The sequence below is a fragment of the Stenella coeruleoalba genome, assembly GCF_951394435.1.
Source record: "Stenella coeruleoalba genome assembly, chromosome: 14".
Lineage (NCBI taxonomy): Eukaryota > Metazoa > Chordata > Mammalia > Artiodactyla > Delphinidae > Stenella > Stenella coeruleoalba.
Window position 1 is genome coordinate 82,598,991 of NC_137160.1, and position 121,836 is coordinate 82,720,826.

The 121,836-nt window shown below is 39.0% G+C and overlaps 3 protein-coding genes across 9 annotated transcripts; 1 reads left to right on the plus strand and 2 right to left on the minus strand.

Moving 5' to 3' along the window:
• Positions 1 to 1,150: 1,150 nt before the first annotated feature.
• On the minus strand, positions 1,151 to 25,400 carry ZCCHC8 (zinc finger CCHC-type containing 8). Of its 5 annotated transcripts, none has more exons than XM_079943397.1 (14): positions 25,062 to 25,400; positions 23,844 to 23,884; positions 21,221 to 21,295; positions 19,547 to 19,652; positions 18,263 to 18,337; positions 15,860 to 15,963; positions 15,674 to 15,739; positions 15,048 to 15,108; positions 14,430 to 14,572; positions 13,998 to 14,140; positions 10,732 to 10,853; positions 9,319 to 9,405; positions 8,909 to 9,026; positions 1,151 to 3,630 (listed from the first exon to the last, which is right to left on the minus strand). In XM_079943397.1, exons 1-14 carry the CDS (start codon positions 25,260 to 25,262, stop codon positions 2,852 to 2,854), a joined length of 2,121 nt encoding a protein of 706 aa, XP_079799523.1. In that variant the 5' UTR covers positions 25,263 to 25,400; the 3' UTR covers positions 1,151 to 2,851. The 5 variants fall into 5 exon arrangements, with proteins under 5 accessions (XP_079799523.1, XP_079799524.1, XP_079799526.1 ...); XM_079943398.1 differs by having other exon boundaries at positions 23,844 to 23,881; positions 25,064 to 25,262; XM_079943400.1 differs by having other exon boundaries at positions 21,221 to 21,249; positions 23,844 to 23,881; positions 25,064 to 25,146.
• A 3,631-nt stretch (positions 25,401 to 29,031) lies between these two features.
• On the minus strand, positions 29,032 to 47,592 carry RSRC2 (arginine and serine rich coiled-coil 2). Of its 3 annotated transcripts, none has more exons than XM_079942209.1 (10): positions 47,457 to 47,592; positions 43,183 to 43,339; positions 41,587 to 41,630; positions 38,920 to 39,110; positions 37,894 to 38,097; positions 36,380 to 36,502; positions 33,947 to 34,026; positions 32,778 to 33,007; positions 32,295 to 32,384; positions 29,032 to 29,793 (listed from the first exon to the last, which is right to left on the minus strand). In XM_079942209.1, exons 1-10 carry the CDS (start codon positions 47,460 to 47,462, stop codon positions 29,614 to 29,616), a joined length of 1,305 nt encoding a protein of 434 aa, XP_079798335.1. In that variant the 5' UTR covers positions 47,463 to 47,592; the 3' UTR covers positions 29,032 to 29,613. The 3 variants fall into 3 exon arrangements, with proteins under 3 accessions (XP_079798335.1, XP_079798334.1, XP_079798336.1); XM_079942208.1 differs by having other exon boundaries at positions 32,778 to 33,010; XM_079942210.1 differs by lacking the exons at positions 43,183 to 43,339; positions 47,457 to 47,592 and adding an exon at positions 40,705 to 40,782 and having other exon boundaries at positions 32,778 to 33,010; positions 38,920 to 39,132; positions 41,587 to 41,627.
• Positions 47,593 to 47,882: 290 nt separating this feature from the next.
• On the plus strand, positions 47,883 to 114,616 carry KNTC1 (kinetochore associated 1; the record flags this gene model as incomplete). The annotated part of the gene is given in 64 exon segments (XM_079942622.1): positions 47,883 to 47,968; positions 50,066 to 50,236; positions 55,095 to 55,215; positions 56,943 to 57,058; positions 57,949 to 58,027; positions 58,616 to 58,693; positions 59,804 to 59,838; positions 60,083 to 60,193; positions 61,007 to 61,100; positions 61,454 to 61,506; positions 61,720 to 61,835; positions 62,186 to 62,240; positions 62,770 to 62,868; positions 64,611 to 64,654; positions 64,758 to 64,823; positions 65,222 to 65,297; positions 68,531 to 68,656; positions 68,747 to 68,836; positions 69,249 to 69,302; positions 70,706 to 70,767; positions 72,778 to 72,889; positions 73,969 to 74,112; positions 74,297 to 74,353; positions 74,447 to 74,548; positions 76,173 to 76,289; positions 76,382 to 76,525; positions 76,963 to 77,061; positions 77,682 to 77,785; positions 77,978 to 78,077; positions 78,526 to 78,660; positions 79,192 to 79,311; positions 81,178 to 81,250; positions 81,865 to 81,932; positions 84,535 to 84,815; positions 86,011 to 86,183; positions 86,629 to 86,726; positions 87,293 to 87,431; positions 87,906 to 87,962; positions 88,468 to 88,631; positions 90,046 to 90,150; positions 90,568 to 90,696; positions 91,326 to 91,442; positions 92,257 to 92,366; positions 94,636 to 94,843; positions 96,608 to 96,697; positions 97,739 to 97,910; positions 97,997 to 98,055; positions 98,191 to 98,407; positions 99,406 to 99,479; positions 100,504 to 100,714; positions 100,834 to 100,943; positions 103,295 to 103,341; positions 104,734 to 104,812; positions 106,027 to 106,145; positions 106,810 to 106,945; positions 107,605 to 107,700; positions 108,072 to 108,128; positions 111,027 to 111,081; positions 111,171 to 111,234; positions 111,803 to 111,932; positions 112,987 to 113,076; positions 113,542 to 113,687; positions 114,495 to 114,597; positions 114,599 to 114,616. Coding segments are annotated over 63 exon segments (6,633 nt in total). The 5' UTR covers positions 47,883 to 47,968; positions 50,066 to 50,107.
• Positions 114,617 to 121,836: the final 7,220 nt, after the last annotated feature.

Consider the following 121,836-nt stretch of genomic DNA (forward strand, 5'->3'; position numbering starts at 1 on the left):
CACTCCTCCACCCAACACTCTCTTCCTAATATTCAAAGACACCAAACAGAATGCATTTAAAAAATGGGGCACCTTCTTAAGGCAACCACTTTCCATTTTTCTGGGTTCAATTCTATAAAATATCTCCTCTCAAATTATTCTGAATTCTGCTTTAGGATTTCACTTCCTAAAATACCACTTGGATGAGGTCATTTCACATTGCAAGATCTTTAGCAAATCCTTTGTCTTAATAAAATTCAAACCCCATAGCAAAGCAATCAAGAGTTCTTAGCATCAATGAATAAACAATACTTTTAGGTCTTTTTTTTTTCTACCATCCTACATTTCTTGAGTGATCCTGCTTGGTTTTACTCATGCCATTTCTTGTGTATTTCAACGCTCATTTTGTCTACGGAAATCTGTAGTTCTACCTACCTTTTTAAAGGATTAGCTCAAAGGTTCTCTTTTCAGAAGTCTTCAGATACCCTCCAATCGAATATTGAAACCCCTGGCCCTGTGAATTTAAAGCCAGTCCTTCCTAGGTGCCTCTCCCACCACCCCAAAATAGCCCAGGTACCTTGCTCGCTTCACATGGCCACATGATCAATCTCCTAAGAGGAAATCATCCATTTTCTCCTGCTAGTAGCCAAGCTCCTCTTAAAACAGATTCTATCATTTTCTTCTTTTAACGCCCCAAAGCACATAGAACAACTCAAGTGGGCCCTCAATAAGTAACTGGATAAATAGAGAAATAGGAGACAATGTTTTGAGAAACTAGTGATTTATAGAGCTTTTGACAGAGAGGCAGTTTAACGGTTAAGAGCATGGATATGGGGGTCAGAGTGATCTGGATTTAGGTTCACCAGGTTACTCAGCCACTGTGTGTCTTAGGCATTTCCTCTAAAAATGAAGTTAATGATCCCTACCTAATATGGCGGTTGTGACCATGGGGTAATAAGGCACGAAGAACCTCAACGTGATTGTCTGTGGGACATGCTAGAGAGATAACTGTTAGATTATCTCTGGTGTCATAGGAGACTGCACAATGTGGTGTTTAAGGGGCACTGAAACAACTACTTCTGTGATTTAGGGAACAGTCAAGTCTTTAGTTGGACTGGCCTCTCAACAACCACTTTTTTTTTTTTTTTTTTTGGCCGTGTCATGTGGCACGTAGGATATTAGTTCCCCGACCAGGGATCTAACCCACTGGACCGCCAGGGAAATCCCAACAACCACTTCTTAACTGCTGACAAGTCCTTTTGACCTCTCTATGCCGCTGAAGTTTCCTTAGGTTATGTACATAATGTGGTGGTAAGACATTTACCTGACAGAAACGTTGAGTGAGACAATGTACGTAAAAGCACTATGTAAACTATTGAAAAAGATCAGTGTTATCATGGACTTCGACTCAGAGAAAAAAGCCAAAAGTATTAAACATTTTATTCAATTTCTAGCACATTCTGTGAGGGCCTTGAAAATAAATTTCTCTCTTTCGTATAATTTTTCTTCCCAGTTAATTTGGTTTCTCAAGTTCCCAAAATGAAAACCGAATCTGAAATGGTTGTATTTTCCTCCCTCTGCTGGCCTGTGAGGAGAATAACACTACCTAACAGGAATCATTCAAGATCATCTAAATGTTTATTTTCATGGACTTGAGTATAAAGATGTAATGGCATTCCACATAAAGACAAAAAACATAGTTTCAGCTCTATCTGATATATCTGACAATTAAACACAATTTTTTATGTCTACTTTTTGTTTTTAACAATTATCATAGGATTCAAATCTAGAAAATTATTTTTGTACAAAGGCTAGCTGCCCTCCATTTATCTTTTTCAAAATGATTACTTTAAAAGGTCCTGCTGTTTCTATATTTAAGGCTGAAATCCACCGAAAATACCCAAACTTGTAATTTCTTTATTTCCTTTGCTGCCACTAATTTTTGCAACCACAAAATTTACTTCCAAACTTACAAGGTTGTATATACTTATTTAACTGTGAATCATTTTTTTGTATTCAAAGTCTCAGATTATGTATATGAAAGCTAATTTATTAAACCTTTGTACACAAAGATGAACATACCTGTATAGCAAGCTTATATGAAGAATGAAGTTACAAAAAAGTAAAAGTGTTATTAAAACTGATGCATGTAAATCACTTACAAAAGTACCCGAAATGGGATAAAGCTGCTCATCCCTGATTTTCTCGTTTGGTTCACACGGTTGAAATAGGAACTTTAAATGGTTAGAATTTTTTCTTTTAAAAAGTGATATATTAAACTTACATACAGGATAATTAGCAAAATGTAGAAAGGGAAAACAATGTACAAAAGACAGATAAAAACCATCACTCTTGACAGACACAATCCAAAAATAGTATAAACCTTAACAGACTATCTCTAAACCAGCTCCTACCTACGTCCCACCCCCCACGGTTTTATCAGCAAGAATAAAATATAGTAAACCAGCAAGCTCAGTCTTTCTGTTCTTTAAAAGAGGCCTGACTTCAGACCACAATTAAGCCTTAGATAGACTTTTTTTTTTTTTTTTTTTTTTGCGGTATGCGGGCCTCTCTCACTGTTGCGGCCTCTCCCGCTGCGGAGCACAGGCTCTGGACGCGCAGGCTCAGCGGCCAAGGCTCACGGGCCCAGCCGCTCCGCGGCATGTGGGATCTTCCCGGACCGGGACACGAACCCACGTCCCCTGCATCGGCAGGCGGACTCTCAACCACTGTGCCACCAGGGAAGCCCTAGATAGACTTCTTTTAACATGGGAGGGACAAACAGGAAAATAATTTTACCTGTCCACTTAGTACTAATTACCAGAATGCACAGTTATAATTAAATAGCTCTTGGTGCTATGTCAAAAGCAGTTTATTCAGAAGCCTTCTTGTTTTTTTGCTGGTTTCGGGGCGAGTTCTTTAACAAGTTTCTTATCCTGAGGTACATTCCAGTAGATTCCGCCATGTTCTCGAATTCAAATGGCGTTATTCCGGTTGCAAACTTGCTCATGTCAGGGACAGGGCTATGGATTTTAGTGGCTGTTCCAGGACTGGCGTCCGCCTGAAGGAGCTTCGGGCTGCTGCCTCCATTCTTGACCTCACAGTCTGACTCGACCCTGCCGCTGTCAAGAGCACCTTTAGAGTCTACCTGAGCCGGCTCTTCCTCTTCTTTCTGGCCAGGCAAGGCAGCCTCAGAATCTGGACTCGAGGTTTGTTCAACTTCCGACTTCTCTGTACTGGTGTCTGGTACCTCAGCCTCACCTGACATCTGCTTTTCAGATGTTTTTCCCTCTGGGACAGGGAGGTCAGGCTCATTCGGGCAAGGTGAAGAGGCAACCGAATTCCCGGTTAAAGGTGTGTCAACAGGAATATCAGAATCACTGTTTACGCTCTCGGCCTGCTCGAGGGCCGCCCAGATCCGCCTCTGCTGTTCTTCAAGTTCCTCCAGAGTCAGTGCGTCCTCGTCCATAGTCACAGATGCCGTTCTGGTCTGGGGTGAGTCACTGGGAGTGAGTGGCGGGGTGCCCTTGGGCAGCGGAGGCGTGAAGATGGGTGGAGGGGTGCTCCGGGGGAGCGGAGGAGTGCCAGGGGGCAGCGGGGGCTGAAACTGAAAAGTTTCACTGCTCGGGGACCCGTGCGGGACCTCTGCATCTGAAATGAGGACGTTGAGAAACTTTGAGTTGTCATATAGCATTTATTTGGTTTTACGAACACTTATTATTTGAACTCAGGTGAATCCAGAGGTTCACTGGCCAAAATTACTGGCTTAAGAGGGGCAAACTGGATCCTCAGATACCATGACCATCACTTAATGTCCTCAATCCACCTGAAAAGAACATCTGCAGGGGAAAGGTCGGGGTCTCTGGCGCCGGGAACTTTAACGGAGGGAAAACTTGAACACAGCAGGAAACTGGGCTGGCACTTCAGCTGCCTACACTCCAGAGTGGGTGGAGGCAGAAGGATACGAAGTGGAGCTGGCAGGGTGGGAAGGTCCCTGGCTTATCTCCCAATTCTGTACCCTCAGTCTAGTCTGCTCGCCTGAACTGTGCGTTCATGCAGCCAACTGGTCACTGGCCTTCACTACCTGTACGTCCCACAGACACAACAGATCTGACCTGTCCAAAACAGAGGATCTTTCCCTAAAAGCCACGCTCTTCCCCTATTTGCTAAGCTCGCTAATAGCACCACCGGTGGCATCTTGCTGAAGTCTCCAAAACTGAAACCTGCTCGTCATCAGACAGTCCTCCCCCTTTCCTTCTGCCCACGCCAGGTCCTTGGCTCTCTGGGGCCCACCCTTTCCTGCAGCCTGTCATAGGCGCTGCGTTATTTGGGGCCACTACCGTTTGTCAGGAATATGAGTCCTTCCTGCCTCTGGACTCTTCTTCCTTATATTCATCCTCCAAACTATCAGTCTTTCTAAAACACAAATCTGGTCCTAATAACACTTCCATCTCATGAGAAACTCTTCAGTGCCTTCCCATCACCTACAGGAAGACGTCCGATCTCCTCTGGGCCTCAGAGGCTCTCACAACCAAGAATTTGCCTATTTCCACCATGTCATTTCCTACTGCCTGGTGTACAAGACTCCAGCTGTCACACTGTTGCTGGACCAATGTGCCGTGATGCTTCGTGCTTCTGTATTTGCATTTCTCACTGTCTCAAATGCCCTAACCCTTCTCATGGCCCTGGTAAATCTCGGAATCCATCCCTCAAGATGCAGCTCGACGGCATTCTTGGGAAGAGGCTATGACTTTATCCAGCACGGCTGCTCAGTTTTTCCTTGGTGCCACTATTACAGTTGGTGACCAGCTCTGTGATACTAACCTCTGTATGTATCACTACAGGCCACCACATTTATATTAAAATGATGTTTACACATCTGCAATCCTAGGCGACAGAGAGCCGTAACTAAGGGTAGCACTTGGGTCTTATTAATCTTCCTGGCCTCGGGGTCTAGCAGAGGAGTCTGAAACACACTATGTGTTTAAAAACTTTGGAAAAGTCAACTGCATCACACAGAATCATAAAGCCTATGCAAAACCAGCCTGAACTTTATTGTACAGGCAATAAGATCTGTGAGGAGGGTAATACACTGTCACTCAGAGTTTAAGACGTTAACTCAATCAGAAGAGCAAAGAATGGATAAAAAAGCTGAAAGGAAGGATTAAAAAAAAAAATCAGTTATAAGGGCGCCAAGAGCAATCAGGTGAGAGAAAAAAGCCTGAACGAAGAGGCAATTTCTGAGACAGTGTTTAGATTTCGGTAACTGGCTAGAAACGGAAAGCCACGATTACGGGTGGATGCGGCTGCAGACGAATGGCATCTCTCAGTCTCGGGAGCTGCGAGAGCACGGGTGCTGCCGGCTACAGCAGAGAGCACAGAGGAGCAGCTGGCAGGGAGAAGGGATGGCAAAGCTAGTGAACTACTTGACAACGTATGTATTTTGTGCTTTTAAGAATAAAACATAACTAAACAGTTTAACCCAAGTTTCATTTTGCACAAAATATCACAATAAACACTATTAACATAAGAATGCTAAACGGGAACAGGATGTTCAGGTAGTTATACTGCACAGTTCCCAGCTGAATCACTCTACCCACAGGTTTGCAATACGGAATCCATTTCACTTATAACACATGATTTGCTAATAAAATTTTCCACAGGAAAATGGCAATTAGACTGACTCACTGTTTCTTCTTGGGAATGAGCTGCCGACAAAAGTCACTCGAATTACTACGCCTTACAGAGTTCCGCCCCTGCAGGGCAGGAAGAAGCTGGTGACAGGGGGATTTGCGGTGGTTCTGGGGTGGGAAGGGCCTGCCTTCAGGACCATTTACCAGGGTGTCCATAAACCAACCCAGTTCAGTTAGCAGACCCTCTCGGCCCTTTCACGAAGCAGCCCTATAACTGGCCTCGATAATTTGATCTGTTACTACTCACTGAATGATCACTTAAGTTGTTCAGAACGAGGGTAGGGAAGGGGGTTGCTATTCACCCCCTCAAAGACCCTGACATTCATTGTGCTGAGAGGGAACATGGGAAACAACATGTTTTAACAAACAGAAGGATGGACTGGGGGTGGGAAGACACACGGAGGTCAAGACATGTGGCTCGAGGCCTTGAGCTTTACACGTGGTCAGAGTGTTCTGATCCTGGCACTGGCCCATCTTTTAAGTCTGTGGCTTGGGCAAGAAAGCTCTTGTCACGGGGTTCTTTGTCCTCAGCAGGTGAGTGCACGTTATGGTGGCTTCTTTTAGAGGCGCTGCTGTTTCTAAAAAGGCAGAGGCTTACTTAAGCTTCTGCACAGAGGCAGGTGCTTGTAAACAAAACCAGTTGCCTCTGCTGATGGCTGCGACCAGAGGAGCCTTTAGCAGGTGGTCTGGGACCTTGAACTACATTTAACAAATGTGTGCGGGCAGGCAGAAGCCTCAGCAGATGGCAGCAGAGGCTCGGAAGCAGGCACAACTGACGAAATAATTCACTTACAAACTGCAGGGCGAGGGGGATCTAGCGAACTAAGGCACAGGCTTTGGGGTAGGGGCCCAGCTGAGTCCTCAGGAAGTGCGGCCGAGGCAGAGACCAGATATATAGTGTGGAAAGAAGGCCTTTCAGGCCTTTTAGGCACCCGGGGTAAATAATCTTTGTTCTGCAAAGGTTCTGTCTGTCTTACAGAGAACTAAAGAGGTTCTAATTAAACTGTTTATCCCAGGGTGAGTTAGGCAAAAACTAGCACTAGATCTTCTGCCCCAAATTCCACTGTGGACTGAGAGCCACGGAAGAAATGTGGAGGCACTAAACTTGGATTCTTTTTTTTTTTTTTGCGGTACGCGGGCCTCTCACTGTTGTGGCCTCTCCTGTTGCGGAGCACAGGCTCCGGACACGCAGGCTCAGCGGTCATGGCTCACGGGCCCAGCCGCTCCGCGGCACGTGGGATCCTCCCGCACCGGGGTACAAACCTGTGTCCCCTGCATCGGCAGGTGGACTCTCAACCACTGCACCACCAGGGAAGCCCCTAAACTTGTATCCTTGAGTCTCACTTCATCACATGGGCTCAGGCTGGCTCTTGATTGGTTAATTATATATGAAAGAGAAAGAAAGAGACAGACAGACAAACAGAGAGAAACTTCCCTTAAGAGGAAGGTTTCCTAGGCCTCAGAAATTCCCTCACAAGAAACAGAAGCAGCAGCTCCCAGCACAGGGCTGAAGGTGCCTGCACGTAGTGTGTGGACCTAGTTATGGACCTGCCACCACCGCAAATTCCCAAACCTCGAGAGAAAGCAACTACATCCCAAAGGGTTCAAAATACCAAGCTCGGTGTCTTTTCCTCAGAGGTACTCTAAGTGCCTAAAACCAAAATTCTCTTCTTATGGGGAAATTTCTTCCAACCTAAGTTCCCAGGTGGTGGAGTCAGATGACTGGCACTAAGAGAGAGAGAGAAACCAAGATTTTTGCCCTTACTCAGAAATCTTGGCTGTGGCCTTTGATAACACTGGGAAGTGCTGGGCTCTGGGAATGTAATTGTCTGGGACAACTGCTTTTGGGTTTTGGGGAATTGCTTGCTTTCAAAATTTCATAGGTATGTGGCAAAGGCTGTAATTCTGTTTCCTATGAACTCTTTGGCCTTGTTAAAAGTGAGACTAGATATTGAAGTAAGGCTGTAGGTGCTAAACGTCCAGGTTGTGAACTTTACTCAGGTATCAAGACTCCTGTGGCAAGAACAAGCAGAATAAAAAACTGGGGAAAATGGTTTGGAGGCTTTAATTTTGGACTTTGAAGTTGCTAGTGCGAAATAATTCAATCTGGGGATTTAAGGTGATTTAATCTGCAACCTTTAAATTCTCCCTGGGTGCGGCTTCCCGGCAGTCCAGTGGTTAGGACTCCATGCTTCCACTGCAGGGGGCACATGTTCAACCTCTGGTCGGGGAACTAAGATCCCGCGTGCCGTGTGGCATGGCCAAAAAAATAAAGTAAAATAAAATCTACCCGGGAATCTGAAAATGGGTACTCGGGGTGGGGAGGTCTCCATTCAAATTTGAGGCAATTTACATTGCTGGCCTCTTATTACTAGAGCATCTGTATGCATTTTACCCCAATGTTGCCATTTCATTTCACTTTCAGAACATCCGACATGCTACATGGGACCAGAGTAGAGGGGCGTGGTTTGTGACGGGCAACAGAACAAGGGGTGAGTTTTCATCTTAGGTTCAGAGTGGACTTGGGAGTTTATTCAATTAACACAAAATTCTGATCCATTCCAGAGCCTTCTGGGGGCAAAATCTAAACTACTCATCAGTAGTCCCAAGGGGAAACCCAAAGGAGTGGTGGTTGGTAGTGGGGTAAGCGGGGACTCAGAAAGGTGGGAGCATGACTGTCCTGATAACTACTGATCTGCTGAAAAGGACCGTCACAACCCTGCTTGACCACAGGTTCCACGGTAAACCCAGAGGGTTCAGAGAACAAAAGGCTGGGGGAGTATCAGAGGGCAAGGCCTTTGTTCCCTCCTGGGTTTCTGAGAGGACGGACTTTCCTCCTGGTTTCTCTTTCCTGGAGGGAGGAGGGACTTAGTGGATTTACACACTTGGGAAGAGTATCTGAGAAAGCTTGACTTAGCTCTGCCCTTCTTCCTCTCGGGAGCTGCCAAAGGGGAGCATGTTCCACTGCTTGTCTCAAAGCACTGCCCACCAGAGGGGCCGGTCCAGGTCCAGAACCACTGGGACTGGGTGGGTAGGTCTGTCTAGCTCAGGTACCCAGTCGGCTGCCCAGCTGGCTCTCACACCAAGCTTTGATCAGCAAGAGTGGAGATGCTCTGATATCCGAGGATAAAAGAAAAGTTAGTGCTCATAAAGAGCTTCCTCTTTCTTATGGAACTCAGGAGCGTACAAATTCACCCTACTTTCTAAAGAAATCAAAACCACAGGATGAAACCTACCCGAGTCAAGCTCCATGTCAGCGGGCGAGGCTGCCAAGCTGCCTTCCTTCTTCTGCTTCTTTGGGCTACTAGGCCTGGGCAGAGACGAAGACCTCTTGCTGCTGGACCTCACGCTCGGCTAACAGAGAACCAAACTGAACACAAGTTAGGCGGGTCCACAAAGAATTGAACCCCATCCCTTCACTTAAATATGATGCAGAAAACCAATCTGGAGCTAAGTCCAGGTAACTGGTGAAGGCAGTTACCTTTTTCCTTTGGATTCATCAGAAAACACAGAGTGCTTTATATCCAAAGCGAGAAAAGGCAATAAGATGCCTAATGAGTTACAAAATTCCTCAGATAGACGCGATACATGTTTTTTTTTTTTTTGCGATACATGTTTATAAACCACACTCTGAAAATCTATTTACCGCTTGGAAGTTAGAAGTTAGGTAATTGGCAAACACATCTTTCTGCTGACATGCCTGCATTGGTATGGAACCAAACATCCTCCATTCCTAATGATGAAAAGAGAAGAGAAAAATAAGTATGTATTTGGAAAACGTCATGCTTTGAATAGTCTGCTGACAGGAGGTAAGGTGGAGGTCTCAAATTACATTTCTGCTTCATATGTGACTTTTCCTTTTTGGGGAAATTAATGAAAATAATGGAGCATTGAAGGGGAAAAAAAAACCAACTCTGCCTGCAAAATGATCAGGACCGAACACTAAAAGACTACTTGACAAAATCGCTTGGCCCAAAAAGGTTCTACCTACTACAAGAAAAGTTACAGGCATTAATGACAGACTCTCATTCGGCCTGGCTGGCTCCCGCCCCGCTCCTGACGCACCAGCGCTGTTCACAGGACTGTTAACTGTTCCCTTTTCCTAACTCGCTCACTCATGCTGATTTTTCTATCTTCTGTTCTTTCCCTTTCCAAACTGAGCAATAATCTTTAAGGTTCAACATCACTCGTTTCTCTCTTATGGCCAGTAACACATTCAACAGTGGTTCTCAATAGAAATCACTTTGGGCTCTTGTGAAACCTATAGATTCCAGGGACTAAGTTAAGTCTAAGGGGGGGCAGGGGCGGTGCTCAAGAATGTACATTTCTAATGCACACCCCAAGGAGATTCTGATGTGGGCTGGTACTTGGACCCACTTCCAGAGGGACTGATGGTCTGTACATGCAACTCAGCCCTTGATTAATTACACACGTCTTCGTATCTGTTCACTAGACTGTAAGTTCAGACCTTTGGCTGTTTCTCTGAAGCCCAGTCCCTAAGAACACCTAGAATGCATTTTTATTAAAATACCACCACCACCATCACCACTACTATAGTTAGCTGTTAAAGCCTGAAACCTAAGATGAAAGTTGGAAAAGATTAAGTGTAGCAAACCTTTCTTGTATAGGAGAAATTTTACTTTGGGGAGTGGGTGAAGAGGGAAGAGTAGGAAAAAGTTATAGTAATACTTAGATTTATTAAAGGCAGAAATTTACTTCCCAATTAATTCTGTAAAACTTATAACACTGCTTCAAACCATCCCATATTTTAAAAAAAGAATCTTTTAATTTTAGAATAGTTTTAGATTTATAGAATCTCACCATTCTATTTTAGCTCCTTTTCTTAGGGCATAAAATTGGAAAAAACTGTGGGTTTTCTTTTTGATGAATTCAAGATTTCACTTAATATTCCAATCAACATAAAGGAAATTAAAAAATTAAACACAAAAGTAACACATTTACTTCTTTATGGAACAGTAATTGCTACATAAGCTAACATTTTGAACAATCTACATAAACAATGTCACATCCCAGAAGAATAAAAAAACAACACACTTACATCTGGAATTCCTCTGGGAGTAGATATATTAAAACCTGGATAGTTTACCAATTTCGAGAGATCATAAGTGACAATTTTATTTTGTTGTACTTCTCCAGCTTCTGTTTCTCCATCAGCACCATCTATTACAGACCATCAAAAAGCTTAATATTGCTAGATGCCCATATAAATCCCTCTCCAGACCAAAAGCAGACCTGGAAAGTGCTTAAGATTCATGACCACAGAATTATTCCGAGAATAACTTTAATTATAATTTGTCTGAATCATTAGATTAGAATTTTTAAACAACATGGACATATTATTTTGATAAAAATAAACATTTAAAATCTTGGAAACTTTAGTTCTTCCATGAGTTATTTGAAAAGTCTGTTTTGCACTGGTCTTTGATTTGCCTAATCCTCTATTCCAATTCTTTATTTAATAAACATTTATGTAATGGTCACTGTGTATAAGCTAGTGTTTTCTTTTCAGATAGTGCTTTAAACAGTTTACAAGTATTCATTTGCTTAATCTTCATAACAACACTAAGAGGTACATACTATTAAAACCACTTTACAGATGAGAATAGTTTTTGAAGGATACTTAGGAACCACTTCATTATTTTGAAAAGTACTAAATAAATCGAACATTTTATTTTGCCTTGTCTATATACCTAAGGAAAACAAATAGTTGATGAGAAGTTTCTCTTTGTATAAGTTTTCAGGATAAGAAGCCAAGTAATGAAAGAATAAGAACATAACCAGTATGTCACCCATCATTAACAGATAGATATAGGCAATGATCACCAATGACTGATTCCACTACAATTCACAGGAAACAGAGGGACAGAGAAACATGACAAAATAACACCATGGGGATGCACCAGCAAAATCTCGAAAACTCAAAAGGACAAAATACAGAGTTTGTTAAAAACAAGAAAGGGAACTTACAGATTAAAAGAGATTTAAGAGGCTCTCAGTGATCTACAATCTTTTGTCCAAAGAATCTCTATTCAAACAAATAAAGAGAGAAAGAGAGAGAGAGAGAGAGAGAGAAAACAGAAATGCAAGCACCTACAGAGTGGCAGGAGCAATGATAATCTGAATGTCAGCATGACTTGGGGATATATTAAAAGGCTGTGCTGGGGCTTCCCTGGTGGCACAGTGGTTAAGAATCCACCTGCCAATGCAGGGGACAAGGGTTTGAGCCCTGGTCCGGGAAGATCCCAGATGCCGCAGAGCAACTAAGCCCGTGCACCACAACTACTGAGCCTGTGCTCTAGAGCCCGCGAGCCACAACTGCTGAGACCGCGAGCCACAACTACTGAAGCCTGCGTGCCTAGAGCCTGTGCTCCGCAACAAGAGAAGCCATCGCAATGAGAAGCCCGCGCACCGCAACGAAGAGTAGCCCCTGCTCGCCACAGCTAGAGAAAGCCCGCACACAGCAACAAAGATCCAACGCAGCCAAAAATAAAAAAATAAAATTTAAATAAAAATTTTTAAAAAAAGGCTGTGCTAAATATTCTTTGGTACCACTTGAGGTGGGGGGGTTGGTAAATTTTTTATTTAGCTTTTATTTAATTAATTAATTTATTTATTTTGGCTGTGCTGCGCGGCATGTGGGATCTTAGTTCCCTGACCAGGGATCGAATCTGCACCCACTGCAGTGGAAGTGCAGAGTCTTAACCACTGGACTGCCGGGGAAGTCCCTAAATTTTTTATTTTTATTTTTAATTACCTAAGTAATATCTAGAAACACTCTCATTTTTAAAAAATGTACAGCATTAGAGATAATACTAAAATCTTAAGCCCAATCCTGTTTTCATTCTCAGGGATAACCACTGTTGAGTTTGCTGTATATTGGTTAGGACTTTAAAAATTTTTATATAAAAAGTTATTTACTATCCACCAGATGCCAGGCACTGTGCTACATGATAAATAAATAGATACAAATTGTGACAGGGCATGAAGAAAACAAACAGGGTGAAGTGATAAAGACTGGCAGAACAAGTGGGTAAACATGGGAGAGACACATCTACTTATTTATTTATTTATTTATTTTTGTGGTACGCGGGCCTCTCACTGTTGCGGCCTCTCCCGTTGCGGAGCACAGGTTCCGGCCGCGCAGGCTCAGCGGCCATGGCTCATGGGCCCAGCCGCTCCGCGGCATGTGGGATCTTCCCGGACCGGGGCACGAACCCGCGTCCCCTGCATCGGCAGGCGGACTCTCAACCACTGCGCCACCAGGGAAGCCCGGGAGAGATACCTTTAAATAAAGTGGTCAGGGAAGGCCTCTATGAGTCCAAACCCTGAAATCTAGGTGGTTCTTGGTTAAGATCTTTCAAAAATATCTTTTACAAACATAACTCCTCATAGAAAATATAGAGCCCTGTTTCATCCGTGTGGGTTTTTTTTTTTTAATTTAAGATCAATGGTATCATAATATTAAGTCATCCAGAAACTTGCCTTTTAAACTCAGTATTGCATAGGGATTTTGCCACGTTAGCTCCATGGATTTACTCCATTTTTAAAAATACCGCAGGGATTCCACCCCCCAGATCTACCACGGTTTACTTAGCCATTCTCCTTTAGGGCCTTAATGCTGTTTTTAATTTTTCACTATCATAGTCAATGTTAAAAAGTATCTTTATAGGGCTTCCCTGGTGGCGCAGTGGTTGAGAGTCCACCTGCCAATGCAGGGGACGCGGGTTCGTGCCCCGGTCTGGGAGGATCCCGCATGCTGCGGAGCGGCTGGGCCCGCGAGCCATGGTTGCTGAGCCTGTGCGTCCGGAGCCTGTGCTCCGCGGTGGGAGAGGCCACAGCAGTGAGAGGCCCGCATACCGCAAAAAAAAAAAAAAAAAAAAAAAGTATCTTTATATACATACATTTCCTTGTGCGCACGTGTGAATGTTTTTCTAGAGGAGGTACCTAAGAGAAGTTCTAGATCATAGGAGGGTTTATTTATTCTAATTTTTATAGGTCTCCTGGCAGAGATGGATATATTTCTGTTGCCATTACTGAGAAAGGCAAGAGCTTATGAGGTCTAGCTGGAGAACCAATACCTTGCTAGGTAGTCACTGGGCAAGTCCAGATAACCATCTGATAACTCTCACTGAAGTTTTAGCTCCTTCCTTGTAAAACAAGGGAAACACCATCAAGATATTTTTTAGTTAACTCAGCACACACTAAATAAGCCAGCCATTCCCACGCTATTTTACTGTGATTCTTTAATTAAAAAAGAAAAAGATAGAACACTTAAGCTGACTTATCTAACTGAACATACTATACCTTTTCCATCATAGAGTGCAAGCCCTGAGGTCTCTAGTTCGGCCTCTTTGAGCCAGCCTGGTGGGTATCCTAGCTGGCGCATTCGATATATAAAAGGTGGAAGACTCTTGTCCGTCACACCCAGCGCATCCTGAAGTTCCTCACTGAGTAAAAATAAAAGAGGAAGAAAAAGACTGTATTCTTGTTTGGATGAAAATACATACTGGTCTGATATTTTAAAACTCTTCTGTGTCTTATATTACACGCCTGTGGCACAGTGCCTATCAAACACATAGTTAAAATTCCAATAAACCTTTTTGGATTAATTGATGTACATTATATAGAGCCTTGCTAGAGAACACTTATATCTTGATTATTACCCTGAAGATCCACAGAACGTTCCAAACAGTGGGGAAGCGGAAATGACATTCTGTGGTGAAATGACAGAGGTACCTGATAACTCCTGGCTTGAATCTTCCAAATCTTTCTTCTACTTCTTCTGCATGGTATCGCTGCTGAAAATTCTGACTGCTTGTCTCACCACAGGCATCCATATACTCTTTTCTCTTCTCACTTATTCGAGCAGCATTCCGAGGCTAAATCGTAATGTGTTCGGAAAGAATGGTATCGAGCAGTTTAGAAATATTTCAGAAATTGAATAAATATAAGCACTTTTTCTAGGTCAAGCACACAGATTATTTCAGTGTTAATGCATAAGGGACAGGTATAAAAGAGAGTGGATACTTTAGGAAAATAAGCAAAGAAGAGAAGCAGTCCCTTAATTTCGTATTACCTTGGTACTATCATAACATAAAATAAAGTTTTGAAAATAAGTTGTCTAAAAATGAACCCTCATAATGTTTTATTCATCTCAAATACAGAGTACTGTAATAAATTATTATTTTTTTAAATCTAATATCTTTAAAACTTACGTATAAATTTGGAAAGATTTCAAAATCAAGGACTATGGGAAAGACAGGAAGTTTCTTCACATCACACAATGCCACAGATGTATTGAAAACATTAGAAAGCTCTGGTTCAAAGATTTTTTTTTATATGAGAAAAATTTACCATTGGGCAATCTTTCATTTGATGCTCTTCAGAACCACAATTGAAACAGTGAGGCTTTGGCCTATTTGGTCAAAAAACAAAGATTTTCATAATGTAAATAGAAATATAAAAGCAAATCAACAAAATTCTGTATGACAGCAACGTGTATCAGAGACAAGAAAGCATGTAGATCGCCAATTATTATCTGCAAAAATGAGTACACTTTCACTTCTTGTGCTTAGTGATTTAAACAAACAGTACTTTTGACCAAGTCTTTTAACCAAGAACCCTTGTGCTCCCGACTGATCTGTTACCTCTGAGTTTTGTCAGTGGCTAATAATAGAAGAACCAAGGCAAACAGATTATCATATTTTCCTTTAGGTAACTTGGAAAGGGGTAGATGGTTATAAGACAGCAATCAAACTGACAGCAGTAATTATACCTTTCCACCCACCCAGGCACATCAGGAGTGAACCAATGAATATATAACTGACTTAAACATTTAACATGTCTATATATTGAAATTCTAGTTTAATCTGTTTATTTATCGTAAGCTAGCAATAAAGAATATTAACTTTTCAAGCTAAAAGAGTTCATGGTTTTGGTTAAAAAAGAAGAAGAAAACAAAAGCAACTCCCCACACAAACCTTTTTGCCTTTACTTGTATTTCTTGCCCTTCTAGAGAAACAATGTGGCTGAAGACTTGCTGGTACCTTTAGTGAGTTTTATTAAGGAATAGTTATCATAGTCTGCAAAATTTGGTTTTTTTTTTTTTTTTAAAGGTGAACTTAATGGCAAGATGCATAAAGATCTTCATTCACTATGTAGGATACTTGGGTATTTCCCATCCTTCCGTAAGCTGAGGGTTTTCATTTAGTAGCGGTTGCCCCAATTTATCAAGGCAAAAATTAGTAAAATACAGGACACTTCCTACAACCTGCAGAAAACAAGTCAAAAAATATTGCTATTTAAGCAGAAAAAAAAAGACATTAAATAATGTAAGACTATGATTAATTGTTTTAACAATTTATTTCTGGATGAAATTATTAGAAATAATAATCAACTCCCTAGTTAAAGGAGCCACATTCTGATGTGTAAGTAAGATCTCCATCACTGAATTCCCCTCTGTTGTCTAGATCACTGAATTTTTCCTGTTGGATCACTACTATCAGTTGCACTTTCTCCAGACTTAAAAAACAAAAACTTTTCAACAACTCTTATATTCCCTCCAATTTCCCATTTCTTTGCTTCCTTTTGCAGCAAGATCCTCAGACAGTTGTCTATATCTATATAGTCATTGTTTCCACTTCCTTTCCTCCCAATCACTCTTTTCCTTTCCTTCCAATTTTTGGGAACAATTTCCTACAGAAAAGTTGAAAAAAATGGTACAAGGAACACCCATGTACTCTCCAACTAGATTCAACAATTGTTAACTGACATTTTTGTGTGCACATCTCTACACACACACACACACACACACACACACACACACACACACACACACACACACACACACACACACTTTTTACTGAGCCATTTTTAAAAAGTAAGTCGACACCACTATCATCTTAGTCTAAGTCACTATTTTCTCCAGCTCGAGATTAATACAATAACTTCCTTCCCAGGTTCTAGCTTCCACACATAACCAGCTACAGACTCTATTCATGACACTGCACCCCTAAATACTTCAGTATGAGCTTTCTAAGAATAAGAACATTCTACAAATCACAATACCACTGTCATGCTTAAGAAAATTACTAACACCTTAAAGTCATCTATATCCAATCTATTTTCAGTTTTCAACAATTTTAAAGACATGGGGGTGCTGGGATGATGAAGAGCCCACAGATCTTACTGAAAAGATTTACAAGGTATGTACACATCTCTACAAATGTGATAAAGGCTGATATTTGCAAAGGTATCGTTTTAGATCACCCTATAAATGTCAAGTGGAAGAACTAGGACCAGTGATTGGATTGAGTACAAGAAGCACATTTCAGCCCAACTTTTAGAGAGTGTAAAAATCTATCACAGGTGTGAAGAATGAAGTGGTTTGTCTCATTTTTAAAAAAAGTGAATTCCAAGTTACTGGAAAGACTCAAAAAAAGAGCAAACTGCTCTAAGGACACTTTAAAGAAAGATTCCTGAATTTGAATTAGATAACTTCATTTCCCTTTTAAACTCTAAGGTTCTGGGATTTAAAGTGGCACCTGCCTGGAAATGGGGGATTCTGCACTTATTAATTTAGTCTAAATAGTGGTACATCAATGGGACACAATACTCCATGAACATGAAAACTAGTCTTCCTTTAATGGAATCCAGGATTACATCATCTTCTTTAAAAATTTTTAAGTTGCAAAATCACACCACTACACTGCACTGACACTGCTGAATTTTGCATAGGTACTGAAAGGGCTAAATGTAGGTTCATCCCTGTAAATCGTCTTCTGTTTTTCACCCACTATTGTAGTCTGTCCACATTTAACACTTCCTATCTGCCACCTGTTATATTAGCTATATATCCCTCTCAGCTTCACCCATCTCTAAGTTCCATAAGCATGCTTTCTATATCTTCATCCAAGTTCTTAAAAATGAGTAGAGGTGGGAGAGAGGGATGAATAGGTGGAATAAAGAGAATTTTTAGGGCGGTGAAACTACTCTGTATGACAGTCTCATGGTAGATGCATATCATTATAAATTTGTGCAAATTCACAGAATGTACACCACCAAGAATGAACCTTAATGTAAACCATGGACTCTGGGTGATAATGATGTGTCAATGTAGGTTCATCAATTGTAACAAATGTACCACCTGGTAGGGGCTGTGGATAGTGGGGGAGGCTATGAATGTCTGGGGGCAGAGGATACATGGCAAATCTCTATACTTTCCACTCCATTTTTCAGTGAACATAAAACTGCTCTAAAAAAAACCAATCTATTAAAAAAAGAAAAAGAAAGAAAGGAAAGAAGATGAACAGAGAGGATAGTCAAGAGAAAAATAAAGTCCTCCGAAGTATATATATTGTGCCCCCCGGCCACAATGAAAGAGTTATTAAAAAGCAAACTATGGTATTTAGAGGCTGAAGCCTACACTGTTGTTTACAACAAATTTAATGAAAGAATGTGTGATCATCTGACGACATATGCCTATACCACTTTATCATTTAAATGTCACCCAGTGGACATAGGATAGGAAACATATCTGCAGAATTCAAAACTTAAATGTCCAAACTTACACTAAAAGCTTCCTTATTGTTAACAGCACTGGATTCTTCTACTTTATGGTCCTCTTCTAGCATAACACTGGAAGGCTAACACAAAGAGAAACACATGTTACAAAAGGTAACCAATTTTTAACAACTTTCAATTTCAAGTATTAGCCATCTGAACACACTTTATTTTCTAATACATACCATTAAGGTATATAAAATTTTGAATTCATTGTTGTCATAATTAGGGTGAGTTGAGAAGTTAAGCTAGGTAGGAATGTTTATGAAAGAAATCTCCCAAGTGGGAAAGTTAAAAAGATATATAAAAGATAGTATCTTCTGGAACATTAACATACACTATGACTTTTTAAAAAGTATTTTTACACTATGACTTCTGTGTTAAAAAATATTAATTATGGAACTTTCAACACTTAAACTGACAAGACAGACTTTACCTTGAAATCAGATAATCAAAGATTAAAATAATATATAATTTGATATTACTGGTCAATACTGTATTACAACCCTTACAGACCTCAAGCCACTACAAAATTCTGAAGTGTTTCCTGAATCAAATATTAAATAATATTCAATATGTTTTGGGGTTTTTTTTTAGTATGGTTTTTATTGTTAAATGTATTTTGTTCCATGAATCTTTAAAACTTATATCTGATAGGTGAAAACTAAAGGTGATAAACAAAAAATTTAATTAATTAGAATACTCCATTCTCCAACCTCTGAGGATAAACAGCTAAAGATCCTTATTTGAGAGACCTACTTACCTTAATTTTTAATTAAAAAAAAAAAGCCCAGAAATCATAATTCTGATTTTCTTAAGGTAAACTCATGCCCTAATATTCAGAGTGGAATCTCTCAGATTTCTTTGGGCATGCTGTTGATTTTTAAAACAAGTAGAAGGGAAAGAAAGGATGGCATATGAACCTGTTCATTTCAGATAAAAAGAATCCATCTTTTATAAACCCCAGAAACAGAGATTTTTTTTTCTGACCTAAAATTAATTTTCTGCCCCAAACCACGTGTCCAAGTCAGGGAATGGAAAATAAAAAGGCTTCAGTTTTGAGTGCAGCCAGGTGTGAATATGACTCCCTGAGAAAAGCACCCGTGATCCAAAAGAAAACCCTGTGGCTGCGCTGGTCAGACTGTGGAGAAGCAAGCCCGGCTGCAGGATGGGAGGTGAAGAGTCAATCTCAACAGTCATTCTGGTTTTGATTCAAGAGGATCCCTGGAGCCTAACAACTGGCAGTGAAAAGCATAACCTACTAATCTTAAAGTCTCTTAAGTTTGAAATACCTGGGGCAAAAGATTAAAGGAAGTCTTTTCCACATCATTTTTCTGCTGTTCCTCAAATCTTTTTACTAAATTTGATACAAATTCCTCTATTTCTTGATGATATTGCCTGCATAAAGAGGACAAAATGGTCAGAACCCAGACAGAGTAAAACATTGACTTGATTGAGTTTTATGCATTTTTAGAAGATGTCATGTGTAAATTTTGTTATTTTGTTTTTCAGAGTTTATCAAATTGCTGACTCTTTGTAACACTCAGGAATCTATTCCTTAGGAAAAATATATACATTGTTGTCAAGTTAATAAAATGATTACAATAACCTAACACAGTGCCTAGGCTGTAACAGCTGGCAAATACTTATGCAAAGACTAAATGGATTTTATTTATAAATTTTACATACTTAATTTTTGAATATATAGTAAATGGTTCAAAATTCAAAAGAACTAAAAGGGTGAGTTACATAATGAAAAGCTCCCTTCCTACCCTGTCTCTCAGCCCCTTATTTCTGCAACACAGAGATAATCAGTGCATTCAGCTATCCCACATCCTCCTCCCAGACACCCTCTCTGCACATATAAGGAAACACCTATGTAAATATTACACTGGAGAAAAAAAGACCAAAATGCAATGCAAGAAAAACGACTGAGGTCTATTTTCCCCAGCTTTCCAGGTCAAGAACCACGTTCATCAAATATTCTTCAGTGCTCGGTTCACGAGGGGCCAAAAGAGCCAACCTCCTCCTTACAGACTTGATCCATCAGGTCCCGTTAGCTCTGACATTGTAAGATTTCTGCAGGCACAACGCCAGGTGAGCAGTGCAGACATTAAGACTGCCAAGGGCTTGAGTTAGAGGCCGATTCGGACGGTGACAGCGGCGCTGGAGCCCCGCGTGCCCGGCACCGTGCTGCTCCTGTGCTCACCACAGGCTGCTCCACCCTCCCAGAGCCTCAGGTTCTGCTTCTGCTGAGCTGAAGTAGCCAACGGACCTGCCACACAGGTAACACCCTATGTACGGTCCCTTTCCCTTGCCCGGCACCTAAGATAACAATATGATTAAGTGACACCGAAGGGGGCAAGCAGGTGTCTGAAATGTCTATGACCATGCTCTGAGGAAGGGACAGGTCAAGGCCTCAAACCATGTCAGAACATTCTAGCAAGCACTGCAGGAATGCACTGAGTCATCCTAGACCCAAGCGTGCTGGAAGGCTTGCAAAGGTCTAGTTTTGCTATTAAAAAGAAAAAAAAAAATCACGTGGGTAAGCTTTGAAGATAGCCAACAGGGAAAACTTAGTTCCCTGACTGTGGCAGAGAAATGGTTAAGATTATTTATGGTGGTAGCGGTGACTTTTATTTGAGGCTATTTATTGGGCTCTTACAGGTGCTCATTTAGCTACTTAAGAGGTAGTTACTATTAGTGTCCTGTTTTCCAGTGATGAAACTGATATGCAGAGAGGGTCAGTGACCTGTCCAGGTTCACAGATATAGAACGTAGAGGAGTCCAGCTTCAAATTCAGGTTTATATGACCCTAATGTCCTCACTTTTATCATGATTCCATAAATTTCAAGTAAAAGAATAAAGATGGTATATAAAGTAAAAATGAGAACAGCGTATTTATAGAAGACATTGTATCATAAATACATCAGCTCATAATATTTAGGAAAGGGAAAATTACTTACTTTGAAATAACATTGTTCATAAATAGAATCTGAAATAAAGGTCCATCTAATTTAGTATTGTTCACCAATATTCCACTAAAACAGAAGTTAAAACATATTCTTAGAAGACATTAAAGTAAAACTTGCATATGTATATATAAACACTGACTCTTTATAATTCTTAAGTACCAAAGATCATAGAATATTTTACAAATAAGATCAAGAACCACAAAGAACTCCAGTTTTTCCCACTTTAACAGTTTTTAGGGGTATCTTTTACATTACATATTTTTAAAAATATTTCATAAAAAAATTAAAAACTGGGCTTCCCTGGTGGCGCAGTGGTTGAGAGTCCGCCTGCCGATGCAGGGGACACAGGTTCGTGCCCTGGTCCGGGAAGATCCCACATGCCGCGGAGCGGCTGCGCCCATGAGCCATGGCCGCTGAGCCTGTGCGTCCGGAGCCTGTTGCTCCGCAATGGGAGAGGCCGCAGCGGTCAGAGGCCCACGTACCGCAAAAAAAAAAAAAAAATTAAAAGCTACAGTTAATCTTTCAGCCGAAAACCTTCTTTACCCAATGGCTGTTTGTTTACAAATTGAGGGGAGGGAGGAATTGAATAAAGCAGGTTACAAGAATATATTTCTGAAAGAATCAGTGAATTTGGCTTGGAAATATATGGGAAATTGAAACACTATAAATAAATGGGTAGACTCTTTCTGGAGGGCAGAGCACACTGCACTAAGTAGCTCAAATCCAAAATTTTAAAGTAGAGATGTAAAAAGTATCTCATTCCTGAATTTGACTTTCAAATACTGCAAAAAACAGAACTAGACTGCAGCCTGGAAATCTGCTATATATCCCTTTGGTAACCTGGGAGCAGATGAATCTGATTCCTCCACACCTGCCTCAAATCCTTCTACCTGTACAGCACGTGAAACAAATCAATCTGTATGTGGAATTGCCCACATCAAGTAGAGAAATAAAATTAAATATGAAGACACCCAGAAACTTGCTTCAATTTGCACAAACTTCAGTTTTAAAAAATACATCATGTTTCTAAAAACTACATGCAACTGCATGACCCTTGACTGGAGTTCAGTTTGAGAAATCAGCAATAAAGACACTCAATTGGGGAAATCTGAATCTGGCTGGGAATGTTATTAAGGAAATCGTGCCAGTTATTAGGCGTGATCATGGTGTTGTGGTAACATGAAAATCTTTAGAAAAAAAAATACATGCTGAAATATCTGGGGTAAAATATGTATATGGAATTAGAAGAAGGAAATATGGCAAAATATTGTTAAATCTAAGTGATGAAAATATGGGTATTAACTGTACTATTCTTTCCACTTTCTGTTCGTTTGAAAATTTTCATCATATAAAGAAAAAACAGAAAAAAAAAAAAAAAACGCCCCACAATGTTTACTGGATAAAAAGAAGAGACACTTCTGATCATGAAAGTTCCAAAAATAAGGGTTAAATCAAGAGATGTAGGGTACAGTTTTATCTAAATAATTTTATTTTTTTCTTCCTTGGTGTTCTGTAGAAAGCTTTGTCAGTCTGACAATGTGGAGGGCACCAATTAAAAAAAAATATATATATATATATTTTCCTTTTTCAGGATACTAATGCTTGCTTCTTATAAATTGGCAAAGCCTATGATGCTGTAATCATTTGAATTCAGGTGATTATAACCCCCTTATAAATAAATATTTAATGTTTAAATGAACAACTCTATTACAAAGCATATGCTTGTCTAAATATTTTTACATATATAAAAATTGTGATTTTTTTTAAGAATCCTAGTTACATTCAATATGTTTACTACCTAACCAAAAATAAGTGTAGATCTACAAAGTGTGCTCACATAGAGGAAGGAAAGTAGGGCATAGAGAAGTTATTCTTTAGACATATTCTGAAATATGTCTAAATTCTAAATATGTTAAATTCTAAAATTTTAAAGTTTTAGTCACCAGTGTAGCCAGTTAATTCAGCTGGTACCAGGGACAAAAAATTCCATGTGAAACTGCATCAGTGTACCCCATATTCTGAAAGCCTTAACATACCATTCTGTGTAATAAATTTGTACTTTAGGAAATATTTTAATTTAGTGACTACTGAGTAAATTTAATTACAAAATATCAACATTTAATCTTCTATTAAAATCAGATGCCTGAATGCAAATTTACTCACTGTACTTTTTTCAAAAGCAACTACCATCTCTTCTTCTAAAATGCTGCATCTTGCATTATTTCTATTTATGAACACATTTTAATTGTATAAATAAATCTTCAGCTAGATTAATACCGTAATCTGAATTCTAACTTACCAGAAATGTTCGCTGAATAGCAACAGCTAGGTTGATAACTTGCCTGTTCTGAACATTAAGTCAAAAACTTCTGAATTGTCTTTCACACGTATTTTCACCCAATAAGTCAGTTTTCAAAGTTTAATACAGTTGTGAGAATTCAAATTTTACCCTCACAAATTAAAAATAAAGGATCATTACTATGATTTCTTGAGTACAAAATGGTACAAAAATCCTAAACACCCTTTTTGCAAAAAAAAAACCACACCTGTGATTAAATATTAATGTCAGGATAAAAAATAAAGGACATTATGGTGCAAATTCAAGATCTCATACCTTGGTCGAGTCAGAATGTTCAATTTTCTTTTAAGTTCTTGATGTTATTACTTGTTAAGGAGTATAAGCCCTCATTAAATAGAAATACAAAGATCATAAAATTCAACTACTAACCTCACTTTTGGTGTCACTGTTATAAACATATGTTATATACGTTAAAAGACAAATATTTTGAGGATGACACACTTACTGACCTCCTGTTTTGTTGCAGGGCTAGGTATGTGGATCTAAAAACTAAAATAGTTTTCATCCCTTCCAACACGGTATTTCTAAGGCAGGGGCACGTAGTTCAAAGAGACTAACAGACTAAACCAAAAATGTTATGCAGCGTAACAGACTGTTAAGACCTGAAGAATCTAGGATGGAATCTATGAATGTTCACTGTAAAATCCTTTCAACTTTTCTGTATTTTGCAATTTTTCATAATAAAATGTCGAGGAAAACGGCATTATGAAAAAATGACTTCGAAAACCTTAAAAGATGATTTACCAACCACTTTCAGGGGTTTTTACACTAGAAAAACTACCTGAGCCAAAATTACTTGCATGTATATTACAAACAAAAAAATACCAAAAATTCTCTAAGAATGGAAATAAACATAGTAACACTTCTTGCTAGAAAGGTTGTAAACATGTAACTAAAGGCAAACGGAAACTTATTTGAGCGTTTTCCCTAGGGGTTTGCAATGGCCCTTAAACACGGAAGCTACTTCAAAGTGGAAGAACTTTAAAATGAATCCCCGAAGTTCATCAAGCAATTAACCATTTCTCTCTGCATGCCTGGACTCCTTAACGCCCCCAACTGCCCATCCTAGCACCACTAACTTTTGCACCGCCCTAAAGACACATCTGCGCCTAGGTCTAAGCATCCGGTATCTCCTAACATAACTACAGCGTGACTGCAATAACTTTAGCTTGGCTCCAAAAAAGGGGATCGGATAGTGACTCCGAATAGGAGAAGAGAAGTGAAGAGTCTACAACTGAACAGTTGAAAGAGTCCGGAATAACGCTAAAAACCTGCCCCAGACTGGGGGGCGGGAGGAGTGAATAAGGTCCAGGATACGGATCCCAGAAGGGGAGATGTCCGCGCCGAGGCCTCGGGGACGGCTTATGCAACCCGAACCCGCGATTCTCAGCCTCGTGGAATTTCCGCCCGCACCCTCCCGGGGACGGCACACACCACACTCCCCAGTGACAGGGCCCAGCGAGCGGGAAGGATATTCTCGGCGCGGAGCTGCTCGATGGTTTCCTCGTACTGCCGAAGCCGCTCCCGCAGCTCTGCGTCGCCGACCCCATTCTCGTCCTCCTCGTCTCCGTCGTCGTCCTTGAAGAGAGTGTGAACTGGTTTCGGAGTCGACTCCTCTAGGTGGTCAAACGCCTCGAACAGCTCTAGGTCGCCAAAATCCACCTCCGCCGCCATTTTGGGCTATGGGAAAGATACGAGAAGAGGCGGAGCTGGCCCCCCTCCCCGGTCGAAGGCAAAGGTTGTTGGGCGGCACCGCTCTCTAGGGCTCCGGCCGCCCTAAGCCACCCAGTACGGTTTCCTCCAAACGTAGGCCGCTGAAGCTGCATAATAGGCGGGCCAGTCCTGTGAGACTACAACTCCCAGAATGCAGTGGTGTCTCTCATACCCACTTCTGAGGTTGCTCGGGAGCAAGGCATGCTGGATATGGGTTTCTAATCGACTGTTAACTCATTGTTTGCATTGCATACTGGGATTGGTCCTTTTTAACGAGAAGAAAGCCAAACTACATCAGAACGTGTTACAACAATATGAGTTGTCTCTTACGCATTTAAGGCTGCAAAAAATCAGAGCATAATGTACGGCTTATCACAGATCGTGGTGAATAAGGAACTCCAGTTTTGCCACTGACTACCGTTGTGATCTTGGAGAAACTACTTCAGTTTACTGGGCTTGTTTCACTTTGTCATGAAGAACTAGCTTGACCTTAGATTTTTTTAGACTTGTCTGTTGCAGCTTTTGGTGATTTCTCTCCTTCAATCACTCATTCAATAACATTTATTTACCGAGTTCTATGTGCCAGGCACTGTCATAGGAGCTGAGGGTATAAGAGTGAGCAAACTAGAGAACTTCCTGCTTTCATAGAGGGTACAGGCTAGCAAAAGAAAAAAACAAAAAATAAACATACATGTTCCCGCTCTTGGGTCAAAGTGGATGTTGATGGGTATTCATCATATTAATAGATATGTGAAATAAAAACAGGAATGGATATGTAAAAAATTTGACATTTCTGTGGGAGTCAGTGGATCGAAGAACTGAGGTTTGAACTGAATTATGAAGTGTTAGGAGGGCAAAGTTGGTGGTGAGTATGGGGGGTGGAATTAAGAGTCCTAGTCTGAAGAAATGGCGTGTAGAACGAAAAGGCAGAGTGGAGAAATATGAGGCTGGAACATTAGGCAAGTACTCACCACATTAGGGACATTGTCTCCACCCCCAAATTGGCAAGTCATTTCAACATTTTAAACAAGTGGTGGGTCTATGACCCACAAATTTTCATTTTGGTAAGATGGTCCTGACGGCATGATAGGAAAAGGACTGGCGATGGAGCAAACGTAGAATTCCAAATCTAGTAGACTGATTTTTGTAATAAGATCAACAAATGTTAGCTTGGATTAGGGTAGAGGCAATAGTGCTGAAGAGTTGATATTTAATAGAGAATATTTAAAAGATAAAATTAAAGCAACAGCGATAACTGAAGGGTTGTATATAGGGAATGAGAGAAAAGGGTGAATTATTTGCCAGGATTCTGACTTAAGAAACTGGTTAAATAAGTGATCATTTGAGATAGAGAAAAAAATCATTTGATGTTGACCAGGTTTGGGAGTAAAGGGTGAGTTCCATTTTGGCTATGTGGTACCTTGAGGCAATTTTATCCTTATAAACAATTTTATCCTTATATAACTCTAGTTAGGTAAGTAACTAGACTAGTGGAAGAAATTTTTGAAGCACTAGTATATTGAAGGTAAAATTTTCGGGCTCAGTGGAGGTGTATATTACACAGATATTTGGCTAAGCTCCGAAGAGGATTGAACTAAAGATTAGCATTTGGCTGGTTCAAATTTTTTTTTTTTTTTAATTTATTTTATTTATTTATTTTTGGCTGTGTTGGGTCTCCGTTGCTGGGGGCGGGCTTTCTCTAGTTGCAGCGAGCAGGGGCTACTCTCCATTGTGGTGCACGGGCTTCTCATTGCGGTGGCTTCTCTTGTTGTGGAGCACGGGCTCTAGGCACGCAGGCTTCAGTAGTTGTGGCACGTGGGCTCAGTAGTTGTGGCTCGCGGGCTCTAGAACTCAGGCCCAGTAGTTGTGGCACACGGGCTTAGTTGCTCCGCGGCATGTGGGATCTTCCCGGACCAGGGCTCGAACCCGTGTCCCCTGCATTGGCAGGCGGATTCTTAACCACTGCGCCACCAAGGAAGCCCTGGTTCAAATTTTTATGGAAAGTAAATACAAAGATGATAGAGAATGAGACTGCATAGTGAAGAACAGAGTGGGAAGGAAGTCTAGGACTGAGCCCTAGAGGGCTGGGATTTAGGAAGAGACAACTACAGAAACTGATGCACAGGCAGTGGGAGAACTAGGAGAGGACCCCCGAGAAATTATATTTAAGTATATACTTAAATCATCTTTTGGCCATGAAATTAACTTGGAATGATATATAATACAGCTTAATTTCTGCTTCTATCTCCTTCTACCAACCTACTATAGTATTTAAGTTTTCTAATTTAATCACAATCAATGATCACCCAAATTGGAAACATCACCTTTGAATTTTCTTATCCTCCAAGCCAGTTGCTCTCACAAAGCTCATCAAAACCTTGCCTCAAATAGTGTGGTCTTGTCTTACTACCATGTCTTGAAAGAATCTCCTGGACAGCAACTTATGTTCTCGTCGCATACAAGAGTAAAGCCCAAAACATCCATCGTGGAGTACCAGGCTTTGGACACAGAAAGCATAGTAACAGCCAGAAAAAAGGGGAAAAAAAGTTTAAGCATATAAACGCTTCCCTACAAACTCATTTCAAATTGAGCCAAGCAGTTAACTGTCCCCCACCCCCAGGATTCCAATAATTGCTTCGTAAAATTTAATTATGCAAATTGCAATTACCTATATGCCTCCCTCTAAATCTGCATTGTCCAGGATGGTTTCCCCTGGCTGTATGTAGCTATTAATAACTTTAAATATGACTGGTCCCAATTGGGATGTTAAAATGTAAAATACCCCCTGGATTTCAAAAACAAGCATGCAAGTAAGAATGTAAAATCTCTACTAAGAATACTGATTACCTAACAATTATTTTAGACATACTAAATGAATCCATACTAAATGAATCAAAATTAGTTTCCTGTTTAAAATTAGCTATAAAAATTCTTTAAATTACTAAATGAGTACAGGATGGACCATATCATTCATCGTGTATGGCCAGCTCCTAAAATACCATAGAAAAACACAGAAGCAGTTCAATGTGTGCTTTTCATATCCACACTGCATTACAGGCCCCCAATCATTCTTTTTTTCCCCCCACAGACACTCTTAATGAAACAGATTTCAGAAGGTACAGCTCACCAGGAAAATGTGAATTTGGGATCACTCCAAAGTGAAAAACCATGGTGTTATTTCCCCAGAAACTTGACTTTGTCACTGAAGCATGAAGAGCCATCTCTCCCCAAAATAATTGTGCTCTGGGAAAACCATTTACCAAAACACATTAAGCAGTCTTCCCTTTTGCTACTACACTGTGGAGATGTTTTTCAAAGGATTTTTCCAGTGAAAGCTAAAAATTATGAATTTGTCGTAATGAAAGCAAATGAAGTACAAGTTCTGTAGTCCCCTCCTTCCACCAGAACTATGCCCTAAATTTAATCAATTTAGTGACAAAGTTGTTTTCTGTTTTAGTACTTCAGGTTAGACAATTCAAAAGGGATAATGAGGAAAGGGCATACAAAGAACTTGTTATAAGGCACTTTATTAAAATAAAAGTGCTTACATCCCTTTAATGTATTAATCTATTTCCTGAATAACATATGGAATATTTAACAAATACTGTACACCAGTTCTGTCCCTTATAATAGTAGGAAAACAGTATTATTTTACTAAGTTTTTTCACTCCTCCCAACTTCCTTTTACATTTTTGCCCACCATGGTATTGCCTATAGCATAATTCTTAAAAAAAAAAAAAAAGGAATTTCTAGCCAGTGTCTTCCACTAGAAATTGCAAAATGCTACAGAAACCATAAGACAAATTCAAATAAGAATTCCAGGTAACTTAAATTAACACGAGTTTTGAGAAAACCATTTTTATTATCATCACCACCCAGCCTATTTGTGCTGGATTATGTACCAAATGGCCAGGTCTTCTAAAGAACATCTACATAACATTTCTTTCATGTTTCAAGAGATGAAAATAACTGTACAAGGTTAAGTACAAAAGTACACAAGACAGTGGACACCAAAAATCCATGTATGAGATTTTATCCCATCTGCAGCTTTTATATATTTGAAAAGTAGAATTCATTAACTAAAAAATATTGTCCTTCTATAGTCCTGTCAAGTTTAATGGAAGCGGGTTTAACCTGATTACAACACTAACACCAGTATCACTGATCTGATATTTACAAAAAATCATATTTTTCAATAAATTAAAGTCAATGCAACACCCATGCAAGCTAGAATGCCAGCTGTTTGGTGAACAAGGACCTGACATCAGAACCAGAAGTCTATAAAAGTCCCAAGTATAAAGTGTGATTTTCTTCAAACTGTGTCCATTCCTCGCATCGATGATGTAAAACCCAATCCCATTCCTCTTTGTGTGTGGGTTTGTGATCTTGCCATTTCATACTGAGCGTCTAGATTTCTGAATACTTCTTCCTGCTGTTTCAATGTCTTGTAACTTTCTTCATCAACGGAGCTACATCCAGCTTCATCTTCACTCTAAATAACAGATACAAAATATACTATTAAAATGAATTCACCCAGGAATAAAAAGTGCTTCTCTCCCTTAAGAAGTACTACTAGATCACATTTTTGCAGTACATATTTGACCTCACTTAGCTTCCATTCATTCATTCAGCACCTATGGAATTCAAGGCAATGTTCATTCTAGGTACTGGGATAGAGCAGGACATAACAAAAATCATTCAGTGGGCCCAAGGAAGAACATGTAGAACAGGCCAGGGACTTCCCTGGTGGTGCAGTGGTTAAGAATCCACGTGCCAATGCAGGGGACACGGGTTCAAGCCCTGGTCCGGGAAGATCCCACGTGCCACGGAGCAACTGAGCCCGTGCGACACGACTACTGAAGCCCGCGCTCCACAACGAGAAGCCACTGCAATGAGAAGCCTGCATACCGCTACGAAGAGTAGCCCCCACTCGTTGCAACTAGAGAAAGCCCGCGCGCAGCAATGAAGACCCAACGCAGCCAAAAATAAATAAAGCATCTAGGGAAAAGTGAAGGAGAAAATGGGGGTGGAGTTTAAACCAAATATCCCTTCAAGGAAAAACCAACTCCCTTAGTAATAACCAATATCTGAACATTTGTCGACCTTACCAGGTTGTTGTGTAAAACCTAAAACCTTCCTTGGGACTTCCCTGGTAGTCCAGTGGCTAAGACTCTGTGCTCCCAATGCAGGGGACCTGGGTTCAGCCCCTGGTCAGGGAACTAAATCCCACATGCTGCAACTAAGAGTTCGCATGCCGCAACTAAAAGATCCCGCCTGCTGCAACTAAGACATGGCACAGCCAAATTAACTAATTATTTAAAAAAAACCCACAAAAAAACTCAAACAAACAAAAAACTTCCTTGAAAAAAATTAAGAAAGTCCAACCCCACACCAAGTATAGTTAACCTTAAATGGGCATTTTTTCTTTTTATACATCTTTATTGGAGTATAACTGCTTTACGATGTTGTGTTAGTTTCTGCTGTATAACAAAGTGAATCATCCATATGCATATATATATCCCCATATCCCCTCCTTCCTGAGCCTCCCTCCCACCCTCCCTATCCCACTCCTCTAGGGCATCACAAAGCACCAAACTTATCTCCCTGTGCTTTGCAGCAGCTTCTCACTAGCCATCCATTTTACATTTGGTAGTGTATGTATGTTAATGCCACTCTCTCACTATGTCCCAGCCTCCCCTCCCCCCACCCACCCCGTGTCCTCAAGTCCGTTCGCAATGTCTACATCTTTATTCCTGCCCTACCACTAGGTTCATCAGTACCAATTTTTAGATTTCATATATATGCGTTAGCATATGGTATTTGTTTTTCTTTTTCTGACTTACTTCACTCTGTATGACAGACTCTAGTTCCATCCACCTCACTACAAATAACTGTTTCATTCCCTTTTATGGCTAATATTCCATTTAAATGGGCAATTTAATTAATTAATTTTTTGGGGGGGCGTGTTGGGTCGCTGTTACTGCATGCAGGCTTTCTCTAGTTGCAGTGAGCGGGGGCTACTCTTCCTTGTGGTGCGCAGGCTTCTCTTGTTGTGGAGCACAGTGCGTGGGCTTCAGTAGTTGTGGCACACGGGCTTAGTTGCTCTGCGGCATGTGGGATCTTCCTGGACCAGGGATTGAACCCGTCCCCTGCATTGGCAGGCAGATTCTTATCCATTGTGCTACCAGGGAAGCCCTAAACGGGCATTTTTAAAAGCAAATTAATTCCTTTTTACAATTTTTTTTTAAATTTACTAAGAAAAGCTTATGATTTTGAACAAGGTTTGCTTAAGGCATAAACATGCAGTAACAATCAACAACTGTTTTATTTCTTATGTTTTGGCCACGCCACACAGCATGTGGGATCTTTGTTCCCCGACCAGGGATTGAACCCACATCCCTGCAATGGAAGTGTGGAGTCTTAACCACTGGACCTTCAGGGAAGTCCCTCAACAAATGTTTTAATCAAATTTAACAATTTGGGGCTTCCCTGGTGGCGCAGTGGTCGAGAATCTGCCTAATGCAGGGAACACGGGTTCGAGCCCTGGTCTGGGAGGATCCCACATGCTGCGGAGCAACTAGGCCCGTGAGCCACAACTACTGAGCCTGCGCGTCTGGAGCCTGTGCTCTGCAATGAGAGGCCGCAACAGTGAGAGGCCCCGCGCACTGTGATGAAGAGTCGCCCCCGCTTGCCACAACTAGAGAAAGCCCTCGCACAGAAATGAAGACCCAACACAGCAAAAACAAATAAATAAATAAACTCCTACCCCCAACATCTTCTTAAAAAAAAAATTTTTTTTTAACAATTTGTATTGTTGACTAGTGATGATAATTTATTGGTTAATTCTGGGAAGTTAATCTAGAGAACACAAATGAAAGAGCACTAGAAAGTACCCAGAGATGACACATCACTGAAATAATGTTTAAGTTGAGAACCAATGTTACCCTAAAAATATAAAATAACATGAACTTTATTACAAAGTGTATAACTCACCTTAATACCCATTAATTTCCTAAATTTGACATTTTGGTCCTTGTTTCCGAAATTCAATTTCTCCCATATTTCAGCAGACTGGGATTTGTCCTGTTAAAAAAACAATGAATTTTTAACACATGTAAAATTTAAATACCTTGTATTATGATACTAGATCTTTCCATAATATAGTCTTAGTAGAAAAACAATAGCATTTATGGCATTCCACCAATGGAATTTATAATCACCTTAATAATATGGAAAAAAAATCTAAGCTAAGGAACCAACTCTTTCCCCTTAATAAATGTAGGGCAGTATTGGTTTTCTTTGAAAGCCTGACTTAGATCGTGCATTTCCCCCCCCCAGAATTAATAATTGTAGCAAATTAAATTATTCCAGTCAGGCTCTCAGAAGAAAGATAAACCCAAACTAATCTTTTCCAATCCAAGTTTGTTTTTCTAAGCTGAGGAATCAATGACAAAAAAGGAGAATAAGAGAACTTACTCCTTCTTTCTTGCCTTGCCAAAGCATTTTCCTTTTTTTCTCTTGTTCAGCAAATTTCATTGGATTCACAGCTGCTGGGTTGTAATAGCTAGGTACAGCTATTCCGGTCTCTGCCAAAGCTTTAGCCTGCAAGGCTGCCATCTGAGCTGCCATAGCTATCTGAGGAGTTACTTGTGTTCCTGATGCCAATAGGGCAGCAACATTGAGAACAGAACCTCCGGTAGCTGCAGCTGCTGAAGAGGAAATAAGTACGGATTTTAACCAGAACAAACCTCCTAATTTACAGTAATACATTATTTATATATAAGAGCTACTAATCTGCAAAAAGGCAGAATATTTTCACCAAATAGAAAATAACTGTGTCAAGCTTATAAAGCAATAACATTTTAGCAAACATTAATGTATTCATCGCTAGACATTTCTGTATATGATCCCTTATATATACTTAAACTTCACTTACTTCTGAGGATAAAGAGAATCCTACAAATAGGATAAAGGTGTATGATTTCAATGGAAATGAACTAGTGACTGTCGCTAAACTTTTAATAAATTGACTTTTCTTTGTATGGTTCTTTATAGCTCACAAAACAATCTCACAACATCTAATTTGAAACTCACAAGAAACATTTAAAACTACTAAACAGGTATTATACACACTTAACATACTAAGCCCAAGTCCTATAAAAGTTAAGTGCCAGACTGTTACTTCTACCTTCCAGATTACATTTCATACAGGCTCTCTCTGATCACCTTTAAATCATCCACAGGCAGTGTGTCTGTCTAAAAACTTGATTTTTAATAGTAAGACATAATACATACTCCAGTTCAGTTCATCACCTTTAATAAACTGCATTTCCAAAATCATAACTAAAAGACATATGCAGTGATGGCTAAACTGCTACATGAACAAGAATAGTCACTATTCACTTTTCAAAATTATCTACATTGACAAAATCAGAAATACAGTGCAAAAAAAGTTTTATGAGGTACAAAAGTAACACTAAAAATAACATGTTCCCAATTCAATTAGTAATTTACAGCATACTGATCTACAGCATACTGACGGGTAGAAGGGATCACACGTGATTCTCTTCCTATTAGTTTTCCTGAACTTTTCAAATGTTCTACAAATACTGCCATACTTCCATAATAAAGAAAACAAAAATTACCTGCAGCTATTTCCTGTTGTTTTTGTTTTTCAACCATTTCCTTTTCTCGCTGTTCCTGTAATTTCTTTGCCCTTTCCAACCTGTCAAAGACAATTTAAATAAATAAAAATATCAATATAAAGCCAACATTTACCTCTTTATGTATACATATGTAGGCATAAAACACTTTATATAGAATTTTAAATAAATTTAATACCTTCCCCAAATTGATATCTGCATGTGGGAAAAAAAGCAATCATTCTTAAGATGGTATCAATCACAATTAAATAATATTTCACTACTGGTTTTAAACATTTTTAATTTCACTGACTAGCCAACAACTCTAGTAGCTTTTATATACAATTCCCACAGAGTCATTAAAATGGTTATGAGATAGAAGTTATTCAATCTTCATCAGTGCTGGTTACAGGAGGAGGATAAAATTAAATCTTGCGAATTGAGACATTGAGAAAACATATTGAAAGCTGAGTAAATCTTAGGGTACATGCAATAATTTAGAGAATTACCTAAATGCTTCTTAAGGGAGGCTGATACAGGATTAAGGCCAATCAAAGCATGCAAATGATTTTTATATAAACAGACTTTATTAGTCTCTAAATCAGTGAAAATTAAAAAGCCAAAAATAAAATTTAAAAAAGGGCAAGCAAACCCTGCCATTCTCTATAATCTAATAAAACGGGGGAGAAAACCTAAATATTAGAAAATTACTTTTAGGAGGTAAAGAAATTATTAGCAAAGGAACTGAAAACGTGAAACACAAATTCATCCCCAAACAAAAACGAATTCTGATTCACACTAAATTCACCACTGAATACACACACTAAACAAAATGTGCTGTCAAGTAGGTATCTATCTGGTATATCACAAATGGTAAGTAATGTTATCTTCACAGTGAGTTCCTGAAAGAGAAAGCCCTTTTCTTCCAAAGATTCCTTGATTTACCAATCATAAGTTAAACACCACCCTCTCCCTCCTTTATAGTATAAAGGGGCAAGGATTGGGGAAAAAGTTTCTTGGGGGAGGGGAGCAGTGGGCACTACAGGTAAAATACAGTAGTAGAAAATTGACATTTGCTTTAACAATTGCCATAATTCACATAAAAGGATAACAATCTGTAATTTTGTTCCCTTCCTTCTGTTGAGCACACATGAAAGAAAGACAAGTAGTACAGCCTTGAATTTGTCCTAATCAGAAAGAATTCTGATTAGGATTAATGTTAAAACATAGGTTCATAAATAAAAGTATTTCCAAAGCAGTTTTAAAAATTGTCATCTGAAAATCACTAAGTAGACTAAATTAAAGTTTTAGATGCTAGTTATAGATTCAACTTTAGTATAATCCAAAATTTTAAATACAAGAAACTTAAGAGTAAACAAGAACAAACTTTAGGGCTTAAAAAAATTCATGATCAAAGTTAATGGACCATTCTTTATAAATTAGTTCAGATATTGTAGAAAATTATTTCCTAATTCTGTTGATTTTAGTTTCAGTAAGAAAGTAACTGACAGCTACTGGCTGTATATTTTAAGTGGCCACTGCAGGTCTGGAATCAATACCATTCACTAAGGTGAATGGAATGAAGAAGGGGTGAGCTCACACCTTTGCTGCTGCTGCTGTTCAGCTGGAGTTTCTGCCAGGCTGGGTTCACAGGGCAGCAGCCCATCAGGTTACATTGTGATAACTGTATTTTTGTAATGAAAAAAAAAATACAAACTCAATTTCATAAAGAAAAAAAAATCAAAATCAAAAGATTTTAGTTTTTTAGAATATGGGAAAACCTGCAAACAAGGGCTTGGATTTTACTTTACTTCTTGCCTCTATGAGGCAGTTCTTTCAATGGTTTTGCAGATTTCGGTTAGACAGCCCTGCTGTGTGTGGTCCCACAATCACCCATCTTTGAAACATTAGAAAATTTAAAAATACAATGATCTTCCTATGCTATCACAGCAGTAAAAACTTTAAGATCAAATGAACTGGCTTATTATTCACCACCTTCAAAATAGGAAAACTACTGACAGAATTCTACTTATTGTTTCAGAGACTTTTCTTAAGGAAGAACAAAGAAGGTAAAAACAAAGCAGTTTTAGATGCAAAATTAACAGTTATTAGATCACATTTAAGATTTTTTAAAAAGTTCCAATGTCCAACTGAAAATATTTGAGTCTAGACTTGCGAAAAATGAATTAGTTAATCATGAAGAAAAAAGAGAAACTGTTGAAGAAATACTCTTTCCAGTTGTGCAAATAAGCAAATTAAAGATGAGAATTAACAAACCACTTAATACAATTCTGTATCACAAAACTGCCACAGTAGTCGTGGCTAGATTTAATTATTTGAATTATCCTCTGAAAGCATTCATTTGGTCCACACAATTGAATATCTACCTCAAGATGAAAAGGAGAAAAAAATGTATTGAATAAAAAATACACGCACCTCCTAGCTAAAGCTTCTTGTGCATCCATTGCTGTGTTTCTGCCTCGGAAGGGAGGTGGGCTAGGAGTTCGGCTTAAACTTCTGCTAAATCTTCTCGGTTTTTCAATTCTCTTCTTTCTATCTCTTTAATAAATCATATTTTACATGTCTCAGTATGGCCAAGTAATAATTATCTTATTGAATCAAAATAAATTATAGTTACATAGTTCAATAAAAATTAAACTGGTCTAGGAAATATATTTTGAACCCCTTCCTTTCCACCTCTGTTGTACACCTTCCATAGGCACACCAAGTTCCTTGTGTATAAGACTAGTTTCTATAAATTCACTTAACCATCCCTGTTTCAGATGGACATTTAGGTTGTTTCCAATCTTTTGCTATTACACCCAATGTTGCAAAGGCTAGACTTGTACGTTAGTCATTTTACACTTGTGTAGGTCAATAGGTAGGATAAATTCCTACTAGGTGGGATTGATAAGTTAAATGGTTGTAGTATTCTAATGTACAATGAATTAACTTGTAAATGTTTTCAAAAATATAAATCACTAAAACAAAATTAGAATTAAAAATAGTCATTGATTAGAATAAAAGGTATCAGTGGTTAAAACTAGAAATGCCATAAATAATGACCTGAATTGCCCAAATGGTGATTTAAAAAAAACAAAAACAGGGCTTTCCTGGTGGTGCAGTGGTTGAGAGTCCGCCTGCAGATGCAGGAGACACGGGGTTCATGCCCCGGTCCGGGAAGATCCCACATGCCGTGGAGCGGCTGGGCCCGTGAGCCATGGCCGCTGAGCCTGTGTGTCCGAAGCCTGTGCTCCGCAATGGGAGAGGCCACAACACTGAGAGGCCCGCGTACCGCAAAAAAACCCAAAAAACAAAAACAAAAAAACAATGGTAATTAATGGTGAAATTACCATTTACTTTAGATTGACTATATCTCCTAACTGGTAAAGTTCAATTTAGGCAACTATTACATACTAAAACCACTGATTAAAAACTGAAAAAATGATCAAACAAGTGACAAACCAAGTTATTACAAGCCAAAGTACACTTTTATCCATATTTCATTCTTTTAGACTATTTGACTTAATGAACAATAAATTAACAAAAAAGCTTTCACATTAACTTTATTACCAGTATCTGTGAATACAGATATAACACACTATTAGTAACTAATATTAGTAGAGAATAAACATATTCTCTGAATATTTATAATTAAATGCTCTTTATTGTATTTCCTGCCTAAACAAATTAAAATTTCCTTCCAATCGAGACAAGTGTGAATTTATAAGCTCATCCTTCTGAGTATCTGAGAGAGTATAACCAGTACGGTGGATTAAGCACACATACTGACTTTGCTTTCAGATGCATTTGGGACCAGGTCCCAGCTTTACCATTTAAGAACTGTATGATATTGGGCTTCTTGAGCAAGTTACTTAACCTTTCTAAGCCTGACTGAACAGACCCTGTGAGGGGCCTGTTTGATTTTATTCAAGATGATGAATACCTACCGACTTCTACTCCTTGTCCTACTCCTGCTTCTACTCCTATGTCTGTGTCTTGATCTTGAGCGGGAACGAGATCGGATCCGACGTTTTCTCTCCCTGCTTCTGGATCGTGATTTCTTCCTCTCTCTGCTTCTGGATCTTGACTTTTTCCGCTCCCTACTCCTGGATCTTGACTTCTTCCGCTCTCTGCTCCTACTACGATGACGCCTGAAATTCAAGTACATAAATTTGTAGTTACTTACAGGGAACACAATAAACTGATAATGTCAAAAAAGCAATGTTTCCTACCCCAATTTAAGATTCTGTTTAATAGCTTGAAGTCTACTGCTGAACCAAACTATTTCTTTGCATTTTTTTTTTGTTTTTTGTTTTTTTTTTTTGTTTTTGTTTTTTAACCGGTATACGGGCCTCTCACTGTTGTGGCCTCTCCTGTTGCGGAGCAGAAGCTCCGGACGCGCAGGCTCAGCAGCCATGGCTCACGGGCCCAGCCGCTCCGCAGCATGTGGGATCTTCCCAGACTGGGGCGCGAACCCGTGTCCCCTGCATCGGCAGGCGGACTCTCAACCACTGCGCCACCAGGGAAGCCCCTGAACCAAACTATTTCTAAGAGTAACAATCAAGTTATTCTACTACTGAAAAATTTTGACCAAATCTGATACCACACACATATTCCCCATAGAAATCCGCAAAATATGTTGCGGACACTGGTTTCTTAAAACACAACAAAAAAGCCACAAAAATTTGAACCATGACCCAGTTTCTTAAAAATCTTTTAACCCATACCTAAATAAAACCTAGATTAGAGTTCAGCAGCAAATGAATCCTGCACCAGCAATGTAGAAGGATTATGATATTGGCAAACTATATAAACATAGTTCAGCAAAAATTTTTTCACTGTGACAGACAACTCAGAAAGTTAAAAATACCAATTTTCTAGCTAAGATTTTTTTGGGTGTTGCTCCATTAATGCAAACCTTTATGTAATTTAGGAGATCTTTAGAAGGCATTAACTTAGGAGAAACTACTTACCTTTCACGAGACCTAGACCTTGAATGACTTCTGCCTCTTGATGACTTTCTTTCTTTGCGTTTGTGTCTGTCCTCACCATTTTCAGATGAATTTAGCCGCTCTCTTCCTTTATCAGAAGAATGCTCTTTGTCATTATGTTCCTCAGACTTGTGTTTCTTAGAGGATTTATCTTTGGATTCATGTCTTCTTGCCTGTTTTAAGAAGAAGTTGGTTCTTTCAGGAAAATAGTGCAACAAAGAAAGTTAGTATGGGTATCAGTAGCAAAAATGTTGTGATGCAACATTAGTAACCTTAGGAGTGTGTGGCAAATTTAAAAAAAGATCTAGTTTCACATCACCCAAATGTTGCAGATGTATATTACTAATTTTACTTTTTCTTTATAAACCCCCCCAAATGCAGTTTCCACCCCCAAATACTTTCAATACCACAATCAAAACAATAACTTTCAATGTCAATAATATCGAAAAACCACTATTTCAGAAAAAGAGGAATCCCTGATGTTTCTTTAAGAGGGAAGTACACATGTATCAAAGTTTTTTCAATTTTCCAACAAACCTTTTAGAGAAACAGACATGTATATACAACAACTTCTAAATCCAGAGTACATAGTATTAAGTTTTAAAAGTTAACAATAACGAAGATAAGGACACAAAGAAATGCACCAGAAAAATGCACTTCCAATTAGGTAACTAAGTAAAATTAACCTAAGTATTAATATCTTCTAGCAACTTCAAATTACTTTACGCAAAGTTAAGTGTCCTTTTTATAGCTATACTGCCACATCCTTTCTTAAAGACGGCTCTTGATTTTTCTCCCAATCCTAAACTGTGAAGCAATCACTTTTCATCTTGCAATATCCCAACAGGCTTGGAGTTCTATTACACTTCATGTACCTAGGGTAGAAAATGGCAACCATATCTGTTTTAATTTTTATGAAATCAAACTAGGTGTAACACAATTAATCCCTCTACCATTATATAATACATACTTCCCCCATATTCTGAATGATTATAAAAACCAAGGCTTTTGCTTTCACAACATATGCATTCAGAGACTGAGCTAAATTAATTGTATGATCAAGTCTCCATCCTACACTCACATACTGAATTAGGAAGTGCTAAACATTCGATTTCCCCCCATTAAGATTTGTCAAATCCATCTTGTAGCTAAAGCTTAAAATCCTGGACATTTCAGAATCACAATTTTAAAGCTGGAAGGAAACTCAGATCTTCTAATTCCCCTTACTTTATATATGACTAAATTAAGATCTAAAGTCACAAAGCTACATATTAGGAGAGTTGAACCCAGACCCCATATTCTTCTGACACCCAGGGCACCGTTTTCCACCACAACAGGACACTTAACTCATGCTTCCCAGAATAGACCTTAGCACATATTTCCTTCCGCTCAAGATTAACTTTTCTTAAAAACAAAAAACTTAGTCAAACATTTTAGAACATGCATGGTGATACATCAGAAAAGGATCATAGTCTGTAATTTATTATTTTGCAGAAAAATAAGAGACCTGGAGACACAGCTAAATTTTAGTTTCAATGCCAGTTCTCCATATGAGCTTATAAAAAAGACTATTTCCTTGATTTTGCCATATGGTGGCAAACTGGAAAATCTTTAAGTGGTTATTAAGCTTGCAAAAGTTTCAGTTTATTTCAAACCAGTTTTCCAAACATAACATTACTATTATTATTTTTTTAAAAAACCATTAAAACCCTTAACTGATTTAAGATATACTTAAGGGAAATAGGAGTTTGAATGACTAATAGTTACCTTATCATGAAGTAGGCTTATTATTTTGCTATCTGAGTCTGCAGCGTCTTCAGTTCAGTCTCTTCGCGCATTAGCACGCTGAGTATGATTTATTATAGAAATGTTATCATGTGAGCTAAACAAAATAGTCATTTTCACAAAAACTCTCCTAAATTAAAATTTAACAGAGCTTCCATTAGGGGAAGAGGTGAAGTCCCTGCCCACAGTTGTTTAAGGAGTCCCTTGCCCAGCCCCCATGAGACTCTTCTCCTCCCTTTTTGGCTTCTACTTCTGCTCTTCCTTTGTTGGCTCATTCCTTGTCTTCTCAGGTGGGCAAGTTAACTCCTCTGCAATACAGCTGCTGTCTTTCTTTATCCTCAAGTTTTGTGTCACCGCCATCTTTCCAGCAGTCCCTCACTGACACTTTTATTTCAAAATTCAATACTATTCTTAGGGAATCAAACTAGTTTACTAATGAAAAGGACTCTCATTATCTTCCATAAAGAAAAAGTAGCCCATAGATATCTAAGAGTATTGCTACTTAAAGATGATTGCTATTTAAAAGTCCTGAGCAGTTGTCAGGCATAAAGAGACTCGGGACCTCAGATTAATGGAAGCTCTGTGTGACAGGCCTAAAAAACCAGTTATATTCTTCATATGAAATTTTTATTGTGAATATTTTCACAACATAACATTAATAGTTTTTGAATGAACTTTTCATATAAACATCTATCTTCTTGAAAAATGATGAATCCAAATCATGCTTATTTTATAACTGAATTAAACCTTTTAAATTTCAAGTTTTGGTACTTACCTTGACAATATCATATATTCACACAAACATTTCTACCAGATACTTTACAAGTATTCTAAAGTGCCTATTCACTACAAAGTGTTAATTACCTCTTTGCTTCTGCTCCGGCTCCTGTGTTTTCTTCCTTCATTATCTGTGAACACACAAAAATTCACCATAAATAATGGTACAGAAACACCTCAAACGCAAATTCCAAAACTAATACAAAGAACATTTCTGGCCACTCACCTAACTAATCTATTTACTAGTCATACTCTAAAGACTATTTTTTTATGGCAGGGGTGGGATTATTCTACTACAGTAATACTTCACGTATCTGAAATAAATCAAGCAATCTGAGCAAACCAGAATATAATCAAGTAAGTAAGCAAAAAAGTCCAAGTCCATGTTCCAAGACACATAACAAACAGAGTTTGTCTTTCAGGTGGTCACAGATTCTTTTTTTTTGCGGTACGCGGGCCTCTCACTGTTGTGGCCTCTCCCGTTGCGGAGCACAGGCTCCAGACGCACAGGCTCAGCGGCCATGGCTCACGGGCCTAGCCGCTCCACGGCACGAGGGATCCTCCCAGGCCAGGGCATGAACCTGTGTCCCCTGCATCAGCAGGCAGACTCTCAACCACTGCACCACCAGGGAAGCCCCTATCACAGATTCTCTATATTTTACAAAACATTCTGTCCAGTTCATCTTGCTTCCTATTACATAGCAAACTTATAAAGGGTCTTACTAGAGGAAAACAATTAAGAACAAAAGGAACAAAGAATGCAAGAGAAAACAAACAGGTTGAATTATATTTGGTGTCTTTTAAATAGTCAAAAAGATGTTACAATTTAGAAAAATTCCCATTAAAAAGTAGTTATGATACTGCACAGTTTCAAACATATACATAAAAATTACACTTGAACCATTTTGTAGATGGACTATCTGTGGGTGCCAAGGATAAATAACCAGAGCCCAGGTCTTGAAACTTTTAAACTCATTTCTATTCTATCTCTCTTTTAACTACTTAAGTATTGATTCATTAACAATACATCATGCTTTCTATACCACATCAGTCTAGTTAAAAAAATGCTCCAAATAAGGAGCATTTCAAAACACTAAAAACTCTTGCTTTCAGAAATATTTTAACATTAAGTTAAAAAGAAAACCAAGGTTAAAAATGTTCTTGTGGGCTTCCCTGGTGGCGCAGTGGTTGAGAGTCCGCCTGCCGATGCGGGGGACACGGGTTCGTGCCCCGGTCCGGGAAGATCCCACATGCCGCGGAGCGGCTGGGCCCGTGAGCCATGGCCGCTGAGCCTGCGCGTCCGGAGCCTATGCTCCGCAATGGGAGAGGCCACAACAGTGAGAGGCCCACGTGGTGCAAAAAAAAAAAAAAAAAGTTCTTGTAACTTACGTCAAAGATGTTAAGTAAGTTCAGAATATACCACTGCCCAGACTACATCTTTCAAAATATTGTTTTGCCTATGTTGAAAGGATAAAATTTGAACATCTGAGGGATAAGTTATTGTGACACAAATTTAAGCATACATTTTGTCTTTGACAAGTTATAAAATTCCTGTATTAGGACATTTGTATTCCTCATAATTGAAAAATTCTCCAGAAAATTCCCAATGCACTTTTCACTATCCATTTCTCAATGGGAAGAACACATATTAATTACATCAGTAAACTTATGTCTTACACATACCTGACTTTCGTTTTCTTTCTCTTGACCTTGATCGTGATCTTGAATAATGATGTTTTGAGGCTCTGGGAGAAACAGATACATCGGACTGCTCTTTTTTCTTATCTCTATCTGGGGATGTCTTTTCTGGGGCTAGTCCATCTCGTTCTGTATCACTAGCCTAAAAGTTTAAAGAAAAATGGTTATAAATTCTTAACTGCATTTAAAATGTTTCCAATAACTTAAAAGAGTGAGAAGGGAGGAAAGATAGTTATCCTTGAGTTTTACAAAATTAAAAAATAAAGAAAATCAAGAAATCAGAAGAACTGATTTTCAAGTAGCTAAATATGCTTTGTACTTGCTAAGTAGGCCTGAATAAATTGAAATAACAATAAATAAACTGACTAACCCAATACCAGAGACACATGTAACTGAATGGATATATCTTTATTTTTTTAAATCATTATTTGTATAACTTTCAAAACACTGGGGGAAGGGGAAAATAGGGCTCCAAGTATCTCCATTAAGTATTCAAGCAGAGAAAATAGAGTCCATTTTAGATCTATGAATTCATTTAGTTGACTTTACCAATACTTGTATTTTAAATTAGCATAAAGAGGCATTTAAAAATGAGCTGTTAAAGGTTAAAAAGACCGAAGACTGTAAAATCTTAAAAAGCAAAGAGAATGCTTCTAGAATATTATTAAAAAAAAAAAACAGAAAATTAACTTACCTATCTGAGAACCCAATCTTAATTTCATTAACCCTCTTTAATGAAAGCCCCTTGGCACAGTGCTGCTGCAAAATATGGTCTGCCTCTCCTCACATATGCTCTGGGCTATGGAAACATTAAGGTGTTTCTGCTTTAAAGCATTTTATAAGTTATCACAATATAAATTAAAAAAAATTAAAATAGTCAAGAGTACACACTCTTTCCCAGAGACCTGATTTACCTAGGAGAGTAGGTTCCTTCATTAAATTGAGTCATAGAGGGACTTACCTGGTGGCGCAGTGGTTAAGAATCTGCCTGCCAATGCAGGGACATGGGTTCGAGCCCTGGTTCAGGAAGATCAAACATGCAACGAACAACTAAGCCCATGCACCACAACTACTAAGCCCGTGCTCTACAGCCCGTGAGTCACAACTACTGAGCCCGCGGGCCTAAATCCGGTGCTCCGGAACAAGAGAACCCACCGCAATGAGAAGCCTGCGCACTGCAACGAAGAGTAGCCCCCACTCTCCGCAACTAGAGAAAGCCCTTGCGCAGCACCAAAGACCCGAAGCATCAATCAATCAATAATAAGTTTATTAAAAAAAAAAGAGTCATAGAAAAAAAGCTTCAAGGAGAAACTAGAACCTAAATGTTCTCCTGAGTGAGATTCTGATAAAAGGCAGGGAAAACAGTTTCCGTAATATGTGGAAGGTGGACGTTGGTGACCCATCTAACCAGAGAGGAAATACGAAAATAGTCAATAAGCCCAGGGAGTTGATTACTTACCACATGAGTTAGCAAAGTATCGCCCTTGAGCTAAGAATGACTTTTACATTTTTAAAAGGGTTGTTAAAACAAGCAAGCAAGGAATGTGACAGAGACTGTATGTTGCACGTGGTCCACAATGCCTAAAATATCTACTAACTTGCTCTTTACAGAAAAAAGATCTGGATTGGGTAAATAGTGAATATACTATACATTTTCAGCAGGAGAAATAATCACATGATAATGAACTTCTTCCTTTAGGAAGATTAGTCCAGAAAACAAACACCAAGTAAACTAAATGGGGAGTACTTTAGCAAATGAAGTGTGAGATATCGCATTATTTTAACAACTATTTTCTGATGGTCAAAAATGCACCTAACTCGATGTTAGACTTCAGGAATAAATAATAAATTAAAAGGGAAGGATTTACAGGTTAGTTAGGATGAAAGACATATTATGTGTTACGCCTCTAACAATGTTACCAAAAAACCCAGTAACAAATAGGATGAAACACCTAATTACTGGGGAGGCCCATTCCAGCACACTTGCTTCTCTATGTATGGGTGATTTCTGGAATCATAAAATTTTTGTGCAGAAAGGCTCTCATCTCTTAGAATCAAGCTCAACTTTCTCATTTCACAGATGAGATCCAGCAACATTAGCTGACTCACTTAAGATGGTACTCTCTTTGCTGTCTAATATTAATACATGACACTATATCACACAACTAAAGATGATTCTGATTTTCACAACTAACATTGGTCATTTTCTTTTACTCTTGTTCTCATCACTATTCTTTTTTCTTTTGGGGCCTCACCGTGCGGCACGTGGATCTTAGTTCCCTGACCATGGATGTAGCCCGTGCCCCCTGCAATGGAAGCGTGGAGTCTTAACCACTGGACCACCAGGGAAGTCCTCATCACTATTCTTTTTTTTTTAATTTTAATTTTATTTTTTTATACAGCAGATTATTAGTTATCCATTTTATACACCTTAGTGTATGTATGTCAATCCCCTCATCACTATTCTTAAGGATTATTTCTGACAGGTCTGTGATGTGCTGTGTTGGTAAACTTACACTTAGTAAAATGCCCTTAAGGGAAGGCACTCTGTAAAACGGGCTAATAACTCACACCGAACAGCCATTTTCATCTGTAAAACACACTACAGGACAAAAACAAAAACCATCGTATCACTAAACAGATGTGAATAATAGGGGGCCACTTAGCTCACCCGAAGCTTTTATTTCCTTGAGAATATATTATAGTAGAATAACAAAAATGTCCAAATAAAATCGAGTATTAAAACTTCTCTGAAAATATCTAAGATTTCAATTTAGTACAGACCTATGTGTAAATCTTAAATGCTAACTGCAAAAATTCCCTTCACTCTACCATTTGCTCTATTAGAAAAACACCACGGTTTCTTAAAATTCACATCTTCTTTAAAACCCCAATGGCACTCAAGACATAGTGTAAGAATTTTTTCTAGTGCAAAGACGGCACATTGGACTTAATACTAGGCCACATCTCAAGGGGATCGTGTCTTTTTATTGAACAAGGCGCTGCAGAAACGAATGTCTGAATTTTTTTTTGAATATTTGAGCCCAAGTAAAATAATACTGTTCTTTCAAGTAGATTAAGAGGTCCAAAACACTAGTTAAACAAAAAAATATTTAAATCGATTATGTGCCCAACTGTTTGAACAACGATTCTAAATCGGTTATCAAAAACCCGGTTCTAAATCAAATCAATTAGGTATGGGGGCGCGGGGGGGAGAGGCAGACGATTTCTACTTCCAGATACCCCCAATGATCGGATGAGTACGAGTTTTTCGTTATTAACAATCCTATTTATTTTAGTCCTATTTATCTTCGAAAACGAGAAAACACAACTTTTTAGTCAATGGAAAAGAATGCAAAATGTTTGCATTTTTCTTGTAACCGGATAAGTAAAATGAAGTAATCACACAATAATGCGATCCATCAGGATTGGGCATCTTATAACCAAAGCAGGGTTAATTTCTCAGAAAACGTAATTTAAGAACTGTAGCTTTCACTTAAAATTAAACGGGCCTATGAAGGACTCTTAAATTTAAAGTAATAATGCCAATGTTAGGGCTTTGATTATGTTTCTCGAAACCTTCAAAATGATTACATCAGGAGGCACTTCGGAAACGGAGCATCAGTCAGAATTCGTAGCTCCAAAGACTTCTCTTCATTAAGTCGAATTTTTACTCCCTTCGAGAAACACGTTCCCTAGATGCTTACTAAGGAATAAACTAAGGTTTACACGGACGTTCACCCTAACCGAAATTATGCAGCTAGAATCATCTCACTGAACGTAGGCAAAATAATCGCTACAAGACCGCTTGCTCTCTTCTCACGTTCTACCTCTTACAGGCACCTCCTTTTTGACCCCATACTTTTCAGAGACGACCCCTGATCCCTTTTCTCTCTTCCCCAGCCCTTTCCCATCCCGAACATAAATGCCCAAGCCCTAACGAAACTCAGTATTAATCACCAACCAGAGTGAGTAAGCAAAACTGGAGTCAGTTCTGTGGGACAAAAGGAACATAAAACTGGGAAAGACACGAGGAAAGTTCTGGAAAAAAAGACACTCCCTGCGGCTCCCCACCCCCATCGACACCGCCTTCTTTCCCCCTCCCTACGGCAGCCAGCCATGATGGCGGGCGCAGAAGAAGGCCGCGGCGCCATCTTGTCCACACACTAGCCCCGACAACAGCTCTGGGAGCCGTTCATCCCTTCTTTGCAGAGCAGCAAAAAAATATGCCTGACTTTAAACTCAGATTCGGCACCTACCGCCATAGTCCAGAGTCCTGGCCGCTACGGCGGCACCTCCACTTGCCGCTCTCCACAGTACCGGCCGCCTAAACGCTTCGCAACAGACTGAAATCGCTCCCGCGAGAGACCCGGATGGCACAAAAGGGCTAAGACCCGGCGCGTCGCACAGCTTGCTGGGAGGAAAAGGGGTGGTGATAAGAGTTTCTGTAGCAACGCGGTTCGACGGTGATTGGTTGTTCTTTGGAAGGGGGGTTGTGAGGTCGGGGAGGGGGGCGGGGCCTAGAACACACCCTAGAATGCGCAGCCTGGATATCGGAATGGGTGGAATTTAGGGTGGGGCGACTTCCTATTTCGATTCTAAAGCAAACTTGGCCTCCGCTGGCCGCCGTAAAAGGGGTTGGGCTTGGTGTTCTCCCGCCAATTTAAATTTGTGGCATAGACCCTAAAGAGACTGGGAACGTCTGTTGGAGCTCGGAAGGTGGGGGGGGACGATACACTTGAGTGCTCCTCTTTAGTTTCTTCAATTACAGGTGAGGAGGGTGAGCCGCGCTGCTGTAGGGAGCTGGGGGTGGATTCAGGTCGAAGGAGCAGAGGCCTCAGCTCAGTTCGATGTGTTTTCCCCTCAAGACGCTGGCGGGAGAGAGGTTGGAGTCGGCTCTTGCTGGCCCCGGTGTCCAGCTGAGAGCATTTACGCGTGGAGGCCTAACTGAAACTGTTTCATTTCGTTTAATTCGTTAATCTGTTCACCCGGCACCCAGAGGAATCTCAAATCGTTAATCACATCATGTCACTGGTCTGCTTAGTATCTTTCCCTCCCTAGCACTGAGGATGAAACTCAGTCTTGTAATCAAGGATTCATTGGCTCCACCTGCTCGTTTAACGCCTGCACTTTTCCATTCTTGCTGTGTCCGGGCAGCAGCCCCAAACTCATTCTACCCTCTGAGCCTTTGGTACTCGGCCTGCATCTTTGTCCCCACGAGCTTTACATAGTCGGCTTCTTGATATTCGGGTCTCAGCTCAGATGTCATCTCTTTCACTTACCAAACAGGTCTTTCTTATGCGCCCCTCCCCCCCATTCATTTGAGCACTATTTGTAATTCTGCGTTTACTTAGTTTTTAGTAGGGAGGCAGTATAACAGTTAATAACTGGCCTGAATTTGAGTCTTGTCTAGCTACATCATTAACTCGCTTGAGGTGACCTTGGCCGTTTACTTAGTCCCTGACTCATGTTTCTCAGCTGTAAAATGGGTTGTTGTGCAGATTAAATGAGTGATGCATTCAAACTATCTTGCCTACTCAATACCGTCTTTATTTTATTTTTCTCTATCCTTCGTACGGGAATATAAATTTCATAATGACAAAGACCTTTTCTGTCTTCTTCACAGCTGTATTCCCAGCTCCTAGAACAGTGCCTGACACGTAGTAGGCATTCAATAAACGTTTGTCAAATGAGTGAGTGTGACAGACCTGGGAGGCTGATGATATTTCTCTATTTTTACAGATATGGGACTCTGAGCCCCATAAAAGTATTCACTCCAACCTGTCTTAATCTTCTCCCAACTCCCACCCAAACACAGCCACTAAAATCGTGTATTCTAACATACTTTGTTTTTGTGCCCTTGCTTACACTTCTAGTAAGAACTCTTTTCCTATAGTTAAAAAGCTCCTGTGGGGGAAAAAAAAAAAGTTAAAAAAAAAAAGCTCCTGTGACCTTAAGTTTCTAACCAAAATGTTACCTGCTTCCACGAATAACAGTAGTGAATTAGATAACACTTAAATTGAGTGCTTGCCATGAATGAAGCATTGTTTTGTGAATGTTTGAAACTCATAGTGACCTTTCCAGCTACGTACAAGCAGCTTAGTAAATGTGAAAGAACACCAAGTCAAAAATCATTTCTTCCCTGTACTGTACCTTCCAAAGATTTAAAAACATATTTCTGCGAGCACTTACCAAAGCAACTGTAATTATTTGGTTATTGTTCCCCACTAGTCTTGATCCAAGGATTGTTTTTCATTTTCGTATTCTATGCCTACCCATATCCAATGAAATGAGTTATATAAGTCCTTGCTGATGAGATAGTTAAGTGACTCGAAAGGTTACAAATATACTCTTTGGTCCAGTCAGAAGCCTAGTGCAATTTTTTCTTCCTCTCCTTAACATTTTCATTTATTGAATAACAATACTGGAAACATGAATGGTCATTTTTTTTTTTAAGTTCATCTGGAACCTTACCATTCTAAGATATCCCAGACAGTCTGACTTCAGAGCCTTCACTATTTATTGCTATATTGGTTAAAGGTTTTTTCCAAATGAAAACTTGTTATAATTTCAGCTAGGCACACAAAACACTAGAAGCTCTAGGACAGATTGGTAAGATTGGAATTGTTTCCTTGTGTCCCTAAACAAATATGTTCTTCTCTAGAGATAACCATAGCACTAGTTCCATGTATCTTATTGATCCAAAGTGTCTAGTGACCACAGAAATAACACAAAGACAGAGAAGTCTTTACTTATTGATGTGTGTGTGCATATGTATATTTGAGGGGGGGATAAAGCATTTTCATTTCCCAAGGAACTGGAGTCTATGCAACAATAAAATTTGGCCTAATTTTACATGTTGTCACAGGGAAGGCAGTGGTTCCTGTCTCAGGAAAACAATTTCAGAAATATGTGGAATGATATTGAGCTGCTAACAAATGATGATACAGGAAGTGGGTACCTAAGTGTTGGTTCAAGAAAAGAACATGGAAGTGCTTTATATCAAGTAGATTTACTAGCGAAGATCTCCTCCGAAAAGGTAATGGTTATGACGCGGACTGTTTTCATTCACAAAATTTTTACTGAGTGTTTAGTAAGACTAGTAGCCACGTGGTAAATGTTTTATAAATGAGTATAGTCCTTTCTCAGGGAATCAAAGTTCAGTATCAGATCACTGGAAATTTCCATCTGAATTCCCCCTGCATCACCTTATGGTCAGTATTCCAAACCTGAATTTTTCATAGCTCCTCTTGACGTTTTAGACATACAGATGTATATAAAATGATACAAAGAATATCCACCACCAGCTTAGGAAGTAAAACATTACCAATAGAATCGAAGCAAGCCCTGGAGGCCGTTCCTGATCCCGGGCTCTTCTCATACTCCACCCCTGAGTTAAGCACTCTACTGAGGTTGAGATTATCCTTTCCATGAATTTCTTTCTATATTTTAACTTTCTTCTTTTAATAACTATTCCACCATTCTCACACCAGGCTTGAAACCGTATTCTCTGCCTTTTACAGAAAATATTGCTCTTAGTTTTTGTTTTTTTGCTGGTACGCGGGCCTCTCACTGTTGTGGCCTCTCCCGTCGCGGAGCACAGGCTCCGGACGTGCAGGCTCAGCAGCCTTGGCTCACGCGCCCAGCCACTCTGCGGCTTGTGGGATCTTCCCGGACCGGGGCACGAACCCGTGTCCCCTGCATCGGAAGGCAGACTCTCAACCACTGCGCCACCAGGGAAGCCCTGCTCTTAGTTTTTTATCTTTGATTTGCTTTCTTAGTAATTTGCTTTTGTTAAAATTTTGATGGTCGTGATAAACAAAAGTTTCTTTTAGAGAAAGTGCAAATGATCTTCTGTCACAGTATTATAGCCCAGGATTCCTCTACTTCCCATAGTAAGTTAACGTAATGTTTAGTTCTCTAATTAAGAAAAAAAAGTGTAAAAGAAAGGAGAAGAGACCAGACAAGATTTGTATTTTTTAGGGCTAGAAAGGCAGGGCCTCCTCTGGGGAACCTTATTCACAAATGGCCTCAAGTGTAGGCTTTTGACTTTTCTTCAAATGAGCATTCAGAGACACTGGCCAATAGGGATTTTTAAAATAATCATTCTTTATTCAGCTTGTATCCTGTTGTCAGCCTTTACTGCTTTGTGGCATTTAAAAGTCACAGGATTTATAATTTTTATGAGTAATACAGATAAATTATGTTCTTTGGCATTAAATTGTTTATTTGTTAAGGCAAAAGGGTAAAGAATACCATAAGTTCTGTAATGAGAAAGTGGTATTTCTTTATTTTTTTAATATTACCAGCAGCCTTAAAAGATGGAAGTGGCCCAGGCCACTTGATCTCTGAGGGCTACTGTTGAAAAGTAATAGTGTGTATTGAGCTTTGAATTCAGTTAACAACTAAAATTCCATTTGTTATTAGCTTGGGGCATTACTTGTAGCAAATGCTATGTTCACAACCCATGCTAGGCCCTTGGTAAGGTAACATTATCTCTTCTCTTTAGGATCTTTCCTTAAAGTTAGGCAGACAGGACACAAGCAATAAAAGATATCTATCTAGATGTGCAAGTCAGTATATGAGAACTACCAAATGAATGGTACAGACAGTAAATGCAGTAGGAATTCAGAGGATGGAGAGCTCACTGTGGGTTGGGACAATTTAAGGAGCATTTCATAAACTAGCACCTGACTTGGGCCTTAAGAAAAAACAGGGAAAATGAAAGCACAGCTTACCAAAATATGTGGAATGCAGCAAAAGTGCTTAGAGGGAAATTGAATGCATATATTAGAAAAATCTAAAATCAATAATCTAAGTTTCAAGTTAGGAAACCTGAAAAAGAAGATGGACTTTCCCTGGTGGTCCAGTGGTTAAGACTCCATGCTTCCAATTCAGGGGGCACGGGTTCGATCCCTGGTCAAGGAACTAGATCCAACATGCCGCAACTAAGACCCACTGCAGCCAAATAAATAAAATCTTTTTTAAAAGAAAGAAAGAAATAACAAGAGAGCAAAAATTAATGAAATTGAAAATAAGAAATCAATGGAGAAAATCAATGAAACCAAAAGCTGGTTCTTTGAAAACATGAATAAAATCTATAAGCCACCAGCCAGGATAACTAAGAAAAAAGAGGGAAGACATAAATTACTAATATCAGGAATAAAAGAGGGGGCATCACCACAGATTCTGTGGACATTAAAAGGATAATCAAGGAATATTATGAACATCTCTATGCCCACAAATTTGATAGCCTAATGAACTGGACCAAGTCCTTGAAAAACACAATCTAAAACTCACACAAGGAGTAAACAACCTGTTTGATCAAACAATACTGTTTGATTCCAACTCTATAACATTCTGGAAAATGAAAAGACAGTGAAAAAAAGATCAGCGGTTGCCAGGGTTTGGGGGTTGGAGGGAAGGTTGACTAGGCAGAGCCCAGAGGATTTTCGGGTAGGGAAAATATTCTGTATGAGACCATAATGCTAGATGTGTGTACCACAGAATGTACAACACCAAGAGTGAACTGTAATGTAAACCGTGGACTTTGGGTGATTATAATGTGTCAATGTAGGTTCATCAATTGCGAGGAACATTGACAATGTGGGAGGCTATGCATGTGTGGAACACAGGGCTATGTGGGACATCTCTATAGTTCCCCTTCAATTTTGCTATGAACTGTAAAACTGCTCTTAAAAATTAAAGTCTTGGGAATTGCCTGGTGGTCCAGTGGTGAGGACTCTGCACTCTCACTGCCAAGGGCCCGGGTTCAATCCTCGGTTGGGAAATTAAAATCCCACAAGCCTCCCGGCATGGCCAAAAAAAGTCTTAAAAAGAAGAGGGGGAAGAGCAGTCCAGGCAAAGAATACAGCCTGGATAGACCCCTAGGACGTGTAGCACAGTTTCTTCTTTGCGACACTTTGGTGTAACTTTTCACTAGTTGAAGAAGCAAGTTAAGAGTATAAGTGGGATCAGGGGCTTCCCTGGTGGCGCAGTGGTTAAGAATCCGCCTGCCAATGCAGGAGATACGGGTTCGAGCCTGGATCTGGGAAGATCCCACGTGCTGCAGAGCAACTAAGCTCATGTGCCACAACTACTGAGCCTGCGCTCTAGAGCCCGCAAGCCACAACTGCTGAGCCTGCATGCCACAACTATGGAAGCCCGCACACCTAGAGCCCGTGCTCTGCAACAAGAGAAGTCACCTCAATGAGAAGCCCGCGCACCACAACAAAGAGTAGCCCCTGCTTGCCGCAACTAGAGAAAGCCTGCATGCAGCAACGAAGACCCAATGTAGCCATAAACAAATAAATAAATAAATAAAACTTATTTTAAAAAAAAAGTATAAGAGGGATCAGAATGTAGTTTTCAAAAGTTACACCTGCAGAAGGTGACCATTGAAACAGGTATAAAATGAGTTGATTGGCTTAGTTTGTCAGAGAAGATTAAGAGTAATTAACTTTTATCCCAGCATATGCTACAGGCAAGGTTCCCTTCTAAGCCCTTTACATGAATTAATTCATTGAATCTCCATACAGCCAGCCTTGTAGGCATTATTATTATTATTATTACTCCAGCTTTACCAGAGAGTCAGTTGAGGCATTTGCTTGAGATTACTCAGCTAGTAAGTGACAGCCTTCTCAACTACTGAGCTATCTGACGGCTTCAAGATTATGTGTGGAGGGCTTCCCTGGTGGCACAGTGGTTAAGCACCCACCTGCCAATGCAGGGGACACGGGTTCAAACCCTGGTCCAGGAAGATCCCACATGTCATGGAGCAAGTAAGCCTGTGCACCACAACTGCTGAACCTGTGCTCTGGAGCCCGTGAGCTGCAGCTAGTGAGCCCGTGTGCCACAACTACTGAAGCCCATGTACCTAGAGCCTGTGCTTCACAAGAGAAGCCACTGCAATGAGAAGCCCTTGCACCGCAACAAAGAGCAGCCGCCACTCACCACAACTAGAGAAAGCCCGTACACAGCAACAAAGACACAGTGCAACTAAAAATTAATTAATTAATTTAAAAAAAGATTATATGTGGGAAGCTCTAATCAATAGAAGCTACAAACAGGAGACTCATATTTGGCTTGCATTGTGTTTTTTAAAATGTTGACTTAGTTGCCAATATTTAAAAATTAGAATATTTCACATAAAGATCCAGATATTCTTGGTAAATTGGAAGCAGTGGCCATGCCAGGATCGCATTTCCACAGGGCATTCATCTGGCTGACTCTGCTCTCTTTAGTTTATGTGGGGCCTCGTGCCCTCCAGTTCACAGTCCTGCTCCCTGTTGTTTCCCAGACCCTGAGACTTTATGCCAGTATTGGTTCATTCATTTACGTTAATGCCTGCTGGCTTCTCCAGGCATAAGCTCGGCCCTTAGGAAACAAAGACTTGTACTTTCGAATCCTTTGCCCTGTTCTAGCAACCCTGGACTATTTCCCTGTTCTAGGCTCTGAATGGATTCAAGATATATCATACAAAGAAAAGCTTGACTAATTAGATATATATATATCATACAAAGAAAAGCTTGACTATTAGATATATGGGCTAAAGAAAGAAGGCCTATTAGGTGAAGTTTTTTTTTTTTTTTTTTTTTGCGGTACGCGGGCCTCTCACCGCCGTGGCCTCTCCCGTTGCCGAGCACAGGCTCCGGACGCTCAGGCTCAGCGGCCATGGCTCACGGGCCCAGCCGCTCCGCGGCATGTGGGATCCTCCCGGACCAGGGCATGAACCCGTGTCCCCTGCATTGGCAGGCGGACTCTCAACCACTGCACCACCAGGGAAGCCCTAGGTGAAGTTTTAAACTTGGGTGATTGTGACTGTGGTGATACTATTGATAGGTATTGTTAAACATGTATAAAAATGTTTTATTTTAGTCCTGCTTTTCCTCCTACAGGCCTCGTTAAATCCAAAACTACAAGCATGCAGCTTAAGTGATGGGTTTATTATTGTAGCGGACCAATCAGTGATACTGTTGGACAGTATTTGTAGATTGCTTCAATTGCATCTTATATTTGGTAAGTCTAATGTAATTCAGTAAAATAAACTGGAAGTCATCTATATCTTGCTACCAATTTCTACAGTATTGCCTTTTCTTTACTCCATTATTTATAAGACTCAAAATTACACTAATTTCAAGAAATTAATCTTGAGTGCCTTGTGCTGAGTACCAGACGGAACAGGTACTGAGATGATCCCTTCTCTCAATAAATCTAAAGAAAAACATACATGGAAAGCAGCAATTTATTTGCGTGGTTTTTGTGTTAGAATACTGTAGAAAACAGTTGAGCCCAATTATGTTTAAGTTCCTGAATCTTGTACATAATTTCAATACCATCAACAGATAATTTGAATACTTTTAGCACTATAAAAAGTTTTTTAAAAGTACTTATGAATTAATTCTTTATTGAGTTAAAGGGCTTTAAGTGTGTATATGCAAGTATGGGCTTCAGAGTAAATTAAGGGACAGACAAGTCAGTGATTATGCTGGAAAATAGGTGATAGTATTATGAATTTTTTTCTGAAATTTTGAGGGAAAGATGGTTATTGAAGTGTTTGCGTAAGAACAGCTGAAAATTAATTAATTAATTATTTTTAAAAAGAACGTAGATGAAAAGGAATTAGAAGGTATGCACATAAGAACAAAATCTTGATCACAGTTTGCAGGAGAGAAACCCATATTTTGTGGAATATTAACGCATCTACCCTGATGGGTCCCCAAGATTCACACTTTCACCAATTAAAAGTGAGGCTGTGTTTTACATATAATACTTTTTTTAAAATAAATTTGTTTGTTTATTTATTTTTGGCTGCGTTGGGTCTTTGTTGCTGTGCATGGGCTTTCTGTTGTTGCAGCGAGCGGGGGCTACTCTTCGTTGCGGTGCGCAGGCTTCTCATTGCAGTGGCTTCTCTTGTTGCGGAGCATGGGCTCTAGGCACGTGGGCTTCGGTAGTTGCAGCACGTGGGCTTCAGTAGTTGTGGCTCATGCGCTGTAGAGCACAGGCTCAGTAGTTGTGGCACATGGGCTTAGTTACTCCACGGCATGTGGGATCTTCCCAGAGCAGGGATCAAACCTGTTGTCCCCTGCATTGGCAGGCGGATTCTTAACTACTGTGCCACCAGGGAAATCCCTACATATAATACTTTTGTATAAAGATATTGCTGCTGAATAATTTTAGTTATAAGCAATTTATATGTTACTGCTTTTATCTCTTAGTCTTTCCCTCCCGATCTCCATGTCATTCCCCCTGGCCTTCTTGCTGTGTGCAAGCAATAACTTCCTTACCTCCTTCAAATCTTTGTTCAAATCTCACCTTATCAAAGGGGGTTCTCCTGAGCACTCCACCTGATACTGCATGGCTCTTCTGAGTTCTCTTTCGCTGCTCTACTTTTTCTTTTTTCCAGAGAATGTATCACCTTTGTGTATGTCATACAATTTGATTACTATGCTGACGGTTTATCATCTATTTCTGCCTTAGAATTTGAGCTCTATGAAGGTGGGACTCTTGTTATTATTCTCAGATATATGCCAAAGACCTAGAACAGTGCTTAGCGTATACTAAGTGCTCAGCAAATATTTGTTGACAAAGAGTCAGTAACATTCATTTTTACATTAGTCACTACTTTCATGAAATATTTAGAAGAAGCTTAAAAGAGTTGACTTTTAATAACAAAACTTGCAATATTTTGTGTTGAAAATAAACATTTTCAGAGGAAGCTTTTAACTTTGACTTGAAATTTTCAGATACTGAAGTGGATGTGGTTGGCCTATGTCAAGAAGGAAAGTTTCTTCTGGTTGGGGAGAGAAGTGGCAACTTACATCTTATTCATGTAACATCAAAGCAAACATTACTCACCAATGTAAGACCCTGTTATGTTTTTCATCTTCATTATCTAAATTCTAAATTATCTTTTAGAAAGCTAAAGCTCTAGCAAAGCATTACTTGATTTGTGGCCTAAATTAAAATAATAATGTTTCTTTACATTGAATTTAAGAATCATACCTTAGAAACTGTCTGAAAAAAAAGTGCACAACCTAAAAGTTGAGAATTATGTTTTATTGGGCAGACTTTCTGAGAACTTTAAGCCCAGGAGGCAGCCTCTCAGATGCTCTGAGGGACAGCTCTGAAGAGGTGAGGGAGGAGCCAGGATACATAGGAGTTTTGCAAGGGAGACCAGGTAGTCAGAACATCAAAAGATTACTGTTAAAGAAAAGCAGGTATATCGGGTTAATAAATTTAGCGTTTTCTATGTATGGAAGATGCAAGAGTCTGGGCTCATTGAAATTATTCCTTTGATATACACCTTTGCTGTCTTAGGGCCAGTATCCTGTGCTTTTCCATCCTGAGTCCCCTCAGGATGCACAGTTGGGAGTTGCTGCAATGCCTGATGGCTTGACAGTGGGCAGCCTGTTTATCTCCATCCTGAGTTCCCTCTTGGCTTGATGGTCGCAGCATCCTTTGTTTGCTAATATGGCAGATAACATTTTTCATCCACAAAACATATGAAATAAATGCAAAATTGAAAAAGTATGGTTTGAAGATAGTATACTTGTCCAAAACAGTTTTGTATTGAAAATAAACATTTTTGCAGGAAGCTTGTAAATAGTTTTCCATTTGAAAACTAAAATGTTTGGAATATAGGCAGAATTATTGCTAATGATAATTGATATCCCTAGAGTTTAAAGAATATAATCCTTGACTGTAATTTTCTGGGTTTAATCTTATCATTTGAAATTAATTTGCAATTAGGCTTTTGTTCAGAAAGCTAATGATGAAAATCAGTGTACTTACCGGAATCTTGTTATTGAGAAAGATAGTTCAAATGAAGGTAAGTGCTTTTAATTTCTTTTTTTAATGTCTTCTTATTAATACCCAGTCAAAAAATCAGATTTATAGTTAATATATTATGTAAATTAATTGGTGTTACCTACACAATGTTAAACTTTCTAGGGATGCAATTAATATTATTTTAAAAAACAAGTTTTCGATTTTAGCTCTTTTCAGAGGCTTAAATGTACTCTTCTTAAGTATAATATCCTAAACTTTTTACAGTTTTGAGAGTTCTATAGATTATCAGGGAGACCTAATATTCTTTTAATATGTTCTTATGGGTTTCAGCGTATTTATCATATTTCTTTTTAACAAATGTTAACTGTTCCTTAATTTATTTTGATATATCTGAGTTTCTTTTTTTCTGGCAAATGAAATTTGGTTTATAGAAGTTTCAAAGAAGTTAACATTGTTTTTGCAAATAACTTACCAATTCTTTGTAAATAAGCTTTGTATTGTTACTGTGTTATTTTATTATTAGACTTTAAATGAGCAAATGGACATACTTTTAAGCTAGATCCGGACCCTGGTTTAAATTTTATATCATGTGCCTTTTAAAGAAGCTGGCTTGATTTTATTTTAATAGGTACCTATTATATGCTGCTTCTTACAAACAATGGATTTTTTTGTATTACAAACCTTCAGCTTGTAAAAATTCAACAAGGTAAGTAATGTATTATTTTCTTATTACTGATTTGCAGCAATATTTCTTATTAGTTTTCCAGGTAAATTTTAAAATAGACTCTTTAAGAATATTTTAGTTTAACTACATTCTATGATATTGGGTATACTTTTAAGTATTCATAATATACTTATTCTCCACAGTTAGGGCTACAACAGAATCTGAAGACATATTTATTTATAGTCTTCAAGGACTTTACAACTTAGTTGGGGAGACAGGAGTTACGCTAGCATAGTAATAAATACTTTTTGATGGAATGAATGAACCTGGAAACTGAAATGATTTTGTAAGTGTTAACAATACAAGGCAATAATCTAGAGTGTGTGCTAAGTGAGTGGTGTGGACCATACATCCCTCTGAGCTGGCAGAGATTGAGGAATTGATTCCAGGCACGTATTCAACAAATTTTTTTTTTTTTTTTGCGGTACGTGGGCCTCTCGCTGTTGTGGCCTCTCCTGTCGCGGAGCACAGGCTCCAGATGCGCAGGCTCAGCGGCCATGGCTCACAGGCCCAGCTGCTCCGCGGCAAGTGGGATCTTCCCGGACCGGGGCACGAACCCGTGTCCCCTGCATCGGCAGGCGGACTCTCAACCACTGTGCCACCAGGGAAGCCCCAACAAATACTTTTTAAAGATCTACTCTGTGCTAAGAATGTGCCGAGTTCTGGGGATACAACGAGATTTAAAGATACATGGTTCTCTGTAGTTTAATGAAGGAGCCAGACAAGTGAAACAACTCTTACAAAAGGGAGTGCAAAGTGATGAAGACTTCACAGGTAGGACTTCAGAGCTTGAATAGGAGAGTTGGAGCAGGGAGAAGACCATCTTAGTAGGAAGAACCTTTTAAGGGAAGGTGTGGACAGACACTGTAGGGACCGTAAGGCAGCCTGGCTGGTGCCCTGAGTACAACATGTCATCACAGTTTATTTCATTGGTCAAGGGCAAAACTGAAAAGTCACCAGCACCTTATGAATTTCTGACCAGTGTTCCTCTTACTAGATTATATGTAATTTAACTTTGACACAAAAGGGAAGATTCATACGTATTTTATAGGTTATAGTGTAAATTTAGCCTACTTTCTCTTTTTCATGCAGCGATTGAAAAGGTAGACTTCCATACGGCAAAAAAGGTAAGAAGACAAAACCACATTGTCTTCTTGAAACTTAGATTTAATGTCAGTTTAGGAAAGTGTTTCTGCATAATTGTCTAATGGTTGATATTTTGGGAATTAGCATGATAAAGCATTTTAATAACATTCCTATTTTAAAAAATACATTTATAGCTATTGATTTAAACTGATTTTTTATCAGTCTTTCCAAGGAATTTGGACTATGGAGCATATATATAACATTCTTATTTTTTAAATCTTGCAGTTACAAGGACAAATCAAGTCCAGTTTTATTTCTACTGAAAATTGTCATACCCTTGGTTGTCTCAATCTTGTGGCTGGTGATTTAGCAAGCGAAATCCCTGTGATAATTGGGGTAATTCTCTTTTTTTAATAAAATTTTGGGCTTTTTTTCTGAAATGTTTCTTCATTAAAACATAGTTTTGGTAAAGTTACGTATTAATTTGTACTGTATAACAGAAACAGGGAAATTATAAAATGAAGGTCATAAAATTAACTCAACAAGTATAACTAAGTCTCTGTGTTGGAAAAAATATTGCATCTTTATTTTCACTAATCTCTACCTGACATTTAGCATGTCTTTCAATTATGAGTGTAGGCAAAAACAACAGCAGCAAACAAAACATCTAATACTATATTCAAGGAGTAGGCAGAAATTCTATATTGAATTATATTATTACAGCACTTACAACATTTTTACTTGCCAAATTTATATAATATGTTAAGAAGCAGTCACTTTTCCCCGTTTTGTGTATCTAGTTCAGTATTTCATCAGGGTTTCAAATAATTTGAAATGAATACTTATGAATTATTTTCAAATATTAGTAGTTATTTTCATGAAAATACTTCATCAAAGGTTATCTTTATCTTGTAATGCTGGAGGAGGTCTTGAAGCTTACCTGATGTCTCTAGAGTGAGTTGCCTGAATATGCCTCCTCCTTATTAAATGTTCATGTGATAACAGTGTACAGCAGGAGTTTGCTGTTTTTTCCATTCTGTTCTGTTGAAAACAAACTAAGAGAGGAACTAGATGATAAGAGCTAGCTGGGCTTGAATATATAAATATATTTTGAAATTCGTCACATGTACAACTTAGATGTTTCTACTTGGAGGAGAATTCAGATCTAGACCCAAGTTTGTAATTGACATACTATTTTCACTTCTGTAGGGAACTGGTAATTGTGCATTCTCAAAATGGGAACCAGATTCTTCTAGGAAAGGGATGACCGTTAAGAGTGTTATTGATGCAGAGATTATTGAAGGTAAAATCAGTTAATGAAACTACTTTTGGTACTTGTGAGTTGTCGTTTTCATGCCAGTACACTAAGTCTGGCATATGAGCCGTTTTACCAAACCTTGGAAACAAGCCAGCTTAGTCTGATGATTGTCCGTGTATTTGGCTTCTTAACATGCTGCAATTGTTACTCTTCATTTTGGGAGGTTTTACGTTTTAGTGATCCTACAAAAAAGTAGAGAAACAGGAATAAGTGGGAATGGGAACTTCTTTTTTAAGGGTAGTTCTGCCTTTCCGTAAATATGTTAGTTTACTATTTTAAATATGGCTATATGTAACCCAGAAACATAGTCCTTACACACCTTGTTTTCTCTTTTGTAGGTGCAAAGAAGTTCCAGCTGATAGATAATCTACTTTTTGTTCTTGATACCAATGTATGTTTCTGATACTTCCCCTTAAGTATTTTCACTTGGTGTTATGTTTAACGACAGAAATTTTGTTGAACTTAACAAAGACAAGGACTTTAGCCAGGGTAGATTACTACCTTGTGTAATGTGCTTTATTTCAGTTACGTATCAAAAGATAGATTCCAAAATGTAAATTTTTAGTCGTTAAGAGGACGTATCAATGAAATGTCTCTTTTGCAGAACGTGCTGAGCTTATGGGATATTTACACCCTAACTCCCATATGGAACTGGCCCTCCCTTCACATAGAAGACTTTCTTCTCACCACAGAAGCAGATTCACCTTCATCAGTCACGTGGTACATTATGACACTCATATTGATTTCCCTTCTGTTAGAACCAGGTTTCTTGCCTGATTCTGTTCAGATCATTTCTTATGTGTTACATTCTAGATAACGCTGTGAACAGACTGACAGGGTAAAGACCATTTCATTGTTAGCCAAATTCATTGAGAACAAATAGGCAACACAAAAACCTCCATGTGAATGTGTTAGAAAGAGTGTGAGTCTGGGCCATAAACATTCAGAAGTCAAGTTCAGTATCTTCTGTGTGAATTAATTTTAACTTTTATACAAGGATATCACTTTGACTTAGCTTATGTCTAGCAGTTGGCTTCTTTGATTCACTTAAACCTTCTTTTCTCTTTCAGGCAAGGGATTACAAATCTCAAGTTAGTAGCTCTGACAACTACTACTAATAAGAAGGTATTGGAAAATTTATATCACATTCGTCCATATTATGTGTTAGAAATAGCATTAACATAGGAGTACTAGTTGTTAAGTAGTACTCACAGCATATTAGCTCTTAGTTCACACAGGTACTTGACAGATCAGAAATAACCCTGCAGAGCTCTTTTTTCTCATTAAAAAAAAAAAAGGTGTAAATCTCAGCTCCACATTTTAATTGGAGCATTTCAGGAATTAAAATGTCTATAAGAAAATGTTTATTATAGTGATACTTAATGTAGTTCTGGCACTGAGGAATTACATTTGCCTTAAAAACAAATTGTAGAATGGACTCCAGGTACGTGGATTTTCATTTAACAGATTTAAAAGGTAGGATAGAACATAATTTTCTATGTAACATTTAAATAATACAGTAACAGATTTACTTATTTTTTGCACTTAACTTCGTATCAAGTGTTTTAATCTATGCCCTGGATTGTGAAGTGCTGTCTTGTGCTCATAGGTTTATATTGACCTAAGACATTAATTGCTGTCCTACTTTTCTTAGATGAGAAACCTCATGGTCTATTCATTACCTATGATGGAAATACTATATTCTTTGGAAGTATCTGGTGTTTCTTCTCTGGTCCAAACAGGAATTAGCTCAGTAAGTTGATGTGTATTTTGAACTAATATATTTTTTTATAATTGAAAAAAAAAAAAGAATAAGCTAAGCATGAGTGGAGCCTAGTGGAATACCTGGATAGATCTCAGGTAAACCATATTTATTGTTATCAGAGGTCCTCGAATATATTTACAGGAGGTCAGTCTTCATTTAAAAAGAAGGAAATTAATCAAATAAAACATCAGTCAACTGCACATTCAATTTTCTTGTCTCCACAGGAAATACAGATGATTGTTAATTTGGGGGAGGTTATTCCTTGCTTTTTTGGGTTTTTTTTGGCAGCTTTGGGTCTTCGTTGCTGCGCACAGGCTTTCACTAGTTGCTGCGAGCGGGGGCTACTCTTCGTTGCAGTGCATGGGATTCTCGTTGCGGTGGCTTCTCTTGTCGCAGAGCACGGGCTCTAGACACATGGGCTTCGGTAGTTGCAGCACTCAGGCTCAGTAGTTGCAGCACACAGGCCCTAGAGCGCACAGGCTTCAGTAGTTGCAGTGTGGGCTCTAGGGCACACAGGCTTCAGTAGTTGTGGCTCGTGGGCTCTAGAGCACAGGCTCAATAGTTGTGGCGCATGGGCTAAGTTGCTTCGCGGCATGTAGGATCTTTCCAGACTCGGTATCGAACCCCTGTCCCCTGCATTGGCAGGCGGATTTTTTTTTTTTTAATTTATTTTCGGCTGCATTGGGTCTTCGTTGCTGCGCACGGGCTTTCTCCATTTGTGGTGAGCGGGGGCTACTCCTTGCTGCGATGCATGGACTTCTCCTTGCGGTGGCTTCTCTTGTTTAGAGCTCGGGCTCTAGGCGCGTGGGCTTCAGTACTTGTGGTGCACGGGCTCTAGAGCACAGGCTCAGTAGTTGTGGCACACAGGCTTAGTTGCTCCGCAGCATGTGGGATCTTCCCGGACCAGGGCTTAAACCTGTGTCCCCTGCATTCGTAGGTGGATTCTCAACCACTGCACCACCAGGGAAGCCCCTGTTTTATCTCTTTTTATATACACACATTGTATTTTTCCAAACCATTTGGAAATTACTTGCAGACATCATGACCTCTCACTCCTAATTTCAGCAGGTATCTCCTAAGAATGAGGCCCACAAAATTTAACATTAATGCAATACTATTATGAAATATGCCATCCAAATTCAAATTTTACCAATTGTGCCTATTACTTGAGAAATTTTTTTTGTTCCTGACCCCAGGATTCAATCAAACATCACGAATTGAATTTTGTTGTCGTGGTCACATGGTAGTCTACTTTAATCTCTAAAACTTTCCTAGTCTGTTTTTGTCTTTTCGGACATTGACATTTTTTGAGTCCTAGCCGGTTGTGTGGTAGAATGTCCCTCTATTTGGATCTGTGTCTCGTCATGATTAGATTCGTGCTAAGATTTTTGGCAAGCATCCTGCATAAGTGATACTGTGTCCTAACTGCATCACATTAAAGGACTTATGTCCACTTGTCCTGTTATTGGTGCTGTTAAATTTGATCACTTGGTTAAAGCAGTTTTGCCATATTTCTCCATTGTAAAGGTACATTTTCCCCTGTATAATTAGTAAGTAATTTCCGTGGTGTTATTTTGAGACTATGGGAATATCCTTTTCCTCACCAGTTTTTCCCAGTAATTTTAGAATCCATTGATGGATAATTTCTGCCTAAACTAGTTGTTACTCCAGTAACTATAAGGTGAATTAATTCTGTATTTCAATTTTAAACATGTTTTTTGCTATTGTAGGATACCATATACCTTCTGGAAGGAATTTGCAAAAATGATCCAAAGTAAGTCCTGTTTTGTTTATCAGATAAGTTGTTAAATAATAGCAAAGTTAAAATTTACTTACTGATGTTAAATGACAAATGTCAATATTAAAACTTTTCTCAGACTATCTGAAGACTCAGTTTCTGTTTTAGTACTCAGATGTCTTACAGAAGCTTTGCCAGAAAACAGGTAACTACTTGTGTTTTGTTTTGTTTTTTTTATAATTTATTTATCTATTTTTGGCTGCACTGGGTTTTCGTTGCTGTGCGGGCTTTTTCTAGTTGCGGAGAGAGGGGGCTACTCTTCATTGAGGTGCGCGGGCTTCTCACTGCGGTGGCTTCTCTTGTGGAGCACGGGCTGTAGAGCGCAGACTCAGTAGTTGTGGCGCACGGGCTTAGTTGCTCCGTGGCATGTGGGATCTTCCTGGACCAGGGCTCGAACCTGTGTCCCCTGCATTGGCAGGCAGATTCTTGACCACTGCGCCACCAGGGAAGCCCTCTTGTGTTCTTCTAAGCCTTACTCCTTGATGAAAAGCTTGAATTCCCTGATTAATAAAAATTTTACTGAAATTTCTTTCAATTTATCAGATTGAGTCGGTTACTTCACAAACACAGATTTGCTGAAGCCGAGAGCTTTGCCATTCAGTTTGGACTAGATGTTGAGGTAATTATTCATGTATTCATTCATTCATTGAAAGCATTTCTTCATGTGCTAGAGGCTGTGGAAACAAATATGTAAGACATAATGGGAATTTAGTGTGATCAGGCCTATAATTAAGATACGACCAAAGTAAAGTAGGGATTCAAAGGAGATATTGACCCTTAAAGTAGGGTGGGAAGACTTCATGGAGGAGATGATTTTATGTCAGATCTTGAAAATGTTCCAGATAGTCGTGGGAGAGGAAGGGAATTCTAAGTGTTAAGACACATGAAGAAAGTGAGGGAGGCTTATGGTGCTTCCAGGAACTCCTAGTAATTAGATAGGACTAGGTTGTAGGTTATATGTACATAGAAGGGAAAGGAGATGGTGGGAAATGAGAGGGTCAGAGCCTGGAGGGCTTTGTATGTACTGCAAAGAATTTAGATCTTATTCTGCAGGTGATGGGGAGCTACTGAGATTTTTAAGCTGGAGAATGTCTTGATTAGGTTGTCATTTTGTAAACACGGGAAATTGTTTGGAAAAGGGTAAATCTAGAGATACAAAGACCAGTTGAAAAACTGACCCAATGCAGTGAGGTGGAGACACACAGGAGGGAAGGTCTGATGAGAGAGGTGTATAGGAGGTAGAAGCACTGGGGCTCAGCGATCAAACATAGTGGGGGGTACAAATGTCAGGAGCAGACTAGCAGGACTCTGGCTCAGCGTACTGCAAGTAAGTCCCTTACATATAAACGAGTTCCATTCCAAGAGCACATTCATAAATCCAGTTTGTTCAGAAGTCCAACAAAGTTAGCCTAAGTAGCCAACTAACACAGTCAGCTACATAGTACTCTACTGTAATAGGTTTATAATACTTTTCACACAAATAATACATAAAAAACAAACACGCACAAGAAATAAAACATTTTTAATCTTACAGTACCGTACCTTGAAAAATACAGCAGTACAGTACAAGAGCTGGTGCTTCTTAACAGTACCATGTGCATCACTGCTGCTTTTACGCTTGCTTCTGGACATCCTGGGCTTGAAATAAAGGTACTGTACTACTGTACTCTATACAGTACTGTACAGTAAAGTACACAAAAGCACAACCACTTGTAGAGGATGCACGCATGTGACAATGTACACCAGACACGTGAACTAACTTACGTGATTGGACATGTGAACGCACGTTCACGTGTTGGAAAGTTCGCAACTTGAAGATTCGTATGTAGGGGACTTACTGTAGTTGGAATGTGATGGCATTACTTAAAATGAGGAATATGTGTGGAAGAACAGGTTAGGGGTAAAATATGAAGGATTCTGCTTTATAAAAATTGCATGTAAGGGATCTTATAAAATGAGGCTGTCTGATAGGAAGTTGGAGAGTGATCTGAGCTGAATCTAGACATAGGTAACACCGGAGGAATGGCTCAGACCACTCAAGGAGAATGTGTGGAGTAAGAAGAGATCTGAGGATGAGCTACAGGGGCACCAGCACACGGGGGATAGAGAAAGAAGGGCTATAAACATATTTGGGAAGAAAACCACAGAAATGTATGATTAAAGAAGCCAAGGGAGACTTCCCTGGCAGTCCAGTGGTTAGGACTCCTTGCTTTCAATAATAATATATATAATATATATTATATATATATTAAATATATATAAAATTATATATATAAAACTATATATATAATATAAAATTATTTATTATAGATATTAATATAAACTATGTTATTAAAATTTTTTAAAATTTAGGTGATAAGTACATGAGTATTTGTTATATTATTACCTTTTTGAATATCTGAAAGTTTCATAATAACTAATTTTTAAAAAGAGCAAATGAAGCAATAAAATCAAAACCAGTGAAAGATGTTTTCAGGGAGTGGAGACACAGAACTAGAGAAACTGCTCTTTCGTATCACTTTTAGCTTTCGGAGCCAGAGAGCCCATGTTAAAGTTGGTATTTTGTTTATAAAAAAGGAACCTGAAATTTTGACTTTGTCTAACTCAAGCTGTTTCCAGCTGCTAAAGAACCTTTGATAGACTGGGAATTCCCTGGTGGCACAGTGGTTAAGAATCTGTGTGCCTCAGGGAGATCAGCTCGGTGCTTTGTGACCACTTGGAGGGGTGGGATAAGGGAGGGTGGGAGGGAGACGCAAGAGGGAGGGGATATGGGGATATATGTATATGTATGGCTGATTCACTTTGTTATAAAGCAGAAACTAACACACCATCGTGGAGCAATTATACTCCAATAAAGATGTTTAAAAAATAAATAAATAAAAATAAAATAAAATGGTATGCCTCACTAACCTGAGTTAAACTATATCAATTTAGCAAATCGCTTAGCAAAGAAGTAGTGAGAACCTTGAATAAATTAATTAAATAAAATTTAGAAAAAAGAACCTTTGATAAACTTAGAAAAGTAGACGTGAAACATAATTGTGTGGTATTCTAAAAACCAGCTCCATTCACTTTGTTTAATATATCAGTATTAATTTCCTGTTTTTTAAAAAAAAATTATTTATTTATTTTTATTTTTGGCTGCATTGGGTCTTCGTTGCTGCGCACGGGCTTTCTCTAGTTGCGGTGAGCGGGGGCTACTCTTTGATGCGGTGCGTGGGCTTCTCATTGCGGTGGCTTCTCTTGTTGCGGAGCACGGGCTCTAGGCGCACGGGCTTCAGTAGTTGTGGCACGCGGGCTCAGTAGTTGTGGCTCATGGGCTGTAGAGCGCAGGCTCAGTAGTTGTGGCGCATGGACTTTGTTGCTCTGCGGCATGTGGAATCTTCCCCGGCCAGGGATCAAATCCATGTCCCCTGCATTGGCAAGCGGATTCTTAACCACTGCGCCACCAGGGAAGCCCTCCATTCACTTCTGAACAGCAAAATTTCAGACACATTACTTACCCTCTCTTGAGCTTCAGTTTTCTTGATTGTAAAATAGGGATCTTAGTATTTACCCCATAGGGTTTTGAGGAGGTGCAAATGCTTACTTAGGTTTTTATGAGAGTTAACAGATAATTCACATAAAGCTCTTAGTACACTACTGGTCACATTTAGTGAGGACTCAGTAGAAATGGTTTCCATAACACTTTGTAATCTGGGTTACCTTTCTGTTACCTAAGTGTTACCTTCTTTAATGCTTATTCTTGAACCACATGAATATTCACATTTTTTATTTAGCATACAGTGTAAGATTTCATCCACAGGCATTATTTTGCTTCAAGTTTCTTGATGTTGCATGTTTATATTACAGCTTGTTTACAAAGTAAAATCAAATGATATATTGGAGAAACTAGCTTTGAGTTCTCTGAACACCAGTGAGCAGACTGAATGGCAAAAACTTGTAGATGAAGCTAAGGAAAATCTGCATAAAATCCAGGTATGTTTTCCCTATTGTATACTAGAATATCCAGATCGATGGATTGATCAGTATTACGTTGCCTTACCATGTCTGGCATTTATGAAACAGGACGATGAATTTGTGGTGAATTACTGCTTGGAGGCTCAATGGATAACCTATGAAACAACCCAGGAAATGCTAAATTATGCCAAAACCAGGGTAAGTCTTTCTGACCTTTGTGTATGTTAGTTTGTCTTATGCAAAAGAAGTATTTTGCAAAAAACTGAATGATTTTTCCCATAGGCCTTTTTTAAAGTGCTTTTTTTTTTTGCTCTTCCAAATGATGCCATTTTTGCTATAGGTTGTTCCCCTCACTCACCTGTAAATGAATACCATTGCTAGTTATATTCCTTAAAATCAAGGTGTAACAGATGGGCAAAATGTGAGCTGTTTTCATAAAATGCATTATTTTTAAGATATGTAACTTCTTTATTGTTCATTGTTCATCTCAGAGTTGAGTGCAATTTAATTTTTAAAGATGATTTTTTCCTTTAATTCACAGGAAATCCATCTTCTTTCATGAAAAACCTAGTATAGCTGATATTCTAACCGTGTTTCTTATTCATCTTAGCTTTTGAAGAAAGAAGATAAAGCTGTTCCTATCTATTCTGATGGCTTAAAAGAGGTAATTACATTGGATTTATAGGTCAATTTGGGAGTGAATATACTGTTACAATATACTTTTGAATTCAAGATAGGTCTGTATTTTTTCAAGAGCAAGTTATTTTAATACATTTTTTCCTTATTGCAAAATGGGAATAATAGTAGGACTTATGGGTTATTTTGAGGTCAAATGAAATATTTCCTATAAATCATTTTGCGTAGTGCCTGCTATTTCAAATAATTGTAAACTTATGATAGCTATGATGGTGCCAAAAATATATGTGTGTGCACATGTACATACAGATCTTCCTCAGCTTATGATGGGGTTACATCCTGACCAACCCATTGTTAAGTTGAAAATACCGCAAGTCAAAAATTCACTCAAGGTGGGGTGGTGGTGGTGGGATGAATTGGGAGACTGGGATTGACATGTATACACTAATATGTATAAACTAGATAACTAATAAGAATCTGCTGTATAAAAAATAAATTTAAAAAATAAAATAAAAAAAATAAGCTACAAGGATATATTGTACAACACAGGGAATATAGCCAATATCTTATATAGCCATTATTGGAGTATAACCTCTAAAAATTGCTGAATCACTATATTGTACATCAACTATACATCAATAAAAAATGTTTTAAAAAGAAAAATGCACTTAATACACCTAACCTACTGAACATGATAGCTTGGCCTCACCTACTTTAAATGTGCTCAGAGCACTTATATTAGCCTAGAGTTGGGCAAAGTCATCTGACTCAAAGCCTGTTTTATAATAAACTGTCAAATAGCTCATGTAATGTATTGAATACTGTACTGAAAGTGAAAAAACAAAATGGTTGTAAGTATATCGGTTGTTTGTGATTATGTAGCTGACTGGGAGCTGCGGCTCCTTGCTGCCGCCAGCATCACGAGGGAGAATCATCCTATATATTATTGCTAACCCAGGAAAAGATCAAAATTCTAAGTATGGTTTCTACTGAATGTGTTTTGCCTTTCCACCATCATAAAGTCGAAAAATCTTAAGTTGAACCGTTGCATGTCAGGGACCATCTATATGTTTTTTAACTCTTATCAAAAGTAAATGTTTAGTATAATCCAGCTAGGTTTTACCATAAGGGCATATTTATAAATCAGTGGGAAAACTAATTGATTTCGAAAGGCACCTACAATTAATGTACAAATACCTTCCTCTTCTTTGCAGGTTTATTGCATTGAGTGTGATTGGAAATATTTCCGTTATTTCAAGTTTTTTTGTTTTGTGCTAAGTAAAGGCAGTCGTATTTATGGGAATTGACTTGTCATATGGGATAAAATGAGAATATGTACAAGACTTCTGAAACAGAAAGCCTAATTTTTGGTGTTTTTTATTTTAATGTTATTGCACACAACATTCAGACTGTCAAGTTATTTCTTTTTAGGTACTAAGGGCTCATGCAAAGTTGACTACTTTTTATGGAGCATTTGGACCAGAAAAATTCAGGTATGTGCATTCCCCATTTTGAATTCTGGATTATGAATTAGATTTAAGTTTGGAATGTTATAAAAGATATAGCATTGCTTTGAGTGAATTTGTGTTTCTGGGGGGTTCAGTGATGGACAATGTTATCTTTCCTGCTAAGCTTTAGGCACTTCCTACATCATCCATTGGAACTGATACATTTGGAAGGCAGATTTAAATAAACATACGTTTTGCCCTAACAATCCACTTCTGGAAATTAATCCTATTAGATATACTAACATGTGCACCAAGAATATTGTTATTGACAAATATGAGATCTAGTTACCTTAAAGCTAAGACAAATTTATTTATCATGATAAACTAACAATGAAGGAAGCTTTATTTTTTCTCCTTATAGCTATTCAGTTATCCTGATACTATCATTAAACATTCTATCTTTTCACTGCTCATTGAAATGTTACCTTAATCACATGTTAAAATTCTCACGTGTATTTAAGTTTCTGCAATATAATTGTATTCGCTTGATCTCATCTCTCTATTCATTCACCAGTATCAAATAGTTTTAATTAATGTAGCTTTAAAGTGTCCTATTAACTGGTAGACTAGTTCTACTATACTTTTCTTATTTTTCAGAATTTGGGCAGCTACTCTTTTCTGTATGACACTTGGAGTCAGAATCAGCTTATCCAGTTTTTAAAAAATCTTATTTATATTGGATTTTTTATTATTTATTTTTATTGGGAATGTGCTGAACCTAAAATCAGTTTGGGGAGAATCAGTATCTTTACAATATCAAGTCTTCATATCACTATTTAAGGGCAGTATGTGTCTTCCTACTCATTCTATCCTTTTTTTTATATTCCTGAGTGGTATCTACTCAGTTGTCTTCATATAGATTTTTTACATTTTTTTGTTAATTTTGTCTTTCTTGCTACTTTTATAAATGGGACTTTTCTCCATTGTATTTTCAAAAGGATATAGAAGCTATTGATTTTTTAAAATTACTTTTAAACCAGCTACCTTATTGAATTCCTTTTTCACTTGTAGTAATATTTCAATTGGTCTTGTTTTTTCCAAGTATATAATTATATATGCAAATAATTATAATTTTGCTTCATTTTTTTCCTCATTTTTTTTTCCTTGCCTAATTTCATTGACTGGTACTTGTAGAACGTTTTTGTTTTTTTTTTTTTTTTGATGTAGACCTTTTTTTTTTAAGTCTTTATTGAATTTGTTACAATATTGCTTCTGTTTTATGTTTTGGTTTTTTGCCCATGAGGCATGTGGGATCTTAGCTCCCAGATCAGGGATCGAACCCACACCCCATGCATTGGAAGGTGAAGTCTTAACCACTGGACCGCCAGGGAAGTCCCATGTAGAACATTATTAAATAATGGTGGTAAATAGACATCTTTTTCTTGTTCCTGATATTAGTGAAAATGCTTATTTTATCATTTAAGCATGATACAGGCTTATAGGGTTTTGTCTTTTTATCATTTTAAGGAAGTATTCATCATCTATTTCTGAGCTTTAACTAGGACTGGGTAGTCACTATAGCTTTGTTGGTTATAGCAAAAGACTGGAAGTAACCCTAATGTTCAACTGTGGGTGTCTAGTTAAATTATAGTAAATCCATGCCATGGAATAATATGTAGTCCTTAAAAAGAATAATATCTATATGTGCTCATTGGTACAAGCTGCCAAGATAATATAAAATGAATTTTTTTAAGTACAAATAGTATACATAAAAAATTCTCATTCATTTTAAAGTTAAAAATGGTTGCTTGTATATGTAATGATTATCTCAGGAAGGACCTACAAGGAGAGCTATAACTTCTGGGGAAGATACAGGAGTTCTATAGGTCTGGAATAAGAAGGAAACTTACTTTTCACTGTATAATCTTTTGATTCTTTTTTTAACTCTGAGGGAAAAAAAACCTAATTAAAATGCATAATGATATCTACTTGTAACATATAACCTTAATATATATTTTTTGAGTACTAACTTCTTTCCTCTCTTTGCCTTTGCAGGGGTAGTTCTTGGATTGAATTTCTGAATAATGAAGATGACCTTAAGGATATTTTTTTACAGCTAAGAGAAGGAAACCTTGTTTGTGCACAGTACCTTTGGCTGAGACATCGGGTAATTTGTTTTGCATTTTTTTCTTAATGGCTTTATAGCTCCTGTGAGAGGTGATTGAATCAGTGTTGGAAACTAATAGGGTGGCAGGAGTGACTGGGCAATGGTGTGTTTTCAGACGGTTTGATAAAATATGACCTGTCCCAGAGAAAACTATCCTCTGATGATATTAACTTAGAGGAAATATTATACATAAAATACAAACTTATGTTATCTCATCATTCAGAGTCTAGTTAGCTCCTAAACTTAGGTCAAGAGGTAACATTTTATTAAGTGGTTTATTGATGGGCTTTCTTAGGTAGGAATGGTGGAGAGGGTGGTCCTGTTGCAGCTCAGATTGTGGAAAAGGATTGCCATTATAATTGCTGCTCCGGATCTCCTTAATGTTGATATAGAATGTTAGGTCGAAAGCTCAGTATCTGGGTATGATGCTATTAAAGACACATGCTTGTTAGGGTTTGTACTGTCACCTCCAGTTAAGTTTTCCTTAGAATGCCATCTCTGCCTGTTCTTCTGCCTCTAATTTATTAGCTAGTACTCACTGCCATGAGGTTTCACGGAATTTGTGGCTACCAACTTGAATCATTTGCACAGAGTAAATCACCTTTAAGGGTCGTTACATCAGTAAAAATTTTTTTTAATAAATTTATTTTATTTTTATTTATTTATTATTTTTGGCTATGTTGGGTCTTCGTCACTGCACACAGGCTTTCTCTTGTTGCGGCGAGCCGGGGCTACTCTTCGTCGCGGTGCACGGGCTTCTCTTGTTGCAGAGCACGGGCTCTGGAGCGCACGGGCTTCAGTAGATGTGGTGCGTAGGCTCAGTGGTTCGTGGGCTCTAGAGTGCAGGCTCAGTAGTTGTGGCACACGGGCTTAGTTGCTCCAAGGCACGTGGGATCTTCCCGGACCAGGGCTCGAACCCCTGTCTCCTGCATTGGCAGGCGGATTCTTAACCACTGCACCACCAGGGAAACACAGTAAAATATTTCTTGAAATGACTTTCTAATAGGTCTTTACCTCTTGGGAGGCTATCGGTTTAAATTTGTTGGATAAATCTTAGTTTCTCACTCTGTACGATTTAGGCAAACTTTGAAAGCAGATTTGATGTGAAAATGCTTGAGAACTTGCTCAACTCAGTTTCTACACCAGTCTCTTTGCAAAAGCTTTGTCCATGGCTTAAAAATGATGTGATCCCATTTGTGAGAAGGACTGTACCTGAAGGACAGGTAAGTTGCCTTCAGTGTTTTCACTCTTGATGATTCTATTTTTTACATTATATCGTTGAAGATTAAGTCGTGCTAACACCAGTTAGTTCATTTTAGTGTCTCTTGAAAGACTACGATGGAGGTTTTAAATTATTTCAGTGATTATTTATTCATATCAATACTTTTTATGATATATCTATTTCAGACAGTTCTTGCAAAATGGTTGGAACAAGCAGCCAGGAACCTTGAACTAACTGATAAGGTAATACCAGTATAATTAGCACTGAAAAGGCATTTCCAGTACTCCCCATGGCATAAAACATTATTTTTAATGGTCTCTAATATTTTTTTAAAGGCAAACTGGCCAGAAAATGGGCTTCAACTGGCAGAGGTATTTTTTACAGCAGAAAAACCAGATGAGTTAGGATTGGCGTCCTCTTGGCATTGGAGTTCCTTGGTATGATATGAAAAACAAATTTTTAGTAATAAAACATTTAATTTATATTGAAGGGTTTGTCTATGTGTATTTAGACACATATTCACTTCTTAAATATTCTTTTTGTATGTTCTTCTGTTGTGTACTTTTAAAATCCACAAAAAGGAAAATTAGGTTTTTTTCTTCCTTACGTTTCTGTTACAACTTGAACCCGTCTTAATGCACTGTTTTTCTCTATTGAGCCAACCAAAAGGGAAACAATATATAAACATACTCCTAAGTAGTCTAATTGGGATTTTATGCATTAGTAACATTTCACAGTCCTTTAAAAGGGCAAAACTTAATAACATATTAAGATTAGTTTTCAAAGGCTGTATCAATCAGGTTTACTTCTTTTATTTAAAGTAGTAAACTACTTCTAGTTTTGATTGCATTTCTTTGGCATTCCAATAGTCATAATGGCTTAAGTACCAAAGAATTTTTTAAAAGATCAAATTGAAAAAAATCTGGGACTTTCTGACTGACTGAATAAAATAGCAATGCTAGAAAGAGAACTGAGATCAGGAATATTGATGTTACATATGATGTTAATTTGAGGTTAATGAACTGAATTTATTATTTGGCTTCTAAATTTCTTAAGTTCATTTATTTTTCCCTTCATATTTCTAAAAACAGAAAGCATTCATTATATTGAAAAAAAATGCATTCTTATATTTTGAAAAAGTTTGTTGGGGTACCATAATTTAGTTTATAAACTAACATGTTGAGACATCTCAGTATAACCTCAACTCTGAAGTTTAAAGTACTTAAGGACTGGAAGGTATGACCTTTTGTAACATCATACATACATTATGAAATTACATTTATTCCTTAAGTTTCTGGAGCCCAAAAATAAATAATAAATTTCCTCCTACTTTCTGATATAGCAGATTCTTGTTATTAATTATACTTACTGATTATGTGCTGTTAAGAATAAGATGGGGGTCTTCCCTGGTGGCGCAGTGGTTGAGAGTCTGCCTGCCGATGCAGGGGACACGGGTTCATGCCCCGGTCTGGGAAGATCCCACATGCCGCGGAGCGGCTAGGCCCGTGCGCCATGGCCGCTGAGCCTGCGCGTCCAGAGCCTGTGCTCCGCAACGGGAGAGGCCACAACAGTGAGAGGCCCGCGTACCGCAAAAAAAAAAAAAAAAAAAAAAAGAATAAGATGGGAATTTTTTCTGTAAGTTTCAAGCAGTATATTGATGTTATATAATCAATACATGTTATAATGTACAATGTATATTGATCATTTTATATGTTTTTCCATAGAAGAGCTTTTCCTCTTGCTATAAAACACTACTTTGTCTTTTCCCTAATTGCCTTTTATCAATTGAAAATTCCTTGTATAACTTTAGGAAATGTCATCACTTTGTATCTGGTCATGATCTATATGGATGGAACACTGAGGATTATCTAAATGATGTTTGTGTACCTAAGTATATTGGGGTTCTGAAAAAATATTACACTAATATTAATTTGTACTAGTTAATTTTGCTTAAACGTCTACAAAACTTAAAGGCATAAGTTGCAGTTTCCTCTTATTTGTATTTCCCTCTCACACTTTTATTTCATATCCTTAACAACTTCAACACTTTTGTTTTATAAGGATCATCAAAACACGGAGGAAGTTTGTCAGTTAAGGACTTTGGTAAATAACCTACGAGAGTTAATCACACTGCATAGGAAATACAACTGCAAATTGGCCCTCTCTGATTTTGAGAAGGTAGACGTCTAGATTTATCAGAATTATTACTATTTTATCATAGCCAGCACAGCTAGAGTTTGCATTTATGCCGTCTTTATTTCAACATCCAGGAGGATACAACCACCATTGTATTCCGAATGTTTGATAAAGTACTGGCCCCCGAGCTTATCCCTTCCGTCTTCGAGAAGTTTATAAGAGTTTACGTGAGGGAACATGACTTACAGGAGGAGGAACTTCTCCTTCTGTACATAGAGGTAACTTCTTCTTTAGCTCTAATCTTTTTTTCTGGATCTGTGCAGTGCATCATTGTATTAAATGTTTAACTCTTTACGGAATGTCATGCTTTACCATCAGGATTGATGCAGCATATTGTATTGGTTAAGAATGTGGGTTAACTCTGCTACTAACTGACTGGTCGCCTTGAGCACAGTGAGATAATGTTAGGACTTTCTCCAAATGGTTGTTGTGAAATAATAGGAGCGTGAACAAAGTTTTCTGTACCATGTAAATAAAACTGAAGGCCAAGGTTTTGGTAATTTTGCACTTGTTGACCATTGTTCAGCATTCATGGCTAAGTAGAAGTTTTTGGTTTTTTACGCATCCATAAAAGCTATTTATCTATGTTTATATATGTGTGTGGGGATGTTTTAGTGAGAGTCTTAAATTTAAAAAAATGTTTATCCCATTTTAGGATTTATTGAAGAGATGTAGCTCAAAGTTCACCTCACTCTTTGATACAGCATGGGAAGCAAAAGCTATAGCAGTAATAGGATGTTTATCTGACACAGATGTAAGTAAATAGTGATCATATAGATTTTCCTTTTGAGCATTGCATCCTTTCTTGAAACTTTTCTTCTGGTCACAAAAGCAATATATATTTGTTAGGGAGAATTTGTGTAATAGGAAAAAGAATAAAAAGGAAATAAAAACCACTCAATCCTTTTTTCTTATGAAAATAAAAAGTCTTCTCATTCCCACCCCCAGAAAAACCCACATGGACAGTTGGATGCATATATTTTCAGGCATTTCTATGGTCTTACAAACATAGAGACATTTTAAAATATGTTTATCATATGCCTTTATTTTGACTTCACACTGTTATTAGTCACCATTGTAAAATGTGAGTAAAACCATGGAGAATATTTTTAAACACAGAGTCTATAGAAAGTTAATAGAGCTATATGATTTAACTTTCAGCAGAGAAAATACTCTTCTGAATTTTTCTAAATAATAAAATTGCCCTTTATGTGTGAATATTGGAAGACATATGCTTTTGCAGTCAGAAGATGAAATGTTCTCAAGCTTCTATCCAATAGATGCAAGATCCCTGCTGTAGATCAGGCTGTGTCATTAATTTGCATGAAAAGTAAATCTGAGGGCTCTTCACTGTCAGTGTGTGTGTCTTTATAGCTCATATTTGATGCTGTGCTCAAGATAATGTATGCAGCAGTGGTGCCCTGGAGTGCAGCTGTGGAGCAGCTGGTGAAACAGCACTTGGAGATGGACCATCCCAAGTAAGATTACAGTGTACCAAACAGCTTTTTTGCTGTTAGATAGACTTCATGTTTTGAGTTGAATTTTGAGTTGAATTGCTGTTAGATAGACTTCATGTTTTGAGTTGAATTTATTTTTCTATCCTTTACTGTGTCCCTTAGTATTTCATAAAAAAAGACAGTCTATGTTAATATCAATAAATTTACTTTTAGAGTCAAGTTATTACAGGAAAGTTACAAACTAATGGAGATGAAGAAACTTTTACGAGGCTATGGAATAAGGGAGGTGAATCTCTTAAGCAAGGAAATAATGGTAAGTACAATAATTGAATCTTTTAACGCCTTTGCTCCACTTCCAGAGCAACATGGGAAATTTAACCAGATTTTATATTCTTTAAGATTAATAGAGCTAGGTTCTTCACCGCTTCCCTTTTGTTAGATAGAATGTTAAGAGAGCGTTTGATTGGTTGTTAGAGTAGTAAAGACAACAGACAGTAAATTAAGAAGCTGAAGGAATATATTATACCATCATGTTGTACGCCTTAAATATATGTAATTTTTATTTGTCAATTAAACCTCAGTAAAGCTAAGGGGAAAAAAAGAAGGGTGAAAGGACTGTCATTAAATTCAGAATGCAAATCATGTTTTAATTTTTCATACAGTTTATAGTTTGCTGCATTGTTTTAATTATATGAACAAATGATTTCTGGGCTCTCTGTGAGATTTCATAACAAAGAAATGTGTATTGTCTCTTATTTCAGAGGGTGGTAAGATACATTCTCAAACAAGATGTCCCATCTTCTTTAGAAGATGCTTTAAAGGTGGCCGAAGCATATATGTTGCCTAAAGACGAAATCTACAGTCTAAGGATTATTGACCTGATTGATAGAGAAAAGGTGTGAAAGTTTTATATCGTACTTTTATATGGTTGGTTTGTTTTGAGTTTTTAAAAATTTAACTATCAAATTATCCAAACAGACAAGCACAAAATAAAGTTATACCAACATTAGACGTTAGATTGGCCTATATGTATAGTTTTGTTTTAAGTATTTTGTGAATACCTAATGAGCTTTCTTAGTCTTTGGTAGTTAACAAAACTCAGACTCATGTTTTACATATGTGTAGGACCCTTTGTTTCCAGAATAGGAGGTGGGTTTTATTTTTGTGTTTTTAAGTGTCTTTATTTTTATATAATTCTAAAACTACAGTCGTACCTAAGAATTACAAAATACAAAGGGGAGTGTTTTAATTTACTTTTTCTGTTTGCTGTCATCCAAAACAGAATTTTCAGATTTTTAAACCATGGAACCATAATGTCTTTTTCAAAATGATGTCTTTTCATCTTTAAATAGAAAAGTAAGAGGTAAAGCCAAATCATCCTTTGCAGGTAGCAGCTGTTTTTTCTTCCTTTCAAACTCTGTTTACAGGGTGAAGACTGTATCCTTCTGTTGAGGTCTTTGCCTCCTGCTGAAGCTCAGAAAACTGCAGGAAGAGTAATCATATGGGCACGGCTGGCATTACAGGAAGAACCAGATAATTCTAATGAGGTGAGATTTTCACTAAATGAAATGCAGATAAATCCAATTTTTATGGATATTTATCAACAGGATAGAAAAGACAGACTTACAAATATGAGTATTTGCTCTTCTCACTGCTAGAATGGCCTAATTTTTTTTTATTTTTTTTATTTTTCGGTACATGGGCCTCTCACTGTTGTGGCCTCTCCCGTTGCGGAGCACAGGCTCCGGACGCGCAGGCTCAGCAGCCATGGCTCACGGGCCCAGCCGCTCCGCGGCATGTGGGATCTTCCCAAACCGCGCACGAACCCGTGTCCCCTGCATCTGCAGGCGGACCCTCAACCACTGCGCCACCAGGGAAGCCCATAGAATGGCCTAATATTAAAATTCCCATTTACTATATAGAAAATTTACCATATAGAAAAACAAACAAATACACCTGCTTTGGAGCAGTGGCTTTGAGCCCACACTGAATAATCTAGGATCTGCAGATCAAAAGGATTAACTGAAGTATCTGTTATACATAAAGAATTTTCTGTAATGCCTTGAAGTATAAACAGTGTTTTGCATTGTATGGGACATAGTCATTACTCTCGAGTAATGTCAGCCACAGAACCAAAGTAAATCTAATCTGAGAACAGAACGTTGAAACTTAGAAACGGTTTCCAGAGAGCCAATTCACGGTAGAGAGATAAGGGACCGAAAACCTAGTTTATCCAGGGTAGTTGAGTTTTTTAAACCTTTGAAGATACTTACCTCCCAGCCTCTCTCAGTGGTGCACTTCAATCATTTTTTACCTTTAGGGAAATGATTTTTTTTTTAACACCTAAAATTTATTATCCTCTTATTGTCCACTAGGCATTAGGTTAAATACTTCACATAGATTGTCCATTGCTTCCTCACAATAAAACTGTGAACAAAACTGTGAAGGAGACCCTATTGTTAGCTCCTTTTGATTGAGTTTAGAAACTAAAATTTTAAAATTAGTGGCTTTCCCAAGGGTATTTGGAAAGTGGCAGAGTCTCATTTCGAACTGTCTGTGTTCTCAACCACCAGCTTCAACTGCAGCCCGTAGTCAAAATGTTTGAGTACTTTGTACGGACCCGGCCCTTGCTAAGCATTTTACACATACCATGTCTTTCAATTAAAACTTTTCCCTCTTTGGTTTTTCTTATCTTTAAAAAAAAAAAAAAGTTTGTTTTTTTTTTTTTTTTTTTAGTCTTAAGGATGATTCTTTCTTAGACTTCTGATTTCTATACTAAACAAGTAAACAAGTTCAGTTCTCTTTAACTTTTCCAGAGATCCTTTCCAGATTTTTTCTCAAATAATAAGTAAAAGCTGTTAAAAAAAAAAAAAAACCCAAATGCCTGTTAATTATAGTGTATCTGGGGCTTCCCTGGTGGCGCAGTGGTTGGGAGTTCGCCTGCCGATGCAGGGGACACGGGTTCGTGCCCCGGTCCGGGAAGATCCCACATGCTGCGGAGCGGCTGGGTCCGTGAGCCATGGCCGCTGAGCCTGCCCGTCCGGAGCCTGTGCTCCATGACGGGAGAGGCCACAACAGTGAGAGGCCCGCGTACCACAAAAAAAAAAAAAAAAAAAAAAAAAAGATAATTATAGTGTATCTGAAAGGTGATTTGGGAGATTTGCATATTCTATAGTATTTCTAAATCATATATCCAAGAGTCCATATGGGTATTTTTCATGTTTAGCTTATATATTATTCAATTATGATCCATTCTTTGGCTGCCCAACTCCCTGTAACACAGACCTCTCAACTCTTAAGCCATATCTATTGTTTATTCTGATTCTGTGCTTTTTATTTATTTGTCTATATATGCACTACATATACAATGGCAAATACAAGAAAGGGACTTCATTTTGCATTTTTCTTTTTAGGACAAGGCCTGGAGACTGTCTGTAGCGAAGACATCAGTAGACATTCTTAAATTACTGTGTGACATTCAGAAAGGTAGTTTCCATTTCTGTTCGCTCCTCTTGGTTTAGTTCTAAAGCTGATCCTTTTCAGAAGAGGGCATCAGTGACATCTCCCATCCTGACCCACAGTTTTCCTGCCTCTGATTGTTTTTTTTGATCTCACACACTTTACTTCATGAAAAGGCTTTCTTGCCTTATTCTTTTGATTAGTAGTGTAAGAGCAGAAGCATGTAAGATCAGCTCATCATTTGTGCATATGCTTCAGTGACTGTTTAATGCTGGACTAGATTTCTTTGGTGCCTTGCACTTTTTACTCACATTGCTCACTTACCACTTGGTTATGATTGGGAAAAAACCCATTTAACCTTGAATTTAAAACAATTAACAAAGTAATTCTCTTGGGGAAAAAAAAATCTGGAATTTATTTCAAAAAAATTGCCATTTGTTTTGTAATCAACAAACTTCTCTTTTCTACCTTCAGAAAGAATAATTAGATTTCCTTTTGTACTTAAATTGTCTTCTATCAGAATCTGAAAAGAACTACTGAAGACTTGGGAAAAACAAAGCGAATTAAAATTTTAGCTTTTAAAAATTCTGATAATATCAGAATTTGGATGTATGCTATAACTTTTAAAAATTTAATTACAGACAATCTGCAGAAGAAGGATGAATGGGAAGAAACCTTGAAACAATTTAAAACTGTTGCTAGCTTACAGGTAAAGATGTTAAGCCATGTTGAACATTATTACTTGACTCATCAGTGCATTTGACATAGATCAGTTCCTCCTTCTTAAAACCTTCTGTACTAGCCTTCAGAGACTTCAGATATACTGATTTTTCCTCTTTCTGTCTCTCTTTTTTAAAGCAGCTTTAATGTAATATAATTCACATACCATACATTTAATCTATTTGAAGTGTATAATTCAATGGTTTTGGGTGTATTACATTATTGATTGTTTAAATCGTGGTAAAGTACATACATTGTAAAATTTGCCATTTTAACCATTTTTCTATTTACAATTCAGTGGTATTGACTCCATTCACAGTGCAGTACAACCATCACCATCACCAGTATCTACTTTTCATTCCTTCAGGCAGAAACTTTGCACCTGTTAAGCAATAACTCCCCATTCCTCTCTCCCCGCAGCCACTCGTAACCTCTAATCTACTTTTTATCTCTGAATTTTCCTATTTCATAAATTTCATATAAAGTGGAATCATAAAAACATTTGTCCTTTTGTGTCTAGCTTTTTTGACTTAGTATAATGTTCATCCATGTTGTAGGATGTATAGAACTTCCTTCCTGTCTCTGGCTGAATAATATTCCACTGTATGGCTCTACCACATTTTTGTTTATTTATCTCTTGATGGACACTTGGGTTGTTTCCACTTTGGGGCTACTGTGAATAATGCTGCATTGAACATGGATGTACAAATATCCGTTAACTTCCTGCTTTCAATTCCTTTGGGTATATACCCAGGAGAGGAATTGCTGAGTCATATGGTAATTCTATGTTTAACTTTTTAAGGAACTGTTCTCTGTTTTTTAATTGTATTCTAGTTTATGCCTTTTTAAAAAACCATTTTGGTTTACGGTATCTTTATAGATTATTTATTTAACTCTGGTGGCCTGGAATGATGGCTAACAGTAGCTGTCATTTACTCAGTACTTACTATGTACTAGACATGGGGCTTTGCATGTGTTATTTGTCACAGTAGATCCCCAGGGAGGGTACTGTTATAATTCTCCTTTACAGATGAGGAAACTGAGGCACCACAGTGTCTCAAAATATTGCAAAAGACAGCAAATTGTCTATAGAAACTGGCCCAAAAGATTACTGTCTACTTCATAATGTCTTAATTTTTTTTTCTATATAGTTTCATTCTAGGCAGTTCACTTTTTCTTGAAAATTAATTTCTGTTAACTTTGAACTGATTGTCTTCAGATTTGAAATTTGAAATTAATTATTTTATTTTGGCTCTAGGGCCTTCCTAACGTGAAAAGATTTTATAAATAGAAGGGCTGTCAAGGGCTAACTGATAAGTTTCATCAAATAGGATATTGGGTAGATGTGAGGATCTCTTTGTGAAAACTTGAAATTAACACACCGGCAGATTTAACTCACAACTGTATTATCTCAAAGTGTGTAAAGAAGAAATAATTTATCACAGTTTATTGTACTGCTGTTTCTCACAGTATGGCCCATGGACTCCCAAGGGTCTCTTGAGACCCTTTCAGGGAGTCCATGAGATTAAAACTCTATTTATAGCAAAAATAAGAAATTGTTCTTTCCATCCATATTCTCGCATGAGCGTATACTGGGTTTTCAGAGGCTTCATGATGTGGTAATATCATTGCTCTAAAGGCTGATGGTATGTGCACTTTTATATGCTCTTGTATTTTAAACTTTTCTGTTTAATTTCTGATATGGTAAATATTGATAGATATCTCCTTTAAAAGTTTTTTGGTGTCCTCTATAATTTTTAAGAGTGTAAAGAGGTGCTACAACCCAAAAGTTTGCGATCTTCTGTGTTAAACAATAGATGTCTTTGTGTGAAGCACCCAGGAGTCAGCATAAGTTAACTTCTCCGCGGTCTTCTTAAATTTGAAAATTACAGGTACTTTAAAGCAATGGTTTAGATCTAAGCAAAGTCATGTTTAGTTATGGTGCTACCATTTATGGAACAATCCTTGTGCCAGGTCTAGTGGGAGAGGCCAGGGATGCTGCTAAACATCCTCCTGTGCAAAGGCAGCCCCTGCGGCACAGAATCATCTGGCAGATTGAGAAGCCCTTCTGAAGTGTGGCGTCAAAGAAGAAGGTCTCACTCACTCCCACTACCTCTTGGTGTCCTTCCCTGGGCTTCAGCAGGATCCTTTTATTGGGCTGGAAAAATTAATTCTGGGTCTGGTGTTAGCAGCTAACCAGAAGTTATTACAGAAAAGAGCAAAACTAGCTTCTTCAAGCCACCAGGGTAGAATCGCACAAACCTAATACTTAATCCCTCCCTCCTTCTGTTCAGGGTTAGGGTTAGGGTTAGGGTTAGGGTTAGGATTAGGATTAGGGCAGAATTACCACAACAGAATTACCAGACCCAAAGACGTCAGCAGTGCCAAAGTTGAGAAAGCCCTGGGTTAAGTGATATTTTCCCCTTTTCCAACCTTTATATAATAAGTTACTTTTGAAATATAGAGTCTTAAATTCTTGATTTACAAGGGAGAGAGAGAGAGGTAAAATAGAGTTTCGAGACACTCCAATGGTTTTCAACCGCAGATGATCTGGACAGACGTGGAGCTTTGTCTTGCTTGCCTTGCTACAGGAGAACTTCGAGGTCTTTCTTTCATTTGAAGATTACAGCAGTAGTTCCCTGGTAGCAGAGCTCCGGGAACAGCACATTAAAGCTCAGCAAGTCTCACAGGCTAAACACAAACCCTGGAGGCCAGCAGAGCCTGCGGCTGCCGAGGAGGACAGGCTGAGCGCCGAGTCCAAGCTGCACCGACAGGTGCTGGCCCTGCAGGTGTCCCGGCAAGAGCTGGAGGCCAAGATGATCTTGAGGGCCTTGAACGACTGGAACGTGGAAGGGGCACTGAGAAAATGCAGGTGAGTTCCGGGTCCCCAAATCACGCAGCTCATCAGAAAGGAACCCTGGTTTCATTTACTTCTTTTTTTTTTTTTTGCTGTACGTGGGCCTCTCACTGCTGTGGCCTCTCCTGTTGCGGAGCACAGGCTCCGGACATGCAGGCTCAGCAGCCATGGCTCACGGGCCCAGCCGCTCCGCGGCATGTGGGATCTTCCCGGACCGGGACACGAACCCGTGTCCCCTGCATTGGCAAGCAGACTCTCAACCACTGTGCCACCAGGGAAGCCCTTCATTTACTTCTTCGGTGACGAGGATAGGGATGGTGACCCTTTCACTTCCACAGACGTGATTCTTGGTTTCTCTCCCTGAGAGCCTGTTTTGGATGCCTGGGTCAGAAAGTGGTGGTGTAGGGACTTGTGGTTAAGAATCTGCCTGCCAACGTAGGGGACACAGGTTCAAGCCCTGGTCTGGGAGGATCCCACATGCCATGGAGTGACTAAGCCCGTGCGCCACGACTACTGAGCCTGTGCTCTAGAGCCCACGTGCCACAACTACTGAAGCCTGCGCACCTAGAGCCCGTGCTTGACAACAAGAGAAGCCACCGTGATGAGAAGCTCGTGCACCGCAACAAAGAGGAGCCCCCACACGCTGCAACTAGAGAAAGCCCGCACGCAGCAACGAAGACCCAACACAGCCAAAAATAAATAAATAAAATAAATAAATTTATTTAAAGAAAGAAAGTGATGGCATACAAGAGGTGTGACTAACCGGGTGTAGTTAGGTAACCAAACCATTGAGTTTAGGTCACCTTGCAGTGCAATAGTTAGTGGTATCCCAAGCAAGTTGAAAAACGAAGCACACTGAAAACATTTAAAGGCATTGTAAATGCTGTTAGTGGTTATATATATATACATTTTTTTTTTTTTTTTTTTTTTTGCGGTACGCGGGCCTCTCACAATTGTGGCCTCTCCTGTTGCGGAGCACAGGCTCCGGACGTGCAGGCTCAGCGGCCATGGCTCACCGGCCCAGCCACTCCGTGGCATGTGGGATCTTCCCGAACCAGGGTACGAACCCGTGTCCCCTGCATCGACAGGTGGACTCTCAACTACTGCGCCACCAGGGAAGCTCCAGTGGTTATATATTAATCCAAGAAAGGCAAATCCATCTGCTTTCCATATGAGTGCTCTAACTTCTGACACTTCCTTTCTTCCAAAGAGACTTGTTTAAGTATCACTGCAACACCAACACTGGAAAATTGCTGTTCCTGACGTGTCAGAAGCTTTGTCAGATGTTGGCTAATGGCTTTCCAATGGCAATCCCTGAGGGACTAAATCTTCCTTCTGAGATACATGATCTAGCATGCCAGGCTGCCACCATCTGCAGTCCAGGTGACAAGATTTATAATCTACGTGGTTTTATATTCTCTGCTTCATTTCGTACTTGTCTAATGCTGTCTCCTTACAGTTGGACACTGAGGTAGAGAAGCGATCATTATCCCTCTTTCACAAAGGGGACACTTATAATTGAATCTCTATGGGGGTTACTATTTTAAAGTATTTCCAAAATTAACAATGTCATTTCTGACTATTGACAATATTCGCTTTCAGAAGGTTGTGAAATTCCTTGCCTCCCCATATCTGATCTTACTTTCAAGTCAAGCTTAAAAAGAATGTTGACCTGTATTATTTAGGGTAGTCAAAGCTATGTGGAAACCTTTCTCTCTGCTTTGTGGCCTACCTTAGAATTTTGAATGGTAATTATTTAAAGGTTGTTTATGTTGTTCTAAACACATGAAATACTAGTTTAATGATTTTTTTCTCCATTTTCTTTCAGATTTTTTGCTAGATGCCTTAGAACTCTGTAAATACACTTTAATGGCAGTAGAGCTTTCCAGACAGTGCCAAATGGATGACTGCGGAATTCTCATGAAAGTAAATTGCTTTGAATTTCTTTTCCTTAAACAGAACCCCTACCCAATCCATTACACACCACTTTTAAATCACTTGCATAGTTTATAAAAATACTGAATGTACCTCTCATATTTTCTTACTCTAGACCAGAGAACTACTTAAGGGCATGAGACCACTTCTCTTTTCTAGTAATATTTATTGGCTTTAATTTGCACTATCTTTTGAAACATTGGGCCTCAAACAAGGCATCTCTGGACATTGTCCAGAGTAACAGTTTGGTGTTTTTTTTTGTTTTTTGGCCATGTGGCTTGCAGGATCTTCCCCTGCCAGGGATCAAACCTGGCCCCCGCAGTGAAAGTGCCAAATCCTAACCAGTGGACCACCGGGGAGTTCCCTGAGTAACAATTTAACTTAAAGCAGCATTATTTTAAGCCATAGACCAGAAGAAACAGACTACATGGTTGTATTTGACCATCAACATTGTGTTTGGCTCTGATAGATCTGATTCTGGATTCTGCTTGGTGAAGAAGGAATCTGTGTCCTGGAGTGTCCTTATCTGTGTCTTTTCTGTATGACTTGATATTTAGACTTCCTTTGGAACTCATAAAGATCCATATGAGGAGTGGTCTTACTGTGACTTCTTCAGTGAAGATGGGATAGTTCTCGAGTCCCAGATGGTGCTCCCTGTCATCTATGAATTGATTTCATCACTTGTGCCTCTGTCTGGTAAATCTCATTTGTGTCATCTTTTTTCTGTGTACTTCTGCTTCATGCAAGTTTAAATGGTAGAGGTTTGGAACTGAAACTACACATAGTAACGTGGATGAATCTTGTAGGCATAATGCTGAACAAATGAAGTGAGGAACAAAAGAATGTGTATTGTATGATTTCATTTATGTAAAGTACAAGGACGGGCTATAAGGAGGCCATGCTATTGGAAATCAAGGTAGTGTTTACCCTTGGGGTGTAGACTGGAAGCGGGCAAGGGGCCGGTTTCTGGATGCTAGTAGTGTTTTGCGTCTTGGTCTGGATGTACACTTATCTATACATCCAGACCTGTAAAGGTTTTGTTTTTTTTTAAGTAACAGGTTGCTTTAGAACATTATTTGATACGAGCACAATATTAAAGTATCTCTGGGACTATGTGCTCTAAAAGAGAGTTATTTTACTTATTGTTATTGAATTTATTCTCTTTTGTAGAAAGCAAGAGATATCCCTTCGATTCTACAAGTTTACCATACTGCTCCATCAGTGAAGGTATTTGACATCAGAAACGTATAACCATTGAATTACAATTTTGTAAATAGGCCAACATAGAAATTTCTTGAAATCCTGAATATGAATCTGATGTAATGTCCTTAATATAGTTTCTTAATTATTACTGTTACATTGTTACTCTTCCAAACTGTCAGGAAAATGGGTCATTTGGCTTATAGTGTTAACTTTTATGAATCTGTTCATAAATTTGGTCTTCCAAGTAGAGAAATGGTTTTCTTCAGCTAATGATTTAAGCATCTCAAAATAGGCAAGTTACAATCAAAGTACCTCAGTATCCATGTACCTAGCTATTTTCTGGTTTAGATCAAGCCTCATGTTAACTCTTTTATTTACTAACTTTGAGAATAAATTCTATGACCATTACCTGCATTGAAGAAGTAGACCGTCCCTGAAAACAATTTCCAAATATGGTATTTCTTTGTTTAAAAAAAATCTAAATATTAAAATACTTGTACTCGAGTAAAATACTTTTATCATTTCACAGGAGACAGCCTTATGTTACCTATTATCAATTCCATCTCTGCCTTGCTTCAGAACCTTCAGGAATCTAGCCAATGGGAGCTGGCCCTAAAATTTGTAGTTGGTTCATTTGGTACCTGTCTTCAGCACTCTGTGTCAAACTTCATGAATGCCAGTTTGAGTGACAAGGTACAGTTTCGAGAACAACTACTTTCACTTTGCGCAAATACAGATACAAAAGCACTGCCAGGGCTTCCCTGGTGGCGCAGTGGTTGAGAGTCCGCCTGCCGATGCAGGGGACACGGGTTCGTGCCCCGGTCCAGGAGGATCCCACATGCCGCGGAGCGGCTGGGCCCGTGAGCCATGGCCGCTGAGCCTGCGCGTCCGGAGCCTGTGCTCCGCAATGGAAGAGGCCACAGCAGTGAGAGGCCCGCGTACCGCAAAAAAAAAAAAGCACTGCCAAACAAAGGAATTTGGAACCCACATTTTCCTATTTGGCTTTGTTGTAAGGAAATTGGTAATTTGTCAGATTTAGGAAACGTCTGTTGAACATCTACAAAGTCAGGTATAGTTCAAGGTGCTTGCACACATTTTCTTTTTTTAAAAAAATTATTTTTTTATTTTATTTTATTGTATTGTATTTCTTTATTTTTGGCTGCGTTGGGTCTTCGTTGCTGTGTGTGGGCTTTCTCTGGTTGCGGTGACGGGGGGCTACTCTTTGTTGCGGTGCGTGGGCTTCTCATTGTGGTGGCTTCTCTTGTTGTGGAACATAGGCTCTGGGTGTGCGGTCTTCAGTAGTTGTGGCACGCGGGCTCAGTAGTTGTGGCACGCGAGCTCTAGAGTGCAGGCTCAGTAGTTGTGGTGCACGGGCTTAGTTGCTCCGTGGCATGTGGGATCTTTCCGGACCAGGGCTCGAACCTGTGTCCCCTGCATTGGCAGGCGGATTCTTAACCACTGTGCCACCAGGGAAGCCCTTGCACACATTTTCATACCTAATCTTTAGGACAAACCTGAGAGACTCCACTTTGCAAAGGAAGAAACTCAGATTCAGGGAGGTAAAGTAAATAATCTGAGGCTTTTGGTTGCAGTGTTAAATCCTCTTACTCCAAACCCAGTGACCACATTGGTTCAATCTGCTATCGATCTGCTATTTGTTTTACTGTGGCCCAAATTATAATTATTACCTGACGGCGTCATTAAAAAGATTCTAGAAGACAAACTATCTGTTGATAACTTGCTGATGAAGCTGGTCTTGTATTCATTACTACTACTCTATTCATATTTACTAAATGCCAATATTTTTAAAAATCAGCTTTATTGAAGTATAGCTTTCAAAATTAAAATGCACGTATTTTAAGTATATCAACCAATGTATTCACCTTGTCACCAACACCATAATCAAGGTACAGGGTATTTTATAAGGTTCCTTTTTGCCCTTTCCCAGTCAATTCCCCTGCAAGCCCCAGCTTTCTGTCATTATAGATTAAATGACAATACTTTTTGCATATAATGATGAATTTTCAAAGTTCCTTAATATTTAAGAAAAGTTTTCAAAACTATGCACAGACGTGGACCTGAGAATTCTTTTGTTCTTTTCTAAAAGTTGTGTGGAGAGGCCACATTAGTTAAATCCAAGCATGTTGTTATGGAATTGAAAGAGAAAGCCATTATGTTTATCAGGGGAAACGCCGCAACACTTTTGTACAAAGTGAGTATTAGTTTGTGGTAAGCCCTTCTCTCTCTCTCTCTCCCTCTCTCTCTCTCTCTCTCTCTCTCTCTCTCTCTCTCTCTCTCTCTCCCTCTCTCCTGCTTCTGATTTTTCAGTAAGGATAAAAGTGAGGAGGGGGAGGGGATGTTGGGGACTTGAAAAGAAGTAATACAGAGAAGGTAAGGGTTCTGTGTCATATAGAACTTGTTAGAGTTTCTTTCCTTAAATTTATAATAGTGATAAAAGACATTAAAACTAAGCAAACAAGTTGGAACTATTTTACTATAAATAACTTTTCATGACATGCTTGTTCTTTCATAGGACCTAAAACTAAATTTAGTGACAAATCAGCCTTTAGAGACTGAATTCTGTTTTGACTGTGAGGAATTTGCTTCTCTGGATGCTTTCTTCCCACAGGTATTTAATTGTCGCCTGGTGGACCTCAACTTGGCATTGGGGTACTGCACTCTCTTACCACAAAAAGAAGTCTTTGAAAATATATGGAAGCTCATAGATAAAGCATGGCAGAATTACGACAAAATATTGGTATGACCTAAGGAAGCACACCTTCAGTTCTTGAAATATTGAAGATTTAGGGGAAGAAGTAAAATTGGCTTTGCCACCAGATCTTAAAGATTTAGCAAAAGAAACGTCAAGCTAACACACATGGTTTCTACCAGCTTTTCCTTAACTGGCAACACACCAGGGAATGTATATGCAGGTCCTAAGCATTGCTCAACCCAGAGGACTACATTTTTTATTTCTTAAATCTGTATTCAGCCGGAGAACCTCACTGCTTATGCTTACTCTAGTGTACTGGAAATCTTAGACCCATGAGCCAGTTCTTCTTTGTGGGACAAGTTTAACGGATGCAAAACTTGTCTTTGATATTGTTTGTTTCAAAATTTGCCCTTTGTGGGCATTTTACGTGCAGGATAGCTCAAATTTGACCTTTTCTTATGAAAGAAATCCAGACTAAATTTATGGCATCACACTGAAAGCCGAGTTACCTAAGTATTATATTAATACAAGTAATGACGGTGTATGAAGCAACATGTAACATTCCAGCTGTTATCATAAAGAAAGATTATGGTTTTTATTGTTGGGTTTCGTATAAAGGGTATTAGAACATTTTCTATTTGCAATTCAATTTTAATTCTATTTTAATTTTTTAGGCAATATCTCTGGTGGGCTCTCAGCTGGCCAGTCTCTATCAGGAAATAGAAATGGAGCTTAAGTTCTGTGAACTCAGTACTGATTCCCGGTGGGGCATTCGTCTTAGTAAACTTGGTGTGAGTATTCTTCAAGTGCCATGAAGTTTCATCTATTTCCAGTTGGAAAATTTAAAACAAAGAACTCATTATCCTTTACTTTTGGAGAGGCTATATATAAACTGACTTATAAGTTTTAGTTAGTTATTACACGCATTGGTGCTTTCAAAGAAATAAGGACCTTTTGCCTCATTTTCTTTTTGCTATTTTTTAAAGAAATTAGAAGAGGCTTGACATTTCATCTGCTTAGCCTTCTCATTATAGGAATGTATCTAGTACTAATTAACATTTAAGGTATTCCAGGCCTACCCTTTAGCCTCATACTTTTTTGTGTGCTATTTGTTTAAAGATAATATTAAAATGTATATACATTGTACTAAGCTTCAGCAACTCCTACCAGGGAGAAGTAAGTGGCCCTTATTTTTCACTTTGCAAAAACAAACCAACAAAATCCTGTTTTCTTTACTATGAATGTAAAACATTTTATTTTATTTGCAAATAGTTGACATATCAGGAATGTAACCATTGTAGAAATGGTATATGTTTTGACGCCTCGTTCCTATGCAGTAATGGGACTGTTTGTTGCTAACTACCAAACTTTACTGAAGAGCCAGGGGTTAGTGTGACTAAGAGAGATTTTGGACGTCTAGCCAAATATACCTGAAATTTCAGAGTGATGGTCAAGTTGGGTAGTATGATAAAAATAAAAGTTGAAGAAGCTATAGAAAAATGCTTCTCTAAAAAAATGGATAGTAAAAGGGCAGGTCACAACAGTGCCCTTAGTCTGATACATTTCAGTTCAGCAGGGTTTTTGTTTTGCTCTTTTTATTTCTAGATTTCTTTCCAGCCAGTTTTTAGGCAACATTTTCTCACCAAGAAAGACCTCATTAAAGCTCTTGTGGAGAATATAGATATGGATACAAGCCTCATTCTGGAATATTGCAGGTAATTCTTTAAATTTCATTGGTATTTTTGCTGTTAGCTTAACAAACCGGTAATGCTAATGTGAGAACACAGTGATAACAGTGATTATTACATGTGGCCCATGACCTCTGATGTTTTCTTTTGCTCAACCTCAATCTGAATAAGTCCAAACCAGATTAAATTCTCTTATGATATCACCTTTTTTTTTTTTTTTGGCGGTACGTGGGCCTCTCACTGTTGTGGCCTCTCCCGTTGCGGAGCACAGGCTCCAGACACGCAAGCTCAGCGGTCCTGGCTCACGGGCCCAGCCGCTCCGCGGCATGTGGGATCCTCCCGGACCGGGGCACGAACCCGTGTCCCCTGCATTGGCAGGCGGACTCTCAACCACTGCTCCACCAGGGAAGCCCGATATCACCTTTTTAATTCACTCTTTGGTGTTTCCTCAACTTGCCTCATGATAAGCATCACGTGGGGCACTTGATTAAAAATACAGATTCCTGGGTCCCTCTATATTGGTTTTGACTCGGCAGGTCTGGGCTGAGGCCCAGGAAACTGGTCTTAGTAGAAGCTCCAGACGATTCACATGATAAGGGAACTTTGGGAATATTCTGAGCAAGTAAACTTCTAAATCAGATCAAGTTAGGGGCAAGTTGATCTTAAATTAAAAATTGGTGAAAAGTATGATTTAGGGAGAATTTTTTTTTAATAACTTTAAAAAACTGAGACCAAATGTTATTTATAGATACAGCTTACTGTGATGAGGAGGATCAAATGATTTATAATTTATATCTCAGTTGTTTTTGTCTGATAAATTTAGATATTAAATTTGCTGGCCCATTATTAGTTTCAAGTGGTTTCCCACACATCATCACGTTTACTTTTTATTGTATATTATAACCAATTTATGTATGAGAAAACAAACCCATATTAGGTGCCCTGCTCAAGGTCAGATAATAAGTACTGCTCCTAAAATACCAAGGGTGCTGTAATCCTTATCCAGTTTGTGACAGATGGGTGGAATCTCAGTTCTCGATAATGAGGCTGCTTAGTGCATTTCCTCACCAGACAGGGATCTAGTTCTTTGTCCTTGTGGATGGTGGGGAGTAATGTCCCTGGCTGTCACCATCCTGAACCTGCAAGTCAGGGACCATAGGCTGCTCATAGCTCTAACTAGCTGTGACCTACCTGCACTCTGATATAACAAAACTATGCCATTCTTCAGTTTGGAGTGCTACAAATCCAGAATGAGGTACACACACTCCGTCTTCTTTATTAATTTGAACTCCTGGTAGATTTTTGTCTGTTGTTTTATGGCGTGACCCCTTTTCTGAAATTGAAATAGCTCTAATTATGTCAGGCTCATTTCACAATCGTTGTGCTTACATATGGCATTGCTGATTTTTACTTGTGTGATAGTGACCGTCTTGCCTCAGGCAGTCCCACTGAATAAATTTAGGTGACCTTTACAATTTCAGGGAATGACTTTAAAATTATTGTATGTAAAGCTCTTCTTGAGATTTCAGTTATTCTGTATAACAGATTAAACTATCCCTATCTTATTAATAGGGCTTAGAAGGCATTTCAGTTGTCGATTTGTCTATACTAACCTGATTCTTAATTTTTAAATGTACTACTTTTTCCAATTCAGATGGAACATATTAAAATCAAAGTCCCACATAATTCCATCCATCAGGGATAATCACTGTTAAGAGTTTGGCCTATATTGTTCTTTTTTTTTTCCTTATGCATTTACTAACATGCATTTTTAAAAGTTTATGAAAAATAGAATTGTACATTATCTTATAGCATGTATCCTTCACTTAACAAAATAATGTCTTCTCAGATTAGGACATATAGCTCTTCCTCATATCCGTTGAATCCTATGGTATTCCTTTGGATAAGTTATTTAACCAGCCTCCTATTGATGAGTATTTGTTTCCAATTTTTAAATATTACAAGCAGTTGTTACAGGACATCCTATATGTGTATCTTTGCTACTTTTGTGAAGTGTATGAAAGTGGAATTTCTCTATTAAAGGACATAAATATATATTTTCAACTTTATTACAAATTTCCCTCCAAGATTCTGCCAGTTTATATGCCCACCAAGAATATCTGATATTTTTAAAAGCAAGAATTAACTTTGAAAACAAATAGATGGTCTGGTTATGACACTTGACAATGGAAGGGTTAGATTTCAGTGGTGGGAGCTCATACCTAAGTTTTCTGTGAGAAACTGTAGAAATGCATGCATTTTGGGACATTCATGTGTAATTGAATATTTATTTCAGCACATTTCAGTTGGACTCAGATGCAGCTCTTCAGCTGTTCATTGAAACACTCCTCCACAACACTAATGCCAGCCAGAGCCAGGGAGACACAAGCACGGAATCCACAAAGGAGCAGCGTTCCAAACTCCTGGCCAAAGCCATCGAAATGGTTCCTTTACTGACAAGCACAAAAGATTTGGTCATCAGTCTTAGTGGAATACTGCATAAGGTAGATGAATGGTGAAATGAATGCATTGGGTCATTTCAAGCATCCCTCCTACCCTTAATTAATCAGATATCTATAGTAACAAATTGAAAATGTAAGTCCTATATTTTTTGTAAACTATTAATTTTCAAAAAATTTTAGATTTCTGTATTTTTATTATACTTTAATACAGCACGTTTCCTGTCTTTTTTTCCTCCAAAATAAAAATAGCCCTTTTCCCCAGATTTTTAAAAATAGCACACATTCTTTGAAAAAGATCAAACTAGAGAGAAAGGTATAAATCAAAAAGTGAAATTTCCCTACAACCCCACTCCCACAGATTAAAATGTTAATAATTTCGTAAATATCTTAGACTAAATATACTATCCCGTCACTCTCTTTTTTCATTTAACATATTGTCGTTACATGTCAATGCATAGACGTCTCTCTCATTTTTGACAGATACGTATTTATTATTCCACTATGTGGATGAAACATCCTGTATTTAACCAGGCCTTTATGAAAGGACATTTAAATTTTTTGTAAATTTCATTATTATAAGTTGTTAAAATGAATATCTTCATACACACATTTGCCCTCTTTGATTATTTTTTAGGAGATCTTCTGAGAATTGGAACTTTTAGGTCAAGGGGTAGTTTGATGGGGGAGTGAAGGTGGATAGAAGGGGAAATAAACTTATAAGACTAAAATTATAATACTTCAGTTTTATGTTTTGCTTGTAATTCAGCCAAAAATTATAATAGACTTGCTCAAAATTTCTAGGTACTAAAGAGATCATCTTCCCACTTTGTTCGATGTTATTATTCACGTGAATTTAGTTGGCATTTAAAATTTTTTTTTTAAAGTAATGGTATGTGGGCAGAAACAGAACAAAGAGAATATTTCCTTTCTTTTTATAAACATATATAGATGCCACCCAGCTATTTCTTGTATCTTAATATATGGTTATAGCTGGAATGAAATCCTTTGAAAAGGTTTTGCTTGGAGGCCCACACTTTTAGTTATGTCATTTCCAAGAAAAGGTCAAATTTCTCCTGTTCTAATTTTCCCATCATAAATGGAAGAAAGAATTTTAATTTAAAAACCTTATAAAATTATTCGGACTTCCCTGGTGGCGCAGTGGTTAAGAATCTGCCTGCCAATGCTGGAGACACAGGTTCGAGCCCTGGTCTGGGAAGATCCCACATGCCGCAGAGCAGCTAAGCCTGTGCACCACAACTACTGAGTCTGTGCTCTAGAGCCCACGAGCCACAACTTCTGAGCCCACGTGCCACAACTACTGAAGCCTGCACGCCCAGAGCCCATGCTCTGCAACAAGCGAAACCACCACGATGAGAAGCCCCCGCACCGCAACAAAGAGTAGCCCCTGCTCACCACAACTAGAGAAAGCCCGTGCACAGCAATGAAGACCCAACACAGCCAAAAATAAATAGATAAATAAATTTTTTTTAAGTCTTATAAAATTTTAATATGTTTATCTTTCTAGGTTTTTAGTACCTTAAGAACATTTCTCTGTATTGAAATGACATTGCCTCATACAGGTTTCTTAAAAAACAGCTTTTGAGACATTCTAAAGATGTATGTTTATTCTAATAGTTAATTTTAGAGATGAGAAAATGTTCATTTTTTAAAGAATAATCTAACTTAATATTGTAGTGCACTGAGCTGTTATATTTGTAATCTCTGCTGATGAACATAACTGCATAAAACCATCAACGAGCCTGGCAACGTCTTCTCCAGTTTTGACATATTTTTGTTTTTATACAGTTGGATCCCTATGACTATGAGATGATTGAAGTCGTCCTGAAAGTCATAGAAAGAGCTGATGAAAAGATAACCAACATTAATATTAATCAGGTATAACAAATATATTATAGATTTTAAAATTATGTTTTTATTTGGACCATTTAAAAAAATTACTGTTATCTAGTGTCTTTCTGGACTGTCCTCTGAGCTCCCTTTAAACTGTAGTTTTTACTCTATTTCCTTTTCTTTAAAAGGGATACAGAAGTAGAAAGAGTTTTTGTGCTCTCCATGTTTTATCTTAATCCAGTTTTTGCCCTACTGAGGCAATTTAAATCTGGCCAAGAGTACAAAGTCACGAAAAGACTGATTTAGAAGAATTAAGGCAAAAATATTTGTCATCTGGCAAAAAAAAAAAAAAAAAAAAATCAAAGCATGTAAGACCCGGAGTCAAATTTAGCTTTCTATATTAGTAGGTAGGTCCTGGACTAAATTCTATTTTAATACTCAGTAACTTCCTAGTGTTTTACAAATATGGTCATAGGAGCTTACATATATTTTTAAATTGGATTTTAAAAATTAAAAGAAAATGGGTTGATTCAAAAAGTTATGTAAGCCCCAGGGACTTCCCTGGCGGTCCAGTGGTTAGGATGTGTCTATTTCATTGCCGAGGGCCTGGGTTCAATCCCTGATCAGGGAATTAAGATTGCCCACATGCAAGTCGTGTGGCACGGCCAAAAAAAAAAAAGTTGTACAAGCCCCCAGAATATAAGATGTAAACTTAAGAGAGAATATAGAGGATTAATTTTAGATCTACTGCCTATGTATTTAAAGTGAAATCAAGTATTTTTGAGGTATATCTAAAACTATTTGAAGAGAGTAGAGAACTTCCAAACTCTGGTTTATAAAACATCCCACCAACAACAGGGTTCCGCCGGTTTCTCCTAGTATAATTTCTTTAATGATCACAAAAGTTATGGTTTAGAAGAATAGCATAATAGTTTTGAAGGTAAAACTACGAAAGGTTTTGATCATCTTTATGAATATGAGACTGTCCCAGGAATGGAACCCTATGATAGTATAGAATTAGATGATTTTAAAACACTTAATGATGGGTTTAACCTCACAGGAAAATACTTTTTTAATTTAATGTAGGCATTGAGTCTTCTGAAACATTTGAAGTCATACAGAAGAATTTCTCCTCCAGTGGACCTAGAATATCAGTATATGTTGGAGCACGTAATAACTTTGCCATCAGCTGCCCAAACTAGACTGCCTTTTCACCTAATATTCTTCGGCACAGCACAGAGCTTCTGGAAAATTCTCTGTATGTTCATTAACTTCTTATGAATTGTACCGAATAGCCAAAACCCTTTTCTTAGGTAAATCATACTATCTTTGTTTCCTTTCTAGCTACGGAACTCAGTGAAGAATCCTTCCCAACATTGCTCTTAATTTCTAAGTTAATGAAGGTAATGGGTTAAAACTCATAAAAGTCTTATCTTTATTCTGTAATTCATTCAGACCCTGTGTAGAAAGATTTTATGCTGTTTTCAGCATTTAAAGGTGAGCACGTAAGTCAGCCTTAATTTTTCCTGTCTTTGAAGTTCTCTTTGGACACTCTGTACGTGTCTACGGCCAAACACGTTTTTGAAAAAAAACTGAAGCCTAAGCTCCTGCAGTTAACACAAGCTAAATCCTCGACACTGATTAACAAGGAGATAACTAAGATCACTCAAACCATCGAATCCTACTTGTTATCTATCGTTAACCCGGAGTGGGCTGTAGCCATTGCCATCAGTCTAGCCCAGGATGTCCCAGAAGGTATGGATTTTTCCTTTAATTGGGCTTAAAATGGTCGGCTGTGTTGTTTTTGGAACTTGTAAAAAAATGTACTCCTTTCTCATCTTTAAGGAGAAACAGTAGGATAGCTTAGAAATGTATGTGCCCCCTCTCCTCACTTGCGGCACTGCTGTACATTAAAGAGGAACCAAGCAAGACACCATGCTGCTTGCCCAGGGCGCAGAGACATAGGCATTGCTCAGCTTGAATATAGATTAATACTTCCTCATATCCAATCATACATACTTTCAGTAATGAATCCTTAGACATTGTTGCATGATCAAAAAAATACACAAACACAGGCACTTATTGCTATGTTTTTGGTTGTAACAAAAGTTGAAAATAACTGGGCTTCCCTGGTGGCACAGTGGTTGAGAGTCCGCCTGCCGATGCAGGGGACACGGGTTCGTGCCCCGGTCCGGGAAGATCCCACATGCCGCAGAGCGGCTGCCCCCGAGAGCCATGGCCGCTGAGCCTGCGCATCCGGAACCTGTGCTCCACAACAGGAGAGGCCACAACAGTGAGAGGCCCGCGTATCGCAAAAAAAAAAGAAAACAAAAGAAAATAACTGATTTTTTTAAATGCTCATTTGTCAGGAACTGGTTAAAAAAATAGTGTATTCATAGAATGGAATTCTATGTAGTTGATTTGGAAATATATCCAAGATATATATTAAGTGAGAACAGCAAACTGTACTACATGTATGGTCTTATCCCATTTTAACGTGCTTGAGCACGTGTGCGTGCATACACAAACATACACAGAAAACTTCCGGAGGAATGTAAGGATCTAGGGGATAGGAATAGAAACTGAAGGCCTCTGTGGACTTGCACTTCCTACTTTGTATCCTCTGGCCTGTTTAAATTGTTTTTTTACTATGAGTATGCTTCCTGTCATTGTTTTAAAAAACTGGCTAATTTGACTGAAATACATTGTCTTGAAAGGACGATGATTTGCTTATAAATCTTTTATCTCTCTAGGTTCCTTCAAGATGTCCAGTTTGAAATTCTGCCTGTATTTAGCTGAGAGGTGGCTTCAGAATATCCCATCTCAGGTGTGTCTGAACTGTAAGATTGAAGGCTCCTCTTTTTTTTTTTTAAATGAAAGGGTAGCTGATTTACAATATTATATTAGTTTCAGGTGTACAACATAGTGATTCAAAATATTTATAGGTTATACTTCATTTATAGTTATTATAAAATATTGGCTATACTCCATGTGCTGTAAAATATATCCTTGCAGCTTGTTTATTTTATACATAGTAGTTTGTACTTATTCCCCTACCCCTATATTGCCCCTCTCGCCTTCCCTCTCCCCACTGGTAACCACTAGTTTCTTCTCTGTGAGTCTGTTTTGTTATATGCATCTGTTTGTTTTATTTTTTAGATTCCACATGTAAGTGGTAACATACAGTGTTTGTCTTTCTCTGTCTGACTTATTTCACTAAGCATAATACATACCCTACAGGTCTATCCATGTTGTTGCAAATGGCAAAATTTCATTCTTTCTCATGACAGTAATATTCCTTTATATATATGTATATACTGTATCTTCTTTTTCCATTCATCTGTCGATGGACACTTAAGTTGCTTCCATATCTTGGCTACTGTAAGTAGTGCAGCTATGAACATTGGGGTACAGGCTCTGCTTTCTTTCTTTTTTTTTTTTTTTTTGCAGTACGCGGGCCTCTCACTATTGTGGCCTCTCCCGTTGCGGAGCACAGGCTCAGCGGCCATGGCTCACGGGCCCAGCCGCTCCGTGGCATGTGGGATCTTCCCGGACCGGGGCACGAACCCACATCCCCTGCATAGGCAGGCGAACTCTGAACCACTGCGCCACCAGGGAAGCCCTCTTTTTAATTTAAATTGTGTTCCCCTAGCATCCCTTCTCATCCTGCCCCGGTGATAGGTGTTTTCAAGGGTTGGATGCCTAAACTGGAAAAAGAAGATGAGGCTTGGTGTAGACACTTAAAGGTGTAACTAAGGCAGAGAGGGACCTTGACTGATAAAGCTGGATTCTTAGGCTCACTTGCGATTTAGAAAACAAGAGTTTCTTTTTGCTTGGAATTCTTTTAAAAGGATGAAACACGTGAAAAAGCTGAAGCTCTGTTGAAGAAGCTTCATATTCAGTACCGGCGATCAGGCACGGAAGCTGTGCTCATAGCCCACAAGCTGAACACTGCAGAGTATTTAAGAATGATCGGAAAACCAGCACATCTCATTGTCAGTCTGTACGAACATCCCAGCATAAATCAAAGAATTCAGAATTCATCTGGCAAAGATTATCCTGGTGAGGGCAAAACCCTTTTTATCTTTTTGTCCAAGGAGACCTATCCTTTTGATTCCCAGGTATCTTGCATTGAAAACCTGAGGTTTTCTTTCTTTAATTCTTTGCCTTTAATATCTTAGATATTCACGCGGCTGCCAAAGAAATAGCTGAAGTCAATGAAATTAATTTGGAGAAAGTCTGGGACATGTTGTTGGAAAAATGGCTGTGCCCGTCTGCGAAACCTGGTGAAGTAAGTGCTTGTTCTGAGCATGTCTGTTGTTGAGTATGAGCTGATGGCTTCTTCTCAAAGGCTAATTATTTGTCTTGCAATGATACGACTTCTAATTAGGAGCACGGAATGTTAGAAGGAGCATTCGAGCATTTTAATGCCTTCTGTTGTCCGATGAGTTTCAGTGGGGTTGTTTACATTTTCTTTTCCTTTAAATGTTGTTTTGCTGCTATTCTACCTTTTTTTTTTTAACTTGCCAATGTTTTTTTAATTGAAGTATAGTTGATACATTCTACCTTTTAATTGATGAATTAAATTAATTTCAGATGAATTTCAGATGAATTTTTGTATAAAAGAAGTGGCCTATTCTTGGACTCAGATTCATGTGATTATTTTATTTTTTTATTTTGAAATAATTTTAAAGGTACAGAAAAGTTGCAAGAATAGTATAAAAGAATTCCCTGTATACCTTTCGCCCAGATCTGTCAGTTTTTAACATTTTGCCACATCTGCTTCATCACTCTCCCTATAATATATTTACACATAACATTTTTCTGAACCATTTGAGAGTAAATTACATGTGTCATGCCCCTTTACCCCTTAAGAATTAAGTTTGTAGTTCAAAGAACAAGGATTTTCTCTTAACCACAGTATAATTATCAAAATCAGATAATTTAGTATTGATACAATTTTGATACAATATTGGTAAAATACATATATATATTATGTACACCTGAATTTATGGTCCATGTTACAGTTTAACCAGTTTTGCCAACAATGTTCCTTACAGCAGTTTTCTCCTCTGGGACCAGAATCTAATCCAGGATTATGTGTTGCATTTATTTGTCATGTCTCTAATCTCTTTTACTCTAGAACAGCTCCATAACTTTTCTGTCTTTCATGACACTGACATTTTTGAACAGTTTAGGCCCGTTATTTTGCCCCTCAACTTGGGCTTGTCTGTGTCCTCATGATAAGATTGGAGTTACGCATTTTGGATAGAGTATTACCTGAGTGATTGTGTGTCTTGCCCAGGGTCTGACCTCTGGGGGCACACGATGTCTCTTTGCCCTAATAGGGATGTTAATTTAGCTAATTTGGTTATGCTGTTGTCCATTTCTGTACCACATAATTACTACGTTTCCTTTTATAATTATTAGGGGAGATGTTTTGAGACAGTGAAATATTCTGTGCTTCAGATTCCCCCCTGCACCACACATGTGCCTTGATTTAGACTCTACTGATGATTCTTACCTGAATCTGTTTTATCTGGGACGGGACCTGGACATTTTTGAAGGGTGCAGGCCATTTGGTTTATAAAATGTCTCGTTCTGGGTTTGCTGATGTTTCTCATGATTAGATTCAGGTTATGGAGTCTTAGCAGCGTACTCTATAGGGGGTGTGTTCTCTTCAGATAGGAGAACATATAGCATCAGTTTTTTAGAAATAATATTAACATCTGAATTTATGATGGGATTCGGCAATCCAAACGCAGAATCTTCGGAATTGTTTCTTCTGAGTTTTCAGGCAGAATTTAATGAGGGAGTTTCTATAATTCCTCTATCCACCTAGGCAGATATCCTTGGGGAAAAAAATCCATTTTTAAACAAATAGTATAACTAACATGACATTAGATTTTCAACTAGTGGTTTTTATATTCCTTGGCGTTCACTTTAACAAGTATTTTTTGAGTATTTACCAAGAGCAAGGACTGTGTATCAGTGGAAACACAGGACTTAGAAGCATATCCAGGCCACGTAGAATCTGTGTTTGACTCAAACCCACATGTTTTAACTTACGCATAAACCTGGAGCACTAAACTGAAAGCCCCTTGAGACCAGGAACTGTGTTTATACATATAGCACCTAATACATTTCTTTGTAAGTCCCCATAAATATATACTGAATTAAGGGATAACTCATAAAATTCATGGAGTCCTTTCTTTTTAAAAATTACCCAATGAATGTAAGCTCCAGGAGGACAGGAATATTTGTTTTATTCACTCAGGCAAATGCCTGGTGCATGGTAAGTGCTCAGTACATATTTGTTGACTGAAAGAATGTGAGTAATCCCATTTTTTAAAGCAAGAATCTTCTCATAAAGTAATGAATTACACTGAAATTCCCTGTCTGTAAATAAAAATTTTTTTATAAATCTTTTTTTTTTTTTTTTGCTGTCATCAAACATGGAGGTGCTGGGAGTTGAACCCAGGGCCTCATGTATGCTCAGCGTGCACTCTACCACTGAGCTACACTTCCTCCTCTAAATATAATTTTGTATATTGGGTTTTTTCATCTAATAGACTTTCATAAGCTTATACAATCAACCAACTTTCTTCAATTTTTAACTTTTTTTCTTTCACTTTTTCAAAGACACCATCAGAATTATTTGAACTTCAGGAAGATGAAGCACTACGAAGGTATTCTTCCTGTACTTATGTTTGTCTACATCCTGTTGCCTAGTAGGAATCTTACCAATGAATGTGTTAGACATTGGACTTTCTTGGTATAACTTGGATCAGAACCTCTGAGAAGAATCAGTTCATTGATATATGCCTGTGAGTGTGTTAAGTATCTCCAGTGGAATAAATAAAAAACAACCAAGATCCAGAGTTTCTGAACCCTCAGTGAGTTCCTACTAGAACACCTTTAGCAGAGAATGTACATGGAGCAAAGGAAAACTCTTCTGTAGCTAGGACTCTGCCCCAGACCCCTGCGTATTCTCTCTCCCTGGGGAGCTAGGCTGGTTCAGATATAGGCAACCAGGATTTCTTTTTCCCTTCTAACCTAAGACTGAGACCTAGAAAGGCACATTGGTGTTACGTTCTGTGCTAAGTCTGACTAGTCATGGCTTGCTCTCTTGAGAAGACTATATCTGTGCTCACATCAGAAAATGTGGTAATCTATTAATGATGCTTGGCATAGGCATGGGAAAGGGAGTGGTAGCATGCATCCCAGCTTTTTGCCATTCTGGTCTGGACCCAAGTAGCTCAGCTCACTCATGAAGCCCTACACCCTACATTGGCCCTGGAGATCTGATGGTGAGAAAGGATGTGGAAAGATAAACACTGGAAAAGAATTTTTCCTGGTTTGGGGAGAACTGGCCTAGTATCCCCTCCATGCCCTTCTTTCCTCTAGTCACCCCTTCGTCCTTGCTTAGTCCTTTAAGGGCAGGGACACCTTTGTCTAAGCAAGGGTAGCTCCTGGAGCATCTGACTGAACCAGCCACCTGGACAGGCTTAGAGGGAAACAGTTCAGAGAGAGAGAGAGAGGGAGAGAGAGAGCGAGAGAGAGAACCCCAAGAAGGAGATCCCAAAGGGTACTTCATGCCAATTTCATAACTTCCTGCCTTTTCCCACTGGAATCTCCACCCCCCTCCCCTTCCAGTACACCTGATTGTCTTGCCCTTCTCTGGAGGGGGCCAGTCAGCCCTGAGTCCAGAGGTTAAAACGTGCCACTAACAAGGTCCTATGAACTAAACCTGAAGTTTCCATGTGTAGTGTTCAATGTACTTTGCAGCTATGGTTAGTATGATTTGTATTAATTCCTTAACTAGAAAGAATATACGTTTGGGGAGGTTGACTAGCCATTTCATAGATGAGAGGACTGACGCTTGACATTTATTGTCTTTATTATCTTCTTTAGCTGTGAAGGAACTCAAGAAAAAATTAAGCACCCTTTAAAGGAGATAGCCCTTCAGGGCTGTGTTTGGGATGTCTAATGACTTTTTCTATGGAGAGTAAAACAGGTCTCTTGTTTTGCTAATCTCTCACTAAGTTAAAGTCTAAATGTAATTAACAATTTTTTTTCAGAGTCCTGTATCTCCTTCTGTCTCGTCCGGTTGATTATAGTTCAAGAATGCTGTTCATTTTTGCAACATCAGCTACAACTGTAAGCTCTACGAACTTAGTCAAAGCTCATCTTTACATCTAAGCTTAACATTTTTTCCTGCATATTTACCATTTACAAATGATTAAGATAATGCTCACTTCTGTACTTACTCAAAGTACATCTTACTCTACAGATGAGGATTGTAGTATCTGCCGAGCTCCGTTTAGTGCTGGCTTCTGAAACATCCTGCTTGGCAAACTGAGTGGTGCAGCTGTTCACAATTCCCATGGGTTATCCACATTCACTGTTTTAACGCCCTGGTCCAGCTGCATCCCTAATACCAGAGGCCCCAACGAGCCAGCCTGAGAGAAGTCTCCACCCTGGTCTCCAGGCCCTGCCTGAGCTGTCACACCCCCTCCCCACTAAACTCTAGGGATAACTTCCCCTTATCCCTAAAGGCAACTCGATCTGCGGCCTTCAGGCTTTTACATATAGAAATGTTCTCTGAGGCAGTTGGAGCAGAGGGAGAGTAAAGGTGTAGATAGAAGGAAGAATGAGGAAAAGGCTGAGATGCTGATTGTGTGTCTTTGACCGCAAGGGGGGAAAAATCCCTTCTTGCATATTAGTTTATCTGATAGTCATTCTTTCAAGTAAAAATGGTGTTCCATGAAAAGTGCCTGGTTCAGCTCACAGCTCAGTCATACAAGGGCTTTTCCCTGAAAAAACCCATGGCCTCGCGGTGTGCTTTACGAGTACCTGCTGTTCAGTCATGTAGAACATTAATGAATAAGTTTTGATTAATTAATAGTAACACGTATTCAAGTGTGAACTCATAGTACTATATTCAGGAGTTGAGGTTTAATAAAATTAATTCTTATTGCTTCAAGAACCTTCTTAAGTGGATGTCTCTTGTTTGCAATACTGCAAATGTGAAGAATGTGGTGGCTGCCACAGCAGTTGGGTGTTCCTACCGTTCACCCACCAGTGCTTTTGCACCATCAGTGCAAATATTAATACAGTGTAAAAGGCAGGTATACCATAATAGTATTATTACAAAAATGGTTCTAACTATTTTCCTTCTCAAAGAGTGTAAGAAACCCTCCAACCCCCATGCAGGGGTCCATGGAACACACTTTAAGAACCACTGACTCCCTAAGGGCAGACATAGACTTTAATGTTTTAAAAACTGATGTGGCTCACGTTACCTAGATGGAAACTCAGTTATGCAACTACAACACGCGGCACAACTCTACAAACCTCTTTTGGTCTTACAGACGTTAGGTGTGCACCAGCTCACTTTCGCCCACAGAACGCGAGCCCTGCAGTGTCTCCTCTATTTGGCTGACAAGGAAACTGTAGAATCTCTCTTCAAAAAACCCATTGAAGAAGTGAAGTAAGTGGAAGTTTAAAAATCGTATTAATAGAAAACAGATTCTTTGGAAGCATAACTTTTAAGCCCCATAGTTCAGAAGAGCGCGTTAGAGGGGCCGTGTCAATGTGGTTCTGTTGCCTCGGGTGTCCTTGACGTTCTGGCAAAGGGGAAACAGGCCTTTAAGAACATCTTGTTTCCCTCGAGTCTTTGAGACATTTAGAAACTGAGTGTTTCCTTCATCTTGCTCAGATTGATTTCTTTTTATATATATATAAATTTATTTTATTTATTTATTTTTGGCTGCGTTGGGTCTTTGTTGCTGTGCACGGGCTTTCTCTAGTTGCAGCGAGCGAAGGCTACTCTTCGTTGCAGTGTGCAGGCTTCTCATTGGAGTGGCTTCTCTTATTGTGGAGCATGGGCTCTAGGTGCGTGGACTTCAGTAGTTATGGCTCACAGGCTCAGTAGTTGTGGCACATAGGCTTTGTTGCTCCACGGCAGGCAGATTCTTAACCACTGCGCCACCAGGGAAGCCCCTCAAATTGATTTCTTTCTAATATTCCATGACTATATTTAGAAGCTTAAAATAGACATTTAACAACAAACTGTCCGATATTTCCAAGGGAAATTATTTTAAATGTAAATATGGTCAGTGAGGATGATTCCCATACATGCCTCTGTTTTCCAGATCTTATTTGAAATGTATAACTTTTCTGGCATCATTTGAGGCTCTGAATATCCCCATCACATATGAATTATTTTGCAACAGTCCTAAAGAAGGAATGATTAAAGGTCTATGGAAAAACCACAGCCACGAATCCATGGTATGTACACAGAGTCATCCGGCAGTGGGGCCTCCGTCTTCTCAGGTGCTCTTGTGTTCACTCAGCTGCCTGCCACCACTCAGAGTTCTGAAAGACAGAACCAGAGAAACTCTTGGTTCCTGAACAGGTCTACTGCTCTGAGGGCTTCCTGACTTTCCTATCCTGGCAGGTGACAAGGCAACTTGGAAGTCCCCTTACCTCTCTCCCTGAAAGCCTAAGGCCTGAAGCCATCCCACCTACCCGAGGGAACACTTTTATAATCCCTCCCCAAGTCCTGCCTGTCCTCATCGAGACAGACTTCCCTGTGTAGGGAGTATTGTTTCTCTTCCTTCTAGTTACTGGTGGGAATGTAGTCTCTGAGGCAGTTGGAGCCCAGGGCGGGAAGGGTATAAGGCCAACAGGCAAACTGTTCTAGGACAGATGAAACAAAGCGGGGAGGAAGGGGAGTCTGAGATGCTGTGAGTCCATAACGGCAAGAAAGAAAAAGAATAATTTTTTTTTTCTTTCCCTAGAGAGATGAGGGCCTTCGCTGAAATTAGGCAATAGACACACTTAGACTATAAGCGTGTTTTGTCTTTAGCTGCCCTACCTTTTCCAAACGTGGTTTGATTTACTGGTGTCTTGAAACAGTATGAATTTTTTTTTTTTGTCTGCTTCAGGCCGTAAGGTTGGTGACTGAGCTTTGTTTAGAATACAAAATCTATGACCTGCAGCTTTGGAATGGACTCTTGCAAAAGCTTCTTGGCTTCAGAATGGTAAGTAAGACTCAGTGCCCTAGACTGCAGTATATTTTAAAGATTTTGCACAGCATCTCCTAAACATTTTGCACTGATACTTGTTATTGAACAGATGGATGCTGAAAACATTCACTCTCACTGGCTTCATGCCCAACTTAAAGAACTTGGCGTTAGGCCAGAGAAAGTGCAAACTCAAAACTGACATAAATTTCATTGGAAACAAATGGAAGTTTCCCTGGCCTCTTTTGATGTTTGTGAATTTGTAAGTGACCTTCTCTGGTGGTCCTCATGGAAGATAAATTTTACTGATATTCTTGTGAAAGTTTAATTTTCACATTGGAATGTTCTGTTTGGGTGGTCTTCACAACTTTTGTGTTTGATTTTTTCAGATTCCTTATCTAAGGAAGGTTTTAACAGCCATTTCTAGCATCTATTCTTTATGGCAGGTATGTAGTTTTCTAAAGTAAATTTTACAGAATTTAATCTTTATACTCACCGGCTAGTGCTGGATACCCTGGATTAAGTAGTCAGCTCCTCAGTGAAGCTGCAGGATGCTGTTCCATTAAAGTGGTGCCTGGACCCAGAAAACTCAGCTTGGACATTGTCTCATCCACGACATCACTTCTCCCAGTTCTTCAGGCCTCAGGAATCACATCTTCATTTATGCCTTCAAAACACTTTGGCTCAACTATAACATCGGTCACGGTATAATTTATTTAAATCACACATTCGACTGCCCCTCTTGGACTTTGAGGACCCTTAAAGTCAAAGACCATGTCTTATTCATCTTTTCTAAATTTCATGTGTTGTTCACACACATAATATATATATATATATATAATAGAAATATATAATTTATTCTTAGTTTAATAAATTAGAACATATGCTGAGTAAAACATGAAAATCTTTCTTTACCATTTCCCTTCATAATTATCTCCCCCGAAGTGACTACTGTTGACAATTTCGTATGTTTTCTTCTAGAGCTTTCCTATTATATATAAGCAGGGGTGTGGGCGCATATATGTGTGGGTGTGGGTGTTGTGTGTGTATGTATTCATTTTGGTACATATAAATGCAATCACATTCTAGATAAAGTGTTTTTTTCCACATAACAATGTATCTTGGAGATTGTTTCACATCAGCACGTATAGATCTTTTTTTTTTTTTGATATAATTCACACATAAAATTTACCCTTTTAAAGTGTACAGTTAGGTGGCTTCTAGTATATTCACAAAGTGTGTTACCAACACCACTATCTAATTCTAGAACATTTTCTTCACCCTGAAAATATACCCCATATCCATCACGGATCATTCATTCCTTCTTCCCCCCTCCCTCTAGCCGCTGGTAACCGCTAGTCTACTTACTGTCTCTATGGATTTATCTCTTCTGGGCATTTCATATCAATGGAGTCATACAATATGTGGCCTTTGTGCTTCTTTCACTTACCATAATGTTTTCAAGGTTCAGCTACATAATCGCATGTATCATACCTTTTTTTTAAAAAAAATTAATTTATTTATTTATTTTTGGCTTCATTGGGTCTTTGTTGCTTCACACGGGCTTTCTCTAGTTGCAACGAGCGGGGGCTACTCTTTGTTGTGGTGCGTGGGCTTCTCATTGCAGTGGCTTCTCTTGCTGCGGAGTACGGGCTCTAGGCACGCAAGCTTTAGTAGTTGTGGCACACTGGCTCAGTAGTTGTGGCTCGCGGGCTCTAGAGCACGGGCTCAGTAATTGTGGCGCACAGGCTTAGGTGCTCTGCGGCATGTGAGATCTTCCCAGACCAGGGCTCCAACCCATGTCCCCTGAATTGGCAGGCAGATTCTCAACCACTGAGCCACCAAGGAAATCCCATATCTTTCCTTTTTATTGCTGAATAATGTTTCATCATATGGATAGACCACATTTTATTTATCCATTCATCAGTTGATGGATATTTGGGTTGGTTCCACTTTTTGATTATTATGAATAACGCTACTCTGTGAACATTTGTGTATAAGTGAACATATGTTTTTGTTTCTTTTGAGTGTGTACCTAGGAGTGGAATTATTGGGTCTTACAATGACTATGTTTAATCTTTTGAGGTATTTTTTTTTTTTTTTTTTTTTTTTTTTTGGTACACGGGCCTCTCACTGCTGTGGCCTCTCCCGTTGCGGAGCACAGGCTCCGGATGCGTAGGCTCAGCAGCCATGGCTTACGGGCCCAGCCGCTCCACGGCATGTGGGATCTTCCCGGACCGGGGCATGAACCCGTGTCCCCTGCATCGGCAGGCGGACTCCCAACCACTGCGCCACCAGGGAAGCCCTATTTCATGATTTTTAACTCTTAATTGTTCTCCAAAATGTGGAATAAAGTGTATCATAAGTTATTTAACCACTCCTCCTGTTGATGGAAATTTATGTGTTGCCTTATTTATTTTTTGAAATTCTTTCTCTCCTTCCGCCTTTCCTATGGTCCTAGCACAATGTCTGGCACATACATAGACTTAGTATAAATTTTGTTTTCTGAATTGAGTTCTGACACTTTTTTCCCAAATGCAACAATAATGAATCGTGGAAAGATACATGGACCCCAGTGTTCATAGCAACACTATATGTTTACAGTAGCAAAGATACAGAAGCAATCTAAATGCCCATCAACAGATGAGTGGATAAAGAAGCTATGGTGTAGATAGATAGATACAATGGAATACTACCCAGCCATAAAAAAAGAATACAATTTTGCCATTTGCAGTAACATGCTTAATGAAGTAAATCAGATAGAGAAAGACAAATACTGTAAGATATCACTTATATGCGGAATCTAAACAAATAATACAAATGAGTGTGTATGTAAAACAGAAACAGACTCAGAGAAAACAAACAAGTGGTTACCAGAGGGAAGCGGGGAGTGGCAAATTAGGGATATGGGATGAAGAGGTACAAACTACTACATATGAAACAGATAAGCAACAAGGATATAGTATATAGCACAAGGAATTATAGCCATTATCTTATAATAACTTTTAGTGGAGTATAATCTGTGAAAATACTGAATCACTTGCATATAATATTGTAAATCAACTGTACTTCAGTTTTTTCAAATATAAATAAATAAGGTATTTTGCAGAGCAAAATTAATAATAATGAATCAGCCAGGATTATATGTTAATATCCTGAAATATACAGTTATGAAGAAAATTCTCCTAGAATCTTAATGATCTAGAACTGGGAAATATCAACTTATAATTTTGGTCTTAACATCAAGAATATAAGCTCTAAGTGTATATAGTTCTGTGACTGCAAAATAAAGAGAGGTTCATAAGATCCCAGACATGAATTCTTTAATAAACTTGTTTCCGCAGGTTCCCTACTTCAGCAGAGCCTGGCAGCGCGTGGTTCAGATACCGCTACTTTCAGGTATCTTTCTCTCCCCTCTCCCCGACACACTGACAGTAGCCTTTTATACTTATGCATATAGACACATTATTGTTGCTTTTAATTTTCAGCCTCTTGTCCTTTAAGCCCCAGTCAGCTGTCAGATTGTTGTGAGAGTCTCATCGCTGTCCTAGAGTAAGTAAAATATTTGTTTTCCTACCCCCCAAAATCAGATTTGTTGCCTATAAAATTCCTTTCTAATAAACGTTCCTGTGAGTAATTCCTTTTTGGGGGGAAGTTAAGCATACCACTTGATTTGAAAATAAAATATCTCTATTATTTTTACAATGTCTACTTTCCACATGCAGTGCAACTAGTGAACTTATATTCAAACTGCATTCCCTAAACTTTGTACCCAGTTTTAATGTGAGTATAGAGCACCTTTTGTGACTACCGTAAATCATACAGTGTTGTCTCATGGATTTTGAGTCTTCTAAGTATTCGTCTTTAGCCATGTATAGACTTTCAGCCACAATTATAGCTGCAGTCAGGAGTCTGTGTTCCTGTAGATCAAGTCTTTTATTCCACGAAGGATGTCATAAAAGACTCAAACTACTCATTACTAGGCATACGTTATGCACCAGCATTTTAACGTTTAAAATTACTGAAACCGTAAACAGGTAACCACTGTGGAAAACTAGGAAGGCCAGTATAATCTAGTGAATATGACAGGTTATTAACTAATTACCGTGCTCTGTTGAAGATGTCCAGTTTCAGATGATCTTGACCTGATCAGAGTGGCCAGGCAGTATGTCCAGTTAGAGCTTCCAGCTTTTGCATTAGCCTGTCTAATGCTCATGCCCCACTCGGAAAAAAGGCACCAGGAAATAAAGGTATTTTGCAAAATGTTCCTCCGGGGCTGTCAAGGGTGTGGAAGGTCTCATGCTGCATGTCCCCTGCAAAAGGTTCCACTTTCTTTTCACTAAACCTGTAAAGCATGAGTGGGGTGGAAGGTTTGTGTGGGGGTCTGGTGGGAGGCAAGACTGAGAGACAGATGAAGGTTTGTCTGACGGATGCCCGAAGAGGAGTTTGCACCTTATTCTTTATCAGTGGGGAACAGTGAATTTTCCTGCCAGAATAAAGTGAAATGATCAGGCAGTATTTTTGAAGGAATAATCCACGTGGGCCTGATCAGAGGAGAGAGGGGGCGAGAAGTGAAACTCTTGGGAATCATTGCATTTGAATAGGAATTATCCAACAATCTTGTGGCTAGGCAGGGGAAGCCTGAGGGGATAAGTACCCAAAGTAGGGTGGTGGCAACGAAAATGAGCTAGGTGGGAAAGATACAGCTTTACTTGGTGATTAGATGTGGGAGATAAAGGAGAGAAGAGTCAGGTTGTGTGTGGGTGTCTAACAAAGGCACCACGAGCATTCTGAGGATAGAACTTTTAAAAATAACTCCCATCCCCTTTATACTATAGAATAAATAGAACAAAGCATTTGGAAACGTTTTACAATTATTTCCCCACGGGTAGAGAAGCCAGTACGTAGAGATCTATATAAGTGAGCATAATTTTTATTTCTCACTTGCTCTATTCGTTGCATTTCTTCAGAGCCATCTGTGCCTGTCTTTGACTTTGTTCCTTTTTGACTTCTTAAACTCATCCATTGATGCTTTTCAGAGTTTTAGTATTTAAATAGATTCCTTTTGGCACTTAGAATGACAAAATGCTTATTAAGCAACTCTTTGCTGTTGGAATAGTAATTTGTAAAATGCTTTTTTTCCTTATTTCAATAATTTTGTTGTTGTTGATAGAGGTGGTTTTTTTCCTGTAGTAGATATGCTTTATGATATTTCAAATTTAAAAATGAAAACCTTCCAGGTTTGACAGACATTAGTAGTAATTATACTTTTCCATTAATTATGTTTTGATTTTTTTTCTCTAGAATTTTCTGGGCTCCTGTGACCCTCAGATCATTTTACAGCAGTTAGAGGAACATATGAATACTGGCCAGCTGGCAGGGTTTTCACATCAAGTAAGAGGCAATTTCCTCTCCCTTTTGTTATGAAAAACTTGATATTAGAAGGTAATAAATTTTCCCCAAACCAAGATTAAGCTGAAAACCTACCATCTCGATCTGTTTGTTAATATATACAATTATTTGGCTTTCATTAAAGCCTCATTAAATTTTTAAAAGGCAGGGACCCTGGCTGTCTTGGTTATTTAGTGCTCTACTCAGTGGAAAATCTGTAGCCTTCAATACTTGTCATTGTGAACAGTTTTCCTTGCAAAAAATCCCAAAGTGCTTAACAACAACTTTTTTTTTATTCACCGTATACTGAAATGGACCAAAGCAGTCCCCCCTGCCCACCCTCAAAGAGGAGGCTCAGTCACGATGCGATGATAATTTAACTCCTAATTGTCAGAAATGTTTTGGTATTGAATAAGATGACATGGCATCTAACACATTTTGCGTGTGATGGTACCTGTCATTCTACAGGTTAGAAGTCTGGTCCTGAATAATATCATAGATAAGAAGGAGTTTGGGATTTTGGCAAAGACAAAATACTTCCCAGTGTTGAAATCACACATGATGAATACCAACAACGTCACTCAACTAGTAAACTATTTGGCAAATGAGCTAAGGTAAGTTAATAAAAATTTTTAAAAAAACAACTTAATGTAGAATTTCCTTAAAATTTATCTTTATTTTGGAGGAAAATATCAAATAATCGTAAAGCTATTTGATTGTAATTAAAGGCTCCAAATAATTAAGCTGTAGCATCGCTACGTTACACACACCTTGCTACTAACACATACTAAGAGGTTAGTTGTCTTGTAATCCAATCTCTTGGAACATGAACTTGGAATCAGACAATTAATCAAGCTGCCTGACCTCCCAAAATAGTCCTGCTCTAAAACCCTACATGACAACTTTACTCCTTAGACACTTGACCAAAGAATCAGTAGCTATATGTAACATAATTTTTGCTAAGCTTGGTTATCTAATTTTCCAGCACCCACAAGTTTAGAAGTAGTAAGCTTCTTGGCATAGGGTTCGGAGGGGATTTGGAAAGTAAAAAGACGGGAGAAATGGGCTGGCACAGAAGAAAGGGAAAGCTTAGTCAGGATTGAAATGTTTCTGGGTCCATCCCTACATTTGGTCTAACTGCTGACCCCTGGAGGTGTAACTTTCTCAGTGCCATGCCATGGATTTCTTTCTGCTTGTTTACCACTTGTGATCCAACCATAATTACAGGTTGTCATTTATGAACAAGTAGTATTTTTTGAGGTAAAATTGATATATCTAATCAACTGCACATACTTCAAGTATGCCACTTGATAAATTTTGATATTTGTATACACCTGTGAAGCCATCACCACAGTGGACAGGGCAAACGTATTTATCACTCCCACATTTTCCTCATGCCCCTCTTCTTGTTGATTCCATAGTTTAGATGAAGCTTCCATCTTTATAACTGAATATTACAAGCACTGTGGGAAACCTGTGCCACCAGGAGCCACTCCCTGTGAAACTCTGAAGGTAAATCTGGCCCAGAGTTACTGGGTTCTAACCTGACACGATTTTTATTTCTAGGGTCTTAAAATTGAGCCAACCTGTTCTGGAGAGAAATGGATTTTTTATGCGTGACTGCATGTATTTTTATATTTCACTTTTTGTATGAGAGAGTCCCAGACCGGGAATCAAGAGGCCTAGGTTCCACTCTCGGGTTTATTTATTTAATTTTTTGGCCGCACCGTGCGGCTTGAGGGATCTTAGTTCCCCAACCAGGGATTGAACCCTGGCCCACGGCAGTGAAAGGGCAGAGTCCTAACCACTGGACCGCCAGGGAACTCCCCGACAAACTAAATTTTAAAGGGCATTGATTAATGTTGTGCTGGAGTATCCATTGCTTTTATTACTTCTTCTTTAATTAGCTAAGACATATACATTCACTATAGAAAAACAAGGAAATCTGGAAGAGCGGAACTTCCCTGGTGGTCCAGCGGTTGAGAATCCGCCTTCCAATGCAGGGGATGCCAGTTGGATCCCTGGTTGGGGAACTAAGATCCCACATACCACGGGGCAACTAAGGCCACACCACAGCTATGGAGCCTGTGCGCTCTGCAGCTCGCGTGCCACAACTACAGAGAAGCCTGTGCGCCATGACGAAAGATCCTGCATGCCACAACTAAGGCCCAATGCAGTCAAATAAATAAATAGTTAGATAGATAGATAGTTTTTTTAAAAAAAGAAATCTGGAAGAGCAAAAATAATAATAACAAGAAAACGGATAACTTGAAATCTCAGAAACCAGAGATAAGATCATTGTTAACAATTTGGTGTATGTGCTTCCAAATGTTTTTGTGTATAAAATATGCACGTAAATCACTTTTATTCCTGTTCTGAACTTAAATATAAGGTAAAAATTTTAATTTTGATCATGTTTTGGTAGTTTTATGGACATAATTAAGTTATTAGCGGTTTTTTTCTTCCCTTGGTCCAGATCAATCACATTAAAATAAGCCTGCATTTTGTTAACGTCCATTAATAACTTCCCTTCTCCACTTCCAGTCTGTTGTGCTCAATGACATAAGATTACTTTTTTCAAAAAGGGAGAATATTGATTCAGGAGACAGATTTGTGGCCCTTAAAATGTATCTGTTTTTCTCCAATCATATCTGTCTAAAATGCAAAATAATCTCATACGTAGATTTTTAGCAATATAGTCAAGGGCTTAAGTTCTATAGTTTATCAAACCATTTTCTATTTAAAAAACTAAGTGACACTCATAAAAATGCTTCTGTGTTTCTTCCCATTTAGGTGTTTCTTAATGGATCATAGTAGATCATCAAAACTTTTTTCAAGAAGAATAAGAGGAAGTTTGGAATCTGTTATCAAATGACCCTATTTATTACAGTTTTTAAATTGCACAATCTGTGTACAGTAGCTATTGTCAGATGTTCCTCGAGAAGTAATAACTAAGATGCTTAATAATAGCATAACTGTCTCGTAAAGAACTCATGTCACAAATTAATAAATATTTTCTTTGCCAGTTACGTGTATAACTTGTAAAGACTATTAGTTTTTTGCATTCTATATGAAGGAAAGTTTTTTGCTCCCCCCATAAGAAAAGCAACTACTTATATTCTGTTTCTTCCATCTATATAAATAAGAATGTCAGTCTTTTTAACGTCATTCTAGTAAATATGTATATAATCTTTGCTGCAGAGCGTGTCCGTCAGTGGCCAGCCAGAAATACAGAAACCACTCTAGCTAGTTGAAGCAGAGAAGGACTGAGTGTCAGGAATTGGTTACAAAGCTGTCAAGAGGACTGAAAGGCAAAAGGGAGATGAAGAGGGGGCGCTGGAGAAACTAAAGGGAAGGGGCTGTTCGCCTAACATCAGAAGCTGCTTTGAGACTTCCCTGGTGGTCCAGTGGTAGAGAATCCATCTTCCAATGCAGGGGATGCAGGTTCAATCCCTGGTCAGGGGACTAAGATCCCACATGCCGCAGGGCAACTAAGGCTGTGTGCCGCAACTACAGAGCCTAAGTGCCACAACTACAGAGCCCATGTGCTCTGGAGCCTGTGTGCCAAAACTAGAGAAGAGAAAACCCGCACGCCACAATTAGAAGCCCGCGAGCTGCAGCAAAGAGCCAGCGCACCGCAACGAAAAGTTCCTGCACGCCTCAACGAAGATCCTGTGTGCCGCAACTAAGACCCGACGCGGCCAAAAATAAAAATTAAATTAAATAAACAATTAATTAATTAAAAAAAGAGAAAAGGAAGCTGCTTTGCCTCGGAGCTCAGGCGCTGCTGTTCCGGAGGCTGAGCCTCCTCCCGCCGGCACTGCTGCCCACGCAGTGCTTGGTCACCCTTGGCTATAGTGCTGCCGCCTCCAGAAGGGAAAAGAGGCAGGGTTTTGCTTTCTTCAGCCTCCTGATTCTCGTGCCAGTGCCAAGAAATAGCAGGAATGAACAGAAGCCATCTGGCAAGGGGTCTGGGAGACGCAGTCTGCAGGCTGTAAGCCCCCGGCAGGACAGGGCAGGATGGAAGCTGGCCTGCAAGGGCGGCATGGAGTTGAGAGCCTGCAGCGGGGACCCAGCACACAGAAACGTCACTCACACCTCTATCCTGCCTGTGTAGTCTTTTGCTCTACTTGTGAATAAACTGAATGTGATAATACTAGAATTTGTTTGCCTTTGCCTGTTGAGAAAAATATTATTTCTGTACAGGAAACAACGTGCTATGACTAAAAACATGGGTTTTGGATAAAAAACAAGTCTGGGTTTGACCTCTGGCTCTATCACCTACTAGCTGTGTGATCCTGGACAAGTTATATAACGTCTCAAAGCCTTAATCGCCTCGTTTGTAAACCTGCTACTTGCAGTAGGTTTAGATGGTCATCCACTTGCTCTCTTCTGGAAATTTACATCAATATTTTCCACAAACCTTTTTCCTTATTTGGAGTTATTTCCTTAAGATACATTCCCAGGAACAGATTCACCAGATCAAAGGGAATAAAGATTTTTTTTTTTTTTGACCATGCCGAGTGGCTTGCGGGCTCTTAGTTCCCTAACCTGTGATTGAACCCGTGCCCCTTGCAGTGGAAGCTCAGAGCCCTAACCACTGGACTGCCAGGGAACTCTCAGAAGGACATTTTAAAGACTAGATGCAAATTGCCAAACTGCATGCATTTCAAAAGGTCTTCTTCACAAAAGCCTATTCCTACCAGAAACATGAATGTCTGCTTTACTGGATCCTCCCCAACGTTGGGTGATCATACTCTTTTTTTTTTTTTTTTTTTTCATTTATTTACTTTTGGCTGCGTTGGGTCTTCGTTGCTGCACACAGGCTTTCTCTAGTTGCGGCGAGCAGGGTCTACTCTTCGTTGCAGTGCATGGGCTTCTCACTGTGGTGATTTCTCTTCTTGCAGAGCACAGGCTCTAGGCGCATGGGCTTCAGCAGTTGTGGCACATGGGCTTAGTTGCTCTGCGGCATGTGGGGTCTTCCCGGACCAGGGATCGAACCCGTGTCCCCTGCATTGGCAGGTGGATTCTTCTTAACCACTGCATCACCAGGGAAGTCCTGGCAATCATACTTTTTAAAACTTTTTGCTAATTTGATAGGTGAAAATAGTGTCTCAGTATTTACATTTGTATTTCTTTAATATCTATGTGATTGAACCTTAAGAAAACTGTAATTATAAGCCTGAGATCACGAGTAGAGCCTGTGATGGTATTCTTGGGCAAAAATGTGCAAGGAATGAAAGGGTCAAGTGGTGGCACTAGAACGTAACAAATGGAAATGAACGTTCCGGTTTCATGGACTCAAGCTGCGCTAAAAAAGGAGTTCTTTCCCAGTCTTAACTGGTTTCATTGTTCAGAATAAAGCTCTGGATGTTAACTAGATTTACTGTGGTGACCATTTCATTGTATATACAAATATTGACTCATTATGTTGTATGCCTGAAACTAATGTTATATGTCAATTATCCCTCAAAATAAAATAATTCTAGATTAGGAAAATTTATCAAATAAATTGATGGAAGATTAACAGACATGCACAGTTCTGATAGGTAACGGGTTAGCTTTTTATATGCCAAAGAAGTAGCTTTATGGAATATAAATATATTTGAATTTAAGTTCAGATACATAATTAGCCAGGATACTTTTTGTTGTTATATTTATTATATTTTTATTAGCCATGATCGTTTTTATCTTTCCACTCTTGTCTCCATACAGCCATTCTCCGTCCCCTTCCCTAAGTATATTCTTAAAACATAAGCCCGATCTCATCTTGTCCTGCGTCACACTTTTTACTGGCTCACCATTGTCACTTAACATAAAATCCAAGTCGCCAACTGAGGCACACTGGCACCTTTGCTCAAATTAGAAACAAAGATCTTGATGAAATAAAAGTTCACATTATAGGACTTCCCTGGCAGTCCAGTGCTTAAGACTCCGCGCTTCCACTGCATGGGGCGCAGGTTCGATTCCCGGTCGGGGAACTAAGATCCCGCGTGCAGCGCGGCATGGCCAAAAAAAAGAAAATTTTGCATTTTAAGACAAGAAAAACTTAAAACTTTTTCTCCGCTTGTTTTGGCCTCTTTAGTGTGCATTGTGCGTCTGCATTATGCACAACCAGACCTCCCCTGTAGCAGAAATACCTGCACAACCATTAAGCTCAATTTCTCTTCTTCTAGCACCAGCCATGTAACTCCTTAGAACAGGGGTCCCCAAGCCCTGGGCCGTGGACCGATAGCGGCCCACACAGCCTGTTAGGAACAGGGCTGCACGGCAGGAGGTGAGTGGCAGACGAGCGAGTGAAGCTTCATCTGCCTCTCCCCATCGCTCACATTACCTCCTGAACCATCCCCTCCCATCCGTAGAAAAATTGTCTTCCACAAAACCAGTCCTTGGTGTCACAAAGGTTGGGGACCACAGCCTTATAAGATGCCATTCCTTTTGCAATTCTATAACGGGTCACAATGAGCTACCACTCGCCTTACCAATATATTGGTTCCCTTATAAAGATTGGTGCAGGGACTTCCCTGGTGGTCCAGTTAACAATCTGCCTTCTGATGCAGGGGACGCAGGTTCGATCCCTGGTAGGGGAACTAAAATTCCACATGCCTCAGGGCTTGTGTGCTGCAACTAGAGATCCCTTGTGCTGCAACTAAGACCCGATGCAGCCAAATAAATAAATATTTTTAAAAAAGAAAAAAGAAGGGCTTCCCTGGTGGCGCAGTGGTTGAGAATCCACCTGCCGATGCAGGGGACATGGGTTCGTGCCCCGGTCCGGGAAGATCCCACATGCCGCCGAGCGGCTGGGCCCATGAGCCGTGGACGCTGAGCCTGCGCGTCCGGAGTCTGTGCTCCTCAACGGGAGAGGCCACAACAGTGAGAGGCCCGCATACCACAAAAAAAAAAAAAGAAAGAAAGAAAGAAAAAAGAAGGTTGGTGCAGAACAGACAGGTCAGACAACCTGGGGAGATACTGGGCTGCACATAATGAAAGTTCTTAGCTAAAATACTTATGATTACTAATGTTACTAGCTATATTTCTTTCTCTTTTTTTCCCTTAATCTTTTATTTACTTATTTATTTATTTATTTATTTATTGGCTGTGCTGGGTCTTCATTGCTGCGCACGGCGTTTCTCTAGTTGTGGCGAGCGGGGGCTACTCTTCACTGCGATGCGTGGGCTTTTCACTGCGGAGCACGGGCTCTAGGCGCACAGGCTTCAGTAGTTGCGGCACGTGGGCACAGTAGTTGCAGCACGTGGGCTCAGTAGTTGTGGCTCACGGACTCTAGAGCGCAGGCTCAGTAGTTGTGGCACACGGGCTTAGTTGCTCCGTGGCATGTGGGATCTTCCCAGACCAGGGCTCGAACCCGTGTCCCCTGCATTGGCAAACGGGTTCTTAACCACTGCGCCACCAGGGAAGCCCTAGCTATATTTCTTGTATTCTGCCTATTTTACAAGATTATTGTTTCTTGCATTACCAAATGTGTGACTGGACCTCAGATAAAAATTAATGATTACCGGGCTTCCCTGGTGGCACAGTGGTTGACAGTCCGCCTGCCGATGCAGGGGACACGGGTTCGTGCCCCGATCTGGGAGGATGGGCCCGTGAGCCATGGCCGCTGAGCCTGCGCGTCCGGAGCCTGTGCTCCTCAACGGGAGAGGCCACGGCAGTGAGAGGCCCGCGTACTGCAAAAAAAAAAAAAAAAATGATTACCAGGGCCTCCCTTGTGGCACAGTGGTTAAGAATCTGCCTTCCAATGCAGGGGACACGGGTTCGAGCCCTGGTCCGGGAAGACCCCACATGCCAGGGAGCAACTGAGCCCGTACGCCACAACTACTGAGCTTGTGCTTTAGAGCCCAAGAGCCACAAATACTGAAACCCACGTGCCACAACTACTGAAGCTCACACGCCTAGAGCCCGTGTTCTGCAACAAGAGAAGCCACCACAATGAGAAGCCCACGCACTGCAACGAAGAGCAGCCCCCGTTTGCTGCAACTAGAGAAAGCCTACACGCAGCAACGAAGACCCAATGTGCCAAAAATAAATAAAAAATAATTTTTTTTAAATTAATGATGACTAGATGACTTGAAATGATCAAAAATATAGTTCTATAAGATCAATGATTGTAATAGTGTAGCTCTAGATATGGGAAGAAGCAACAAGAAGGAACCATTTCCTGGACCATAACAGACCAGTAAGACAGGTGGTCCAGAGGCCTTTGGTTACAGTTAACAGAGCCTAGGCCGGTAATAGCGCACTGAGTGGCCCATCAACAAAATCCCCACCTGACCTGGGAATGCACATTCCTAGTGCCGTGAGACAAATTGGTCACGAAATGCCTCCCAAACCTTGGTTGCAATTAAGACTGAAAGGAAGGGGTTGTAAAATAAAGAATGTTGCCCACCCTCCGGTTCTACAGGAATCTAGTCATTAGTTGCTGTAGTCACTGACCTACAACACCTCCTGAAAGGATGGGGATGAGTCACTTTGTGCTCTGGGAAAACTGGCAGAACTGGTCCCCAAATATTTTCAGGAGAGGATTTTGTGAACCCAGTTTCTTGCCTCTTCCCATACTTAGAAAAGCACTAAAACCACTAAGATGTCTCTCCCTGGTGAGTAGCAGCAACCTTCTATCAAGATGTGTGCTTGACTGCACGCACCCTTCACCAGAATCACATCTATACTCACCTCCCCCCTTGCCTCTTGGGAGCAGTCCTCAGGGCTCTCTGAGACACTCTCCCGACTTATAATCCTCAGGTTGGCTCA

Bases quoted from the DNA above. Each gene is read 5' to 3' on its own strand.
- ZCCHC8 (XM_079943397.1), bottom strand. From the start codon at position 25,262: ATGGCGGCGGAGGTGGATTTTGGCGACCTAGAGCTGTTCGAGGCGTTT. The intron at 23,885-25,061 runs ATCCTTCCCGCT...AAGTAATAACAT, and splicing joins AGCAGCTCCGCGCCGAGAAT to CAAGAACTTAAAAGAAAATT. The intron at 15,109-15,673 runs GTTTGTGTGGGG...TTGACCAAATAG, and splicing joins ATACAAGTAAAGGCAAAAAG to GCCAAAGCCTCACTGTTTCA.
- RSRC2 (XM_079942208.1), bottom strand. The intron at 36,503-37,893 runs GTAGGTATTCAT...GATTTATTAAAG, and splicing joins AGGACAAGGAGTAGAAGTCG to AGATAGAAAGAAGAGAATTG. The intron at 32,385-32,777 runs GTAAGTTCTCTT...TTTTTTTAACAG, and splicing joins GGCAAGGCAAGAAAGAAGGA to GACAAATCCCAGTCTGCTGA.